At 43.7% G+C, this 144,179-nt stretch overlaps 1 protein-coding gene across 3 annotated transcripts; it reads right to left on the bottom strand.

Moving 5' to 3' along the window:
- Window positions 1–1,522: 1,522 nt before the first annotated feature.
- Window positions 1,523–112,622, bottom strand: MB21D2 (Mab-21 domain containing 2). Of its 3 annotated transcripts, none has more exons than XM_044252009.1 (2): window positions 112,367–112,622; window positions 1,523–4,397 (listed from the first exon to the last, which is right to left on the bottom strand). In XM_044252009.1, the coding sequence occupies exons 1-2, from the start codon at window positions 112,575–112,577 to the stop codon at window positions 3,133–3,135; spliced, it is 1,476 nt and encodes a 491-aa protein (XP_044107944.1). In that variant the 5' UTR covers window positions 112,578–112,622; the 3' UTR covers window positions 1,523–3,132. The 3 variants fall into 3 exon arrangements, with proteins under 3 accessions (XP_044107944.1, XP_044107946.1, XP_044107945.1); XM_044252011.1 differs by lacking the exon at window positions 112,367–112,622 and adding an exon at window positions 112,032–112,093; XM_044252010.1 differs by lacking the exon at window positions 112,367–112,622 and adding an exon at window positions 8,459–8,534.
- Between the last annotated feature and the right edge of the window lie 31,557 nt (window positions 112,623–144,179).

The raw sequence follows: 144,179 nt of genomic DNA on the forward strand, positions 1-144,179 counted from the left end.
ACCAAAAAAAATCAGTTATAAGCTATGTTCAAGTTATGACTTGTCTGAATGCATTTTCTATTGTACTTGAAACAGAAGTGATTTTAACCAATCTTCTGGGCTTCAGAAGGAGAGTTGGTTAGTAATTCAATGATTTACTAAGTTTCAGACAGGAAAGGGTACCTGACTACATTCCATTTCTATCCATTCTTCAACAATGTCTGACCTGAGTCTTAGATTTATGGTGCTGATGGAAAATTCCAGAAACTAAAAAATATTTAAGTTTTAAAATTACTAGACCTCAGGGGGCACTTGGGTGGCTCAGTTGGTTAAGCGTCTGACCCTTGATTTTGGCTCAGGTCATGATCTGTCACTCTCCCTCTGCCCCTCCCCTTTCTCTCTAATTAAAAAAAAATTACTGAACTTTTTTTTTTTAATGACATTTAACCAATACCTTGGAGAAAGTGTTCTTACTAGGACTAGATGTAGAAAAAAGAAAAAACATGCCAAAAGGATCACTGAAACTAGGTTTTTATCACACCTGGAATGAAATTGTGTCTGCAAACACAGCATCTAAAATATCGTAGATGTTGTTAACTGTATTTGAGAGGCCAATTCAAATCACAGTTATGGCGGTTTATAGGGACATTAAAGGGAACCAATGCCTTTGAATATGCTTGCTACTTTAGTGGTTAATAACAGTTTCTTTTAATCAAGGAAGTGTAACGTAATGGTCAAAGTATAATAAATTTTAACAGTCTCTACCAGATGCATATTTATTAGTTACAGAGGCTGTGATACTCTTTGGACTTAATTAAATCAGATAGCATAAGCCAGTGTTTAGATAAATTAGATAGACATTCCTGATACCTATCCACAGAAAGAAAAGAGACACACAGCAACTGAAATAGTTTGGTATGTCAGTTTAAATATTTTGATGAGTTGGACCAAATTTAAACTGGCTAAAAGAACTAAATGTTGACTCATTTAATAAGAAAATTCAGTGTGGGGTGGCGGGGGAAAGGAGGGGTGTGACAGCGTCTGATGGCTCATGGTTTTCTTTCTCTTCTCTCCATAGTATCACACAATGTCAGTTACATCCTCACACTGGCTCCAGTCAAGACAGATCTCAGGGTGACAGAAGCCAAGTGCTTCGTCTTCCACATCCAGAGGCCTGCATCTTCCCCAGCATTCCAAGCCAGAATCCTGAGCACGTCTCTGACCGGAACAGCTCATGTTATATGATGAATCCCTAGCTAATCACTGTGGCTAAGGAAATGGTTATGTCAATCAGTTCATACCATGTCTCTGGGAATGGAGTCATTTCATGAGAAGGACATAGATCATGTGGAGGATAGGTAGATACTCGGAGGAAAACTGGGGAAATGGACAATGGAATACTGGAGGTTCACTACAAATAATACTGGATGCTACTGAAAGACAACAGTAAACCCAGCGTTGTATTTACTGAAAATGATTATTGGTTTCACTAACAAGAAAATAGTTTCTGGATCACAAACTAACAATAGCAACAACAACAAAATTCCAAGGCCAGTATGTTTCTTTTATTATTTTGTGTTTGACTTAAGATGGTTGAATGACTTCATTTTCAGTTATAAGCATTACATTAATTCCCATGCAAAAACCCAAGACCGCATATGCCGGATTTCAACTGGCCAAAATCCAACCTGTGAGTCTGGACATTCGAGATCAAATCCAAAATGTTGCTTGACCTTTCCAATAGTAGATATCATGGTCATCCTTTGAGACATCAGCAGGGCCCCTGACCTCTCAAACACCACCGTTTGCCATGAGTCCATACCAGAACAAGGAGCCAATGCCTTGTGGCACCTAAACATGGCAAATGACTTCATTCATGAAGATAAGACACCTCTACACGAAGCTACCGCTACCACTCACAGATATGCCCTTGTTCCTGCTCTGTAGAACACCTGCTTTTGAATAGGCATGCTATCTTCTGTTGGGGATTATAAATTCTTTCTGCCAGTTTTCCCCACAACTCCCAGTAGAAGCAAAGAGACTTTACAAAAAAAGTTTACCTCTATAACCCCCAAAGCAGTACATACAAAGACAACTACTCTATCAAGTATATATTTTCTCCGGCTTCAGATGGTCATTTAGCAGGTGTAAAGCTTTGCAAACCTCTCTCAGTGAGACAGGAACCAGGAATATCAAAGAGGGCAAAACAGGACCCCACAATTAAAGGAGAACAAAATAAATGCAAATAATCATTCTATTGATTGAGAAAAATGGGCTAAGTAAAAAAAAAAGATAGCATTTCAACAGTGGATGTCAATTTATATTGAAACACATACATTGGAAACTCTGACAATGGCCAAGATTTCATTAGTGCAAATAACAATTATAATGGTATGTTCTTTAATAGGATTTAAATAAGGCTTCAAATAATTACACACACTAAAACTACCATTTGGAAACCTTAATTCTGTTTGGAGAGTTGTCAAACACAGCCTCCAAACCAAAGTTCTGATCTGAGGAAAATTACATTCAATGAAGTTGCTCCAAAACACAACTGGTAGCATTATCACTTTCAAAGTCTACATTGTTTGGTGGAAAGAGGGAAACTACTCTGGTCGCTGGTCAAAAGAAATAAATCCAGCTAACATACCAGGTAGTTTCCAGGTTCAGATGATTCTCAAATATCTGTAGTGATGAAAGCTCATTGAAAAAAATTAAAATTAAAAAAAAAAAGACAAAAAAAAATAGCATCCTGAAGCATCAGAAAGGTATCTGTTGCCCTACCCTCATTAACAAATTTACACAAAGCATGAAACAGTAAAAAGCAAGAGAATTCATGGGCATTTCATCTATGGCTCAAGTTCTCCTTAAAAAAACAAAACAAACCCGAACCAAAAACAATGTGACAATAACTACAAAGAGTAAACAACCAAATCAGAGGCAGAGTATGAAATAGTAATATACTGTTTCAGAGCCTGCACCGTCCTGCAGAACCAGGAAACTTAAAACGTGTTCTTAACAGATCCAATCTAGGCTGGATATGTAAAAAACGGCAAGTCAGCATCACAAACCACACTACACATTATGAGAGTTTTAGAACCCGGGAAAAGAAAAAAAAAAAAAGAAAGAAAAAGAAAAAAGGCAGCAGAATGCTCAGAAAAATTTATCATCGATTCTGAAATGGGGCCTTGTGACATCATCAGGGTTAATAAAGACCGAGATGGACTTCCCCGGGTTCTCAGTCACCAGCTGCTGCAGTTTTTTGGCCAAACGGTCGTCGGGCTGGTTGGGGTCCCCTCCGTCGGACTGTGGGGAGGGGATGCTGGTGGTGCTCCCCCGCCTCTGCAGCTCCAGCGTCAGCCGGTTGGCCGCCTTGACGTGCTCGATGGCGGTGCGCAGGTGCTCGGCCGGGTCGGAGCGCACGGAGGAGAGCTTCCGCGCGTGGAGCATCACGGTCTCCTCCGACAGGTGCTCCAGCATGTTGCACTGAGGGATGAAATAATTAGGGCACATCTTGTTGACCAGACAGTGTTGTAGGTCATCAATGAGGCCCAGCAAAAAGTGGGCTGCATAGTCTTCTTGGGCCAAGTAGTTAGCAGGAAGTCTGTCACAGGCCCAAAGCATCATGCTCCGCAGGTGATAGGGACTGATCGCCTTGGGCCGGGACAGGAGTTTAATGATGATGGCTTTGCAGGCCTGGTAGGCCTGCATGAGGCTACCAGAGATGCATTTCTTCAGCTGTACCTCACTCCTGGCGAAGGACAGCCGCCACTCATTGTCCTTCTTGCCCTTGTAGGAGCAAGCAGGCACCAAGTAAAACCCACTGATGACCTCTTCCTCGGTGATCTTCCCATCCCAAAAGTGGTTCTCCATGAGCCAGCTCTGGGCCACCGCGGGCCAGCCTTTGAAGGAGACCACGGGGACAATATCATACAACATGCGACTGCTCCCCACGCCCAGGATGATGGAGATGATGGTCCCATTCTTTTCTACCTTTTCCACCTTGGGCATCCCTCGCTGGGGTTTCTTCTGGATCTCTGACAGGACAATGCTGATGGAGTCATAGAACCAGTCGGCCACTTTGGTTGGGGAGAAGAAGTAATTGGTGGCACCATTGATGTGATCCACGATGGTGCAGCAGTCTTTCCACTTACTGATTGTCCCCTCATCAAAGAGCCGGAGGCTTAGCCAAGAGTGGCACAGGGCTGAGTGGCGCATATCGAGTGTCACAGGCTGATTACGGTCATGTAGCTTAAGGGCTGGCACCAGAAGAGTGAAGTCCATATCATAGTCTGTCCCTCGGGCATACACGTTAAGCTCATCTAAGTCCAGGTCCACCACGCCTTCCCGGACTCCCCCAGAGAGCAACAGGTACTCATTGGCCACTGGAAGTTTTTGGTCCAGCTTTTGCACCATTCCTAGAAACAGAAAAAGAAAACACTATTAGAGGAAACACAGACACCAGAGTCCTTTGCATCAGCACAGAACACGCTGAGTTTCTAAGGCCCACTGTTTGTTAGAAGTACAAAATCAGATCTTGGCCTCTTGCACGGGTCCAGCCAGCAGCATACTTTGTTCTTGCTCGTCGGTGACAGAATGCGTCCTTTACCAAGTGGAAGAATTATGATCCATTTTCCTCTTGTGGCAAGAGCAGTATCTTTTTAAATTTTTTTTAATTTTTAATTTTTTTTGTTTTTATTTTATTTTAATTTTAAGATTTTATTTATTTATTTGACAGACAGAGACCACAAGTAGGCAGAGAGGCAGGCAGAGAGAGAGGAAGGGGAGCAGGCTCCCTGCTGAGCAGAAAGCCTGAGGCAGGCCTTGATCCCAGGACCCTGAGATTATGACCTGAGCCGAAGGCAGAGGCTTTAATGCACTGAGCCACCCAGGTGCCTCAGCAGTATCTTTTTAAATCATAAACTGGGGCTCTTCTTCCCCCAGTCATTACCATTAGTGGCACTGCCATCCACTAGGTCACTCAGGCTGAACACCTCAGTAAGCTTTGAGTCTTTGTTGGCTTCTACTGCCAGATTTTATCTGTATAACCCCTGCGACATTTCTCATTCCTTCTCTGTTCTCCATCTCTGCTGCCATCATATAAAGCCAGGCTCTTCTATCTCCCGCCCATGCAGCCTCTCACCCCTAGGTTCTTCCTGCTTAAACCTTCCTTTATCCCAGGGATTCTCAGTGTGGGCTATGGGCACTGAATGTGAGAGGTCACAACTCTCCCCATAATAACGCTAACATATTATTTGCCTTGTTTACTGTCTTGACACTTGAACTCACACTTGATGGGATGAAAGCAAATGGCGGGTCACAGTGCTCGGCGTTCGTGAAGACAATGGCACCAAACCACAGTGGCAATCACTTGGACTCCTTACTGCTGACATGTACCAGCATTTAAAAAAAAAAAAAAAAAAAGTTCAGCCACATTGAATAAAAATCCCTCATGGAAAAGAAAAATGGGTTAATTTTTCTTAAATCCGAACTCTAGAACTACCTTTCTAATGTTATGTGCAACAAAATGGTAAGTGACCATAGAGCACTCTTGCCTCATACTGAAATACAAGAGCTGTCTTCAAGAAATGTGCCTGTGTTGGAGCTGTGGGCTAAGCTAGCAGCTCTGTTCATGGAAGACCATTTTACTTTAAAGAACAACCGATCAACTATGGGCATCCAGACTTGGGTATCTGTTAGACATTTTCATTAAAAAATGAACAAAGTTAGCCTGTCTTTGCAAAAACAACTAAAATATTTATTGCCAATGGGGGATAAGACAAAACAAAACTAGAGATTTCAAAAAAAAAAAAAGCTGAATTTTACGAAAACTCATCTCTTACAGCAGGAGCTTAATATCTTCCCAAATGGTATAGTCTTCTGGTAAGATTGGTGGTGACATAAAAAATGTAATTTTTGGATGTTAACTGATCTCTCTAAGAGTGCGGACCATGTCTCAAATCCGTATTAAGCATGCATTGAGCTCTGCAACCAGTATCATAAAGCTGGAGCTGTGACTGGATGGCAAAGGAAGAAACGGATGGAATTAATGGGACTTCCCCATGAAGAGCTGAAATAATTAGACTAAATGTAAATGACTGATTCGTTGATGAACAAATGTCCCCTCCCTGCCAGCTCTCTCTGTGACTTAATTTAATCTTTTCTCCAAAAATTACAAAGAACTATCACAAACTAAAATTCCCTTACTCACTGCAATTACTTTTAATCAACATAGTTTATTATTCATAGGACAACTCCAATGCAAATCAATAAGCCTTATATGTGTGTTTGTGCTACCATTTTATTTCAGAATTTAATACTCAAATGAAATAAAAATGTGCTCTTTTCATTCTTTCCAATCCTGTTTTCCAAACCATATGAACGATGAAAAACTCATACTTAGTACCATTTCCTTACATATAGATAGACAGACATACAGCAAACTATCGCTTTTGTCTTAATGCAATCAAAAAGTTATCCAACTTTAAAGAATCCACAACTAGGAAGCCTGGGTTAAGCCTGGGTTAAGCCTGGGTTAAGCCTCTGCCTTCAGCTCAGGTCATTGTCTCAGGGTCCTGGGCTTAAGTCCCACATCAGGCTCTCTGCTCAGCAGGGAGCCTGCTTCCCTCTCTCTCTCTGCCTGCCTCTCTGCCTACTTGTGATCTCTCTCTCTCTGTCAAATAAATAAATAAAATCTTAAAAAAAAAAAAAAAAGAATCCACAACTAGTCAGAAAGAGAATCCAGCGTACTGGACTTTTGAGGCTGTTTCTCACACGCCTTGTGCTGTGCCACCCAGATCCCTTTCCAGTAAAGGACTTCCTGTCTCAGCTGCTGGGAATCTGTCAGTGTAATCCCTTAAGGACTAGCGGCAAAGAGCCAGCTCAACCAAAGTGTTGTCCTGTGTTTGGGGTAAGGGTAGGGGGTACACATCAATGTGAGAATGCCCTGGTTTAAGATATTCTGAAGAATTACTCAAATCCAGAGTTTCCAGGGAGGCTGTGGCCTGCAAAGAAACTGGACTTCTCCCTCTGCCTGATCCTGCTTTGGGTCCTTACTTTCTACCACAGTGGCTGATCTTAGAGGGGTTTCTTAATAAATATCCTAGGGGCACTTGGGTGGCTCAGTCGGTTGAGTGTCCAACTCTTGATTTCGGCTCAGGTCATGATCTCCTGGGTTGTAGGTTGGGGCCCGGAGTCTTGAGATTCTCTTTCCTTCTCTCTCTGCCCCTCCCCACCACCAACTCAAGCATGTGTGTGGGGGTGGGGGGGAGGTGGGTGGACGCATGCTCTCTCTCTCTCTCAAATAAATAAATAAATCTTCTAAAATAAATAAATAAATATCCTAACTCCATTCGAAGTCTGCTTCTTGAGGAACCCAATCTAAGACACTACATTCTAACCAAGCAAAAACAGCCTTCGCTGTAAGTCAGCATGGAAAATTTATCTTCCTTTTAAAAGTGGTTTTCAAAAACCAAATTTAGTAACCAAGGATTGAAAGTTATGGTAAACACCAAACCCAAGATTCATTTCTCAACTGTCATGTTTCAGTATTCACCTCATCTTTACGATGTGGCAAATCTTACCACTCAGAGTTTTAGCTATAGCTATGAACAGATAAGATTTGTTTCTCAGAATCCAGGGTAGGTTGGGAAAATCATTTTCATAATATTATAAGTTCACAGGCAGGTAGTTACTTTCAAAGATAAACGTTTGATAATGAAATAATTTATTCATCATTCATTCAAATATGTTTAAATTCTAGCACTTGGTGCCATAAATACACATAGGAACCATGTTGAAATGTGTTATGATTAATAAGTAAGAGCTGAATAAATTAGAAGTGGTATTATAATTTGGATACCAAACCACTGTTCCCTCTTAGGTATCCATGATTCAAAACTCTGTACATTCTATTTTGTCCTAGACAGGATCAAACTAGTTCTAAGCATACTTTTTTGTCCTAGACAGGATAAAACTAGTTCTAAGCATACTAGCAAGGACTTGTCTAGACAACCAGAATAAGTTGTGCATTAACAGGCTGGGTAGAATTTGTTTACAAACATGCCGCTGAATTTTGCCTTGGACTATCAATTTTGGTTTGAATCATCATAGGTAAGAAAAGCTAAAACTCCCTTCTGCCCTCTACTGGATTAAAGAAGCTTTAACATGTTTTTCACTCCTTAGCATATACACTAGAACACTCCTGCTGGTAATTAAAATATTCTTTTTCCTCCCAGATGTGGCTTTTGCACCTAGTTAAAATGCTGTCCCTCCTTTCGGAAGTCATGAAAGTATGTGGCTAAATTCCGTTATCAGGAATTCGGTTAATTTTGGACACCTACTCCTTTAAAGGACAGAAAGAAGTTTTGCAGCAAAGAAAATATTACTGAGGCTCTTTGCTAAGCTCCTAAAAGGTAGAAAGAAAGTCCCCAAGGCCACGTATTTCTGGAAGCTGATCCCCTGTGACACCCACATTTACCTTTAGGCCGCCCGCCGAAGCCCATTAGTCTGCAGTTTCACCAACGATTTGGTAACACAAACCAGAGCCTGCCCAGCATTCTACTCAAATGCCCTTCTTGAAAAACTTTTCTGGGCTAAGTTTAAATGAAAATGAGCTGACATCAGCTATCAAGGCAGATGGGTTGCCACGCAACTAAAACACAGCCACGGGCCGGAGGGAAAAAGGCAGAGGAGAGAAAAAAATTCAACCATATACTCCGAACACAGGCACCAGTTCCAACAAGTGCCTTCTCAGAACAGATCCAAGGATTTCTGTGTAATTACAGGAGGTTGACATCAAGTGACTGGCTGTTTAGTTATTAGCAATTTATCCAAAACTGTGAGTGAGAACAAAAGGAAGAATCACATATAACGATGACCTTGTTAGCCTGAGAAATGGCTTCTTGCCCTGGTGGGTCTCTTCTTTTTCATGGAAGCAAGGGCATATGTTTGCTTTTAAAAACACAAAACTGCCTCCCAGTCTCCCCTCCTGTAATGGATTCTTTGATTTTGCTTTATTTAGTAGTTTCTACTTAAGAAGACCTAAATATTACTGGTGAAACTGGTAACTCATGAGTTAACAGGGCATATAAGCCAGGTGGCAACTCTTTTACCCAAATCTGCTTGTTCTCAGGAATGCTGTCTGCCACCACATTTCTGTAGCCTCATATTCTTGCCTGACACCAAGATAACCAAGTGTTAGTTTCATTGTTTTGCAGAGACTCAAGATTTCATCAAAAAGCCAACCAGACCAGTCAGTGGCCTCCTCTTTCAGTGCAAAGAAAGGAAGTTGACACTCCCCTGCTCAGTAACTTCCTCTGTCCCCTCTTGACACACCATAGCTCCTCTCCCCTTTACTCACCGCCTTCTCCATTTGGCTTTAGAAATCCTGGCACCTGTAGTGGCTCAGGGGGCTAAGGGTCGGCTCTGGTCCTGGGATCTAGCCCTGCATCAGGCTCTCTGCTCAGTGGGGAGCCTGCTTCCCCCTCTCTCTCTGCCTGCCTCTCTGCCTACTTGTGATCTCTCTCTGTCAAATAGATAAATAAAATCTTAAAAAAAAAAAGAAAGAAAGAAATCCTGGACTCTTCCTCATTTCCCCTCCCCCCTGGGGAAGTGGATTTAAGGCTTGCCCCCCAACCTCCTCATCTGGCTGCCTTTTGAAGAGACCCCTTCCTAGCTGCACATTCCATGTCTCAGTGATTGTCCCTCCCCTGGTGCAGGGGACAGAGGGACTTGGGTTCTGTTTACACTGTGGTGTCACGTTTTAGGAACGACTTCCATGTCATCCACTTAGTCCTTTGCTGATTATCTTTAGAATATCAAGTGAAAAATGGAACTCTGGTCCTGACACCCTTATATTCTAGCGAACAAAACTTTATCACATCCAACCAAATTCAAATTACAAGCCGCCATCACTCAAGCCCATAATGCCAGATTGTTAAGCACACATGAATCAGGTATGGTTTCCAGACTCACAGCTTCTCTCCAGGAGGTATGTGTGTGTGTGTGGGGGGGAGGTAATTTAATAAATATTAAGTAGACACGGGAAATTGGTACTTGTGCAGATTCCGTAAAAGCACAAAACAAAACAAAGCTGTCACCTATGTTGGGGGTGCAGAGATAGGTCACAGAACTAAAATGTTTATGTCTCATTATTAAGGCTACAGAATTAGATAAATCTTGTCTCTGTATCTTTGACTATGTACAGCAAGGATTTTTGATTAAAAAAGACCGAAGTATCTTGACAATATTCTTTTCATTAAAAAATGTTATCTTTTCCACCCAAACCCATGTGGCACACTAATGACAGTGCCTTACTATAGTGGTGACTCAACAATAGGAAGGGAACGGGGTGGAACAATGCTGACAAAGTGCTTCTGTGACTCTGATACATCTCCTTGGGGAAGAGTCTATTGGTTGTTAATAAATAATATAAAACCTTCCTATAAAAACTGATTTATACTTCAAAGAAATAAATATTTTTGTCAAGCTTATTGACATCTTGAGAAGTAGGCATGGCCACCTTCTAAGAAAGGCACCAAATCAATGGGATTTTTTAATGACTCCTATTTGGGGAAGATTTTAGTATTTTCCTTCTTTGTGGCCAGAAATCATATATGTCGAGTCCCTCATCTTGCAGGTAAAAAATCTGAGGTTGAGAAAGGAGAACTAACTCATTCACAGTCACACAGCCCTAGTGAGAGATTAACAGCATTGTCTTATTCCCACAATTGTTGCAAAGGTCAGAATGGCATATAACTACTGCTTTTCTTAAGACAACAACTGAACTTGACATAAATGTAGAACAGTCTGAAAGGGAATCAGCAGGGAGTCTCAAGGCAAAGTGTCATCTTTGTGCTTTCATTGGTTAAAGCTGTGCGTGACCTTGGACAAGCAGGAGAACAGGTCCAAGCATCCACAGTTATCATAAAGAGAAAAGACCTTATCTGTCTTGCAGGAAGCGGTTAGTATTCTAAAATAAATTGACTGTAAGACACAGGAAATACAGAAGGAAGATTCCGATGAAGTTCGCAGCTTTTTCAATAACCTGCTGAGTGATCATTAATATTAATAGTTTTAGCAATAATCTTAAGGCAAAGAGCCCATTTTATTTGGCATAATTTCTGAGACAACTGCATGTAACATTATCTAAATCTTTTAGAAAACTGATTAACTCATGTATGGTAATGACCCACTTTTTTTTTTTTTTTTAAAGATCTATTTATCTAACAGAGAGGGAGCAGAGAGAGAGAGAGAGAGAGAGAGAGAGCGAGCACACAAACAGGGGTAAGGGGCAGAGGGAGAGGAACAGGCAGACTCCCCGCTGAGCAGGGAGCCTGATGCGGGGCTCCATTTCCAGGAGGCTGAGATCATGACCTGAGCCTGAGCCAAAGGCAGCCACTTAACTAAATGAGTCACCCAGGTACCCCTGGTAATGATCTATCGACCAAATACATATAGTCACAGGTCTGATTCAAAAGATGACTCTTCACAAGATGGTCTCTCTTGCTTGCTCCTTCCTTGTTTCTATCCAGATATGTGTGCAAGAGCGTTGGAGTAAGACAGGCTTGGGTTTAAATCTGGCTTTGTCATTAAGTAAGCCAGACAAGTTATTTAACCTTTGAGCTTCCAATTCATCATATATTTAAAACAAACGAACAAACAAACCATAAAACCGCCCACTTGGTGTTGATATGAAATGCCTAAGCCCATGGTAGATACTTCGCTCATTTTCCCCATATGTTCTTCCCCTTCTCCACCACCTATAAAACTGAAGAGCAAACAACACCTATTCCACAGACTTATTCTGAAGACTTAACTAAACCTGTCTAAAGCTTCCAGCACATGCAGAGTGTACAAAACACGTTAGAGGAAGTGAAACGAACAGAGTATTCTCTCCCCTCGCTGCACTCAGGCTGCTGCTAGCCTCCAGAGGCTTCCTCTGATGAGTGCTATCATGTGGCATGGCGCACAGCTTGGCAAGTAAAGGGCAGGTGGATTTCGGCCCTTTCTTGTTCCTTCTGAAGGAGTGCCCTGGAGAGTAAATAACCTGCAGGCCCCCATGGAGGGCCTCAATTTGAATTCTTACATTAGCACTTTCTACGCATATTGAATAGTGGGCCCTGCTCATGGGTTGTTTCCCCCTGAATAGGATAACAATATAGAGCGTTTGACACCCTAATTGGAACAGAAGCTCAGCAATTGGAAGATACAGTCACAGTCGATCATCCATAAGCTTCCAGAGTCAGGTTTTATGACTACAGTGACTAACACAGATCTTGGGATCAGAAGGCAACTGCTTGTTGAGTGTATGAATGGTTTCCATCAACTCCAATGCCCCAATAACCATTATCTTGATCACAGAATTTGCCACACAATATAATATGAAATACTGTCAGCACATACCTATAAGATCACTTAGTAATAATTAAAAAGTCGGAGTGGGAAAAAAAGCTTAATTTTTCATTATTTTCTTTTTAAAAAATTAAGGTTCTAAAAATTGCTGAGATTTGTCAAAGTCTACTAAGCTATTTTGAACATAATGAACATGAGTTAGGCCTGGGTTCAAGTCCGACCCACCCATGACCAACATAATTAACCCACTCTGGGACTCTGCTGGGGAATGAAGTTGGGGAATGACAACGAATTTTAGTGGGGTGGTCACAGGGATAAGAAAAGAAAATGCACACTAAATTACTCAGCACGTGCTCCGATACCTACTTGGCAGCCAATAAAAAGAGGGTTCTAAGCACGCGCGCACACACACACACACACCCCAAAAACACATTATCAATATATTTTCCCTGTCTCCTAAGTCTTGCCTTTTTTTTCTTTCTAGTTCTTAAGGTAGTTTAAAAACTCATGGTTTCTGCCAATCAGAACTTAATGGCAAAACCCAAAGGGACATCTTATTAGTCCCACCTGCCAGCTTCCCACAGCTGCAACGGGGCCTGAAAGCTATGTATTGCCAATTTATAAGGAGTCTTCACTTTAGAAGGCTCATCCTTGGGAGAGAAAAACAACAGCCAGTAGAAAGCAAGTGTAATGCCAATACGGTATTAAATGGCTATCCACGGACACAGAAACGCCTCAGTGATGACCATATCACCTTTTTCCTGATCTGCAAAAGAAGCAATAAGCTTGCAATGATGTTCAGAATCAAGTCAGCTGTAGCCCCCTCGCCTCTGCCTGTGATCCTCAATGGGGGTGGGTTTGCACTCCTTTTCCTTCTGAGGTCGTCTATGCTATGAAAACCACTGAATTTCTCTGGAACTGGAAAGCTGGGTTGGACTGGGGGAGAGGGCTGTCTACATTTTAGAAGAGAAATGATGAAGTAAGCCAAGTTCAGGAACTGGCAGAAATGATGGCGATGGGATTCAAAACTCAGGTTTAATTTATTCATGCACACAGCACACAGTCTCAGTGTCTCTTCTGAGCCAGAACTATGCTAGCTGGTGAAGAGAAACACACAGCCTTCACTGCATAATGCTTATCATGTAGTGAGAAAGCCTGATATAACTGTATCAGTGAGGAGAGAGGTAGTTAATGTTGAGAAAAAAGTTAAAGCCTCAGTGGCAGAAAGCAACAAAGTCTTCTTTCATTCAGGCTTTGTGACCATCAGGTGTTGGCTGGGGGGCTCTTCTTTTCTTAATCCAGGACCCAGGTGGATAGAGAAAGCCTTATCTAGAACATCACGGTTACTCTAGAGCAGAGAAAGGAAGCCCTGGAGAATCTATTTTCAGCAGCTAATTTTCATTTCCGGCCTAAAGATGAGACCGGTCTCATTTTCATTCATAAATCACTGGCCCACACTAGTCACATGGTCTCACTCACCTTATGGGAGAAAGTGCAATTCTACCTCTGGCTGGGAAGGTAGAGAGCCAGAAATATTTGAAGAGTCGTGTGAACAGCTCTCACACTGATCAAATAATCACACACTACTGAACATATAATTATAAGCTGAGATAATAACACTTAAGGAAACAAATAAAGGTCCTAGCCAAAACATAGAAGAGGAAGAGGAGTGCATATTATTAAGCCTGAAGAACAGAACATTCGAGAAGGCCACGGGATCTGCCTTCAAATATTTGATGAGTTGCCCTGGTAAAGAAATGGGCTTTACCTGTGGGATTCCAGGAAGCAGAAGACAAAGAGAAAGAAGTATTCTGTCTCATATGTCAGTGAAAGACCCGTCTTAGTTTTCTGACAATGCTGCCAGTGGAAAGTGGGCATTTCCTGTCCCAAGGGATGATCAATCAGAATCTTGGGGGATAGAGCAGGAGACCCAAAATACAAACATGTGAGGAAGCTACTACTGAGGACAGATGATGACAGAGTCCTGAAGACACCTGTGGCCATGCCATGGGGGCCCCAGAAACAGTGGCCAGAACAAATCCAAGGCGCATATCATGCTCCATGCTGCTATGGTCTCTCACTGAGTTTATTCATCTGTTTTTAACCTGCAGCCCAGCTGTGATCACATCCTCTGACCTCTGCCAGTGTTAAAAGGGGAGAGCACAGTACTAGCAATAACACATAAGGGCAATGGAAGGACTGACTTTATAGAGCACCTTTTCAAAGCATGGCTCTCTGAGAATCAGCTCTACGATGCATTAAGGCATAGGCAGAATTTTTTTTTTAAGATTATATTTATTTATTTGACAGAGATCACAAGTAGGCAGAGAAGAGACAGGCAGAGAGAGAGGAGGAAGCAGGTTCCCTGCTGAGCAGAGACCCTGATGTGGGGCTCGATCCCAGGACCTGAGATCATGACCTGAACCGAAGGCAGAGGCTTTAACCCACTGAGCCACCCAGGGGCCTCTAGGCAGAATGTTTTATCTGTTATCTCATCCAATGCTTTTGGCATCTTCAAGTACATGATATTGGCCCCATTTTACAGACAAGAAAATCAGGATAAGTAAGAGTCAAATAAGTTGTTCGTGGTCATGACAATCCAGCTGGGATCCAAATTCAAGTTGACTCCATAGTCTTTTCATTATCCTATGCCCCTTTCCACCACTAAGAGTGCTCTTCTAAGAGAACAAACAATTTAATATCTTCAAGCCTTTAAAATCGCCATGTACAACACTACAGGAAATAGTGGAAGCTTATTTCTCTATCTAAAAATAAAATGGATTCTATTTTGGAATGAAATGATTTCCAAAGCAGATGAATAGCTGATTTTAGCCATCCCTGAGGAATGAGTTATATGAGCAAAGTGGGTCATGGATCATAGGAAAGGCATGATTAAAAGTGACTAAAAAAAAAAAAAAAAAAAAAAGCCATCCAGTGCTGTGACACCTAGTTACGTGTGCACGCACGTATATGTGTTGCACACTTTAACTCTTAGACCATCTTCAGAGAGTATCCCACAAGTGTTTTCGTCACAACAACATCCATGGCATTCTTTGAGGACCCCAGGACAAACTCTGAGAACATTCCAACCTATTTAGATGCATAGTCCAACCTACATATTTTAATCTAACAGGAAGCCTTCATTTTAAAGTCAAATCCCCTAAATTTCTATGACTAGTTGGGGAGCCCAATTGATAGTCGCTGAGAGCATCATGACCAAAGGAAATCATAACCACAAAGCCATAAGTTCTGAGTTCTGAAGTAGGAAAGTCCTTCTCCTCTGACACAGTGTCTATAGGAGTCATCCCTCTTCTCTGGGTAAAACTAAGCTCAGACACACTGAGAGCCAGGGGGAAAGAAACATGAGGAATTCTGTGCCTTCTCTCAACACAGCCCTCTCCCTCACCAAAAAACAAACACCAAAAACCATATGGTACCCCTGAGCCTAAATGATATCTTGCTTGTGACCCAGCAGCCTAAGAAAATAAAACACTGGGGCACCTGGGTGGCTCAGTGGGTTAAGCCTCTGCCTTCAGCTCAGGTCATGATCCCAGGGTCCTGGAATCAAGCCCCGCATCGGGCTCTCTGCTTGGCGGGGATCCTGCTCCCCCGCCCCCCGCCGCCCCCCACCTGCCTCTCTGCCTACTTGTGATCCCTCTCTCTCTCTGTCAAAGAAATAAAGAAAATCTTAAAAAAGAAAGAAAGAAAGAAAGAAAGAAAGAAAGAAAGAAAGAAAGGAAAAAAGAAAAAGAAAATACAACACTGTGGCTTAAAACTGGACTCTAGGGTTATGGTCTATACTGTATACTTAGAGTTGCTACATTACCTCAAAATGATCCCAATGTATATAAAGAAGGCCCCGCTAGAGGATTTTAAAATCATCATTTGCTAGTGATGGCCTTAAAATTAGTTTACTTTTGAAAATTTCAAACATACACAGGAGTAGAGATAATACAACAACAAATCACCATGTAGCCAACACCCCGCTAAAACAATTATGGTTGCCATCACTGTTCCACTTATGCCCACTTTTTTTTTTTTTCCTGTCATATTTTAAAGTAAATCCCATACCATTTCATCCATAAACACTTCAGGACTAACTGCCAAAGACCTTTTTTTTTTTAATTTTTAAAGATTTTATTTATTTATTTGACAACGATCACAAGTAGGCAGAGGCAGGCAGAGAGAGGGGAGGAAGCAGGCTCCCCGCTGAGCAGAGCGCCGATGCGGGGCTCGATCCCAGGAGCCTGGGATCATGACCTGAGCTGAAGACAGAGGCTTAACCCACTGAGCCACCCAGGCGCCCCAAAGACCTTTTAAAAACTGCAACCACCCGTTCTCCTATCTAAATAAAATTAATAAAAATTCCTTACTTTTACTGACTTCATTTTACCTCTCTTCTGACACGTGTGAATATACGAGTGTGTGGCGTGCGTGCTCACATGCACGCGGGCAGCAGACACTGCCGACACCCTGCCCCGCTCCCTTGGCTGCGGGAGGCAGCTTCCCGCAATCTGGCGGCTTCCCTCCTCCAGGCCAAGGAGTCTTCTCCTTTGCCTGAGCGCCGGTTCAACTCTGGCATGACCAGGAAGTACCTGGGACGTAATGCACAAGGATGGACACCCCCGGGGGCCGTCCTCACCCACTGGAGGCCAGGAATCCGTAAGTAAATGTTCCAGCTTCCCCATACCTGCTGGGACAACTCTAAAATGGGCTCTACACAACTTCCCAGAGGGTCTCCCAAGATCACTCTGCTCATTAGCTCAATAACAAACACTTAATCGGCTTTTCTCTCTGCTCTGTTACAAAGGCTCTATTCCCTTCCCTGCGCTTCTCAGCACTATACTGAGGCAGCTCTTGTTTCTGGAGTGGTGTGCGTGTGTGCGCGTGCATGCGTGTGTGCGTGTGTGCGCGTGTGCACGTGCGTGTGTGCGTGCGTGTATGCAGCAGTGCTAGACAGGCTCATCTCTGATAATTCTGGGTGAAATTATAACACGTCAGATGTGTCCATGAGAACAGAAGCACAAGCCAATGAAAATTCCTTGTTCTTTCCCACAATCAAGGTACAGATCTAGGATATGTGGCTTATCAAACTGCATCTGAGCAGAACTCTGGGAGTTCATCACCTTTCTTCACTCCACAAGCCTGTTTTCCACTGCATTTGCAGTTCGTACCCTGCCTATTCATTTACTGCTCTGCTGATACTCCAAATCTCATTTCCCAAAGGACACACTAAAACCTCTTCTAATTCTGGAAACCTCTGGAGAGATGAAAATTTATATGTTACTTTGAAATGGGCCTTTCTTCCTCAAACTACAAAGAAAATAATGGGGAGTAAGGTTTGAGGAGAAAAAGCCTGGCTTCCCAGTATACTGCAGGAACCAATCTTCAGAATGGAGCTTTGTTCAAGTGCATCAGCCTTATTCATATGGAAAAGGTCAAACCAAATTCACAAACCAAAATAACCTTCTCTTTCAGCCTCCACCTGGGATTATTCTGCCTCTGTTCCTCTAAATTGTATGGAAAAAATTGCAAATGACATATTTAGTCTCTCCGTTCAATGACCTTTGTCCACGCTTTCTTTAGTGTAGGGCTTGGACCAGTTATCAATTATTTGTTGGCCTGTCAGCGTCCCTCCATCTAAAGACCTGTGTGTTTCCTAAGCGAACACAACAGAAATTCAACAGATGCCACTTGAATGAAGAGATGGTAGAGACTAAAGACGGAGTTTATAAGAATCTTCCAGGATGAAAACTGCCAGGGTGTTATGCTTAGACTGATAGAGTCAATGTGACATTGTCATTTCTAGACACAATGAAAGACTCCAGAGTCACTCTATCTGACAGCAAAGGAATCCTTTATCACATCCACAGAGGAGATGGAAGGGGGAAGCTAGGACCCTGTTAATGAGCTGGCCATAAACTCACTATGTTGTATTTACACAAAGGCATCTCTCATTCTCCAAGAATAATTTAAGTAGAGGACATTTTCCAAAGCACCAGTTTTTAGCCAACAATCATAGCCAGAGATTAGAAGAAAAGCTACTATGTAATTACAGTGTGCTCTAAGATCAAAGTATAATGACTGCTTTTTTAAAAAATGAGAATCGTGCATTTTTCTTTTGAATAGCAAGAAAAAAACTCCATAAATAAATGGATTGTCTTACCAAGCAATTTCTAATAACTGCCAGGAGATGGCGCCCATACCCTATTCATCTACCTAGCATATACGGCTGGGACCCAACCTCCAAAAATCCGGAAGCAGAGGCTTAGCAAGGGGGTAAGATTTGATAAGACTGTATTACAAGCAACCCACCTGGGGGGGGGGGGGGCTTAATTCAAGATACCACCCAGGGACTCCTACCTTTGCCTTTTGGTTTCCTGGAGAAAATCTGTTGGTAATTCAAGAGCTCACAGGCTCCATCTAGGTTCAGCCAAGACTAAAAAGATGCTTTGTCTGGGCAGGCAATGTGATTGACAACTGACTCTCAAAGTATATTGAAGACCTTGCTGCAAGCTACAGGTTGCAAAGCACATCTCGACTGAATACAGTTTCAGGTGGCAGGAATAAGGGGTACAGAGAAGGCAGAGGAAATAGTCCTTGATGTTATGAGGTTAAGGCCCTCCTCTTTCTGAAAATGGATTCTGTTCTTATTATATGCTTATTCTACAAATAAGTAAGTACACTAAAAGATTTAAGAACAGGTTATTAATAAAAACGAAACTGATTTTTGGACCTGCCTTCAATCAATAAAATCAAAACAAATCTGATTTACACTATCTGTACCGTACACATGTATGTTTTGCAACTTCCAGAGAACGGCCTGTCTTTTTCTCATTTTTTCCCAGCAGTCATTCTGGGAAAAGCATTCAAGTTCTCATTGCGCAGACATGGGAACTGAGGCTCTTGGCGGCTAAGTGACCGGTAAATATAATTGCACAAAATATCTCCATGGTTCTCTGGCTTAAATTAGATGAAAATCTCATCTGATCACCCTCAATAATCTTCAAGAAAGGGAAGTTATTGATTCCTTACCAGGTTACTAATTTGTTTGCTGCAGGTTGGGCAGGAAGGTCAAGAGAGGTTTCAAAATGTAAAGCCTGCTCTGTTAGGGGCCGTCTACATACCATAAGCCTAGAGGTCTTGGTTATGCCTACACTGGCTGGGTTATTGATAGCATGCCCTCCTTCTTTATCTACCAGCAAAATAAACTTAGATCATTCTTAGGAGATAACTAATCTTTAAGTACCAAGTCAATAGTTATTAATCAATTTTCCATATGGCTTGTTGCTGTAATGCCTAATACATTAATAGTGATGACCCCTTGCCTACATTGCCTTTATCTTCATTTAAATAAATCTTATTTCAAATATTAATACTCTCAATCAAGTTTCCAAACAACAAAGTAGCAACATCCTAAAAATCTGCTATTTAAAAAAATAACTCCGTTAATAAGTCTTAAAAGTTTTCCCGTTATATAAAACCAGAATGTTCCACACCAAAGTCTGGATTAGTATAACTACATCCATACCTGTAATTTAAGGAAGAATATTTTCAAGCAAAACAGACACAGAATAAAAGTACTGACAATGTGACAGACTCATAAGGAGCAGAATCTACTTCAGAGCCATAATTCTCTACCTGATAATTACTTTCAGTATCTGGGTAAAAACACACTTTATTGTTCGAGCTTGAAAACGTTCACATGAAAAGAAGCCAGACTTAAAAAACAACCCATCAAAGCCTTGCGCGGAGGTTGAAATTTGCAGTTTAAAAGCATGAGTAGATAATTTGAAAGAGGGTCAAATTGTTTCAGTGTTTTTAAATCAGTGCCTACACAATAAAGAAGGGAAAGTCAAAGAGAAAGTCAAAAAGTGAATCTTTTAATGGTGAAGTGGGAAAGTGATATTTGGGGAGATAGCTTTTTTCTTCTACTTCTATTTGTTTTCCAACAATCAAAAAATGGAGCAAGAGTCAGTGGTGTGGGGCTGAAAAGGGCGATTCAATATTTTAGCCACGGTGGCTGTTAAGGGAGAAATAAGAGGTTTTGTTTGTTTGTTTTAAACTTTGTAGTGTTAAAGATTATTGTTTGAATTGGTTGCCATTTCAGTAACTCTTGGGACTCCTGGAGACAAAGTTTTAGCGGTATAAATGGATCACTGATGACTAGAACCAGAACAGACTTTCAAGGTTATATACCTTGAAGGATAGAGCAGGTTGGTGAAGCCCAAAAGGTCAAAGTGACACAGCAGGACACCTGCCACAGGTGCTAGGAATGAATCTCAAGTCCTTATCTTCAATCCAGGGCTCTCTCCACTCCCATAGGTGGATCCCTAACCAGGAGTTTGTGGAAAATATGGCTCCCCAGTCCCCACTCGGGACTGATACATAATCTCCAAGGATACATATGTGTTTTAAACTAGCAATATTGAAATGCTTTTAAAAATTGAGTCTGCTCTGTCCCTCAATTTCAAAGCAGACAGTTTAATTGCATGGATTCAGGAAAGACAAAACTGTCAAGGCAGAGGAGGGGGTTTGTCGTCCCAGTAATTCTCTAAAATCTTTAAGAGCTGAGGTTACCTGTTCTCCAAATCAAGAAAGACATAACTTTGATGAAACTTTTGGAAACATGACAGTATTTGAGATTTAGCAAACAGAGGACATCTCTCATTCCTCATGTCTGGGGGGTTCACTAACGCCTGTAATCTCCCACTTGTTCATTTCGCTTCGAATGAAAAAGGTCTGGGTTTTTGGGGCTAGATTTCTTTCAGTTTCTTTTTTCACATCCTCTGTCTCTCTCCACCCATGAGATAGTGGCTGATTTTGGTCCTCTACTTTAATCTTAAACTTGGACAAAGCAATTGTGTAATCAACCGAGAATCCTTGAGGGCTCTTGGCACATGCCTCTCCTCACTTGGGAGCACATATGTGGGTCAGTGAGTATCTGCTGTGGGGCCGACTTGGCAGCCAAGCAGTAAGACCTATGGTGATGGGCACGATTATAGCTCAGTTCCCGAAACCAAAGATTACACAGTTTGGACAGAAGTGTACAGTTTCCAAAGCTATCAACTGTCCCGAAGGCAAGCTGAGACACAATGGGTTCAATACAGACACTCATATTCATACAGTGGCCCTTCCAAAAAAATCCAGTCAGATTAGAATTTATAGATAAGTGGGGAAAAGACTAAATAATAAGAATTCTTTTTAAGAGATGGTGTGTGCTTGAGAAAGGTCATTAAAAGACTCAAAGCCGGGGTGCCTGGGTGGCTCAGTGGGTTGAGCCGCAGCCTTCGGCTCGGGTCATGATCTCAGGGTCCTGGGATCGAGGCCCGCATCGGGCTCTCTGCTCAGCAGGGAGCCTGCTTCCTCCTCTCTCTCTTCCTGCCTCTCTGCCTACTTGTGACCTCTCTCTGTCAAATAAATAAATAAAATCTTTAAAAAAAAAAAAAGTAAAAGACTCAAAGCCAAGTGTAGTGTGAATTTGACATGCAGAAACCCCATTTTTAAGGTAGTGACAAAAAAGATCTCTGTGTACAAACCCAAATTTTATCATGAGAGGAGATTTCAGGTCAGAAATTCCAGAATTCCATTTTAAACATGGCGAGGAGGTAGTCTGGAAGTGGTCTGCAAACAGGAAGTTTGCAGTGTTTCCACTAGAGGTCGGGCATTCCTAAGTTTCTTTCATTCTTTCTTTTTTTTTTTTTGAACAGTTGGACAGATTCCAACCAAAAATAAATAAATAAATAAAATAAGAAGAAAAAGGCCTGAAGATTGGATAGATTGGATATAATTTTTAATTCACACTTGATTTTACTGAGACGCTTTCAAAGTGAGCCATAAAATGGATTTGGGTTTCAGAACAGTACTAGTCTCTGATGAATCCGAAATGCCCACATGCTGTTTGCAGCAAGCCTGTTCAAGTGGTGGGATGTCACACATCCACTGACAAAATTCCTTCGCTTAGGGATGAAAAAGGCACACAGAAAAGAAAGATGCTTAAGAGGTAACGTGAATGATGTGACAGGGAGCTTATGAATTTAGGATACAGAAAAGTTAGAATGTGAACACTTCCTTCATGATTTATTAGCTATGTGACATTCGGGGAAGTTACTGGACTTTCTGAAACTTTAGTTTCCTCACTTTTTTTTTAAAATGAGGATAATACCACCTCTTTCACAAGACTATCATGAGGCCTGGTGGAGAAAAAGTTTCAAAAAGATTTCAATACAGTTTCCAGAAATTTGCAGATGTTGAGAAAATAGAATTTTCTCTCTTTTTTTATTTTAAAGATTTTATTTATTTATTTGACAGATCACAAGTAGGCAGAGAGAGAGGAGGAAGCAGGCTCCATGCTGAGCAGGAAGCCCAATTGCGGGGCTCCATCCCAAGACCCTGAGATCATGACCTGAGCCAAAGGCAGAGGCTTAATCCACTGAGCCACCCAGGCGCCTCTGGAATTTTCTCTTTAAAATAGCATCTTTTCACACTTCTCTAAGTCAGTAAAGAACACTGGTCTTATCTGAGCATGTGACTTTTTAAAAAGAAATGTAACAGTATTTATCTATCTATTCAACCATCTCCCTCCCTCCTTGCTCTTTTCTTTTGATTTTAGTTTTCCTGTGCTTTGTAAGTGTCAAGTAATGTGGGTTGAAGGAAGGAGAGCTCACGACAAACTCTGGCAGCTTTGTAAGGAACAGAAGACACTTTAAATGAAGTTACCACAGTGTCCTTGGTTGATAGGATGACAGAGGAAGGGACTGGGGGGTGCGGTGGGTAGGAAATGGAAGAGAAAAAGACAGATGTACTAATTTTTATGGTCAGTTTTAACTTAATCCCATCCCTCCTGTTCTCTGATGACTTTGATATACAAGCAGAAATCACAGATGCTAGATTCTGTCTTGTTACCACAGTGGTTTTCTTTCTTTCTTTTTTCTTTTCAATTATTTATTTGACACACACACACACACACACACACAGGGACAGAGAGAGGAGAGAGAGCAAAGCAGGGGGAGCGGCAGGCAGGGCGAGAAGGAGAAGCAGGCTTCCCCCTGAGCAGGAAGCCAGATGTGGGGCTCAATCCCAGGAATCTGAGATCCTGACCTGAGCCAAACGCAGAGGCTTAACCCACTGAGCCACCAGGTACCCACCACAGTGGTTTTCTGACTACCGTGGAGAATCATCTGGAAAAATTATTAAGACCTAGATTTCTGGACCTTGGCCCTCCGGGTTCCTACTTCATTGCTCTGGTGCAGGGTGCAAGAATTTGCTTTTCGAGGAAGCTCCCAAGTGATTCTGAAGCTGTTGGTCCAGGACCACACTTTGAGAACCAGTGCTTTAGCACAGCACCAGAATCTATAATCCAACTGTGGGAAAGAGAAGGGACGCACGGTAAGAAACCTAGGCTCTAGTTCTGGATCTTCCATTAATTCCCCATGGGAAAGGGAAGGTCATTTGTTGTCATACCTGCATTTGCTCACCTGTGAAAGGAACAATGTTTGTTTACCAGTGAGGTCAAATGAAGGTCAAAAAAGAAACAGGTAAATTAAAACTTTGAAAAGTTAGAAAATACTCTGTAAGAACAAAGTACCATGATCAACAATTCCAAAAAGCACAGGGTAGCAAATCTGCCTTTGTGTCAACCTGGGATCATCAGGGAATGCCCAGATTTCGAGTTGAGTGTTTGTGTGTGTGCCTCTGAGTATGTTTCTAGATGAGATTAGCATTTGAACTGGGCTAAGTAGATTGCCTTTTCCAGTGTGGGTGGGCAAAAGACCAAAAAAAAAAAAAAAAAGAGTGGAGGAAAGAGGAATTTGCCCCTTTGTTCTGCCCCACTTCTCAAGCTCTCATCTTTTCCCATCCTCGAACTAGGATTTACATCATAGACTACCCCTCATTCTCAGACCTTCAGAGCAAACTGCCAAATCACACCACCATCATTCCTAGGCCTCCAGCTTGTAGGCCACAGGTAGTGGGGCTTCTCAGCCTTCATGAATGTATGGGCCAATTCCTCATAATAAATCTCCTTTTATCTTCTATCGGTTCCGTCTCTCTGGAAAATGCTAACACACAACCATTACTTCAGAGGTTTTCTAAAAATTAGTGAGTGACAGTCCTAGGTTTTATTCCAGGGTTAGCCTCTGACCTACTCTGGATACACACTTGACCTTTCTGGGCCCTAGTATTTCATACAGCAAGGGATTTAAAGATGATTTCTAGGGGCGCCTGGGTGGCTCAGTGGGTTAAAGCCTCTGCCTTCCGGCTCAGGTCATGATCTCAGGGTCCTGGGATCAAGCCCCACCTCGGACTCTCTGCTCAGCAGGGAGCCTGCTTCCTCCTCTCTCTCTGCCTGCCTCTCTGCCTACTTGTGATCTCTGTCTGTCAAATAAATAAATAAATAAATAAATTCTTAAAAAAAAAAAAAAAAAAAAAGATGGTTTCTAAGGTCTTCCAAAATTTAAAAATGTGTGGTTCTATGGTCAGAACATGAGCAGGGACTGGGGCTCCAGGCAGGTCTCAAAATACGGTACATCATGGCCCCTCCCAGAGCTGGCATAGATCGCCCAGTGGTAACCCAAAACACGCGCTTTGCCCACACTTCAGTATTAACCCGTCACAGAACCCAGGTGCACCCTAGCCCCTGCCAGCTCTCGGCATGAGCTCTCCAACATCCCAGAATTATGCTCCACGCTAGCTATCATTATGATACAGTAAACGTCATCACTGGAGAGGTACTAAAGTACTAAAGGGGTACTGGATGGTACTAGACCATCCATCCACTCAGGAGACCAACACTTGAGAATCTGCTGTAAGATGTCTCGCATCATGCCCTCCCTGAACGTCCCACTGCCACCATGGGTCAGCATCGTCACCGTGCAGCTCAGGCCCTCACATCCCTCACGGAACCACTGCCATACCTCTTAATGGGATCCTTCTCCCCAGCACCATCACACAGCATAACCTGCCAAAAGGACCTTCTGACAGGACAGCTCTATCATTCTCCTGCTCAAAATTCTTTGATGGTGCTCCCATTCCTCTCAAGGCCTCTGACATTCAGAGGCCAACCTCTATTTCAACCTTGTCCTACTGTTCCCTTAGGTTCCTCACCGGTTCCAGCTCCAAAGTGGAACCCCCAAACTATACCAGTCCCCCAAATATGTCCTATGCTTCCTGGCTCCAAGCCTTTGCTCATTCTCTTCTTTTTGCCCTCTCTCCTCACCTGGTGAAATCCTGCCAATTCTTCTCCCACAAGCTTTTGCCTCCTTGTCCCCCACCCCCAGACATATTCTTTCCTCTCTTTCCATAGCCTTTGATTCACCTGATAGGAAATTTCACAAGATTTACAGTGTGACGGGTATTACAGTTCTCTGTGTTCATTCACCTCCCAGGTCTCACACAAGATCATGAGACTGATCTTGAGGACAGGGGTGGAGCCTTATTCATCACCTCTATCCCTGAGCTCACTGCCCAGGGGTGAGGCTACTGAGCCCTGGAACAGTCTGTCTGGATACAGAATGTGTCACTGTAACATGAACTAGCTTGTGCAGCACTGGCATTATGTCCGCACAAGGAAAGTAGTGTTAGGTTCATACGCAATTTTCCAAGAATGTTAATATTTTGTACAACCAAGGAATAGCCACTAAACAAAACATGCTCGAACACAGCAGAATGCAGCCACCCCACAGAGGAAATGATGCTCACGTTCCCCTTCACTCAGGCTGTCATGGAAATGCTTTTCTTTTGATTATTATTATCCACGATTTTAAGGGCAGTCTATCTTTGTCTCCAAAATACAACAAATGTATTCTTTTTTTTTTTTTTTTTTCTAAAATGCTCTTTGTCAAGCCTTGAACCTTTTTTTTTTTCAAGGTAAAGTCCTATACTGGAGTGATATTTATTTTTCAGTATTGCTGTTGCTCTTCTGAACGCCTTGGTTATGAAGTCAAATAGGTCTTGAGTGATCGGCACACAAGCCTTGACACTTTTGGAAGGCAATTTGGCAGCATGAGAGGATTTTAAGGAATCCTCCATATTCTGTAACTGCACTGTTACATTAATGTTTAGACTAGTACTCACCCATGGACAGAAGTCAGACTGCTGTTTGTAAAAAAGGAACCATTCCCAAGTCCCTCAATATAATTCCTCTGTATGCCAGTTACTAGGCCAGCTCTCAAGGAATGGAAACTCAGAGAGGCAGGAATGGAGCTGTTCTGCTAGAATCCAGAAATGCCAAAGGAAAAGCTCCTGGGGACGACAGAGCTGTCCCAAGCAGCCACTAGAATACAAGTGACTCAGTTTTCCTGGAAAGCTGAGCGTGTCTGGCAGACTGCTGGTGCCAGAGGCCTCTGGGCTTCCGAAGAAGGAGGGGACATCTACGGGACAGCAGCATAGATAGTGGGAAGGAAAACAAAACCAAAAAAAAAAAAAAGATAAAAAGAGAGGTGGGAATCAACACTTAAGTGTATCTGCTATGAACCAAGTTGATTATTTGTTATCTCAATATTTACATGAAAAAAATCCTTCAGTCTGAAGCTTTCTACTCAATTTACAAGAAAAGGAAAATCAGGCTCTGTGGTTAAAGGATTTACCAACAGTGACCAACACAGGTTTGCCTGACTTGCAAAGTTCACTGGCAGTTCACAGCAATGGTAGCTTCCAAACTGAGCAGGGTTGGGGATGGGGAGCAGGCCTCCCACAGAGTAGGTGAGAAGGGTAAGGAAGCGTTCTGCACCCCAAGGGCAGAACCTGGGCCTCCTGCCCCCTCTTCAACCATCTTTTATCTGTTTACATATTGGGCTTTTTCTGCCATCTCTATTTGAACTAAGAGTACTGCAGCTTTAACAGAGAGGGAAAGAAGGTTTGAAAACCCCTGCATCACATCCAGCTGGCTAGTCCCCAATTCTGCCTGAGGCTGGCCTTCAGCAGAAAAATAAATCAGTGCTTACAAAAGATCTACTCTATACAGAACGCTGTTGGGGGGGCTCCCAATTCCCTGCTCTAATCATTCTAAAGCTGTCTAAAAAAGACTTCACTTTTTGCCAACTTTACTCGTTCATTTGACTACTTCTACCCACACGTTCGCAGACCCTGCGAGGCAGGTCAGGGGCTTGGAGAAGCACAGGCAGCATGCAGAGCGGACCCTCCAGCTTCACAGCAATGGTGGGTGGGGGGGTGGTCAGAGAAGCTAGGGATCCCCAAAGAACTCCAAGTGTGAACCTGGATACCTGACGCTCCTGAGGCACATCAGGGGTCCTCTTTACTTCTCTCCAGCCCACGTCCGCACGACCAAGTGAGGTGGTCAGACCAGATGGTCTTCACTGCTTTTTCGGACTCTTGGGAGCCCAGACAGAGAAAGGGTGCTGTGTGCCCAAGTGGAGGGAAAGCAGAGCTGTAGAAACAGTGAGTTTATAAAAGCAAGGCAGAGCGAGCAGGTGGTAAGCACACGCCTCCTGGGTCTGCGCAGAGGCAAACACAGACCCTGCAGACAGATGATTTCTCTCCAACTCATGCGTACTGGGGAACACATGGAAGCAAAAAGGAAACGAAGACATACTGAGTGCCGATATAACTTACACGCAGAATGGAACAGAATACATCTTTAATTCGCCGGAAACAACAACTCCAAACAACACAAGAGGTAATTTCAGACCATTCCAAAGTCCTTTCGAAGTCTAGAGGTGAGCGTGTTGCAGGGAAAAGACATGTGCGGAAGTTTCTCTAGAGCAGTCAGAGAGAAAATAGCAGGTGCTGGATTTACAGACAGACTCTGGGCAATGAACGATCTGGCACCTTTTCTTTGGTATTGATTCTCGCCTCAGACAGGCGATGAAGGCCTGCCGAAGAAAGCGTGTGGTCCCAGGGGCTGCTCAGGCTGGGTGCAAGTCCTCCTCCAGCATTCTGCCCGGGGCTTCTCAGCCGCCTCTCCCGGGAGCAGTCTAATTGACCTCATCTGCACACATCTGGAGGTACTATCCTTGGGCTACCTGCATGGCACGCGGCCTCACCACCCGTTTTCTGTTCCCCGAAATCAGTTTAAAACAATCAGAGGGGTCTCTGATATTAGGCATTCTTCAAATAGCAGCATCTAAAATAACAAATCACTTATCTGAAATCTCTGATCATGGCTGCCTTCCAGGTGTTGCTCTAACCACCCCTGGCCTCCTATCAACATAGCCCCCTTTACTGAGCATCTTCTTCGGGCCAAAGGTTGTTTCTGTATTAATTTTTGTAACGTCCCTGGGTAGTGTGAAGAAATGGACGCTCTGACGTTAAATAATGGCCCAAAGTTTCATAGCTTGTGGATCTGATCCTTGAACACAGGTACGGGACTTAAAAGACAAAATTGACTTACAGATGTCACAGGGGTAAGTGGTAACGACTGTCCCCATCTGCCTTCCCCATTCCTCCTGCTCATCCTCATTAACACACCCTCTACCACTGCCTGGGAGAGGGCTGAGTAACCCAAGCTTTCAAACACTAGGGGGTCCAGAAATGGACAAAACTGGAAAAGCTAGGGGCAGACAAGGAAAATTGAACCAGGAGACAGACTTCCAGGCCAAAATTTTCTGTCTTTTCCCTCTCCTCTTGCCAGAAATTCTACCAGTTAGGTTCATTTTCACAATTATAAAAAGACAATGGAATAATGCTTCTTGGGAGTCAGGGCTCAAATTACCCTGTACTCCTAAGTATAAACATGTTCAATCAGAGTGCGACCTTCTCACTGTTGTGGTGACCACCTGCCCTGTCCAAATGGGAGTTCTGTTTCAGAGGGGACAGAGCCATCTGTCGATTAACAAGGTACCATGGTGGGACATCAGAGTGCTGGGAGGCACGGAGGACAGAAGTTAAGAGACTAAGAGGCTGCAACAGGGGGTGCCTGGGAGATGACTCTTGTCAATTTCCAAACTGCTCCCTTCTTTCCCTCTCCCTCCCTGCAGAACGAACTCCAGCTCCTCAAACACAAGCTGGTCAGACTAGAGTTATAGTCTGGCTGCAAATGGAGTTAACATGGCACTGGCGTACCTAGGCACTGCTTGGGATGCTTTTATATAAAATACATAATTTGAGGGATGCGAGGATGGCTCAGTCGGTTAGGCATCTGCTTTTAGCTCAGGTCATGATCCTAGCATCCTGGGGTCAAGCCCCACATCAGGCTCCCTACTCAGCAGGGCATCTGCTTCTCCCTCTTCCTCTGCTGCCTGCTCATTCTTTCTCTCACTCTCTTTCTCTCTCAAATAAAATCTTGAAAAACAATAAAATACGCAGTTTGATTCTAAACAAATGAATACATACCTATCACACTGTTAAATGTGAGGCTACTAAGAGACATCATTAGTAGCAAGCCAAAAGATGCTAATTACACATGCCCCAAACAAGCTTGATGGTATTAATCCAAAGGAAAATAGGGAGTGGAGAATCTGCTTAAATTCTTCATTCTTTTTTTTTTTTTTTTTTTTTTTAGATTTTATTTATTTATTTATTTGAAAGCGAGAGAGGTATTGAGAGTGAGCGAGAACGGGCGGGTTGAAGGGCAGAGGGAGAAGCAGACTCCCCACTGAGCAGGAAGCCTGATGCAGGGCTCAATCCTGGAACTCCCAGATCATGACCTGAGCCAAAGGCAGATGCTTAACCTACTGAGCCACCTGGGTGCCCCTAAATTCTTCATTCTCAGTAGAAGTTGTTTCTAAATGTAGTTGAGAAGAGGAAGAACCCTGAGGAGTGGCTTCTACTGCTTCACTTTAATCTCTGGTTTCTCCCCAAAATGAGACTCAATAGAAAAAGTATATAGGACCCTAATTTTGATCGCATGATGGGACTATTAAAATGGGACTTTGCCAACTGACTTCACTACTATCACACTTTCAAATACCCACTAGAAGTTATCCTGACAGACACAGGAGCAAATGCGAATGACCAGGCTTTGTAAACAATAAAGGGCCACACCAGGGAGGAGTTCCCAGGGTGGCCGTGAGGACAGCATGAGGTTCAAAGGGATGTAGAGCTCCCAGCCAGCTGCAAGAGCCTGGCCACGCTTTCTGAACTGGTGACTCTTCCAGTCATCATTGAGGGCTTTTCCTTCTCTGCGTGCATGACAGAAACGCTCTATCGCTCACATTCATCTGTCTCCAAAGTGCGTGGGTCCAGAGAATTTCTAGTCTAACCACTTCATCCAGCATCCATGAAAACTGAATGCCCAACAGGCACGGCAAGTAAAGGAAACTTACAAAGCTAGTGAGTATCTAGATGAAGGTTTCCGAATTCTTCAACCTGTGCTCTGCCGTCCTGGTTTAAGAGGTCAGGCACTACGATATAGAAGTGGTGAAATGGGCTGTAACTGTACAAATATAAATCCTTTCATGACAGCCTGGCCAACATACTAATGCCAACAATCAGCTGACGTTCGACATCTATACTTTCTACTAAACAGAGATGATAGAATATGATAATATAATATGATAGATTTTTGACACATTTATAAACTAGTAGTCGTTCAAAGTTAAATCTGCATTTTTATGCATATTATTTTCACACTGAATATTCTGAGCTCTGGTTTATTTATAGGTGGCCTTAACCAAGCACATTTAAAATAAAGAAAATCAATATTACCTGCAAAGAAATTCTGGTTAGGACAGCTTTAATATTAATTAATGCCATAAAAAATAGATCCAATTGGCTTTAAAAACACCGAGTAAATAAATGTCTGATAATTTCTAAAATGACTTACAGCTGGAGAATGCCTAGCTGCATCTACTCACAGCTTAACAAAATGCATTTCTCCAAGATAAATCTACTCTTCTGACTAAGAGATGAAGAGAAGGAAAAAGATTATTTGTGGCTGCGTTGGACTTCAAGATATACAAATTCATATATGTAAAAGGTTAATTTGGAAAGTCCAGGACTCATTCCAACCTATTTTATTCAAATTGATTTCTGGTTTTGAATAAATTAACAAAGTAAGAGGATGAGAAAATATAAAAATCATGGAAATAATAACAAACATTTCTACTAGAAGGGTATCCCACAGACATGATGATCTTTGGTGCAAAAAAGACAAAAATCACCATACCTCCTCTCTCTGCTGACATATATTTAGTAGGAATTTGTTTCTGTGGGAACTCTGGGAGTAAAAGTAGCAATGTTTTATGTTGGCAAAACACCCAGCTTCATCAAGAGACTCCTGGACAGTAAGAATAGGGTCAGATCACTGAGGGACTTGAATCCCAAAGGAAGAACTTAAGAGTTCATCCTATGAAACCATGTCATCCACCTGTCCTCAGACCACAAGCTTGCCCAGTGCAAAAACAATGCACCCCAGTACCTATGGCCCTCGGTATAAAAATCCAGTGGAGATCTGTTGGATTAAAGAAGAAAAAATAAATTACTAAAGAATGTCAGGAGGTGTAATAAGACTTCAAATAACTTGGCAAAAACTATGAGGGAAGGTTTACAGTTGGAGTTTGTTAGCCAAGTGGGAAAGAATAGTATATGGGAGAAAACTTTCTAGACAAGATAATATCTTGAGTTAACCTATGACAAAAGAAGGTGGTCTGGTTATGTGGGGTGACTTCTAGAGCTAGTTCTGCTATTCAACTATCTGAATTCTGGGGAAAAGAAACCATGAACTTTTCTGTCCATTAATTGCCATGTGTATAAAATGAGAACAACAACATATAAAGGATTTTCAGCTCTAACAACTGGACTAAAATAGTTGATGTTCGTAGTTGATGTTCATAAAGATGTGATTGAACTTAATTGCAGTACACAGACTACCTTTAAGGAGGGAATTATGAAATAAATACTTTTAAGACTGTCACTTATAATTTTTAACCTTTTAAAAGCATCAGCACTTTGTTAACTTTTGCCATCTCTGCTCCAAAAAAATCATTCCTTTTTCTCTCTACTTTGTGTTTCCACATCATGCCATGCTGGTGTTTTAGGACAGTCTCAAAATCCCCTTCTAGGAGCCACATACAGAAAAGATGTTCAGGAAGTCCTGGGAGAGACTCAGAAGAAAGTCCATGCAAATATTCCTCCCTCCCAATCTTCACCTTCTTATTTCAAGGGGCAACTTAAGATATTACACGCTCCGAACAGCTTTCCATGAAGATGTCCAGCTTAGGGGACGCTCCTGTGTGCCTGGATACTGTTCCGTGCAACCCCAGGATGTCCCTGACCTGCTCTACTTACTTATCTGCCTCCCTGTTACAATATAAACTCATGTGAGAAGAGGCCTAGTGGTGCCCTGGCCCCCTTCCCACTTTACCAGTTCCTCGCACTGTAACTGGCACATCGTAAGCATCCCGAATGCTTTTTGAATGAAGAAGAAAATGAATGGGAAAACAGAGGCCTGGATAAATGTGTGTGTAGGGGAATGCAATTCATTTCGGGCAGATTCTCTTGCCAAGGAAGGAAAAAAAATGGAGCGTGGAAGGGACCTCAGAGATCATCTGGTCCAACCCCCTCATTTTCCAGAAGCCAAGGAATCTTGGCAGTGTGCCCCATGAAAGAGAAAAGAATATTTCAGGAAACATGCAAAAGAATATTAGGAAAAGCAAACATTCTCCCTAATGAATGAGGAGACCAGCCCACACAATCTGCAAATGGAACTTAAATAATTAAAAAAATGTTCATGGCGCTAATTTTATTTGGCCTTTATTAGTGCCTTCAGCGAGTCTACCTACCACCCAGTGGTGTCAAGTCTCCATCACGCAGGCTCAATTACTTAGTATGTAGATCAGGCAAGATTCTCCCTTGTCTCCCTCCTGTATTTCTCCGGCCTTTCAATGCTCATTAGCACCTCCAACAGAAGGCTGAGGAAATGAAACTCCAATTTATCAATGTCAACTGTTGAACCAGCAAATTGCATCAATCCCGCCCCCACATGGAAGTGTTTGGACAATTCTGAATCAACAAGATGTTGGCAGCTGTGTTCCTATGGTTCAGTAATTGCATTGTTTCCTACTGTGCTCTACGGGTTGTGAAATGAATTTATTAAATAACCAACACAAAGGGGATGTGGTGTGGGCTAGCGGAAACAGCTCTGGGCTGGTGTTGGGATTCTGTCTTCAGTCTCCCCCACTTTGTCCACCAGCCTTGACAATAGCTTTTCTTGTCCTCAGGCTCCTAACCATTTAAGAAGACAATTCTCCCCTGGGGAGTAGAGAAATCTATGGTACCTAAAATATCCTGTGCTTTTCACCCCATGTACAGATTTAACATTGATCATATTCTGTTGGAACCTCATATGGTTACTTTCAGCTCAAATGATGCCCATTGTGTGTAATATCCATGACACGAAAATGGTACACCATTCTTAACAGGATATATTAGGATCCATACGTCTAATAGGCCATGTCACACTGGAAGACAATGGTTAGAAGAGGACAATTGAGTCCAGGCACATGAAGCACATAACGGAGGAATCTCAACATCCAATTCTACAGTCTTTGGTAAGTTTGCCAGTTGGTAGTTTGCTGGTTGTCTTAGGTGATTAAAACTTGTTGATGTTTTGTAAATCTATGCTGATACTTGCTGTGTGACAGACTGAGAAATATTTCTAAATGAAGAGGGAAAGCTTACTTGGTAGATTATCCCAGCTATCAAAGAAGAAAAACAAACAAGTTTAATAAAATCAACCCTATTCAGTTCCTCTTGAGTCAGCCTCGGACTCTCAGAAGGCAGGCAAGGTTTTTGAGTCCTGAGAATGTCCACAGAGGGTCACCCTGCGGAGGGGCAGATGGGAAGTCTCCTTGGCTCTCTGGTTTGAGCTGGGCCCAAACTAGCACAAGGTCTCCTGGGTTGCTGGGGTATTTTTTCTGGACAAAGAGAGGAGGCCAAGTGAAGATGAGACCAGGGAGGACACCTTCTCTTCAAGTTTGACACTCGGGGCCCTCATTTTGGCCTTGTTTTCCTGTTCTTTCTTAAAAAGGAAATGATAACAGCAACAACAATGCTTTTTAACAACAACAACAATACTTTCTTTCAAACTAAGAGCAGAATTTCACTCTTCCCAATCTCCCGACCCAGTTATTTTATAAACAGGGCTCAATTCGGATCCGCCATCACTCAGTGCAATCTGCACACAGCCCAGTGGTTCTGGCCAGGTGGTATAATTGCTGGCAGACTATCTACCGTCAGCTGATCATCTCCACAATGGGGATCGTGGCTGTTAAGGGTTCAGATAATTTATGTAAAGCACATGGCCCAGTGATGAATGTACTAGAGAAGTCTATCACACCCACGCCTGGAATTCTATTTCCCAATCTCTGATTTACACATCGTAAAAACCCTGTGAAGTAGGAATTATGGTCACTATCCTGCAGGCAGAGAAGTTAAGTGGCTACCCAAGGACACGACGTTAGAAAGGAAAAGATTTAGGAACTAAAATCAGGACTGTCTTCACTCCAAAGTGTACCTGCTTTCTGCAACAAGATGTTGGTGTAAATCTCTAGGATATTTTGTTCTTTCTGGACTGACTGGGTGGTGATGTCCTACAAGGCATAATTTCAAATACATTAACATCCTGTTTTGCCATTTCCCCCCTTTCCCCAAAAAGTGGAATGGAATAGGTACACAGAGGTTTATTATTATTGGAGTTATATATTCTTGGATTCTGGCTAAATGCAATTTACTTTTTTTTTTTTTCTAATTAGGAGCCCTCCAGCCAAACTGCAGGTCAACAGCCCAATGAGCCTCACAGTAGAGGGTGAGTTTTTAAAAGTCACCCTCAGTGCTGCACTGAGTGCTGGGGATCAGCACTCCTGACCTTTCTAGAACATGCTGTGGTCTATGACAGGAGGCCAAGGTTCCAGCTCACGTCAGCCTCAGGGCTGGGGTGAGAAACCTGTATGCCCAACGCACGTCTACTTAGCAAGTCGTATTCTCATCTGGGCCAAGTATTCCCATCTGGAAAATGGCAGGTATGGACTGGTTCATACCGCGTTTACGGAGGTATAACTTACAGGCAATAAAATTTATCCCCTTGATACAGTTTGATGAGTTTGACAAAGGTTTACAGTTTTGTAACTATAGCCACAATTAAGACACAGAAAATTTCCATCACTCTCTCCACCCCGATTTCTTCATGCCCATTTGCAGTCGATTCCTTTCCCAGGTCCCAGAAGTTCTGACCTGACTTCTGTCCCTATAGTTTTGCCATTTCCTAACCCGTACATAAATGACAAGGTATGTAGCCTTTCATGGCTGGCTTCTCTCACTTAGTGTGACACTTTTAAGATTCATCTGTATCACTGAATCCATCAGATCAATAGCTTGCTCCTTCTTATTGCCATCCATTGCATGGATATGAGGCTTTGTTCATCCACTCAACAGCTGACACACAATTGGGTTGTTTCTGTTTTTGCTACTATGAACAAAAGTATTGCAAACATCTGTGTACAGGTCTTTTTTGTGGACATACCTTCCATTTCTCTCACAGAAACAGGAGTGTGGTAGCTGTGCCATTTATTAAGTGAATTTGTTTAACTTTCTTACAAAGTGTCACACTGACTCCCAAAGTAGTTTTACCATGTGGCATTCCCACCAGCCATGTATGGTCTGGTTGGTATTTCATGGGCATCCTCAGCTAATGACTGTGATTCTACCCACACCACATTCATGTGTGGATTCTTGCATCTCAGTACCCTACACAGCACCAAGGGCAGGTGCAGACTAAGTACATGAACTCAGTGTTGACAGCCCTTCGGGCTTTGATAGCCTACCATTCTGTTGTCTTCTCTGGACATCTTATTCTGCGATGGTGAGCACCAAGTAACAGCCCTAGGTTGAAATCACCATTATTTGGAGACAGACTCCACAACTACCACCTACTAGCTGTATAAAGAAACCTCACAGGCTTGGTTTCCTCTTTGCAAACTGGGTGTGATCATTACCTTCCTCTCAGGTCATTGGAGGATTAATGGCGCATAGTAAGTACGCAGGAAACAGCAATTTTCAGCTTCTACAGTTATAGACTGGCATGGCTGATGGAGAAGTGGTAGGTGATACACTTGATCCCCTTCCCAAGGTCTCCAGCGACCACTAGATATGTGAGGACGGAGGTCCCCGTGTTCCATCACAAGTTTCAAGGTCCCCCTTACATGTTAGTATTGTTTATTCACCCCCTATCCATTTATAATGTATGCGTATGTGTGTGGTATGACTTAGAGATGAGCAAAAAAAAAAAAAAAAAGACACAGCTCCTCCCTTGGAGCTTACAGCTTACAGTCTAATAAGCTCCTCTTAACTGATGTGTAGAAAGACACCAGGCAGAAGGTTTGCCTTGGGCAAGAAGAAAGGCAGACTGCCAGGACCAGCATTCCACATCACAGCAAAGCAGCTTAAAGTGGGAGCACTTAGGGGATTTCAGCTCTGATTTTCAGTTTATTCAGGGAAATACACTGTGGGTCTAGAGGTTTCCTGAGTGCTCACGTGTGTGCATAAGAGGGAGAAGGGAGAGGTGAGAAATCCACCGACGGGCATCTGAGCTCTGAATAATGCATTGACACGTTTCATTTCAAGCACTGTTTGTGTTCCATCCCACCCCAGCCCCCCATAAGCTAATTACCTCACCATTTTGAGCACCCAGCTGTTGCTGTCTGAAACCTGACCTTCACAGGGAAGATGCTCACAGCTGCAGTGAGCTGTCTACCTAATAATGCAGGGGCTCACATTGGTTTCGTACCTCTTCTTCCCTCCACCAATTTAGTGAAACAGGCTGGTTCCCCTAGTTCCTCTGCCTCTCAGACAAAATGAAAGGAGGAGAGCCAGAAGCAAGGTTATAGGGCTGCTGGTCAGAATGCAAACTCTCAGGCTGCCTTTAAACCTACTGGATCAGAATCTGTGTTTCAGCAAGAGGCCCAGGGAATTTGTAGGCACATTAAAATTTCTGAAGTGCCATAATAGGACATAAATCCCAAAGAGTTTTCATTCATTCCACTTGAGAACCTGACCTAAGAATACAAGAGGGCCAAGCTGATCAGGATAGCACGATATTGGAAAAGGAGTGTGGTGTGAAGGCAACAGCCAGCCCCCAGTGAGCCTCACTTTTTGATATCCATGCCCTTGTGCAGACCCCTCGAACAGAGTCAGGTCCATGTGGCAACCTGAACGTGTAAGTGTTGACAACATGCAACTTGGGAAGTGAGGTCATAAAAGGCACTCAACATTTTCTCACCATGGCCCCTTGGATCACCTGCTCTGGGGGAAGCTGGTCACTACATTGTGGGCACTCTGAAGAACTCACGGAGATGAACTGAGGCCCCCCTCCCATACTGGCACCAACTGGCCAGCCATGTGAGTGAGCCTGCCTGTATGTGGAACCCTCCAGCCCCAGTCAAGCTGGCAGATGAATGTACATCCCAGCTGGTTACCTGACCATTAACAACCACAAAAGGACAAGAGCGCTGGGTCTGCGCCTGGGCTCCCCCAACTGGTGGTGGAGCTCCAAGGTCACATTACCTTCTTGGTGCCTCAGGTACCTCCTCTAGAAAAGGAGCGACTACAGTTTATCAGACCTTCGACACCTTTGACTAGAAAGATGCACTGTTATTTTATATATTTTATATCCCTAAGACCAAAAAAAAAAGTGCCACCAAATTCCTACATCATCAATTCTAAAACACATATGGATTTTAGAGACGTAAAATGGATGAAATACGGTATGCTTCTTTTGCCTACCACAGGGAGATGTTCTCAGGATCTAGGGTGTTACGGATGACAAGGCTCCTGGAGGGGCTGACAGGCAGCTTCCCAAAGCATCGTAGCTCGAGGAAGGGGAGTGACATTAGGGCTCCAGACCAGCTAATTAATCAGGCTCTGATGGGCTTCGTCCCCTCTCTCGCATCAGGTTCCTATCACCGTTGATGCTCAAAATGACTGTTTTGGGCTCAAAAGCCCACCCAAGAAGGAAAAAGTCAAGGAAAACCATTTGTGGCAGTGCTCCCTAAATTTGCTTGAGTATAAGAAATCACCTGGTGCATTTGTTAAACACACACCCGGGCTCTTAGCAAGAGACTTTGTTTCAGCAAATCTGGAGGAGCATAGAATCCATATTTTAACAAGGGCCCCAGGCCATTCTTGTGAACACACAGGTTTTCAAACCCCAGTAGAAACAGGGTGTTATCTGTCCACTTACTGATATATTCTCCTTGTATCAAATCATAATAGAAAACTGCAAACCTGGACTGCCTTAGCTATGTCCCCATATAAGAAATACCTTCAACCAAGTATAAGATTTTACCGGAGGTCCACGTAAAAAAGCTGTCTCGCCAAGGAGAGTTTGCCATTGGCTGGAAAACTTATGGAAGCTACAGAAACTTCTATGCTTCAATGTTTACAGTATAAAAATCGGTGTAATACATATATTAAAGCATAGATCTCCTGACAGGCTGACCTGCTTTCTTTTTTATCAGTCAATGCAAGTTGCTAGGCAACCCTTCTCCCCTTTTTTGCTTAGACTTCCAGGGATCTTTCACCTAAAATTCATTCCCCCAAACAAGAACAATATTAACAATAGTTCTATACCTTGGTCCCCCCCACCCAAAAAAAGGCAAACAGAAGTCCAGTTGCTGTTAGACAAAACTTCTTGTGAGGTTTCAGCTTTGTCCTGTATTTTAATGGTGATGTATATACTCAGGTCTTTTTTCTTTCAAGGCCTTTAAGTCCTTTTGGAAGACAGGAAAGGGAACACATTTTACAACCGATCCTGTTAGTTTTGTTCTGTTCCTCATCACATTTAGACTAAGCGACCAAAACCCAGTTTCCAACACCACCGCAGGAACGCTAACTGTGTCTTGGCAAAGAGACTCTATTTCCTGTTCAAGCCAAATACTTAAGAGAATAAACCAAATAATTTTAGAGCATCTCTAAAAAAGCTCTTCTTGTCTTTCTTTCTCTGGTGGATAACAGAATATTCTGACAATCTGACCCAACTAGGGAAGCACGGAAAAGCCAGTAAGATCCTTCCCTACAAAGACAAAATGAAACAAAACTCAAAAAACCCCCTTTGAAACAAAATACCCCCTTGTACTTCATTTTTAAACGTCTTACTTGTGTGCCTTCAGTTCTGCAACAGAAATTTATCCTTGACCTGAACTTCGAAATAGCCCACAAACAATAATTAAGTGGCTAGAACCCTGCTGGGTAAAGGGCATTTTCTGACAGATGGGCAACCAAGCCAGAGCCCGAGAACTGTTTCCTCTTCCCCAGCCTCCCGCAGCAAGGAGATGAGGGGCAAGATTTCCATAGCCATCCTTGGAAACTGGGGTGCATGCAGAATCCCCAAAGGACAGGCCTACATTATAAATACTTTAGAGTACAGAGTAATGTTACTGAGTATGGTCCCAGTGACTATTTCCAGCCTTCACGGATTGTTTGCTACCACGCCAGCTGCCCAGGCTGACATCGCCCTGCTTTCTGGGGAAAGGTCTTTGTACCAGTTGAAGTCCTTCAGGTTGCCATTCTCCTCCCACCAGGGCTAATCCCGCTGTCATGTGTCTTCCCATGACACTCACAATACAGCACCACAGTCGGCCGCCTCATCTGTCTCTGCGGCTGGGTTGAGCCGCTTCGGGGTCCCTGATTCCAGTTAACTTCACCTTTGCATATCAGGACCAATCAGATTATCTGGTACACAGTAGGCGCTCAGGCAATTTGTATAAATAAAACAATCTAGTTCAGGGACTCTGAGGTCTCTCAGATTCTCTAATTGATGCAAATAAGGACATGCGGCCCAAAGAAGTAAAGTGATTTTTCCCCGAAGTCACGCCGGAAAAAGAAAGAAGACACACAAGAATCCATATTCTCTCCTTCCCTACCTGTGGTTTCCCATTCTTCCTCCTGCCCCGTGGGACCCTTGCATCCCAGCTGAGCCTCCCCGTTCCCCACCATTTCTCACCCTACAGTGAGGTTCCCAGGGAAGCCTTCCAGCCTGGGGCAGGCCCCTTGGATACCTGCTCCTGGAGCTCCTAGAATCACGTTCCTTTCTTTTGGGAAATTTAGCCCAACTTGCAGTTTTACTTTCAAAAGTGAAATTATCTTACGAAGGCCTCCCTAAAATAAAACTCCCTGAGAGCAGGAGCAGGTCTCTTTGGCAGCTCTTGGCCTGCTCTATCAATAGTGCCCCATGCAGGAAGCGTCTTTAAGTATTCGTCGAATGAATAAATATTTTTGGAATCCTCTGAAAACAGGGAGTGGGTCTGTGGTGCAAATATTGTGTCTCATGAACAGCAGACATACAATAAAAATGGCAAATCATTCTTGTACAATACTAAAAGATATCTCTATTTTTGCATTCAGATGATTCACTTTATAAATAACAGGTAGCCAGTGCTTAAACACAGCTGTCCCTGTTTCAGACTCTGGGAAAAGCTGGCAGCCTTTCTCTCAGTAGGTTAACAAGGATATATTATTTTATCATGGGAGCAAGACAAATGGGGACCACCAGTGGGAGGCTCCCAGAATTTCTTTCACAGAACAAATGGAAATGTCTGTTGAATTAGGTAAATGACTGGTTTCTATCACAGATACAGATACTTGACAGGATTATTCTTATCTGATTTACCCATGATCTGTAAAAAAAAAAAAAAATTCCTAAAAGTATAAAATGGTAGTTGTAAATTTTATTCCACTTAACCCAGAGAAGGTGCCAGGTCACATCTCCGATTCCCAACCCACTTACGGATTTCAGAAAGAAATAATAACAATTTGATATAATTTCTTAAAACATTTCAACAGTCTGCTGGATTCCAAAAGTATTTGACATCAAAAATTGTTCCCAGTCCTGACCCCAAAATTAAGCTAAAAAATTTGGTGGATCACTTCTATTACTGTTTCTCGCTCTTCTTCACCGGTTTAAATATAACAAGACTGCCATTTTACAGATTTACCACCCTTGATCCTAGATCTCGTGGTGAGAGACCTGCCCCGCTCAGGAGACCAAGAAGAAAGTGTTGAAAAAAGCCCTCTCCTGGACAAAAAGCTTTTGATTACAGAATGTCACTATTTTTGGAATGTTCTTAGCACATCCCTGTGAAGTACCATTATATCTTCCCCTCCTTGGAGCTTGGAAAAATGTCACAGTAGCTCCTAATCTGGGGTGTCTCAGAGGTACTGCAGGGAAGCACCAATGAGGACAGAAACTATGGTTATGTACTCTGATTTGTCTTCGAGCAGAAGTAATGTGATTATTCTCCTATCCACTTAAGCCCCCATGAAACAAGATGGGATAGGGAGGGAGACAAACCATAAGTGACTGTTAATCTCACAAAACAAACTGTGGGTTGCTGGGGGGAGGGGGGTTGGGAGAAGGGAGGTAGGGTTATGGACATTGGGGAGGGTATGTGCTTTTGGGTAAATTGGAAGGGGAGATGAACCATGAGAGACTATGGACTCTGAAAAACAATCTGAGGGGTTTGAAGTGGCGGGGGGGTGGGAGGTTGGGGTACCAGGTGGTGGGTATTATAGAGGGCACAGCTTGCATGGAGCACTGGGTGTGGTGAAAAAATAATGAATACTGTTTTTCTGAAAATAAATAAATTGGAAAAAAAAAAGTAATGTGATTATAAATCAAGAGACCTAATTATAAACATAGTACAATCCCTCTCTACCCCTCCACTTCCTCTAATGTTAAATAGGGGCATTTTGAAGGTCCTCTTTACTGATCGCATTCTGTGACTTTGACTCTTCTGACATACAGAGATAATCTCAGAACTTGCTTCTGGAAAAGCGAGGAAAGGACCAGATGTCTTAAGGGGGTTTCCTCTGTCTGTCCTACCTCTGCCAAAGACAGCCAAAGGGGCCCCACACCTACCCCCAGCCAGCGCTTCTCTAGTAACTGTGAAGGTAATCTGGATGCTTGTTATGGGCTGAACTGTGCCCCTCCCAACTCATTATTTTGAAGCTCTCACTCCCCAAGAACTCCAACTGTGACTGTATTTAAAGATGGAGCCTTTAAAGAAATTAAGTTAAAATGAGGCCACTAGGGCGGGCCCCAATCCGATTTGACTGGTGTTCTTGTAAGAGAAGGAAATTCAACACAGGACAAGACATAGAGAACCCACGTACACAGAGGAAAGGCCAAGTGAGGATACAGCGAGAAGAAAGCCATCTGCAAGACAGGGAGTGAGGTCTCAGTTAAACCCGCTGACACCTTGATCTTGGATTTCCAGCCTCGAGGAGCGAGAGAAAATAAATCTGTTTTTTTTTTTTAATTTATTTATTTGACAGAGAGAAATCACAAGTAGATGGAGAGGCAGGCAGAGAGAGAGAGAAGCAGGCTCCCCGCTGAGCAGAGAGCCCGACGCGGGACTCAATCCCAGGACCCTGAGATCATGACCTGAGCCGAAGGCAGCGGCTTAATCCACTGAGCCACCCAGGCACCCAATAAATCTGTTGTTTAAGCCACCCAGCCTGCGATATCTTATAAGAGCTGCCCTCGCCAACTGTGATGATGCTGAACTGATTCACCTGTTCAGATGAGAACTTGGATCATCTGTCTACATCTCTCCCTTCTCCAATGAAAAGACTTGAGTTGTAAAGCAGGAAAAAACTTTTCCAAAGCCACACACTTACTGAGTGCCAGGAGGGATTTTCGACCAGAGCTCACGGGGGAAATAGGTACACTCTCCCTTTGAAAAATGCAGATCAGACAACAAATATTGACACTTGGCATACACATCCAGATGGTATACATCACAGAAACGACACCCAGGGCACAGTAATAATGTTTGAACAGCTAATTTTATTTGTTTCTTTGGTTTGTTTGTTTTTTGAGGATTGGAGTCGTATTTAGGATCTCAGCCAAAGTTCACATTTTTGTACACTAGATGTTGTCTGCATTATTTCTCCTCAGCTGTCGTCCATAGGAATAAGCAGGTGCAGACTCCAGGCCCACCTTCATCTCCACCATTATGCCAAAGGCCTGTACATCACAGGGCAGAGCCCTACACTCTCCTAGGGCTCCTGGACCCACAAGCATCCACATTGGATGAACAACTGATTTTATATTAGGATTAGAATATTTCATTGAAGAACAAACACACCTTCAGAATATGCCCTGTTTGTGCCACAACTCTGTCGGCATCTAGTGACCAGACGATGGGATTAGGACTTCTTCCTTCATTTTAGAAGGCCAACAAGTTTCACCCCAGAGAGTGCTCACCGTAGCGACCAGTTCTCCTCTGCGCTCCTTCCTTTCTCAGAAGGAAACTTCTTAAGTCCCTATCCATGAGGAGATGCTCAAACATACACACACCTGATTCTGAGACGAATCTCAGGCATTAGATTCAACATTTACACAGGAACCTGTCTCTGTTCTCGCTCTGGGTCCCAAGGAGTGTCTGGACAGGCCGTCCCCCAAGCCTGGTCTGACGTGGGCTCCATGCCAAGCACAAGACGGAACTTCGACCGGGGCGGTGTGGGGGGGGGATCAACCTGTAGATCTGACAATGACTCTTCATTCTGAGACACGTTCCCCTACCACGGAAGACTCTAAGATAAGGCCCTGCAAGAGAACTCGACGCAATTATCCATAACAAACCTCGATCATCAGAACTGAAATACGGAGAAAGCGTTCCAGTCCAGTGTTTCTCAAACAATACCCCTTGGACAAGAGGAGGCTGTCTGTATCTGAATCATCTCCATTTAAAACAAAAAAACAAAAAAGCAAAACAAAAAAAACATAAATTCCAAAACCCCGTCCTTAGGATGTTCTATTTCATGAGTTAGATTGTGGGCTTTTAAATGATCCCCAGGTGATTATAAAATTTGGGAAACCCTCGAAACTGCTGTGCATTTTTTCAGAGTTAAAAGAAAATAACAGAGAATGAGCTGGTCTGTATAAATCACAGTGGGTATCACTGAGTCACTAACATTAACGACCAGAAACATCATGAGCCTGGAGCTCTTGGGGTGAATGTCCATTTGTTTCCATATTAGTTTGTGCACTATTACATAACAGAACACCCAAAACTTAAACCACACATTCCTTATCTTTCAGTTTCTGTACAGTAGGACTTTGGGCACAGTAGGGCTGGCTATTTCTAACTTAGGGTCCTCTGTGAGGCTGCCATTAAGTAATTAACTGAAGGCCTAATTGGGGCTAAGTAATCCACTTCTGAGTTGTTGACCAGGGGCCTCAGTTTATCACCACATGGGACTCTACATAGGACTTCCTAAGCATCCTCGTGACATGGCAGCTAACTTCCCTCAGAGTAAGCGATCCAGCAGAAAGGGCAAGGAGGAAGCTACAGTGCCTTTTAAGATCTAATCTCTAACGATACGCGTTGCCGTTTTCACTTTTTTTCTCCTTGTTAGAAATGGGTCGCTAAGTCCAACCCACATTCCAGGAGAATACGCTCCATCTTTTGAAGGAACTGTCAAAGAATTTCTGGACATATTTTAAACCACCATGATTTCCAATGTCTGTCATATTCTGAGCAATGAACAGAAACTAGAAATACAAAAGGATCTCTGGTCTTGACCTCATGAAATATAGGAGCAGAGGTGGAAGAAAGCAGCAGTAATAGAACGAGAAACATATCATCCTCTGTGTATGAAGTCAAGCTAGTGAATGCACAGTGAGCTTAGGGACAGAGACAGATAAGTGTACTAAATGAGAAGTCGAAAAGGCTTGGGTTCTTGGGGGATAAAAAAGGCTTGGGTTTGAAATTCTACTTTCCCAGCTGGAGCTAGGTACATCATTTAGCCACTGAGCTACTACTAGCGTCTCTCTTTACAAAACGAACAGGACTCAGTGCTTCATGGTGGTGAGGGAGTAGAGCTGGGGGCAGGGATTCTGTGAAGCCAAGGAAGGTAAGACCCATGACAGTGAGGGACGAACAGCTAAGTGCTTGCATACATATGATAATGACTGCTGGCATGTTTATTATACGTGAAGGTATACATACTAGAAGGGACTGAGACCAACATACCAGGTCACCTTCATTCCTTTTGTGTCTACCCTCTGGATTAATGTACTCTTCCTTCTAGGGACAAAGCAGCCCTTTGGGTGCTAAGGAAATCTTACCTAAAGGGACACTCATCTTGCTGCTCCAAACTGTTTTCTTTCTGGTGGGCAAGTCTTACCTATGGCATTCCTAGGAATTGTGTCTGTGTAGGCCCCATAGAATGGACCTCAACTGACCAAAGCTACCTGACCAGGTAACTTCTCTCAAGGATTTAGAGTTGCTCCCCTGAATACTGAAATGCCCATTTATGTCGGGGGCGAGAGTGAGAGGAACTGCAAACACATACGGATGTTTCTGGAAATACTTGGCACTTAAGGGTATGTCTCCACATAAATATTTAAGTATTATTTGCATATAGATAGAGATCCCAGCAGACCTGAAAACAAAATAGTGACACACAATTCTACTGTCATCAGAACGGGAACTTTCTCAGAGCTCCTGAGAAAAGAATTTGACTCCTGAGTACTCTGCTCAAGAGAATGTCAGTCTCCATGGAAAACCACTTAAAATCACCCAGGAATACGAAAGTACCTGAGAAAGCTCATTCCCAATTCTTCTTCAAATCCATTTCTCATCCCCTCCTCCTCCCCAGTGTTTTCAGACTCTTTAAAGAGATCCAAGAAATTCCACAGTTTTGAAGAAACTCAGTGTGGTGAGACATGTAATATTTAAACCACCCCACGGCCGTGACGGGGGTGGGAAGGGAATAAAAAATGAAAAGCATACCTACACAGAGATAAGAAAAGGGCTTGAAAAACAATACTAAAAATTTTTTCTAGGCCTAAGGAGTGGAGGACATACCTAAATCAAGAATATTATAGGAAAAAAAAAATAAAAGTACTTTTAGCCAGTAAGTCAAAAATTCAAAGGAGCATTACCCATAAGTCTAAATGCCCCCTGCAGACTTAAAAGATGATCATGAGAGGGAACACAAAAACTCTGAAGGGTTCAAGTTTTCGAAAGCCACCTGCCATGTTCCCCTTTCTGTAGAGAATAAAGGAAGAATGACTGAAATTAGAAACACTTGTACTCATTCCACACTTTGAAAGTCAGCTCTGGGGGCCAGAGTTTTGTTCAAAATGAAAAAGAAAATCAAAGCTCCTTTAATTCAACCACCAGAACTTTGTGTTCGAGGGTACAGCAAGGACTTTCCTCTTCCTTTTTCCCTTTTTTCTCTTCTTTTCTTCCTGTTCCCCACCCTGCCATCGCACCAACCTTCCAGTGAATGGAGTCACAGTATCTAGGACAATTTATCAGGAGATATTCCAGCTTAAATTATGGCTCCAGCCCACCAAACCTAGAGAACCTAGAGTCCGTTCTCATTCTGTTTGAAGCAGATGAGTAAGGTTTTGTGAAAGGCAATGTCTTGTGGTGGAAGATACCGGATTAGACCTAGGAGATCTGTCCCTACCCACCCACCCCACCCCACCCCACCCCACCCCACCCCCCAAGAGCAAGTGTGAAGAACCTCTTGAAACATGGCACTCATATGGGCCTCTTAAGCTTCCCTGCTCAGTACAACAGTCAGATAAATCACGGGCTGTGATTAAACAGTTGCTGAATAAATGAAAGCACAGAAGATGAGGCTTCAGTTCATTAGGACAATGTCTTAGAAACTCTTCCTGTCTTGGAACTGCTTTATAGAAGAAAGACTTCCCTGACTCACTGGGTGCCACCAAGTTGTTCTTTTTAATTATCACCAAAGCTGAGAGGCAAGAAACAGGTTGTAGTCAATATTTTACAGAAGTCAAAATCAGTAAATTATTTGTAAAATGCAAAAAAAAACCACGTAAATTTTAGATCAGGAAGACCTAGGAGTGAATTCACAAATTGTCATATAGTAGCTGATAGACTTACATTAATCCCTCTAGGCCTTAGTTTCCTGCACATGTTTTAGTTAATTAGTTTTAAAAAAGCCCAACAGGTTATCATGAAGATAAAATAAGCATCTCCAGGAAAAAAGCACCTGGAAGTAGGGAAGCAGCAACAGGGAATGAGACCAGTCTCTGATCTCTAACAGTCCCCAGGCTAGCTGGAAAAGCAATATATATATACAGAAAGACAAGGCAGGTGCAGTAGTCAACCTCCAGGGTGGCCCCCAATGACCTCGCTCTCTGCTATTCCTTTCTCAAGGGGCCATCTTCCACAATTGATCAGTGCGCCCCACAGAAGTGATGGTTTTTCCTTCCAATATAAGGTTACAAAAGGCGTTACAGCTTCCATCTTCGTCTCTCTGTTTCTCTCTCTCTCTCTGTCTCTCTCTCTCACCGCTTGCTTTGGATAAGCCAGTTGCCGTATCACTGCGCAGCCCTATGGTAAGGACCAAGTGGAGAAGGGCTGAGGTCTCCTGACAAGAGCCCCTTGAGTGAGCCTAGAAGTGGATCCTCCACGCCAGCCAAAACTTCAGATGGCTGCAGTTCTGACAGCCCGACTACATGCTCCAAGGAGGTATAACCATACACCTCAGCCACTTCTAGATTCTTGACCTAACACAACCGTTTGTTGTTTTAAATTGTGGCGTCATCTGTTACACAGCAATAAGTAACCTGTACATGAGGCCACACTAAGAGCTACAAGGTTTGGAAGAGGAACAAATCCCTGAAGGCTGGGAGTTCTCGGTCCCAGAAGTAGGCTTTGAAGGGCGTCTGTGAGTTTGTGAGAGGTGGGTGGTGGCAACAGGCTGCGGACATGAGTGAGTCAGACAGAGGGGCAGGGAGGTATCAGACAAGGTCATCAGGTAACATGGAGGGGCGCTCGGACACCAGGCCTGAGGGTCGTCTTCTCACTCAGACAATGGGGAGCAAGAGAGGATCCTTGAGCGAGGGAATGAGTAGGCAGTAACCAGGACGGCGAGATCTGACTGGTGGGCACGTACAAGATGGATTGGCTATGTACAACCAGAGAGTCCTTCTGTAATGACCCAGGGGAGGAACTAAAGAGCAGCCCCGGAGTGCGGCTGATGTAGGAATAGAGAGAAGAGATGAACGAGAGGTACGTCGTGAACATGGTCTAGCATGTCCACACTGGCCTCCCATGGCCGTTTGCCAGAGCCTGAGGTTTGTGAATACTCACTCGGTCACTGAATCTATGTTCATATTTAGTTACACGCCTGAGGACAAAGCTACCACGGGACACATACTTCAAAGCGCCACCATTCCTGTATATAACATGCTGTTTCGCCATACAATACATTGCCTACAAAATTAATGCCATAAATATCATAGACATTACAGACACAGAATTAGAGTAAATGGGTAAGATTTGTTTTCTCTTAAATCACCTCAACCTCAAGAACGGACTCCAAATTACACTGTTATCTTTAATAGAATAAAGTCAAATACTAATAAAAGAGGACCCACTGTGGGAGTGATACACAGGAAATTCAAAAACAATCCTTCACAACAGTGGCAGGTCGAAGGAGGAACTGAGAAACAATATTGGTATTATCCATCTTGTCCAGTCATCCTATGTAACGGGAGAAAAATCAGCAAGATGCCAATGGAGATTTGAAGGACTTTTATTTTTTTATTTTTTATTTTTTTTTAAAGATTTTATTTATTTATTTATTTGACAGATAGAAATCCGAAGTAGGCAGAAAGGCAGGCAGAGAGAGAGAGAGGAAGGGAAGCAGGCTCCCTGCTGAGCAGAGAGCCCGACTCGGGGCTCGATCCCAGGACCCTGAGATCATGACCTGAGCCGAAGGCAGAGGCTTAACCCACTGAGCCACCCAGGCGCCCCTCGAAGGACTTTTAGATTGTGGGATCTCTGGGGTCTCAGGGAAGTGGATGCTTTCCAATTGGTCGGAGGCTTTTGAAGCTGCTGCTCATGTTGGATGTGCAATTAGGGCCATTCTAGTGAAACAGACAAAAGGGCCCTGCTCTAAGGCACACAGAATCTTATAGGACTGGAGGCAAGGAAGCCATTGGGGTGGGAAAAGCACACCCAGATGCACAAGGCTAGGGCCCACCTGGCTTAGCATGCATAGAGGGTCGTCGGGCTCATACTCAACTCCCAGCTGGGGAAACTGAGGCTGCCCTGGCCCAGGTCATAAAGGCTGCTGTGTAGACCAGAACTAGCATCCTGGGGGCACCTGGATGGCTCAGTAGATTAAGCCTCTGCCTTCAGCTCAGGTCATGATCTCAGGGTCCTCGGATCAAGCCCCATGTTGGGCTCTCTGCTCAGCAGGGATCCTGCTTCTCCCTTTCCCTCTGCCACTCCCCCTGCTTGTGCTCCCTCTCCCTCTCTCACGTAAATAAATAGATAGATGAAATCTTTAAAAAACAAAAGAACTAGCATCCTGGGTTCTCTAATTCCCAGCCCCATGCTCTGTTTCACTCAATCCTGTGGTGGAAAGGAGCAAGAAGACAAAGGAAGATTCTTCCAAAGAGTCTCCAATGAGCGTGCTGTGCTCTGAGATTTATTGATCCCATGCAGAAACAAAACCTGAGTCCTTCAAGTCAGCAAACACTGAGCACCTACGACACACCCAGCAGTCTGCAAGGTCCTGTGGGACAGGGATCTGAGGGCAGCAGGGACTAGGGGAGCCCAGTAGAGAGGGCTAATAGTTACAGCAGACTAACCAAAGGCTGACCATCGAGGCGGAAGCTGAAGCAGACCTAGTGGAGCAGGTGACATCCACAGGGCAGCGAGTGTCCTGACAGGGTGTGGTGGCAAAAGCCACTCAGTGAGCCTGGGAAGCTGGCTCTCTGTTGGCCTGAGACGGAGATCCCGGAGATCCCGGGGAGACCAGGGAGGCTCCCGCCCCGCTGCAGAGGCTTGGAATTCCAAGAGAAGTTTGAGGCTTATGTCACAGACAATGGCGGGGGGTGTGGGGGTGGGACACGGATGCTTTACTGCGGGAGTAATGTGATTCAGCCGTGCCCAAAATGTGGCTCGACCAGCCACAGCTGTAGCTTGCTAGAGGGCTGTCTGCCACTTAGCCAGTCCTTTCGGGGGGCACTACGAAAGACAAAATACTGAAAGCAAGCTCCTTTCTGCCTCTGGCCTATTGGAGAAGAATGCTGATCAGCTTCCCAGGGAAGGAAGGTGCCGAGAGCCCCGAGCGAGAGGAACCCGTGCCTCTCTCGGCCCACTGTGACAAAGCAGGACTGTCATCCCAGCTCAAGGACCAGCTCTGCAACACCACACTGTGTGTGCACAACAGAGATGCGTCCTTCTCAGTTCAAAAGCAATTGAAGCAGGAACATTAGCTGAGGAAAACTGATTTGTTAAATTCACAGAACTATAAACAGATCTCTATCTGGGCAACATTGGAATCTGTCAAAGGAAGTGTGTCTGTCCGTACATACAAATGAGAGCTGGTGAGGGAAGAAAACGCTCTGGGCACTGAAACGTCACACCTGTTGTCCCACCCCGGGCCTGCTACTTCCCAGCTCCGCAAAATGCAGGTTATTTTGCTTTCCTGAGCCTTGGTTTCCCCATCAGCAACTGAGAAATAAATACCACCTTCCTTGTCCACCTGTCAAGAAGATGACAGGAGAGAGACAGGTGCCTACACAGTCCTCAGCCCAGGCTTTTAAGCAACCTCAGCCCAGGCCCGCCTCTAAGCACAGCAGATAAGGAGCCTTCTGGAACTTGCTCCCCACGTGCAGATGGAATCCAGACTGCCAGACTGGGACCAGAGCTCTGTTCCCTGACTCCTTTCATACCATGCTTACTTCATCTGCTGATTATGAAATATGCTCTTAGGATCCAGGGTTTGATGTCTGCTCAATCCTATCCTTCTAGTCCAGCCTCCCTTGGCCAGAAACTCACACCCAAACCACCTGAAGGGGTCCCTCCCCACCCAGCCAGCCCGAGGAGACACAACAGTGGAGCCAGGCCCTCTCACTTTCTGTGTTCTTGCCTCTGCAGTGATGGCACCTGGAGGCACGATGGCCATTGATGTTCAAGTTAGTTTTTATACCACTTTCAACCTTTTAGGAGGGAATGAGTTTAGACAATTATTCTCTCTGCAGCTCTCCTCACCTTCCCCTTTCTTTTCCTCTCACTGACTGATGGGTGAATTCTCAGATGATGCCACAGAGCTCCTGTGACGCCAAAGCTTCAATTGCAATCCAAAAACACAGGTGAGGGAGGTCAACAAAAGCGCACCATGCACTGCTGTTTACAAGCGGGTCTCTCCTGTTAGTTCTCTCCTCTGGTAAATGGAGCCAACACAGCCCACTGAGGGAAATTAGGTGGAGGCTTCAGACACCCTCATGACAGGGCTCCCAAACTCCAACAGGTTGGGAACTCCTGAAGGAGAGATGCTTCGATACCCTTCCCCTCAACAGGACCCCCTCCGGCATGAACTCCCCGTAGCCTGATTCCAGCCTGCTCCTTCACAAGGACACCATTTACCCACACATTCTGCTTGAAAAAGAGAAACCTGAAGAAGCAAAGAGCCTCCTCTCTTTAGTCTGCGGGAGGAAGTCCACTTCTAAGCCTCCTGTCTCTGAACCAGGAGGCTGGCAGCCTCTCTTCTTATTTCCTCCAAAGGAACGTCAACGAGACCAAAGCTCTGGCCCGTCACTTCCCACTTGGAACTTGTACAGTCGGTGATTAACAGCCTCCTGAACAAGTGTGATCCTTCACTCACTGCAGACTTAGCTGCTAAGTAAATCGGATTCAAAATGAAAAGAAACACATGCATTCATTGTTCCGCTTCCTTGGGAAGCTCAAAGTTGCAGAGTAAGTGATGAAGAAGCCTGAAGAGTGTGAGAGGATGGCAGGACAACCTGATCGACTGATTAAGGTTTTCTCCTTTTGTAATTAAGAGCCAAGGAAAAAGAAACTCCAACCACTTTCTTCAGTTAGGAGCCGCAGGAAGAACAATGTACCACTCCTAACTCAGGCAAGTAGTCTTGCCCTCCGAAAAGGCTCTCATCACCAAGTCCCTGGTGATCTTTGTGGTGGAGATCATCTTGTGTCTATGACCACGATTGCTATTTAGGGCAAACTTCCTCTCCATCCCCTGACGTGGCAGGTGTCCTCAGCTATGCTCCAGTCATAAATCTCCATCACAAGACAGAAGGGTCGCAAAGGTGAGGAAAGTCTTGGCCTCCTCAGCCATGATTCACATCTCAGAGTGTTAGTGTTTTTCAACCCTGCCAGGTTGATCATCTTTGCCATTCCCCCTCCCCGCCACAAAGGCCTCTCAGGAAGAAGGTTCAAATTTCACCCGGGTCACTTACTTTGCCCTCTCCACCACAGACGATGAACAAGTGGCACCCAAGAGTCCACATTTGCTTTATTGTCTAAAATAATGCCTTCAGCCAAATCATTACAAAGACCTCATTGGATACATCCTTCAACTGTCTGGCTTATACCATAATCACAGCAATCATCATCTAACTCTATCAAGTTATAAAACACAGCATATCTTAGTAATTCAGGAGTCTTTCTCCCATGCACATTTGATAAACATATAATAACAGTAATGGACGCAATAGCAAAAACCTAAAAAACAGTATCTATTGAGTACTTACTAGATGCCAGACTGAGAGCACTTCATATGTATTATTTCAGTAAACTTTCACCATAATCCTATAATGTAGACTGTTTTGGCATTTCTTTTGTTCCATTTTATTTTTTTTTATATATTTTATTTATTTATTTGTCAGAGAGAGAGCAGAAGCACGGAATGCTGCAGGCAGAAAAGGCAGAGCTGGCAGAGGGAGAAGCAGGCTCCCTGCTGAGCAATGTACCAGATGCGGGACTGGATCCCAGGACCCTGAGATCATGACCCGAGCTGAAGACAGACGCTTTAACCGACTGAGCCACTCAGGTGTCCCTTCCACTTTATTTTTATATCTAATTGCCTGGCACGCTGCTCCTTTTCCCCTGCCCCAACCCTGCCACGTGACAAACCATGCCAATGTGCTCATGTGCACACACATAAGTCCACACCACTGATTCCCCTCCCATCCACCCACAGCATTACTTCTGATGGAACTCAGAGATTTGGGACCCCAGACAAATCTCTTTCTACTAGAAACACACCAGAAATATCCTCAACCAGAAGGCCAGGCAATTTCCTTTAAAATCAGAGAAACAGCCATCATGTGACCAAGCTGCACTGAGACACTGCTGGGAAGAGCTCCCTAAAATAACAAAGCCTGGGACCACCTATCATTCCTGCTCCACATATCATGACCTTTTAGTCTGCGTCTTTTGGGGACTTAACTAGTGTTGCTTTTCCATCATACCTGTGTCAAGATGCAAGAGTGCGGTACAAGCATAGGCAAGTATGTGCATGGGCACCCTGATTCTTGCAAACATTTTTATTAAATGCCAATTAATTTATGAGCCCCCAGGTGATCTGGTTTCAGGGTTCCCTGAACCGTTTTATTTGGAGGTAGCAATTACAGCTCAGTTGGAGAAGACTTACTACCACATTGAGGCAGACACTCTAGAAACACCCTAGAAGGAGCCTTCATGGTCTTGGGATCACAGAACTGGAAGAAACCCAAGGATTTATTCATCCCCAAGATAATCACACAATCATTTCTCAGAACAAGGTCTAGATGGTGGGTCTCTGAACACCAACACTGCTTAGCTGATTAAGTGTTGAAAATGAAGTCATAATCAGGTAAAGTCATGGGTTCTCCATTAACTATCTAGAGATTTAAGAAACATAAGCTCTATCAGACAAAATCTTTTGGGGTGTGCTTAACAAACATGACCTTGCTGCTTCCCTGGAGATAACCAAGACAATAAAAAGAACACGGGCTTTTAAGTAGATTAGAACTGGGTCCAAATCCTGGCCCTGTCACTGACTTTCTAGGGATCTTGGGACTAGTGTCTCTCAAAGACTAATTTTCCTCATTATAAATTAGGAATACGATCAATCCACCTAAGAGATGAATTAAGGAAGACAGTATGTGACAGGACCATTCCTGATGCAGAGCAGTGACTTTACCTTCCTTCGTTTTTAGGGTTGTAACAATGGTTATAGGTTGTAATACCATTATTCTTCCCCATAACACCCCACAATCAAAGTTCTTGCAGGACCAGCGTCTCCCAATTCAACACAGCAGACCGGTCGCCCATACTCTCTGCAAATTCAGTAACCTACCCACTCGGCCGAAATTTTCTTTAACTACAGTATCCGAAAGCTGTTTGCACAGCACTTGCTCCAGGGAACCAGCGATGGAAATGATAATCTGGACACGCTCTGGAAAATGTAAACACCTGTATTCATTTGATGTTGGGATAATACATTCCAGCCAATAAGGGCAGGTGAAATGGACACAAATGAAAGCTCCGTCAACAAAATTCAAATAGAAACTCCATTTGGGCTTTGCTTCCAAGTCCTGAACACTCTCAAAAATAAAATATGACCAACCAAAGTGTATTTATATCTACAGCTGTAACATTAGTGGCAGCTTGTTTACACTTATCGGCCAAGAAATGCTCTTCCATCTGGTCACATACCCAGCATTACACACATATTTCAAAGTTATTCAAATATTTCCTGTGTGAAAACAGAGAGGTTATTTCATGTAGACAAATTTGGAAGAAGTCAAGTGCTAAATATGCTGCAAAGATCCTGCTTAACCCACAGAAACTGACATTTTCCCTTCAGTCTGCCAGTTAAATGCCTACTCTGCTTTTTAATTCATTCGCCCACCTCTACAAACATTTGCATTGACATTTTGCCAAGGAGCTATCCCACAAATCTCTAATGGGGAGGGGAGAAAGCAGCACAACAAATGTAACATGAATTTCAAATACTGGAGGTATCTTTGAAAAATTCTGGCCCTGAGAAGGCCCCACATGAAGCCAGACAAATAAATGACATCAGTACTTTTTTACATTTATTCTCTAAGAGGGTGTCCATTCATGGAGGGATAATGTGACTACTGTCTGATCTATTTCCTACTCCCAGTGGAGTAAATGGGGATTGTGTAAAAGACCTAGTATTCTGCAGACTAAAAGTACACTTTTGCATGCATATTTCTAATCTGGAGAAAACCTTGTGAAATGGAATAAATCAACCTATAGCAATTTAATACATCAGTCTCCAGGGGCTACGTGCTATATGCATAGCATATCTGTAATATCTGTATTTCTTTTTTTTTTAATATTTTATTTATTTATTTGAGAGAGAGAGAGAGAGAATGCAGGAGAATGGGGAAGGTTAGAGGGAGCAGGAGGGAGCCCAAAGCAGGGCTAGGATCCCAGGGTCCTGGGATCGTGACCTGAGCAGAAAGCAGACGCTTAACGACTGAGCCACCCAGGCTATATCTGTATTTCTTAAAGAATATGCTTAATGTATGTAAATGATTTAATACTTATTGCTGAGTCTTACTATAGCATATAAAATCCAGAGATCACTCATAGACAGCCAGCAGCAGGAAAACACATACGCTACCACCAAGGCGTGGCAAACTTCTACGTGAGAAAGTAGGCACTTCCCGCCTTGAGGCTCTGACGACAGGAATGAAAAGAAATGTATTTGGAAGGCCCCTGAAGGTCTAACAGAGGACTCCAGAACTCCCCAGGCTCTGTACCTACCACAGGCATGATTTTTAATTTTTTGAGTAGTTAATCTGTCTACTCAAAGAAGTGCACTTAGCATATCACAGATTCAATACCATTATAAGATTCTCACTGCTGCAGCCATGGGGGTGATTTTAAAGCTTGTGAGCAAATGTGTCACTTCTCCGTTCAGTCCTGAAATGCTATTTTTCGTTCAGAGGGAAAGCTGGAGTCCTCCCAGGGGCAGAGGGCTGATAAGCCTTGCCCCTACTTCTTTCCATCCACGCTCACACTTGCTGTACTCACCTCCCCACCATTCTGTGAACATCTTCCAATTCTCCCCTGGGTAGAAGACTTCCTCTGATGTTCCCACTACTCATTTTTAACCATGTGCAAGTTTTTCTTTCAACATCACCCTCTTATTCTATTTAATACTGAGACCTCCTTCCATCCCCTTTACTCTTTGTTTAAGAATACTTAATGTATTAAATAAAAACAAAATGACAATGTGTTATCAAGTCAATTTTTATAGTCTGCTTCCCCCCATAGAATGTCTGAGTTCCAAGAGAGGAGTCCTTATCCATTTTGTTCAATGTGTGTCTCAAAGGCCTTGAATATATCTGGGCAGACAGTAGGGCCTCCAGTATTTGTTGAATGAATAATTGAATTGCCAGGGACAGAAGCATTCTATCACAGGACAACACCGAAGGGCTCCACTAAAGCAAAGACTAGGCCTGGAGATTCCCATCTCCCAGATGTGCACTCTATAATGACATCGAAAGGGACAAGGATAGTATCCCCCAGCCAGGTGCTAGACAGAAGCTCCAGCAGCGTACCAGAAATCTGGATGGATTTAGGCAAGACAGACACTGCTCAAGAAGCCAGTATGGCACTGCTGCAGGTTTCCATGCCCCTCAAGGCCCCTATTGCATGGACTCTTTAACTGCATGTTCCAGGCTCTCTGGCACCCACCCACAGTTATCTCTCCTTCCTTCCCAAACGAGTCACACAGACGGTAGGCTGGATGTGACCCTTTGCCCTGCAAGTCCTCCTCTACATTCCAGCGAAAAAGAGCTGCTTGCTCTCGAGTTCCTGCCTGCCCAACCCCACCCAGGTGCACAGACTGTCTGAAAACTCCTGGCCTTGGGCTCAGCCCCACCCACCGCTTACGTCAGCAGGACCAAACCTGGCAGTGAATGAGAGCTGCACCCCATTCCCCTGTGCCCTAAACGCTTTTGCAGGCCTCAATCCATCGTGTGCCATAATCCAAAGGGCGTGCAGGAATGGCTCTGAGCAGAGCCCACATTACATCACCGCCTCACAGCGCAGGCCACCCCCAACTCTGAGCTACTCACCCTCACAGCAGAGCCCTGCGTAACTTTCTCCCATGTTTATAATCATTTTAAAATATTTCTTATGTTCTCTAATTTGTAAGGTGGTGGGGAAGGGGCATAGATTGTGTGCTGGGTAATAACGCATGACTGTAGTCATATCAAGCCTACGGGGCCAAGTACTGGCTGTGTGGCCTATCTCTGCCTGCTTCTTTTGGTATAGTATGGTGATTATTATCACGTACGTTTGATGGAAAGATACATGAATTTTAAAAGATACAGCTTGGGGGCCCCTGGGTGGCTCAGTCTGTTAAGCATCCGCCTTTGGCTCAGGTCATGATCTCAGGGTCCTGGGATCGAGTCCCACAATGGGCTCCCTGATCAGTGGAGAGTCTGTCTCTCTCTCTCCCTCTGCCCCTCCCTTTGCTTGGGTTCTCTCTGTCTCTCTCTCAAATAAATAAATAAAATCCTTTAAAAATATCTAAAAAAATTAAAAGATAAAGCTCATGGAACAATGAGGATAGAAAAATTCAAAGATACTACTCAAGATATTACTCCCATAAAAAATGTGATTATCCACACAATGGAATATTATTTGGCTACAAAAAGTAATGAAGTATTACTGCAGCCTACATCATGGTTGAACTTTGAAACCATTATGCTAAGTGAAAGAAGCCAGACACGAAAGGCCATGTATTACATAATTTCGTTTATGTGGAATGTCTGGAATAGGCAAAACCCTAGATTCAGAAAGTAGATTAGTGAATGTCAGAGGGTGTCGGGAAGGAGGGAGGGAAAGCGACTGCTAGTGGGGGACTTTGCTCCTGAGGTGATGAAAGTGTTCTGCAGTTAGATTGTGGTGATCCCTGCACAATTCTGTAAGCATACTAAAACCACAACACTTTTTTTTTTTTTTAAAGATTTTATTTATTTATTTGACAGAGGGAGAGAGAGACATCACAAGTAGGCAGAGAGACAGGCAGAGACAGAGAGGGAAGCCGGCTACCTGCTGAGCAGAGAGCCCGATGGGGGGCTTGATCCCAGGACCCCGGGATCATGACCTGAGCTGAAGGCAGAGGCCCAACCCACTGAGCAACCCAAGTGCCCCTAAAGCCACAACACTTTTTTTTTTTAATTAATTTATTTGACAGACAGAGATCACAAGTAGGCAGAAAGTCAGGCAGAGAGAGAGGGGGAAAGAGGCTCCCTGCTGAGCAGAGAGCCCCCATGCAGGGCTTGATCCCAGGACCCTGAGGTCATGACCTGAGCCAAAGGCAGAGGCTTCAACCCACTGAGCCACCCAGGCGCCCTGAACCACAACACTGTAAGAAAAAACCATTATCATTCCTCTTTTTTCTCCTCCAGAGCTATTTCCAGGACTATATCTTAATTTCATCACTGAATCCCCGACAGTCCCCAACAGAAAGACAAGCTAAATGTCAGAGAAACTAAGTAACCAATGACGAATGTGGAGCCAAAATTTTCTAGGAAATATCAACAAAGATTAGAACAACCAAGCAGCTGCAAGGAAGGACTGGCCAACTTAGGCTAAGTTTTGTCCCCCAGGCATCTGGAGTAGGGCCAGCACACAAGCACACACTCATTCACTGTGGCTGAGGGGCAGAGGCAGGTTCTGCCAACAGAAGAAATGATCAAACAGCAGAACCTGGACAGACCAGTTCAGGAGGAGAGAGGAGGGAAGGGGAGCCTGCCGTACCCTTCCCTCTGAACGCCTGACCAGAGATGGCGATCGGGCCGCACAGCACCAGTTTCCAACACGCAGCAGGATTTATGGCCTCTTTTTAATCTGTGTAATGGCTACAAAAAATAAATGAACTAGAAAGGACGCTCATGAGGAGACGGAACACTATAGGAAACAGGCCCATATTTCAAAGCAATGGTTTCTTTGCCTGAGTAGGCAGGCAGTAAAGAATTCTTAAGTGTTTTCTAGCACTCAGCTGAACCATCCTTGCAACCTGTTCCACAGAGATGTCCTAAGGTTGTGTTCTTAGAAATTTTTAAAGAAGGGAAAAACAAAAGAGGAAGTAAAGGATCACTTCAAATAAGAGGATACGGTCTCTTCATTTTCTGATGGAGAGGGAAAAAAAAAAAACAAAAACTTCTTTCGTGCATTTCCTAGAATCTAAAGGCTGTAAACATAGAAAATTTAAAATAATCGGAACAAAAGAAAATGCACCACTGTGGCTGACATAATTCAGGAGACAGCTAAAGAAGCAGGGGAAGCCCAGTTGTTCAGAAAATGCTCAAACCGAGTCTTAGAATCTTCAGAACTTGGTCCCCACCACAGGCCCTCTGCACAGTCTTTGCTGGGTCACTTTAATCACCACGCCCCTGATTCTCTGCCTGTAGCACTCTTCACTACATTTCCACATTAGCCTGGGTTTGCCTATTGCTACTTTGATGACCACCCAGAAATCCAGACCCTTCAAAGTGCTTTTAAACCATCTTATCACCTTTGATTTCTCTCAGCTACTTTTCTTCCCCATCATCACTGCCCGTGAGTCCCCCCCTCATCATCTCTCTCCCACTGAGACTGTTTTAATCGCCTTTGACGCAGTTTAGCATACTGACTCTGCTCCAACCTCAGCATACCCCGACATCATAAATGAAAGAATGAACGAATGAGTGAACGAGGCCTCAGTTCCTTAGCCTAGACTGCAAAGCCCAGTCAACCCACCGGCCATGTCAGCCCTCCAAGCTCTTCTTCCCATTCAGGCCACTGCAGTCCATAGCCCTATGCCATCCCACAGCCCCTCTGGTCCACGATGACCCTGCTGGAACTCAACCTTCCTTCCTTTACAGGGCACTTCTGTAACAGCTAGTTTTTCACATGAAGGTAGCATTTAATGCAATGTGATTTTTATCATTTGACACTCAACCAAATTTCAGTTCACCTCAAACTGTAACCACAATAGAAGAATAAAGGCTGCAAATATTTATTCTGCACCATGCTAAATATTTCCTATATGTGTCTGTGTCAGGACTAGGTCTGTCAATGCCAGAACCCATTCCCTTGAATATTAGCCTCTCCATCCTCCCTCCCTCCTCCTTCTCCAAGTCCTTCCATTTCACGCATAGACACTGGAGCTTCAGAGAAGTTGTAAAGCAAGAAAAAGGGAGCACTGGGATTCTGCATACTGTAATGTTTCCAGCACTCAGACGAGAGGAAATGAGGAGAGACTCCAACTGCACTTGGTAAGGGCTGCCCCCACCATACCAGATTAGAGGTCAAGTGGGAATACCAATATCCTCCTTGAGCACAGGCTCTACCACTAGGACCAGGGCCTCCACACTTAGGGCTGAACGCCACCCTCAATTCTTTCTGTGTGAGCTCAGACAACTGTTGTCAGCACTGTGAGCCTCAGTTCCTCACAGGTGAATGAGACTCATGATGCCTCCCCCGCAGGAAAAATGAGGAAATACAGAGGAATCCAGACTCTCAGCACCGTGAGCAGAGACCCAGATTCTCTCTCCCACAGCTCTACCCCAGCACCTGGAGTTGCACTTGGCATGTTTTATGAACTTTGGAACACGATTTCCTGGGTGTCTCTCTTGTTCCCTGATAACCTGCTGCCTCCTTGAGATCTAAGTGCAGGAACAGACTGACAAAGGAAACATTTTAATCATGATAATCATCGTTATCATCATCATGAGCCCCATCCTAAGGCATAAAGAAAAATACTAAGCCAAAAAAAATTTTTAAGAATCATAAGCGTCAGGGCGCCTGGGTGGCTCAGTGGGTTAAGCCTCTGCCTTCGCCTTGGGTCATGATCTCAGGGTCCTGGGATGGAGCCCCACATCTGGCTCTCTGCTCAGCAGGGAGCCTGCTTTCCTTCCTCTCTCTCTGCCTGCCTCTCTGCCTACTTGTGATCTCTCTCTGTCAAATAAATAAATAAGAAACGTTAAAAAAATTTTTTATTAAAAAAAAAAAAAGAATCATAAGCGTCGTTGGCCAGACAAGAGAAAGAAATACCTGCATTTCCCACAACTGCATGTTTTTCACTGTGGAGATTTAAAAGGGGAAGAGAAAGGCAAAAATAAATATGAATAAATAGATTAAGAAACCTAACGGATACCCTGAATGCGTAATCAAAAAGAACAGGCCTTGGAATATAAATTGAAAGATCTGCTCAGAGAGAGCCAATTTAAGGCCCAAATTGAACAGCCTCAGCAATTTGTGGCAGCAGAGATATTCTGAAATGGCATAATGCAGGAACAAAGAACAAAGCATTTTTATCTGGCTCCCGAACAATTAAATGCACCTGCCAATTCCATGTGGAAGACGGGCTTTAAAGAACTGCGGTTGGGCCAGGGGAGCATTCAAAGTCAGTCAGAATTCATTGGTTGCCAGAGGAGAAGCAGCTACAGATTTCTGAACAGGCATCCCCAACCCCGGCCAGAAGGAGCCCAAGGCAGTCCAAAGCCGCCTAAGACTCAAAGGGAAACCACTCTCTTATCATCCGTCCAACATGAACGTCCTGCCAGCTCCTGGACAAGCTCCTCTCCCCTGAGGCATCACCAGTCCACAGTTATGTGAGCCCCGTGGAATGACAAAAATGAGGCTCACGAGGAAGGAGCCCTGGTTGCAGGTGAGGAAGGCATATGCTTAACTCAGCCTCCTATGCAGAGACAGGAGGAACACTCCTCCCTCCAAGACCATTTCCTCATCTGTGATGTGGGAAAAAGCGGGAATTTTTACACCAGGAACTCAGTTCCCAAATCAATGGGTAAGGCAAAAATCATGTATGTTAAAAGCAGCTCTGGAAATCCCTAGAATCACCCCAAAAGTAAGGACCACGTGATTTCATGGATATACCATAAAAGGCTCATGGGACCAAGACCAAAGGAGAGAACGGGCCTATGTCTCCAACCCCACTTTCTGCCCCTAAGGACACTGTCTCATGGTCGGATTCCAGACTCCAGGCCACCCCCACAATTGAAACTGACTGCTCTTGTGTGTGGTCTCTCTTTGCCAAGTCATATATTTGCATTCTTATCATTTAAAGGGCCCAAAAGATAATTTCGTATTATCAGTTCTGCCTCAATCACAGGGATGTTTGAGGATCAGTAGGATAGCAGAAGTGAAAGCACCAGGAAAAGAACAAAGTGCACTACAAATGCTATTATTCACCTGACATGTTATGAACTTCTAGGGGAAGCCAGATTGGGAGCACCCTCGTGACAAGCCTGGGAACATACCTTGCCCCATTCTAACGCGCAGTGGTGGGCTCTGTGTTCAGGGTTCAGAGCCCACCACTGCGCGTTAGAATGGGGCAAGGTATGTTCCCAGGCTTGTCACGAGGGTGCTCCCAATCTGGCTGGAGGATGCTCTCCTAGGGTGCAGGAGGTGCTCCCTACAGGGCACGGACCGCACCACAGGCAGTGGGGCAGTCCGTGAGCTGGCACTGTCAGCCAAGCATCCTGCACACGATACAACCTGAACTAGAATTTCACAATATCAGGTGGAGGGACCTCGGAACTGGGAGTGTGCTGAGGGGCCGGATACTCAACTGCCTTATTTTAAGGCTGAGAAAATGAAGCCTTTGGAAGGGACTCTTGTGTGCTGGGTTTATAAAGCAACAGCACTGTCACTAAAGACCACGGACCCAGAAGGATTCCCTGGCCCCTCCTTGAACAATAGGACACAATACAGACTACATCTTGCTTCTAGTTCACTAGGAATGGCAGCGTAATAAGCCAAGTCAGCAATAAAGGCCCCAAAATCACTTCAGAAGCACCAAAGACAAAATGCCAGGCAGCACTGGCAACTGTGTGCACAGCTTCCTTTCTCCTGCCCCCCAACACAGTCCCATCCACATCAGAGGAAGGCAGAGGGAGGACAGTCAGAGAAGGAAGACAGTACTTTAAGCTTCAGATCCCGATTCCAAATATGGCCTTGGCAGGAAGGCCTCGCTCCTGGACCATTCCACTCCAGATGACCTCCCCATCCCCACTTCGCCATCTGACATCGTGTGTACACATATTCTCGCTCTCTCTTTTTTCTGAAATAGAATGGGAAGGCCACAGACAGTGATCTTTTTCTGTTTCTTCAGTGCTGCAGCCATAGCACAGAGCACAGCACTTATGAGATATTTAATAAAATGTTTACTGAAAGCAATGAATATATCAATGAACAAAAACAGAAATCAGAGGCGGCTTTATGAAGCAGACAACACTGATCTCATTTTTTTTCAAGATTTTTTATTTATTTACTTGAGAGAGAGAGAGAGAGATCACAAGTAGGCATAGAGGCAGGCAAAGAGGCAGGCAGAGGAGGAGGGAGAAGCAGGCTCCCTGCTGAGCAGAAAGCCCGACGCAGGGCTCAATCCCAGGACCCTGAGATCATGACCTGAGCCAAAGGCAGAGGCTTTAACCCACTGAGCCACTCAGGCGCCCCAACACTGATCCCACTTTAAAGTGATGGATGGTATTCAGAAAAAACAAGACACTGATAGGACGTGAGGGGCCAGAGCAGACACCATAGGTGGAGGGAAGAGTATAAGACCAGTGAGGGGTTCCTCTGTCTGAAATGTAAGATGTACAAAGAAAACTAAAGCAGAGATTATGAAGACTGAAGCCCCATGCCTCTGGTAAAATATATACAGATAATCCTGCATGAATAAGGGCAGAAGGCTATCACCCAACTCAGGAGGTTACTTTGGTGGCCCCCAAAGCACAAAGCCCTGTAAGAGTTTAGCAATCCAGCTGGTGGGAGAGAGGGGCCAGGACTCCTAAAAGCCAGCAAAAACAGCGCAGGCCTTCAAGCCGTTGTGCACAAGGACAAGTGGTTTTCTGAGCCCAAACCCCACCTCCCTCTTCACTTCGTCTGGGTCATCCAGGGTCTCTCCAGCTCTGCAGAGCAATGGTTTTTGTACTCTCATCTAGATTCACGCCACAAAATTCCAGGCAGAAATTCACGATGATATAGAGAGGGCCTTTTCTTGTTCTCATTCATTCATTCATTCATTCATTCATTTTAGTGTTCCAAAAACTGATCTGGGAAACAAGTACATTTCAAAAGGAGAAAAGCCATTAGCATGCATAAAAAATCAAGGCAGTAGAATACTGATTGTGGCAATTTAGGAAATCTGGCACAATGCACCAATTCACGGGAAACTGAAAGAAAATACAGTCCACACTGCATATGGAAAACAGAGAGAACATGGCCTCAGGATGCTGGTAGTTGCTGGGCATGCAAAGATGGCTGCCAGGGCCGGCCAGCAGAAGTGGGTGACATTACCAGGTCTGGGGCAACTTCTTCACTTCCGTCCCTGTCCCAGAGGGCATCTGTTGTCCGCTGGTAATCCGGACACATCTGAAATACACCCGAGGAGGCTACAGAGGAACGAACTCCATCCACGTTCCGGTGAGGGAGGCATTAAGAACCGATTTTATTTCCCTTTCTTTATTTTCTGAACAAAAGCAGATAGGCAGACGGATGATTTCTAAAGTGCTGGAGAGGTTTAGACCAAAGAACCTGGTTTGTGGTGGCATACACTGAGCGACCTTGGAGAAATCATCTGACTTCTTTGGGCCTTAGTTTCCCTTACTGACAGCAGCTTAGCGAAAACTATTTGGATCCTATTATCTCATTTAATTATAACATCTCTCTGAGTGGATACTATTATTAATCCTATCTTACAAAGACATATTTTCCAAAATCACAAATAAACTGGGAGTGCAAATCTGCCTGATCCAGGCTCATGTACTTAATCCATACACTATAGTGCTTTTAGGTGAACAGTGCCAAGTCCCTTCTGGTTTTGACCATCTATGGCATTCATTTATTCTAATTCATTCAATGTAAATGCAAATTCATTCCAAGAGAAAGGGTCAGGACCACCAGAGTCTACTTGTATCCAACTAGTACCTAAGTACCAGAGGAGATCCCCTCACCCCATCCAATGGTATGAAGGAGCTGACCCCATCTCAGGAGCCTAGAGTGACAGGTGGAAATCCTGATGCCTTTTCTACAGTTAGCGCCAAATCATATCTAGGTTCTGCGCTGGTCAGCTGCCTGGGGATGGAGAAGCGGTACGGTGGCCTCTAACACAGACCCATTTCTAGTGATGGTCCCTCGCTCTACCCTCCCGTAGTGTGATCCATCATCATCCCATGTGCACTGACAACTCTGTGATACAGCTGTTTCAACAGGCTGGGGCTAAGGGCCTGCACAATAGGCCAAGTGCAGCAAAGAAAAGTAGAATCCCTCAAAGGCCAGGTCCTACTTGTGGACTCAAGATGGTAAATGGGAGGAACAGGGCTTAGCAGCATCATGTATGACCAAAAGTCCATGTTTCAAGGGTGCATGTTGGCTGCCAAGACAGTGTGCCTGAAGCTACATGAACAGAGGTGGATTCCCTGGAAGCAGATGATCTGGGCTCATATCATACCTGGAAGATTCTCATCTAGTTTCACCACCTGACATACAGGAAGCTTGGTAATGAAACTACAACCTGGATGAGGAGTGACAGAAACGGAGAATTTCAAAAGGGAAACCCTTGGAGGGCAAGAGCACCATCTCCAAGAGCCGAAAGTGCCCCTTCCTCCCCGTCAAGGAAGTAAGAGCATATGCCATATTCACCCCAACTGCAGAGTGACGGGATGGCAGGCAGGTAGAGGAAAAACTCCCCCAACATTGCCACCTCTATACAGAAAATCTGCCCCTGAAGGAAGTGACTCCCCAGTACCAGAGAGGTTGAAGCAGAAGCCAGACAGTCGCTGGAAGGAGAGGGCGGGGAGCTAAGGAGTCAAGATTCCGTGACAGAAGCTCCAAGTTCTGTTGTGGTTGAACTGCTCAGTCCTGACTCCCCAACCCCCTCACCTGTGAACATGACCTTATGTGGAAATAGGGTTTTTGCAGATGTAATCAAGTGGATGTCCTCCTGAATTAGGGTGGGCCCTAAATCCAGGGCCTGGCGTCCTTTAAAGAAGAGGGAGATGTGGACACAGGCATGCACGGAGGGGAGGCAGACGTGTTAAGACAGAGGCAGGCACAGAAGTGATGTAGCTAAAAGACAGTGAAGGCCAAGGATCAGAGGCAAGCACCAGCAGCTTGGAAGAGGCAAGGAAGGCCTCTTTGGTGCCTTCAGAGGGAGCACAGCCCTGCCAGCAACTTGGTGTCAGACTTTTGGCCTTCCAGAGCTGTGAGGAGGAAGTTTGTTTTCAGCCATCCAGTGTGTTCTGTCCCTGTCTTAGGGAAGGAGAGTTGCTTTCCAAGTAGGAATTTGGATGGGGCACTAACATTAATTCTTGAATCAGAAGGAATGTTAAGAAACCAATTTAGCTATTTTTCTTTTTAACTCACTCATATACTTATTAAAAATCTGCTGAATCCTTAATATGTGGCAAAAATTCTCCTAAGCCTTGAGGACAGGGACAGGTGACATGATTCCTGTCTTCAGTAAGCTCACTGTCCACTTTCTGCCATAATCTGGCAGATGTCTTCACATCAGTGATGGGTGCTATAACTGAGGCATTTACAGAGAGGTAAGGAAAAGACAAAATGGTCATCTGTGACAGTGGGAATCAGGGAATACTTTTTGCAAAGGTTACAGCTGCACTGGATCTTTAAAGTTTGTATTCTGGTGACCAAGATGGAAGCGCTTTCTGGACATGACAACCCACGTTCAAGGGCCTTGACTTAAGCCCGAGATATGGGCAGATGTAGGGTATGAGGAGGACAAGAAATGAAATTCAAGATCTACGAAGAAGCATCTCCAATGGTACACAAACTAGTCTGGGAAACGTCATGGGTGGTTGCAGAACTCCAGCTCTGGTTTTGAAGAGTCCTCTTCAGGTCCTACGTGGATATCCAGAGCACCATGTCATTTTCCTATTTGACCCCTCTATGTCTTCCCCAACACTGGATCTATACTCCCCCTTAGAGCTTCAGTGGGAATATCAAAACTTAAAATACTCACTGATGAAAAGCTAGACAGAAGACACATCAGATGGTTGGTTCCCCTACCCCAACAGTGTTTTAATCCATTCACTTCTCCTCGCTCTGGCATATGGAGAAGGGAGCGGCAGAAATGAAGCTGACAGCTGCTTCCCACAGTGGAGGACCAGGAGAGGATGTCAGTGTGTCATACTTGACAGCTGGGAGCGTTCTCAGAACATAATTACATAACCTCTTGTGTATAGTGCTTCCAGAGCACTTTCGCATGTCACTGGGTTTTCTTCCTACAGCAGTGGAGGGAGCTGGCAGCGTGGGTGGGGCGAGGGGGTGGCCCAGGGTTACGTGAACTGCAAGTCAGAGGCTGACCCAGATTAGATCTCAGTTCCCCGACTTTAGGACACTGCTGCCTTCGAGGTTTTATGTATTCTCCTCATGTAGCGTGTAAACAGGCTTCTGGGATTCTATTCTATATGGAGAAAGGGATTCAGAGGGAATAAGTGGCAATTACTCAAAGACATGAACAAAGAGTTCACTGGAAGGGCAAAGAGAGCAAATCCTACTTTCCCACAAGAGGAGGCATTTCCTGCACAGAGTCAAAATACCCACAGCTTGGAATCTGGGGTCTTGAGAAATGAGTTGAGGAGTGACACAGGTAGTGAAGCTGTGGGATGTATGCAGCTGGGATGGCACCCAGGGAGCAGACCTGGTCTAGAGTCCTCTAACTCCTCCTGACACCGCCCGCCATCCAGTATGTGACCTCTCTGTCCAGTGTAACACTAGATATGGTCCCTTTAAAAAAGTAAGGGCCTAGGAGTGTCTGACACCAAGGGTGACAATGAAATCAAGTCATCAGAAACTAAGAACTGAGCCAGGGACCCTTGTGCCCCATGAACTTTCCCTAAGTAACATTCTATGAAGCTAATTATTTATCTCCAGGGCTCAGAACTTCTCCCAAATGCTCAGGTGGAGAATGCAACTGCAAACTTTAAATACGGATTGAAACTATCAAGTACAAGTATAAGCCAGAGCCACACTCTTCCCAAAGAACCGAAAACACGGTCGGCCCAGTCCCTTCCCTTTGTGAGGATTAAAAAACAAAAAAGGGGCTCCTGGGTGGCTCAGTGGACTAAGTCTCTGTCTTCGGCTCAGGTCATGATCCCAGGGTCCTGGAATCGAGCCCCACATCAGGCTTTCTGCTCTGCAGGGAGCCTGCTTCCCCCTCTCTCTCTGCCTAATAAATAAAATCTTAAAAAAGCAAAACATGAAAAACAAAAAGAACATCCAGTAGATTGCATCTTCTGAGTATAGCTGATTAAGGAAATGAATGCAAGGAAACAATCAGGGTTGCCTGCATGCAAATAATCTCCTCCTACCTCCGAGCTCAGTATGTGTTTGGGGGATTTCTTTGTGCCCTATCTACAAAGTTAAGGATAGGGCGTATCTCTGCATGCAGGGGTGCGTGCATATGTACACACACACACATCACATGGGATTCACAACCAGAATCTTTGCCAGGTGTCCCAGATTGTAAATAAATTCTAAACTAACGTAATTATCTTCTATTTCCATGAAGACAGCGCCTCTTTGGAGGTATTCTGGGTGATCACATGAAACATAAGGCTATAAAGAACAGTATGTCCTCACACCAGGTACAAGATTTCTCCAAAATGGGAGAAAGCCCGCATCCTTAGAAGAGGGGAGTTCACTGGTTTCCTGCTGAAACCCCCACACACGACCACGTTCTAGACTAGTGTCGTAACCCCTTCCCTCTCATCTCCCAGAGTTTATGCACACACACCACATGGGGCACAGCCACAGGCTGGAGGGAGACAATAAAGTCAGACCACACTGACATGATTAAGTTTTGAAACGAATGATTTCATGCAGAAATCACACGAGGGAGCAGGAGAAGCACTGGATGAGGAGAGAAGAGGCCGCTCAGACACGCAGCACGCTGGGAGCGTCTTACTTGCAAAGGGGAAGCTAGATACCCGGCCCACGGAGACAGCACAAAAAAAGGTGGCAAAACATGGTGAGTGCGGGTGCTCTGGCTGGAGAGGGTATAGACTTTTTCCTCAGTTGTCGTTGGTTTTCATTTTATTTCAGAGAGGAGGAGTCTGAAAAATTAGGTCAATCACGGCTTCTCTGGGGGCTTCCGGTAATTCCATCTGGGAATAGAAGAGGTCTTCTTCCCCTGGAATCTAGGCAGGCTCTCCGACTGCCAGGTCAACCGAATATCACAGAAGTGATGCTTCACAGATCTTCCGGCCCAGGCCTTAAGAAGCTAGCAGCTTCCCTTTGCTGTCTCTTGGAGCATTCTCTCTCGGATCCCTGATCGTCCATGCCAAATGTCTGACTTACACTGAGGCTGTCCTGTTATGAGGAAGGCTACGCTGGTCACATGGGAAGACTGGGGGTGTGGGGGAAAATAGAAGGAGCAAGGGAGAGAGATGTCTGGCCAGCTCCCAGCTGAGGTACAGAAACCAGAGAGCAATTATAAGCCATCTTCTGGATGCCCTGCCTGAATTCCTGATTCACAGAATCATCAAATATAATAAGCTGTTGTTTTAAGCGACTAGGTTTGGGGGGTGGTTGTTATGCAGCAATCAGTAATTAAGACAGGGACCTGAAAAGCCCTCCCAGCTCCAACTCTGTGCCCTTCATGCATCTCCGTGGCCTCCACTTCTTCCTCTGTATTCCCTATGACAGCCAAATTCAGGGGCTAGTGGGACTGGGTGCCAAGAAGGCTGGAGAAGAGGCAGAGCTTTGCCTACCCATCCCCCACACTCACGCCCTGGGCTTCAAATAGATAAAAGGCAGGTGGAACAAGAAAATGGGGTCAATGCAATGAGAAACAGCCACAACAAGGAAAGACACAAGGCCTGATCTGGACCCAGGACAACATTTGACCCTTTTCATGGAGCCAGCTGTCCTGGACTTTTCAATGACACAGGTCACCAAAAATGCACATTCCGCTGAAGCAAGTCTGTTGTGTTTTCTGACCCCACTTTGCTGCTGCAATGCTGAACTACCAGCTAACAGAGACAGGGCTATCACCGGCCCTTGCTGTTTCCCATACCACGCCAGTCATCCGTGGCAAAGAAAGAAGTCATTAGGGGAGACTGATGATGGGAGCACCCACAGGCAAAATTTTTAAACACATCACGGCTCCATTTCTCTGGTCTTTAAAATGAAAAGATGGGACTGAGCTATTTCCGGGGAAGGAAAGATCCTACTGTTCCTGGGATTCAGTGGCCGCAGCTTTTCCATGCTGTGGCAGTGGCCACAATAGAGTGGTGAAGGACTGAGGCAGCCGAGCAGATTGGCACTAGTGGGTAACTAAGGAAACCACCATGGAAAGCACAGCGCGAAATGGGGTCCATGAAATGTGAGTTTGGGGACCAGGCTACTAACCAAAAAGGCATCCGTCAAATAAAACACTAAAGGATTCAGTAGGCCACAGACTAGTTGCTAAAATAAATATACTGTATTTAGTAATGAAATAAGAGGAGGAGGAGGAGGAGGAATAATGTGGCGGCATTGGGTGGTGGAGACAGACAGACATGGGGAATGGAACAATTCAGAATCTAAAAAGCTGGCTCTGGCTGGGGTCTGAGGCTCCAACCATCCTGTCTCCCCCCTCACTTGAACGAAGCCCCAGCACCATCTAGAATCATACGGTCCTGGCGGACCCTAGCCACCCTCGCACTGCAGTTGAGTTTCCGGCTGTGCCATGGGAGAGCGAAGACTGCCAATTACACTGGTGAGACCTCTGCTCTGCAAAGCCCGTATCCCCAGCAGCCCTTGACCTCAGCTTGCGGCAGGGCTGCGGCCAGCTCCACAGGAAGCAGCTGCACCTGCTGCCATCAATGAGCCCATTCCAGTCTGCCCAGGCCAAAGCCGACAACCCGACACTAACATCATGAATAATGGAGAAGACCCCTGCTCTCTGGGCAGCCACCACTGCGCTGGACAATTGGCTGAACTAGGGAGGGGAACTGAGCAGCAGGCAGCGAGGCGGCTGCAGCCTTCACATTATATCAGAGGCATGTGGAGCAATTCCCAGAGGAAAATAAATTGTACAGCAATCGTACTTGGATGGATGATGCTTGACTGCAGCAAGGGCCTGCAATTTATCAGAATGGCTCGCTGAAGAAGGCTAATCATCATCATCGTGGAATAAATTACACAACCAAATAGCGACGATCTTGGTCCAGGACGGCTCAGACACGGTGATCCCTAAGCCATGCATTCAAGGCTGCCCCTCACGGTCAGTGCACGGAGAGAACCTCCCTGACGCAAACCAGGAAATCTGGGTCTGAATCCCGACTCCCGTCCCCAGCTGAGTCTTCCTGGTTAATGGCACCCTCTGACTCTCAGCTTCTCATCTGCAAAACGGGTGAATAAACCAGAACATTTAAAGCATCGTGAGCACAGCGGGGAAGCACACCGGATCATCTGAGCATTTTGGTGACGCGACCCTGGTACTTAAACACGCAAACCCATGCTGAAACAGATAACCACTCATCACATGCTTTGCTTAAGGCAAAAATACATCCGAACTGAGAACGGTCTCCGGCGGCTACTGGAATTCTGTATTGCTCTCCTTCCAGTCAGTGTGGCCCGACGTCGTCTCCATCCTCAGAGCCAATGCCCGGTACAACTGCTCAACCACACCCTTCTTGACATCCTGTCTCTTAGCTGTAGGGTGAGGATAAAGACGTCTGCTCTGCCAAGTTCAGAGGTTATGATGAAGCCATCCAAGGAGATGGTTTGCAAGGGAACGTTTTGTATTGTAAAGCTTCACTTCCCGCGGACCGTGAGCATGTTCATGAAGCCAGGGGCCGAGCCAATCACTTGCATACACAATCTACCTTCTCCCCGCCTGCCCTGTGCCAGCCATCACCTAGCATAAAAAGTTGCCATTCTGTGCAGATTGAAGATATCTAAGCTTATTAGAAAAGGAAAGCTATAATTGGTTAAAAATGATAGTTATCTACAAGTTGATAGTACTTGCCAAATACAGCTTACTGATGTCAACAAAACTTGACTACTGTAAAGGACACATTTCATTTTTTTCAACAAATCTTTCTTGAGTGTGCAGTTTGCCAGGCACTGAGCAGAGAGCAGAGGACATGACAGTAAACAAGAGCGATGCAGCATCTGTCCACATGGGGCCTATCTTCTATAAAGGAGGACTGACGTTTTATAAGGGATAGTAAGTACAGGTACAGATGGGAGTATAATGAACAAACCCAGCCAGCCTCACCTCTGGGCTGAAGAATAAGAAGGGGAAGAAGCCAGAGAAAGTACGTTCCAAGGTCTCAAGTCCAGAGTGAGTCAGGCCAAAGGACCTCAAGGGAAACCTAGAGTGAAGAGAGCCAACAGTGTGGAAGGGATGACTTTCAATCTGATGATAATCGGAGCCACAGGAAAGCTTCAAACAGGAGTGACAGGATAGAGACAAAAGTGTCGGTGGGGAGAACAATTAAGGAGACCCTCTACTTCAATAACTAGAAATACCTTTGGGTACTGAACAGAGATAGTATAGGATGCTGAAGTATAAAGAAAAATAATCCAACACTGTGACAGATTAAGGTAGAGCTGACTTAATCATTTCCTAGACATTTCACTTTTTTTTTTTTTAATACTCATGATCCAAGTTTGTTTCTCATAAAACTGAGGTATAGAAAAATTCTTGCCTAGTTTTCTGACTGTTTAGATTTAGACAAAGGAAAACAATTTACTCATGGATTAGCCAATAACTGAGTAAAGTTCCACCTGTTTCCAAAAAGGATTTGAGGTACTTTACAATATGAGGTAAAGAGAGACGGACAAACAAACCAAAAGATAACCCAAGGTCAAGCGGAGCCCAGGGGCCCCAAGGATCAAAAGCAGCAAAGCTTTGACTTTATGGCTGAACATTTCAATACTGAGAAAGAATTATGGATAAGGGGATGGCTGAAATTAAGGAGCAGAATCAGTTTCCAGGTTCCCCCTAGGCTCATCTCTGGACAAGCTTCTCTGCCTCCACCAGGAGAGCAAAATAGTACAAAACAATGGATAATCAATAACTTAACAGCAGTAAAGACCCTACACTGTGTCTTTGAAAACAGGAGCCACAGCCAAGGTTTCATTCATTTAGATACAGAAAACACACACACACACACACAGACTTACAGCCCTAAAGATGCTACTGGATTCTGACCGTTACTCCCTTTTCCCTTAGGAGGTTCCCCATAACTGACTCATTAGCTCCCCAAAGCCAACAGTTCCCCCAGTTGGTGATGCTTAGCAAAGCACCCAATGCAAAATTCACAAGTTTAGAAGACACACAACCCTCGTAAGCATACCCCCTGCTCCTTGTTCTATACCTCCATCAGGGAGGGAAGTGCTTATCACATGCTTCAATCCAGACACTCTCCAAAATGAAACCCTTCCCTCGGCTCCATCAGCCTCCAATGTGGACAATGGGAAGGCCACTATACACACAACTACTACCGGTATGATTACATTTAAGTTGAGTAATGTCACCAGTGCTCTAGTGTATAGCTTTGAACAGTACAGGGAGAATTCCTAGAATGACAGTACTTGATAACCCAAAGATAGTACTTGATACTTCCCAACTGGCATTGTGTCACAACATACAAGAGAGTGCTGATATTTGTATGACACCAGGGTGAAGGGGAAGAGGCCTCCAGGTCCATATATAACTAAGCCCTCCCTGTTCATTCCCCTCCCCAACGAGAACCCACCCAGAGCCCCAAACCGAAAAGCTCTCAAGCTCAACTGAGCTCAACCCAGTCTTCCCACCTGCCCTTCTTCCCACCCCCTCCATTTAGCCAGTTTCAAAGCTGGAGAAACCACATGGTCTCCTTCCTGCCTCTTCCTGTGAGCCCACCTCTGCCTGTCCTGCTCTTCACTCTCCGGAGGCAGAAGACCCCCCACCAGTACATCACTTCCCTTCTGGTCAGCACTGAGCACAGCACCTACCTAACACTGAAGTAAAATGTTTACTTTCAAAATGTCTCCTCCTCTGGTCCTTTAGGTGAACACGGGTTTGAAGTCCCTAGCACTGCGGCACTGCCCCATCCTGGTGTCGATGTCCCTATATGGAATCCTCCTCCATTTATCCTAACTTGGGTGCGTCACCCATTTCCTCCAGAGACCCTGACTGATACAATGATAAAAACAATGATAAAAACCAAGAAAAGTAGTTATATTACATCTACAACATAAAAACAACGTGTTTATTTGATTAACATGAGTATTAAATCAATTGCAATTGTTTCCTGTTAGGTCTTACTTGTTACCTATGAATATATTACCCACCCAACCGTTCCTCTAGTTTTCAAATGTTAGCTTTGTAAGGACAGACACTACTCTAACCCCTAATATCATGCATCTAGAAGATACTTAGATGTTTGCCAAATGGATGAATGAACGAATAAACGAGCAAACAAATACGGCAAAATATTTGGTGGGAGAAAACAGTTAGAAAAATGAATCTAAATTAGAATTACCATATGGATGTGGAGAGATAGTAAAAGAACATAAAGCCTGAATTTTGTTGTTGTTGTTATGAAAAGACTGTGGGTGGATTTTTAATTTTTAATTTTTCATTAAATTTGCCGTGTTTATATAGCAATAATACTTCAAAAAGAAAATATTTTTGTGCCACTGAAATCTGGAATGAAAATGGAAATGGAGCAAATATGCATTTATATATTTTATGAGTACACAAATGGAATACCAAAATAAACTTTTTCAAGAGAACCAAATGATTAAACATTAAGGTCGACGTTCCCTCTGTACATAGCTATTAAAGAGTAATTAAGACTTTCCACTGTATTAAGCAACTACTTGCCTAACAAAGTTGCCATAATCGTGTTAAGACAGGGCAGATGGAACCAAATGAGATGCAAATGGGGCACAGTCCCCACGTGGATTTATGGCCCACATTTTTACTATCAGCAGTTCTTCTCAAGCAAGGGACAACATGATTACATAAATATATCTCTACATGTTTTCCACAGGCTACTGAGCCAACAACAGGAATGGAAACACACCTAGGCAAATGTGGAGACTTAGCTGTTAGACCTGGGTTAACCCGTAAGTAGCTCTGTGACCCTAAGCGGGTTGCGCCACCTCTCTGGGCTCTACTTTTCCTCATGAGTAAGACTACACTTCTGACGCGCTGCACCGACCACCACCAGGGCCAGGCCAGCCGACAGCAAAGGTAGAACGTCCGTATCATTCCTGGATGTTTCCTAGGGACAGTCACCTCCATGGAACCAGTGGTGAGCCGTTTCCTTTTGCTTTCTGCACTCTTCCGTGAATACTCCAGGATATGGCCTTGTACCCAAAAGAGCAACCGAGCCATCATCTTGGATTTCTGCCCCTTCTTTCCCGCCCACATCGACAACACTCACGTGAACAAGTGTACCTTCTAATCATTCTGGAAAACCTGCCCTGTATTCTCCATAACTGCTGCTCCCACTCCAGTCCAGGCTCCCATCAGCTCACTCCTGGGCTACTGCAACACATTCCTACCTATCTGCCTTCCTTTAGTCTGTTGAGCCCCTGCCCAGCCCTGTGCAACAGTGCTCTTCTGGAAGTGCCTTCCATTTCCCTGCTTAAAGCCCATCAACAGCAACTGCGTTCTCCTGAGGATAATGTTCTACAATAAGGCAGGTGCACAAGGCTCTTCATCCTTTAGCCTCTGTTTACCCTGAAGCCCTGCTTCTGGCCACTTCCTCCATTCGCTCCAACTGTCACTCACACTGAACCACTTGTGGCTCCTAGGAGGGCCAAGTTTTCCTTGGGCTCAGTGGCCTTTGAAGAATTTGCCCTCTAGTTAAAATGCTCTTCCTTTCCCCTTCTTTCTTCCTCCTTGGTCTGCTTCTCCTTACTGGCCCTTCAGGCTCCAGCTGTCTCCAGAAGCTCTCTTAGGGCACCAACCCGGGGTAGGTGCTTCTCCTGTATGTGTTGCATAGCACCTGATACTCTCTATTCAGAACTGTAACAGTCTGTTTTCTGAGGGAAACCTGTGGGCAGTAGTTTGCTTGGCATTTATTTCTGGGATCTAGAACAATCTCTGCCCACAATCATTAATACACGTTTGTGCATGAATGCAAGAAAGAGAAAGAGAGAGAGAAGCGAAGAGGAAGAAGGAGGAAGGGAGGGATGAAAACCCATCAATGTTTCTTCTGTAAGCAAGCCCAGTGCCATGTACTGCACAAGATGTGTGCTAGACAGGACCCGGGGATTCCACTAACGCCTTAGCTGCATGCCTGCATCTTCTTAGTTTTCTAACTAAGGAGATGGAATGAATTCCAGAGATTACCATATCTATTATTTTGTATTTAAACTGTGGGACTTTCAAAACATTCCAGATGATTCCAAGCTCATCTTTAAAAGAGCATCCATAACAACATCCTTCATAACTGAAAAAAATAGGACCATCATCCTGAGTACTGAGAACCGTTTCAGACAGGTTACCTCCAAGGAGGTCATGCATGCACTTTCCCAATACCCGAAACTTAATTCACACCATTCCCACTTCTCTACGCTAAGCTCTGCCCACTTCAAATATGAACTCATCCATGAAGCTTCCCTGGCCATCCATGTCAGAGCTGCTCAAGGAGGAGTTAATCTCGCTGACCTCCCACAAGGCTTCACAGGCATCGTCCCATGGTGTATCCTGTTCATCAGTAATGACTCACATACGCTGTTTATCTGTAGGTCTATATTGTACATATCTATTTTGTAACATTCATCCATACTCAAATGTCTGCTCAAGGAATCTTGTTCAAACTCCTAACCAAAGCATTTATTTTTAAAATATTTTATTTATTTATTTGGGAGAGAGACAGAGATAGCAAGAGAAAGCCGGATCAGGGAGGAGAGGGAGAAGCAGGCTCCCCACCGAGCAGGGAGACTGATGCGGGACTCGATCCCAAGACTCTGGGATTGTGAAGGCAGACACAACCACCTGAGCCACCTAGGCACCCCCCAGTGCATCTTTATTAACAAGAATAAGTAACCACTGAGTGATACTGGCTACTCAGAGGTGGGGGCTGAGGGTCTGGTAAGTTCACAGGCAGGTATTCCAGTCAGATGCATGGTTTGCATGTCTTTCTCTCCACAAGTTTCCATGTCTAAATTTGGATGAGGATTTTATTGTCAAAACTTGGAAGGGCCAAAGACACCACCTGTTGGGAATTTGGGGATCCTAAGTAAACCACAACCTTCCTTTCATGCAAACCTATTGTTGGAAAAGGAGGGGAAAAAAAAACCACTGGGAGAGAACATGGGGGTAGGAAGAAGACACGAGATAAGTAGCCACTATCCCTAACAAAAATTTGCCTTTAAGCTGAACCTCCCCTTCTTCCCACTTCCCAGCACCCAAAATGATAAGTGAACTAAATGACTTCAAATGGCTTTTTTGACTTCGTGGTGTATTATCTACTTATGAGTTCTCTTCCCCCAGGCAAATTCAAAAGCATGACTAAGTTATTAAAAAGGTGGACACAGATGAGTGGCTTTATAGACCTTTTCCCCCCACAGAGAAAATTGGACAAGAAATAAAAAGCTTAAGTTCTTTGATATCAGGTCTTTACTTATTACCGTCTATAGAATAAAGATTTATTCAGCAGCATCTTCTGGTCTAGTTTGCCCTTTCATGAAAAACTAACTTTTTTTTTATAGCTTTAAAAAGCATCCATTAAGTCAAGCAAGGCTTTTGAATTTCTGCATTCATATGAACTATGACTTGCAGACCTTACTGCAAGAGTCCCAATTCCTCCTACAGTCCCATCTAATGTACGCGGTGATCACGGGGCCGGGGCAGAGGGGGCACGTGGTGCTGAAAAAGAGCAGGAACCCCGGTGTCTGCAAAATTCTAAAGGAGCACCTCCACTCCTCCACCCCAGAAAAAGACAGAAAAAGGTGCTAAAGAAGCAATGGCCAAATCTTCTGCAGGCCTTCTTATCTCCCTAAAATATACACGGATTCTGAAATGCACATAGCAGGTCCGGCTAAGGCTAGAGGTTAAAGGCAAAACACACTCCGTCTTGGAGATAAGGGGAGAGCAACTGTGACTCTCTCAGAGATGGGAGATTGTGAGAGGCGTCAGAGTACCCATGGCTCTCCTTAGGCCAGATTCCACCAGCACAAACAGCCTTGAATCAAAGGTCTCCCCAGGAACCTTGAGGAGAGGAGAGGCAGGGTCCGTCCATCAGAGCTCTGAGCACTAACTAAGGTGACTCAGCATTTTGAGCACAGGCCATATCAGGAACAAACCTCCTTAGGCCTCAGAAAGGCCTCTGCTTCCTGCACCTTCCATCACCGTATTTCTTTCCAGCTGATTAGTGAGACTATAAGATCTGCTGGAAATAAAAGCACAATCGGAGAGGTTGTGCAAACAGGGATCTTCCGGAGAGGACACCGTTCATCCTGCAGCAGGTTTGAGGTGGGGGAAGCCAAAGAAGGGGGTAGCTACTGGAGGGGAAAATATCTTCATCAACTCTTAGGCAGGAACTTTCAGTGGTTCCAGAGAAATTTCTCCCAAAGCAGATAAATCTTCAATGATTAATATCATAAACAACTAAAACAGATTTTTATTGTACAAATACCATTAGCAAGAAAGTCTTTAGAATTTTCCTTAAAACCACAGAGCTATCAGCTTTAGCCCCTGCCTAAGGCCAAATTCTTCCAACCCCACACATCTGACAAGGGGCAGCGAAGGAGAGTGTGAGTTCACTGAGAGGAGGAATGGATAGATAGGGACATCCTGAGCACCCTAGGATTCCACCAGCTCCCAGGAGGACATCCCAGCAGCAGGGGTCCCTGCATGGCTCAGATGGTTATATGTCTGCCTTTGGCTCAGGTCATGATCTCTAGGTCCTGGGATGGAGTCCCACATCTGGCTCCCAGCTCAGCAGGGAATTGGCTTCTCCTCCCTGTTTCTCCCACTGCTTGTGTTCTATCTCTCTCAAATGAATGAATAAAATCTAAAAAAAAACAAACAAACGGACAAAAAACCCAGTGCCCCAGGCTGAGTTTCCCAGAAGCAGAAGTTATATGAAGTTTGGAGTTCAAGGTATTTATTAAGGATCAACCCTTGCAAAGGGAGGAAGAGGAAGGAGACTGGGCAGAGGCAGAGGTGGAACAGGAAAGCAACCAGACGGCTTCAGCTTCTCAGTGGGGCCTTTTGGTATCCAGGGAGCCTTCATATCCCGTAGTGCCAGATGTCACCAGACGTCACCAGATGCAGATGCCCCAGGGAGCGCATGGCCTAGGGCAAGCAGTTCTGTGCAGCACAGCCAAAGGGGACTCCCGTGGAGCTGACAGCTAGCACAAGGCTGTCTGCATACTGCCCTGCCCCCAGCTGTCAGCAAGCCCTTCCAAGAGAACCTGCGAGGTGCATCTCCACAGCCAGCCCACCCGCCGCTTCCGAAGACATAACCTGTCCTTACATTTATGATTAAGTAACAACAGTAAACGTTTGTGTTCCATTCCTAGAAATGCATTAATACAAGTAACATAAAATCCAAGAGGAAAATACTTCCATGTGTACTTAAAATAAGTTGAGTATCATCTTTCAAGTTAAAGAAGAAACACCTGCAAGAAAATGATGCTCTTCCCATTTACTGAAGATTAGAAAGAAAAATACACATCTATATAGATACAGATAAAAATATAGATACAGATGTAAATACTGAGAGGACTGCCTAGAAGGAAGTTCCCAAAGATGTTCAGTAAAATTATTGCTGGAGGCCATGATTTCGGAGGATTTTTGCTTTCTTCCTGATATCTTGAAGTATTAATTGAATTTTTAACAAGCATCTCGCACTGGGGTGCCTGCGTGGCTCAGTTAGTTAGGCATCTGGATCTTGGTTTCAGCTCAGATCATGGTCTCAGGGTGGTGAAACAGAGCCTCCTTTTGGGCTCCAAGCTTAGCACAGAGTTTGAGTTTCTCTCCCTCTCCCTCAGCCCCTCACCTTCTCTCTCTCAAATAAATAAATAAAATCTTTTAAAAAAAACAAACCAACAACAAGCATCTAGCATCTATCTTTGTAAACCAATACAAAGACCAAAACTCAAAAGAAACACATTCTTTCTGGAAGACTTAAATGCCACCAAAAAATGCAGATAGGAACCACCACTATAAAAGAAGGAACCCAAAACTAAACAAAAGCTTCAGATTTAGCTGTGACTCATCATGAGAACAAAGGTTAATTAATATCCGGCTTCTCTGGCTTTTATTTCCCGGTGTTAGCTGGGAAAGGGGCAAGCCAGAAAGCTCTCTGAGGCTCCTTGCAACTCCATGTTTTATGGTTCTAAGACAAAAGTCAGCCACATCCGCCCCCACTATTTTTTGAAAGGAAGAATTAGATTAAACTGGCAAACACCTCAAATATCCTAAATAAATGAATATATATATGTATATGTATGCTGTAAGAAAACTGTACTGACAGCCATGAAATTTGAGCCATCAGTTACCTAAACCCTTCTGGGGAAAAGCAGTCAGGTCCTTGCTGCTCCAGAAGTTCCTTAAATTTATGTCACAAACTGGTCTAACCAGTTAGGAGCACATCTGTACCTGTGGAGGCAAAAAGAGGGAGGTCTCTGGAGAGAAGTGGCGGGACAGGCCACGGGGGAGCCCTTCACATCAGAAGACGAAAATTTTATCATTGGAAAGGTATAAATGCCACACGAACAAAAAGAGGTGGCATGGATATTTGTCCACTCTTAGCCCAAAAAGTCCTGGCTCTGGTTGTCATTCTTGGTGATACAGGCATTTTAAACTAGCCTTTTAAGCACTGAAACCCAAAAGGGATGGGGAACAACAACAAAAAAAGATGATTTCCACTGCTTCCCCCAAAATGAAACTGATTCCTGGAAAGAACTCCCTGCCTCCCTTATAGGATGTGAATGGAAGAGCCTCTGAGCTCCTGGAGAGCAAGGATCATCTGACTCATTCAGTTACAGATATCTCAGTGGCTATGTACTCCCTGGCACAAAACGGACATTCAGTAATTATTAAACAAAAGAAGAAATGAAGGAATGCACACACTCCTTGGCTAAGGGCAACCACAGAGAAGACGTGAGAAAACATGATGCAATGCCTGGAAATAAGGCAAAAGGAAGGAGGGATGTATGTTGGATCCCATACTAGAGTATTATCTGCGGGGTGCCCTCAAGGATTATTTTATTTTCTAAGAGTTGCACCTGAGTTTGGTTTGCTTTTTAATCAATATGGGTTCAGACTTCGTGAAGTTACAGGTGAACTTGCAAATTCTTTTTTCCCCACTACAGAGCCATATGACTTCTGATAGGTGGAAATGAGAGCCGCAAATGTTATTGTTTTATTGCCCTGTAGGGTTTCAGATCTAATCTAGCAATCTTACTTCAATAGTCGTCAGCGCCTCCAATAACACAGTTCCTCAAAGGCTCTTTGAACCAGCTTTAACTTCCTGTTGGTTCCCTCCTTCATGAGTCAAGTATTTCTTTGACATGTACTCATTTACATTTGTATGGGAGTCATGTTTACAACCCTAACAAAAATTATACATTGACAAGAGTAATACAGGAGAAAAGATCTAGTTTCTAGCCTAGCATGAAAGCAAAACATGTATGTAAACATTTATATTTCAGGTTGGAAAGAGCAGTAGAGGATATACATATAAAGAGATACCAAAGTGCAGGGAATGAGAGAGATGGCCTCTAGTTCGGGTTCACAGCTAGGTTTGGTATTTATTGTCAGTGAGGTAAATTTTCAACCATTCCGTAAAAGAAGGGGGGAAAGGAAACAATCCACTCGAAGTTACCTTAAAACACTGCTTAGTAAGTGTATCTCTCCTACAGCCCAGCGGGGAGAGTTGCAGACTGAAATCTCAGTCCCTGGGCCGCGACTGTAATTCTAGGAAAAGTCACCTCTCTCTCAACACCAGCTCCAGCTACAAGGGTATATGATCTTTAAATAGTTCCCAGACTAGGAAGAGTTAAATTCACATCCATTCCAGACACCACCATTCTCCATCAGAGACATGTCCTTAAAGGACACCCAGATAGGAAAGTTCCGTCTGCTAAAAAAAAAAAAAAAAATCAGTTCTAGTAATTTCTCAGGCTTGGTCAGTTGGCTGGGTTGTGTCTGTCATAGCAAAGGGGGTAGCTGTGACTCAACACCACTTCGATTCACAGGGACAAGATTTCACACACAGGAAAAGCCAAGCCCAAAGTCCTTGATATAGGAACATATCAGGTATATCCAAAGAGACATCCCCTTACCTTTCAAAGTCAGTGTCCATCCTGTATACATGCAATGATGTTAATGTGGGATTGCACTGCATTTCCGTAGCTGCTAGTTCATACTGTAAATCAGTCATCCCCCTGACGTCTCCACCATTCAGACACAATCATTCCGCAATTTTGCACTCGCCCTCCCTCCCTATTAACTATCTGCAACCGAAAATGGAAGTGAAGGACTACAGTGCGAGGAGGACCAGGCTAACAGAGGGACACAGGTGTGTTTCAAGCCCGGCAACCGCTCCATCCCGACCACAATCAAACAAAAATGCAGAGGTTGCTTCAAGAATCTCTCTTAGCGCGCAGATCTAGGTGTACATTTTTCCCCCTTCCTGGGACTCTGTCTCCCTGACAGCATCCGCCAGAGCTCCCTACACAGAAGAGAAGCTCAAGAAGCATCTGATGAACACCTGGAGGAGAGGACAAATGCATGAATCCAAGTGAGAAAAGGACGGAGTGTTGCTCCCAATGTAAGCGGGAAGACCTGATACAAAATGATTTAGTGTTGTGCAAGAGCCAGGAAGCCATTCTTCTGCTACATCTGGCACGATTCAGACCCTCAAAAGATAATTATATATGTTTCTGGGAGATTAGAGATATTTGAGAGTTGAGATAAGAGCAATAAATATGATTAAGGGGACAAAAATCGGTCTGTGAGGGAAATAAAATCACAGTAGCAAGGGTTACATTAGACTAGAGGCAGACCTCCCGGCTGTCTTCAGGTACCAGATGTGACTACAGTTGTAGGCTCCATTTAATGACGAACAATAAAACAACCACAACTAAGGGATCTTGATGCTAGACAACCTGAATAAGTAGCACATACTGAAGCTCTTGGCATGACCTATTCCATCATTCGTGTCAATGGGGCTTAATTAACATGTCTGCTCCCCACCCCCAGCACATCTACTTTGGTTTAAAAGCTCAAATCTGCCCCATTGCCAGAAAGAGCATCCCCGATGAATGGTTTCCAGTCTACACTCATGAATAAATATCAAATGTGTGCCCTTTATCATACCCTCTAGGCAGGATTATTATAATGAGACCACTGATCAGTGGGCTCCATTGGCACAGCAGGAAACCTGGATGTAAGGAAAAGGTGATTCAAAACCCACAGTTCTCCAAGAAGCCCCTTTCTCACGGCTCTTTGAAACCACCCAAGACTCCCAGGACTCAGAGGACTCCCAGGACTTGGAGTCCTGCTGTCTACAGATGGAACAGCAGCAAAGGGAACTGAGGGCAAAGTGCACGGTTTGTGGGCACAAGATGCTTTGGAGGCTACCTAGCCACAGGGGAGCTGGTGCTCTTCCACCTTGAACCTTCCTTGGAAGCAGCAGAGCTCTACATTCCAATGAAATAAGCAATGGCTCTGGTCCACTGTTACAACGCTTCTGTCCTTTACCAGAATCCACATGGATGAAACGAGTAGGACACAGAAGATGGACTGAAATTTTGAACGACCCCACATACTTCACAAGTGGCTCTTCCTAATTTTTTTGGAAATTTTTTTTCCCTAAAGATTTTATTTATTTATTTGACAGACAGAGATTACAAGTTGGCAGAGAGGCAGGCAGAGAGAGAGGAAGGGAAGCACGCTTCCCGCTGAGCAGAGAGCCCGATGCAGGGCTAGATCCCAGGACCCTGGGATCATGAGCTGAAGGCAGAGGCTTTAACCCACGGAGTCACCCAGGTGCCCCCTTTTTTGGACATCTTTAACACCACCAGGAGCCCCACCAGTTAAATCATTTTTATAATTTTTGTACCCAGCATCAAATTTTTTTTCAGCTTCAAATTTTTGTGATGAGCTGAGAATATAAATAAGACCTACTTAATAACATCTTTGAGTGCCTGAGTCTACAAAATATTTGCACATAAACTGGCCAGTTTTTAAAATGTCTTTCTTTTGTAGTATATCCAAACATACGTAACAGAAATAATGCCACAGATACCCATCAGGCAGCTTTTGCAAATCTTGACATTTCACCATACTTCCTTCAGATTTTTGGATAATAGAAAAAAATCTACAGATATAGCTATTCTATGCTACTCTCCCGTTCATCGAGGGAGGGGATTGCTATCCTGAAATGTGCAGCTGTCACTCTGAGGCATGTTTTCATGCTTTACTGCATGTGTGTAATCACAAACAATTTATAGTATTGGTTTTTGTTTAACATTAAATAAACGGTGTCAGGCTGTACAAATCATTCTGCAACCTGCTTTTCTAAACTGTTTTTGAGAATTATCCACACGGGTAATATGACTCTAGTTCATTCATTCTAATGTCTATACGGTATTGCAATTTGATTCAATTTTCATAGAAATCTTGTGACTTGAAAATCCTGAAAGAGTAAATATTTTGCCCAGTTCTAAGAAGCAATGAGTGACACAGACTTTGCTCTTCTTAATCAAAAGTCCATGCTCTTTTTACCTGAAAAACTCTTGATTTTTGAGTGTTGGAAATTACAAAAGCTTCATAGAAAATCCTAGCTACTAGGTGGGAAAGCACAAGGCCCACTCTCACCACTGTCTCTAGATTCTTCACTGACCAAACAAGGCCACCAGCTTTACAGAGAGAAGATGCGGAACCAAATGCCTTGATTCTTTTTTTTTTTTTTTTTAAGAGTTTATTTATTTATTTGACAGATATCCCAAGTAGGCAGAGAGGCCTGTGGCAGGGGAGGGGGATGGTGTGGAAGCAGGCTCCCTGCTGAGTAGAGAGCCCAAGGCAGGGCTCCATCCCAGGAGTCTGAGATCATAACCTGAGCAGAAGGCAGACGCTTAACCCACTGAGCCACCCAGGCGCCCTGAATGCCTTGAATTCTTTAGGCTAAACTATAATGTGGGGCCTTGGAACTCTGACTGGGGACTGGATGCTGTTAAGAAACTTAACTTTTTTCAGGTGTGATGGTACTGTGGTTATGTTAGGAAGGAAAAAGATATTTAATGTTCATAGGGTTTCAGTTCTGCATGATGGAAAGAGTTTCGAGCTTGGTTGCACAAAAATGTGAATGTACTTAACACCATTGAACTTGTGCTTCAAAATGTTAAGATGGTTAAGTTTTATGTTATGTATATTATAGAACTAATTTTAAAAAGGGAAAAAGAAATATTTGTGGATAAATTTTATGGCTGTGATTTGCTTTCAAATAATCCAGGGTGGGATGGGGTGAAGTTGAGAAAATGAGTTGGGTTGACAGACATTAAAGGTAGGTGACAGGTAAATAGGATTTCATTCTACTAGTCTCCCTACTTCTGTGGTTTTGAGGTTCTCCAAAATAAAAAGTCTCAAACGAAGGTTTACCCTAACCAAAACACATTTCATTTCATTAGCAAGTTATTTTCCTTTAAAGTAGAAATAAAAAGCAGCATATATTTCAAAGGCTAACAGTTCTGAGACCTGCTTCGCTTGCCGTTGTCTCTATGAACGGTGCTTCTCAAACTTCAATGTGGGTATCATTTGCCTCCGGACCTTGTTAAAAATGCGTGTTCTGTTCAGCTGCAGGGTGGGTGCTGAAATGCTGCATTTCTCAGAAGCCCTAGGTGCTGCCTCACGTCCACGGGTCACACATTGAGAAGCGAGGTGATGGTGGACTTCCTGGCAGCAAGCAAGCCTTTGCAAGGGGAGAAGCCAGCTGAGCGTTCTTGACATTGCTTCTCTGGGGTTAAGAAGGGCACCAACACTGCCATGTTCTGGAGAGAGGTCTTCCCACCCTTCTGCACCCCAGGACCAGGTATCGCTGTTCACTCAGTGGTAACCACCGAAACAGAGGACAGTATACAAAAACAGAAGAATCCCAGCAATCAGGTAAGTTTTTTTTACCGCCAGCCCTGGACCTGTAAGCTCATTAAGTAACAATGAAAGATTACTGCCCGGATAGATTTGTTCCTGAATCTTTAAGTAATAACTAAACCAAAACAAAACAAAATAAAATGCAGCACCTGGGTGGCTCAGTGGGTTAAAGCCTCTGTCTTCTGCTCAGGTCATGACCCCAGGCTGGGATCGAGTCCCGCATCGGGCTCTCTGCTCCGTGAGGAGTCTGCTTCCTCCTCTCTCTCTGCCTGCCTCTCTGCCTACTTGTGATCTCTGTCTGTCAAATAAATAAATAAAATCTTTGAAAAAAAAAACAAAAACACAAAAAAATCCCAACCATGTCTAGATGTCAAAGTTCAGAAGCAAAGGCAAGACTTGAGAATCATTAATAAACTGCAAGAAGGTTAAGAGAGCAAAATAATATCTTGGAAACTCTAGTAAATTCCATCTGATATAAGAAATAAAATCCATTTAAGCATGAACATTCCTAAACAGCCATCAAATCTCTGAAGAATAACAACAACAAAATCTCTACTCATAAAAAATCTTGTCCACAAAATACTGTTAGTTCTTCTAATGTTTTATGGTCGTCGGCGAATGTGACCAAAGTCTTCTGTCCTCAAAGACTGCTCTATTATCTGTTAGACTAGGCATGCCCAGAGGGAAGGGATTATAATTGAGGATTCCCTCTTTTAGCTGGTATGATACGTGATTAAGCCATTCCTATGGGATTGTAGGGTTCCCATTTGTTGAGAGCTTGCTAAGTGCGAGGCAAGCACTAAGCAGTTTATATGAATTACTTGACTTAAAATGCTTTGTCTTCACTCACTGTCTTTTGAAATCTAATTATAAAAGTTTCTAAATCCCTCCCTCTTTGCAAATATGTTTCCTAAAGTGTTAATTCTTGCTTCTCTCAGCAAGGAGTGATATAAAGGAGAAGGCACTTGGACCTCTGTCCTGTGTACTCCAGGTCCAATCTCTCCAAAGTCTAGAGGAACAGCTCAGACCACGCCCCCTCCCTCAGTGTTTGCCCAGGCAGGACAGGGACCAGCTACAGGGAAGGGAAGGGGAAAAATCCACACGGTCCTGCCTATCACAAACCCAGTGGAAAAATCGACTGCAGAATAATTAAAATACAGTTTATGGATCTGCTCAACACACACAAACACACATGCACATACTAATTCCATTCAGAGTTGGCAGAATCCTGCACAAAAGGCTTAAGGTGAGGGGCACCTGTGTGGCTCCGTCGGTTAAGCGCCTGCCTTCGGCTCAGGTCATGATCCCAGGGTGTGGGATCGAGCCCCACATAGGGCTCCTTGCTCCATGGGCGCCTGCTTCCTCTCCCTCTGCATCTGCTCCTTTGGCTTATGCTCCCTCTCACATACTTTCTCTGTCAAATAAATAAAATCTTTAAAAAAAAAAAAAAGTATTAAGGAGGTCTTCACTAAAATGGCTTTCAGGTTGGGCCTTAAAATACTGGTGCTTAGAATCCACGAAGGAGAAATACAAACAAAGCCAGGGAAGAAGCCACGGAACCATGGGAGCATCGAAACCAGTGAGCAGTTTGGAATGGCTGGAATGCAGAGGCCCAGACTGCTGGAGCTCCCTGGAGAAGAAAATTCAAAGAACTGGCTCTTCCAAGAGGTTTCTTGGCTCTGAATCTCTCATTTCACACTTAATACCTAATTTTTACTTAACACGTGTTATTCTTTTTCCAAGTTTGTGGTCCTAGAAACATCTCCTTGAGACTGCAGCCTGCAGAGAAACTACAATTTCCCTGCCAGGCCAGGCCCCATCTAGCCCTACCGTGGATCACAGGATGGTAAGAAAAACACACCAAAAAACAGTTTCTAGAGGCTTGTGCCAGGGTGGCTCAAAGAGCTAGCCAAAACTGTCACCCCCAAAATGAAGAGAGAAACAAAAAACTAGGTACCCAGAATACCGGAACTTGAAAAGTATTTTGTGGATTCTTTGCAAAATGTACAATGTGGCAGGGGCCCCTGGGTGGCTCTGTGAGTTCACCACCTGCCTTCAGCTCAGGTCATGATCTCAGGGTCCTTGGCTCGAGCCCCACCTCAGGCTCCACGCTCAGCAGGGAGCCTGCTTCTCCCTCTCTGTCTGCCCCTCTCCCAGCTCATTCTCGCTCTCTAATGAATAAATAAAAATCTAAAAAATAAAATGGACAACGTGACAGTAAAACATTATGGTAAAAGTTTTCCCCGAACACAAGAAATCACTCTACCATTTGTAAGATTAAATCCAGTCTAAAAACCTCCTCTAAAAAGACATTGGGTCCCGATCACCGCAGTCAGAGAGTCATCACTCAGTTTCATAAAATAATAAAAATGCTGCTCGGCCAGTAAGAAACCCAAATAATCTGAAGTTTGACTTCAGAAATGTCTTTTCTGTGAAGGGTGGATTGTAAGATATAAGAAATGTCTAATGGGATTTCTGAAACTACAGCTAGTCAGGAAAACAGTTCTTTTCACTTTTCTTTCTTCCCAGCACACACAAAAACAAAAGCAACCTTTTCTTGACATGTTTGGTGCTTCTGGAAAAAACGACTCCTTGGAATAAGTAAGTAAAGAATGTTCCTGCCTCCATCACAGGAGAAGGAGGACGATCAAACACACAAAGGTAGCTTGGTTAATGGTACAGTTATGTGCACACGTGCACGAAGCCTCATCACCGTGTACTTTATTTTCACAGATCACACTCGCCAGGGGAAATTCCCATCAGAAATAAAAGAAAGGAGAATTTTCCTAGTGTTTTCAACTCTCGAGACTTTGAGAAATCATGATGCGAGTGAACCTTGAAAATTCAAGACACTAGATAAACAAAGAGCTTGTACTTGTCCTTTAAAGAAAGCCTGGGTTTTAGAGGGTGGCAGCCTTCGCTTTAAATGCCTGCTGGCCCAGCATGACAAAAGGTAAACCTGAGCCTCCTGCATGATGGTTTTCTGGGTATTGAAAAAGTCTGATTGCAGTGTGTTTTGTAAGCAATGATTAAAAACAACACACCTTACCTATAACGTTAACAGTTGGCATATCATGCCTCTTCCTGACTGCAAGGGCACAAACTCGCACATTTGGAAAGCCGTGAAGCCAAGTGATTGTCTTGTAAAAACCTTTGGGACAAGTGGATTTCGACACAAATGATATATGGTGTGAGGCTACGGCATGAAGTCCTAATGGCTCCCCTCACAGTCCTGGCAGGGGGTTACTGATACAGGAGGCACATACCTCTCAGAAGTCTCTAAATATCACGTCTCGCAGAGCAGTGGAGACAGCAGAAAGCACGGTGACTTTAAAATACTAATAAAAACGCAAAGATTGTCTTGAGTGGGGGAAAACGATGGTCGACGTGCTCAAAGTTCTTGCATTTTTAGAGATAATTTTCAGCACTTCTTAACACCTTATCTCAAAGAACAGGACCACCATGGAGCAAAAGGTGAAACTAGAGATTTATTGGGCATACAAACACACCATCTTCTCACTTGTCAGAAGCTTTTCTGGAAGCCCCCTGCTCAATTATCTCGGTGGACCATTTTACCTCCAGTAAGTAGGGAAGGTGATGAGGGTCAAGGAAGTTAAGACTCACACCAATAGTCAGATGGGAAAAGGCAATGCAGGGATTCAGACCGAGGACAGAGCAACCCCAGGGTCCTTGTTCTTTGCTCTTACCACATCTCTATACTGAGCATTAGGAACGAGAAAGTGATGAGCCTGATGGACTGCCAAGGGCCCTTCTAGATCTGACCTGTTATTTCTAGTAGTTTAATCTCTCGGTCCAGATTTCCATGCGTCTGAACTCACGTTGCCCCCGCCTAATCGTCTGCCTGTAGCAAGATCCGGATGAGAAAGGGCAGCAATCCGAGCAGAGCAGCTCGCCACTTGTATGAGTCTGCTTCTGTCCATCCAGCGTCCCACACACAGCTTAGAGCTCCGTGGCTTCCTGTCACCCGCGTGCCACACACCTGCCAGCCCTCTGTCCTTTTCAGCCAAGAACAAAGATCACCTCCTAACCCGTGTCCAGGAGAAAGGTTTAGAAAACAGTCTAAACTAAAAACTGCAAGCTAACATATGCTGCCTCTCTGTTCGATGTTTTATGTGCATTAGCTCAGTAAGGTTGCAAAAATCCCCATATCTACTTCTTTATTTAATCATTTATCGAGCATAAATATTGAGCGCCTTCTCTATGCCAGGCACTGTCCCGGGTACTGGGAGATAACATAAGCTAGTTGGGTTTTTTTTTTTTTTTTTTAATATACCTACAAAAAAGGCTCAGAGAGGGTAAGTGGTTTGTCGAGCAAGGTACAAAGTGGCGGAGAGCAGAGACTTAAATGTCTGTCATAAGCCTGAAATGATGATAAGGCTCCCAAAACATCTCCAATAACTTACTGGCTGAATACTCAATAACATACAAACCACTTCCCCATACATTATCTCATTTAACTCATCAAGTCTGCGATTTGTTTTAAAGAAAATAGTTTCCTCATATTCCCAAATGCTGACTAGTCCAATAGAAGTAATTTTATCAAAAGTAGGTCTAAGTACATCTTTTAGCTTTTGATGAGTCATAAAGCTTCAAGCAGAGGGATAGAGGCTTTCCTTCCTTAAATAATAGATTAAGCCTAATATGCCCATCTGCCCAAAAAGTATCATGAAAGCAAGTCAGTTCGCAAAGAGCAAATATTCTCTTACCAAACTAAGACTACTTCTTAAGCTACCTACTTTAATTCAACTCAGCATACACTTCCTAAATTTCTTCTCTATGCCCAACTTTATTTGCTTTCCTATCTTACATAAAATATACACTCCTAGCTACCACAGTCTGATAGTTACATGGGGGGTGGAGAAAGGAGATAGGGAGGAAAAAGTGGAGTCCCTTTCCAGTCTAGAGGGAGTTGTCTGATGTTGGCAGGTAGATAAGCAAATCTCATACTGCCACAGCTTTTCATAAGAAATCCTAAATCTAGATTTTTTAAAAGATTTTATTTATTTATTTGACAAGAGAGAGATCACAAGTAGGCAGAGAGGCAGGCAGAGAGAGAGGAAAGCGGGCCGCCTGCTGAGCAGAGAGCCCAATGCGGGGCTCGATCCCAGGACCCTGAGATCATGACCTGAGCTGAAGGCAGAGACTTAACCCACTGAGCCACCCAGTTGTCCCCTAGATTTTTTTTTTTCCAGTCGCCTGAATTTTTAGATCTAACTCAATTTCGTATTTGTATTGAAGACAATCAGGGCCACGTGTGAGAGGTCTACAAACCAAATTCAGACTGCAGACGGATGACATGTACCATGTGGATGAGGAGAGGAAGAGAAGCTTCGTGAAGAGGTGACATTTCCAGGTCAGGAAGAGCAAAGTAAAAGGGAGAGGTTGCAAACGGGCGGCGAGGTGAGGAAGGATGACAGGAGTTTGCCGCCGGCAGAACATAGCCCGGGGTCTCCTCCGTGGGGAGCGGGCCACCAGATCAGATTCTGAATGGGCATTACTCAACACGGGGCCTGGCACTGGTGACCCAGTCAAGGCTTGTAGGCACGCTTTTATTCCCAGAAGTACAGAAGTGGCTCAGCTGGGCCAGCCACGCTAGCTATGTGACCTCCGGCAAGCTCTTCATGTCTCTGGGCCTCACTTTCCTCATCTGTAAGATGTGCTGGCTGAGGCACATAATAACGCAATAAACCTCAGCTGTTATTATTGTTACAGAGGTGATGGAAGCCCTTCCAAGGTCAAATGGGATAATGTGACAAATGAGAAGAGAAACGCTCCAAAGGCTGTGAACACCGTCCAAAAGTTTGCAAAGTATTTTCAAGCAGTTGAATCTGATTTTAGGCCTGTGACATAACCCATCTGCCCCTGAACTCCGCAGTGGGCTGTTTAAAAAAAAACAAACAAACAAACAAAAAAAAACACCACTTACCTCAGAGTGTTTTGGGGTTACAGATACTGTGTGTGTGAGGATGTATCCAGCCAATATAACTATTAGCCCGAATATTATGTATAAAATTTCAATTCACAAAACACACATGGAAGACTGCCCAGAAGCCCAGGAAAAAGTGGCAGCCACCTTGTTGCTCGAGGAACTGTGCTAAAGAGCGCCCTTGCGTCCACTGCAAGTTTGTGTCTCCCCCACTCAGAAACTGGGTCTGAGAACTCCTAGCCCAAAGCGCACCCCCCCATGGATCATCCTCCCCACCTGTAGTGAGTAGCCCGTAAATGCGAGGGAGAAAGGCTTGGAAAAATCTTACATTAAGAGCCCGCTGAATTCTTTTTAATTTTCAGTCATTACTCATTAATATGGCCAGTACAGGCAGGCTGAGGGCTAGTATCATAGCAAATGAAAAGCAGAAAGTAGCTCTATAATTACCCTAATGTTTCTAACGGAGTCACACAATGGGCACAGAATTATGTACGGGGGGCGGGGGGAACTGTGTTAGACACCTCTGAATCTCTGAAATGGTGTTACTTGGAACCGTGGCAAATGAGCAGAAAGTATTTAAAGAAGATAAAGATGAAGACTGTATTTGGTGTCCTACTTAAATTGCACAAAGATACCCAGTTGTCACCGTCAGTGTCACCGTCAGTGTAAACTGTCTTCTCTGCGCCTTCCAACTCTGCACTCAGTGCACCGAGCCCGTAGCCTCGAACTTTTGTTAACACTAATGGCATCAGGGGCCAGGTCACCAACCCCTACTAGGGGCCACACTGCTCTAGAGTTCAGGGAGTCACCCTTCAGGGGGTTACAGGGGGGGATCCGGGCTTCCCTGTTGAGTCCTAGGACTTGATGCCATGACTTCCTCCAATGAGAACAGAAACCACTCTCCATACCTCCCCTGGAGAAATAAGTACCCCCAAACCAACTACCCCGACAAACCTCCATGTTAAGCCCAGGAATCTCAAAAGTATAGCTATCTGATGCAAGTTTTTAGTGTTAATGAGAAAGATGGTTCCACTTCCAGAATCCTAAAATTATAGACTCGGGCCACCCAATTTCCTCATTTATTGATGAGAAAGTGAGTGCTGGAGATGGGTAGCGGCTTACTAAAGACAACACAGTAAGCAGGTAAGCAAAGTCTCAAATGCCTATGGTATCACAGGACAATCCTCCAACTCCTGAAACACCTGGGAAGCATCCTTAGCAATTTCTAGTCTTGTGAAGCAGGCTAGGCTGTCCCATCCTCAGGCCCCCACTTGGCTCTTCCATCCCAGCTGGGTTTTGAGTAGAGCCTGGTCTCCCCAGCTTTAGGCCCAGCCCTCCACCTGGCTGCCACTGGTGACAAGTGCATCTCTTACCTCAGAGATCTCTACCACTCGTAACAGGTGAGAGACAAACAGGTAAAGGAAGCAACACACCCAAGAACATTTAAAAGCCACCAGAACCTTGCAAACTTGTTGCCCATGACCCATAACGTTCAGTCACATTTCTTTTCTGAGGAAGTTACTAGAGTTTCTGCTTCCATCCCTGAAAGCTTCTATTCCTGAAATCAGAGATGAAGCTCTGCCCCTCCATTCCTTCAGAGGCCATCTTCTCTGCCCACCCAACACCCCATCCCTCCCTCCCCTGGCCAGGAGGGAGCATTTTGATGAGGGGTAGGACGACTTCACAGGACAGCTCTTCCTCAAGGGAAAGACTTCCTTCCAGCTTTTACTCACCCAATTATAAGACAAAAAGGTAAGATTAATAAGAAAGAATACTGGTAAGAAATCTCTTCTTTGACATCTCAGAGAACGTTCAGAAGCTCTTCTCAGTCTCTTCAGGATCCTGTCTGGTATCCAACTCATCATCAACTCCAAGTTCACCAACACTCTTCACAAAACGAACCAGTCACCAAGTCCTGGAGGCTGGGTGATGGGTTGGTGAGTGTGGGATCTGCTAGGACCTCTCTGCATGGCCCCCACTTCTCAAGAAGCCTGGAGGAGCAGAAGTCTCTTCTTAACACCCTAACTTCGGGTACAGGGCCCACCCCTTCATTTCACCAGCAGGTACCCTGCCTCTAGCACCACCCTAAATTCTCAGATGTGTTAGTATAATCGTAAACTCCTATGCAGACTTCTGAGTGTGCGAGCTACATTCTCCCACACCTCTGAGCATGTATCCCACTCATCTCCATGGTACGTCTCCCCTACTTATGTCCCTGTTCCTCTCTTCTGGGTGGAAATCATTATGGATAGCGAATTTAAAATCTCCACTTTATTTCAATTACTTTAATCCAGGCAGCCCATCAGCTGTGGCATTGGTTGGGGAGGGGGCCCTCAGTTCCCTTCCTGAAGGCCCCGTGCACTGGCTTTACAGAGTGGCTGGAATGAGCATCCTGTCTGGCCAATCCTACCCTTTTCCGAAATGTCTGGGAAACGGGCTCCTGGGTGACTCAGCCAGTTAAGCATCTGCCTTTGGCTCGGGTCATGATCCCAGGATCCTGGGATCTAGCCCAACATGGGGCTCCCTGCATGGTGGGGAGCCTGCTTCCTACTCTGCCTTCGCCTGCCACTCTGCCTACTTGTGATCTCTCTCTGTCAAATAAATAAATAAACAAATAAAGTAAGCTGGGGAAAAAAAGGATATTTAAAATAAAAAAGAAATGTCTTGGAAATTATTAAAGGAAGAAAAATTTTTTTCTGGTTTCCTGGAAAATATACCCTGGTTTATTTACAAACCTTTAAAAAATCATTAAGAGTTCCATTCTACCTAGGCAAGAGAATGTAGAACCCAAATGTTTGCATAAAGAATCACACTAGATCTCTATTCAGACAAATTTATGCTACTTCTCTGTATACAGGCTGACCCACTAATCCTATTTTAAAGGAGGGGGGGGAGATTTTCAGTGGAAAAAATAGATGAGAAGGACAGTTTCATGTACAGGCACACGTTCTATTGTACTTCCCTTTACTGCACTTCGCGCATACTGTGTTTTTTTGCTTTTGTTTTTGTTTTTGTTTTTTATAACAAGTTGAAGGTTTGTGACAACCCCGCAACAGGCAAGTCCATGGGCGCCATGCTTCTAACAGCATCTGCTCACTTTGTGTCTGTGTCCCATTTTGGTAACTCTTGCCATATTTCAAACTTTCCTCATCGCTATCTTTGTTACCATGACGTGTGATCAGTTACTTCCACTCGCTGGAAGCTCGAGTGATGCATAATTTTTTAGCAATGAGGTATTTTCTAACTAAGGCATGTGCACTGTCTTTTTAGACATAATGCTTAACTGCACACTTCGACCGTAGTATTGTGAGTATTGTGTCAACACAATTTTAAATGCAGCGGGAAACCAAAAAATTCATTTAACTTGCTTTACTTTAATAATTCCCTTATTACAATAGTCTAGAACTGAACCGGCAATATCTCTAATGCAGGCCTGCATCAATATGCAGGCCTGCATAAAATAAAAGATGAAACATGTTCTTTTATCCCTGTTTGATTAACAAAGAAACAGGCCCTGGAAGGATAGTCTGCCCAAGGTCACACAGCCATCCTGTAACAGACTCAGGTTTGCCTGACTCCCAAGACAACATTTTTTCTTTCCCCCATGTCACCCTGTTTCATGTAATCCCAGAGGCTGACACTCCTATTTCTTTCCTCTTCTGTGGCATTGAGGCCTACCGTCCCTTGAAGATCCAGAAGGACAAAAGCACCAGTATTTTCCTTTCAAACTGTACAATTTACCACAGAACCACAGATCTTGCCTACAAGGACAACCTCACTGAAAAACTAAGTCCTCCTTGCCAGTCTGGTATAGTGTTTTACAGGTGGTAGTAATGCCACAGTTGGCTTGTTACAGAGGATCTCAACAGGCAATAATGCAATGATTTAATTCTTTGCTATCTGTTCAACTCAGAGGTGTCTTCTGTGTCACTGCTGCGGCTTGCTTATGGCTATGGGACCCCCTCCCTTCCCCGCAGGAGCAGAGGACATGGGATGAGAGCAGTGGAGCTGCTCCAGACAGGTCAGGGGTAAACAGTGGCTGGAGAGAGAAAGCAGGGGAGAACCCACAGCTCCCTTCTAGTACTCCTAATATGAACATCAAGGTACAACAATAAAGGATAGATCCCTCCACGAAAGATAGACACAAGGAAAGAGAAGATGGGGGAGTTAACAGCAAACATGCCCCACTGTACCAATAGACCGCACAACTCTACGGGGTCCAGGTGGTATTAAGTTGGTTGCAGACGACCAAACGGAGGCTTGGAGAGATCGCCCATCATATTCAATATCAGCAAGCTAGTCAGTAACAGCAGCGGGACAAGGACCCAGGTTTGCTGACTCCAGGCCCAGGGTTCTTCCTGATCACAAGCCTCTATAGAGATGGTCAGGAGGCCTTCTTCACCTGGGGCTGAGGTCCAAGGTTTCTAGGCCCCATCCTACTGGTCACTTGCTATACAGCAGTAGAGAAAAGTGAGCACCATGACAAACAGAAGAAAGCGTGGCACTTCTAAGGAGGCACTTACTGCTCAGTACCTGGTGACAAAGGCCATATAGGAAATAGGGCCCAGGTCTTCTAAGTTTTTCAAGCTGGAAATCTGATTTTGTGAAAAATCTCCCAGCTTTTTAAATGTTTGCTCTCAATTTGTAGAAACACTAAGTCCAATTAAATACATGTGCAGAGAGGCACCTGGGTGGCTCAGTTGGTAAAGTGTCTGCCTTCGGCTCAGGCCATAATTCCAGGGTCCTGGGAACGAACCTGCATCGGGCTCCCTGCTCAGTAGAGAGCCTGCTTCTCTCTCCTTCTGCCTGCTGCTCTGCTTACTTGTGCTCTCTATCTCTCTGTCAAATAAATAAATAAAATCTTTAAAAAAAAAAAAGTGCAGAGAAAAGCTGAGCTTCGCAGGTAACCAGTTCTAAATCTGATGCAAATATAAAATAAGGAGCCAGACTGGATGCTGGTTCCTGAGAGATCACAGAAGCATGGAGCCATGGGTGCTACAAATCCAGATGCTCACCAAGTATTCGCTCTAATGCCTACATGCTACTATTTTTCAAACACAGGTTGATACGATTACAAAAAAATTCAAGGTAATCTGCATGGTTAACTACATCCATTGTAGCTTTCCATAACTACTCATTTTTCTCCAACAAACTGACAGGAAAACTATAACCACTACCATTTAAAGCTTTGTAATGTTTTTCACTGGAAAGAAAAAAAAGACCCTTATGTTTAGAAAAGGTTGGAAATGACTGGACTAAGTAATTTCTAAAGTCCACATTTTTTTTTAATTCCATGCCTACATGCTGTAGAGAGGTGAGAGACAAGGGGAGGAAGGAAGACAAGCCCCCAACCACTCCAAGGTATACTCTCAAAACTCACTACCTATGGGGCCATCACGAGCTCCTCATGCACTGTATGCCCCCTAACTGCCGGAAGGAAAGCAAAAGAGCCAACACGCTGCCAATACTTACTGAACCCCTCCCAAATATGTCTCGAACAATCACATTCCAGGCAGACAAAAAAAAAAGAGGAAGAAAACCAGATACCCCAGGGACAAGCATCAAGCTTTTATGGCAGTGGGAAAAGCCAGACATCTGTCAGGAATAATTACAAATTCATAGCCGACCAGTGCAACTAAGACACCTATGAAGGCAGAATGCCTGCTTAAGAGAATTTGGCTTATTCAGGGATGGCCTGAAAGGCCTCCCTAGAAAGAGTTGATTTGATGGTGCTGAGATCTTCCGGGTAACAGAAGTCAGTGAACTGTGTGGGCATGTGGTGGGAGGGATGGGGCATTCCAGCAAAGGGCCTCCGAGGGTGGCAATGTGGTATTTCCCAAGAACTGCAAGGCCAATGTGACTGCAGCCAAGTCAGTGAGGACATCTGAGGAGATGAGGCCAAAGAGGCATGGGAGACATGACACTGAGGCCTTCCTGTCACACTCAGGATGTTTGGGACTTTATTTTGAGAAAGAACAGTGTCAGTGCCTCATACAGGGCCCACCTCACAGCGGGTATACAGGAGATAAATGGTAGAACTGGAAGGGGATGAAGCCAGAGATGGGAGCGGCAGGGTCTCTGAAGGCCTTGTGAAACAGGAGTGTGAACTTCATGTAAAGAATGACAGGCTGCCCCCGAGGAATTTCAGCATATTTAAGAGATGACTCAGCATGGACAGTGGATTAAAAAGATGCAAGACTGGAAACAGAAAACCCAGTGAGCAGATTACTGCAGTAATCCAGGAAACAGATGGTAATGGCCCCCACTAGGGTGGAGATGAGGGGAATGGAGAGAAGGAAGTGGGGTCTTAAAGGAGGCAGAATTGACAGGCCTCTGTTCCTCGTCCGCTCTGGGACAGGAGGACGAGCCAGGGAGCTCAGGATGGCTGCCAAGTTCCTGTCATGGGCACTTGGGTGAATAGTGGTGTGGCTGACTGAGGAGGAGCTGCTCTGGAGCATAAATTCACTTTGAACACTCAATTTGTGGCACCTTGGGGTCACCCAAGTGGAACTGTCAAAGAGGCAGTGAAGAGTTCCGGGCTGACCAAAAAATAGCCCGAGAGACTGCTCAGAGACAGCGAAGGAAGAAGAGACAGAAACAGTCACCAAGGGTTGGACAAAAGAATTCAAGTCTGTCCCTCACCTGGAAAACTGAGAAAAAGGCAAACACCAGGAAGAGTATGTTGCCACAGACACCACAGGAAGAGAGCTCAGGAGAGCATGGCCAACCTTGCCAAACTGGAGAGGGAACGACAAATCACAGCAACAGGTTCTGCTTTGTCTGGGTTCTTCCTTCTGGACTTTGGTCATAATCTGTATGTTTTTTTTTTTTCATCGTCCATCTCATCCTAAAACTTGTGTCAACAACGTGAAGGTTTATTCTGCATGGTAGTTCTAATGCCTCACGGAGAACTTTTTGTAGAGGTCTTCCAAGATCTCCGGTGAAAAATAGAGAGCACACGCACGGATGTCTCAGAAGGACAAACTGTAGTTGAAGGGGGCAGAGATCATCCCTAGGGCAGAGAGCTGAGGCAGTCCACAGCGAGAATGGGATCCAGGAGACAGGAACAGGGGTTGGTCGGTCTTGAATGACAAAAACACTGAGTAAAATCATTTACCATCTGTCCTCAAGAATTAAGGATGATAAAAATCCTCTCCCAAGAGCTGCTGCATTGTGCAGATGGGTTCACCAAACCAGGATGCTTCCGTTCCTACCAATTCTTCGTTGCAGGAAAACCATGAGTCAGTGGGCTGGGAATGAGGCTGCCCTGAGGATTCCAACTGCAATGCTCTGTAGCACGAGCGCTAGGATCTCAAGAGGTTGCTTCATCCCGATGACTGGCTTTGTAGCACGATGCTGAAGACAAGTCAATGTACAAACATCTGCCCTGATAGAGCAGGGGAACTAGACAGGGCTATTATTTACCTTAATAAATAATTACTCGCTTTTTAAGAACAGCCCAACACTAAAGAGGCAGATGCTTTGGTTCACATAAAGCCGAATTCAACATATAAATTTTTATTTCAAAGTAACTTTGTTGAAAGCACATATGGCATCTGCCTTTCGCCGAAGAAAAGATCTGCTCCCTATTCTCCCCACAACGATAGACTACATTAACTATGTCCTAATTAAATGTTCTAAATCTGGAACAAAACCCACTGGGGAGGGGGGTGGAATTAGGAGAGAGAGGGGAAAAAGGCTTCACAAAACTGCCCTAATTTACTGAATATCAAGGGCCCAGTTGACCTTTATACAGCTTTATGTCAGTCACTTAGCTGGGACACACCTTCCTTCTTTCAAAATGAGGAGACTGGGGATGAGATGAGCTTTGATACAAAGGACTTTCCATAAATACAAACTACAAGCATGAGTGTTGCCCAGGAAGGCTAAATGGCAGAATGACGAGTCTCTGGACCAGAAACCCAAAGAATGGTAGGAGCCACCAGTCTGCAGGGTAGCGCGATCACTATTTTCCCCACCCTGCCCAGTCTTCCCTTCTTTCCAGCCTCCCCACACTTCCATGCCAGCAATCAACAAACAGCCTGGGAAAGTAATGCTCCTTGACTTTTGGAGAGGTGCAAGGAGTGGAAGAGGCAGAACTCCTGGGTTGGAATGGCGCCCCTACTGCCAGCTTGAGCAAGTGACTTAACTGCTCAAGTTTCCTTACCAGGAAACTGGGGATGGTAACAGTTCCCTCATCACAAGATCGCTGTAAGGATTCAATGGGTTAATGATTTTAAAGCACTTGGAACTATCGCTGGCCAACAGCGAGGGCATATTTCCCACCACCACTACTCTGACCTTGAGCAAGTCTCCATCCACCATGGGGTTAAAGTTCCCCACTGGCAAAATGCTGGGGTGGGTGAACTGATCTGAGGAAGATCCCCACTGGCTTAACTCGTCTATAATTCTTTGAATCCTATTACAACTCTCTAAATCCTCCTAAGGCTCTGAGCCCTCAGTCCAGCAGCGGGAAGCAACGGTGGTGGTGGTTCTCTTTTAGGCCCCAAGAAGGCACCCTAGCCCCTGGAGCCTCCCCTCGTCCCAACCACAGGCTGGCCCGAGTCCTGGGTCCACCGAGCCAGCCCCTCCCTTACTACACATACAGACTGTTCAGAGAGGACAATGTTCATCACGATGCTCAAAGCTGTGGAAATAGCACAGGTATGAGAAAAGGACACACTCCACGGGAAAGAAACCAGACAGGAAAAGACAAGGAACTGTCAAAAGACAAAGGCAAATACAACACACCATAAGGTTCTTTACCTTACATCCTTCCTCTAATAGCAATTAAGAGAATTACAAATGATGCAAGGTAATGTTCCCTACCTTGAAGCACAGCACATCTTCAGTGACTCGCCCTCCCTTCAAACCCAGATGGACCCTTCCTTCCGGGGGAGCAGAGGCTACCAAGTGACCACACTCAGGGGCACCTTTCTGAGGAAGCAATTACTTGCTGGACACTTACCTAACCTACACTCTGCCCAAAGGTAAAATCAGCATTCGCAATGTTTAAGTCCCCTCTCCTTTCTGGGCCTCGTTTCCACTTCTGAAAAATGGAGGAGGGAGGAACTTGGGCCAGGTAGTTTCCAAGTTTTCCAGCAGCATTAATTAAAACTAATATTCCATCATTGATTTCCATTTTGCATGAGGAAGGGATTTTTTGTTTGTTTGTTTAATGAGATACAAAAGAAAGTTTGTAATTATTTGCTGCTTTCTGCGTGAAACTAGATCTCTGGGGTTCAAATCCCCATTCTACCAGTAACTCTGGGACAATGGTTAACTGTCTAACCTCTCTGTGCTTGGAATTCTCATCAGAAAATAAGAATAGGAAGATGACCTTTCTTCACAGGAGTGTGGTTAGGACTAACTTAGTCAACATATGTAAAGTATGAAGTATTTAGAACTATGCTTGGAACATGGTAAAAAAAATTAATTTCAGTATGATTATTTTCAAAGCTATACAGACAGCTTTCCATTCAAAGGGAAAATTTATTTGGTATATTAGAATATACAGTGTGCTAGGACTAACACACACACACACACACACACACGTACATTTGGCTAGTGGACAGAACACCTGCGTTCTAGTGCTGATTCTGCCCCCAAACTAACTGCACTATTGATGAACTACTTACTGCCCCTTCCTGGGCCTCCGTTGCTAGAGCAGACAGTACAAAGATTTCTCTGAAAGTATTCAGATCAGAGGTGATACACCGGGAGCCATAGTATACTACGTGACCTCCAGCTTTTTTTTTTTTTAAGATTTTTATTTATTTATTTGATAGACAGAGATCACAAGTAGGCAGAGAGGCAGCAGAGAGAGAGGGGGAAGCAGGCTCCCCGCTGAGCAGAGAGCCCGATATGGGGCTTGATCCCAGGACCCTGAGATCATGACCTGAGCTGAAGGCAGAGGCTTAAACCACTGAGCCACCCAGGCACCCCCGTGACCTCCAGTTTTAAACCACATAATGTTCCTTAAATATTTTAGTAATATTCAAAAATCAAACATTCATGTAATGAATTCGTGTAAAATCCAGATCTACTGGGTCTCTTAAAACGTCCAAAGTCAGATCAGCCCCGCCTCCTCAGCAGTGGTTCTTCAAGAGTGTGGGCTCTGGACCAGCAGCAGCAGTGGGGCATCCCCTGGAAACTCAGTAGGAATGCAAATTCTCAGGCTGGACCCCAGACCTCCTGAAGGAGAAGCTCTGGGAGCAGGGCAGGCCGTCTACTTTAACAAGCAGGAGGCTGGTACACCATAAAACACAGCAGTGAGGAACGGCTGGTGGGCTGCCAGGCACAACGCCCCCCCTTTAGACAAGATGGGAGAGTGATGGCTGGCGGCCCCAGTGCACTGCCCACTCCACGGCATCCCAGATTCGGACACCAAGGACCAGCTGGCATTGCTCGAGCTGCCCGCCGCACTCACTGTCCTTACCGCCCGGTCCCTAGTGGGCTTTTGGCTCACCAGCCCTGATCTCGAGGGACCGCCCCTTCTGACAGCAGGGTGAGGGGTCCTTCCGCACGGTGCACAAGCAGGACTGCGTTGTTCCGGATCCCAAACAGAGCCCGTCTGGGAGCGGGGCTGCGCACACCAAGGGCACAGTTGAAAGAACAAACTGTTGAGTTTCCTTTATTAATCACAACACAATCCACACAAGCAGCTGCTATTAAGAACAGCTGCTGCTGCTAAAAGGGTGATCTTGAAGCAGCCTAGAAAGTGCTTACAAGTTGATTATCGGGACCAGGCACGTGCAGACTTGCAGTCTATTGGCTGGGTTCCTCCTCCTGACCGTGGGAGCCTCTCTCGTGACCAGAAATCCTACTGCCTCCAATATCCTGGGACGAAGTGGAGTGGGGGGAGGGGAGAAGGTTTTTAGAATTAGCATAATACAGAGAATTCGGGGTGAGCCTCAGAGGGCTGGAGTTGGATCCCACCTCAACCCTGCAGTAACTGTGAGTTACTTAACTTCTTTGGACCTCGGGTTTCTTCCTCTGTGAGAGGCAGAAACAACACCTACTTCAGAGGGTTGTTGTGAGCAGTCAAAATGAGATTAGGCATCTGGAAGTATTTCGTAGACTATGCAGGACGAGATACAAGTAAAGCCTTATTAGGATCCCATGAAAACTGCCGTTTGACCCGTAAATCATCTAAGATAGGACGCACTGTTTCCAGCCTGGGACTATCAAGGGTGAAATCAGAGAATCACAAGACTACAAAGGGCCTTCTGAAGACCTGTAATCCAACCTTTCTACATTGTCCTCCTCCCCCTAATCCCTGAACACTGTGAGCAAGTGCCTGGCCAAGGGTGGAGCCACCTGGAAAACCTTGACCTGCGGGAGTTCCTCATAATCCAAAGTAGGCGGCCCATTCCCTCCGCCTCAAGCCGAATCTGCACACAGACCACTCCTCCTTGGAGAGGCCAAGTCAGACTTGCTATCATTTAAGCAGCAAATTTACCCCCACCTAAGGGTCTCTGTGTATGTTCTGTCTACCTAGAATACTCCTAATTAGTCTTTGCTTCAGATGGTTGGCTCCTTCTCATCTTCCCATTTCAAATGTCTCCGCTTCACTCCAGCCTATCCAGTCACATTCTCTAGCATAACTTTCTGCGCTTCTTCAATAGTGCACGTCCCTGCTTATTTGCATACTGAAATCTTACAAAATCTCCCAGTGAAGCTGAGTCCCGTGGAGGCTGTGACCTTGCTTCTCTCATTCAGCACTCTGCGCACTTACACAGTGCAGTAATGAACACGAACACACAGTAGGTACTCCCAATTGTGTTGGGATGCTTATACGATTCTACACACATTGTAGCTATACAAACGCTAGTTGGGAGAACCAGAAACGAAAACAAAACTTATACCACCTCCCATTACTGACTCAACTCACCAATACTAATCATGTCTTCTTGCATGGAGGGAAAAATACGAAAAATAAATAAATTGAACAACAGCTCCCTATGCTAGCTTTTTTCATAGCAGCACTGTACCTAGTTATCTGTCCCTTTATCTTGTGTAGAGGGCACTTATGAAAAGACACTTAGGTGGACAAAAAACCAAGTAGCTCTTTCCTAGAGACAGGGCCTCACATAACAGCATAATTACAGAAGTCCTTAAAGAGATCACACAGCGGCAAAGCATCACCCAGGTCCATTGTGAACACCATTACAGACCCTAAGAACAGCTGGGCAAGGCCTAACTATCAGACCTGGAGAATACAGACCTATGGGGCAAGTACTTACCCATCCCGATCTCAGCCAGGATCACTCACTAGCTATCCTCGGCCCAAGGGGAGAGCAGAAAAGCCCAAAGGGGAATGAAAACTGCTACCCTTGCCCTTGTCTGGGAATCCAGACTCAGCTCGACAACCCATGGAAGACATCTAACTGTGGAAAAGCCCACTGGCTCTTTGCAGACCATGCGCTGTAGCAGAAGACACTAGAGATCTGGGTTGAGTCTTTTTCCACGACAACGTACTCCATGACCTCCAACTCATCACAGAGTCTCAGGCACCCCCACCTGTGAACGGAGGTTAATAGTTCCTACACTACTTCCGAAAAGCCTGTCCAGAGAATACCATTCCACATCAAATGCGAACATGATTATAATCTATAAAGCACTGCACAAAGCTAACTTATTATTACTGATGGCGAGGAACAGTGGTCTATAATAAAGAATTGCTGGAATTCAATTTCAGAGTAGGTATCTGGAAACTTGGAAGCTGCCTGATAAGCCTATCAAAAGCCTTCATGGGAAAGATGATTTATGCCCTCTCTGCATTTCATGAAGCCCCAAAGGTGGAACTTTCATGCAGGAGTTCCACGAGGACCCCCACTGGCTATGGAAGAAAAGTCAGGATCTACAGGAAAGGGGACATTCCCACAACTCACTGTTTGCTGTTCTTGGTCAAAAAGCTACAGCAATCTGGGTGGCTCAGTGGGTTAAGGTTCTGCTTTCCGCTCAGGTCATGATCAGAGGGTCCTGGGATTGAACCCCTGCATCGGGGTCTCCGCTCATCAGGAGGCCTGCTTCTCCCTCTCTCTCTGCCTACTTGTAATCTCTCTCTCTCTCTATGTCAAATAAATAGATAAAATCTTTAAAAAAAAAAAGTTACAGTAATCAGTTGGCACATTATTTAAATAGCCCTATGATAAGACTTAAGGTTATTATTCTTGGAATGGAGAAAAAACTACCAAATAAAAAGACTGGATCAAGATTTTCTTGACTCCAGAGAAGACCATTATGCTAGCATGGCTTTCCAGAAGGGAAAATTCTTAGAGACAATGTCAGAAAGTGCTCACTCCTGAAATTGAGGCTGAAATAAGAAGCTTCAGATAGAAAGGCTCTTTCAGAGTGAATCAAAGAACTTAACACTCTGTGAGCACCAACTGTGTACCCCACTGAGTGCTGGAAAGATAAATAAGCCTTAGATTCTTTAACCTAGCCTGGGGAAGAATGTGCTAAGGGCTATAAAAGGTGGGGGGGAGATGGCAGGTGTTAGAAGAACACAGAAGCAAGGTAAATTTTTTTTCTCCTTGGAGAGTTATAGGAAAACTTCATGAGTCGAGTGTCCTTGGAATTGGAACTGAAAAAGGCAAAGGAACCAGAGGTAAGGTGTCATTGCTTAGCAGCTAAAATGCTTAACTGTCTCTGTGACAGAGTTTATCTTGACAGGCTGGTGAGGCCTATGGGCTTCTGCAAAAAGAACAGTATATTTAGATGGAAATGATAAAAGTACACAGGACTTTAAAGCAAATCAATATTAAAGCAAAAACATACATTTAAAAAGTACATTTGTGATAGAATACAAGTGATTCTTTACTACCGCATTACATGAAATCTCGCAGCAAGTCTAAGAGACACCATCATTTTACAGCAGCAATAAACAACTTTTTGATATACCGGCAAGAATTACAATGTAAACTGAAAATATCTGATTTCTAGCAAGAAACGGAAAAAAGAGAGGTACTGCTAATACTCCTATGACTTAGTACCTCCTTTTATAATGGAAGAAAAGTACTATATTTCAGTTAGGGATTAATAAAAATAAAGCTGTCATTTTTCCCATTCAAATTTACACAGTCCATGTTATTACTGCCATAGACCTAGGTTAAGAAGTTCTCATAGAGAAAACAGTCGGAGCAAAGGAAGGAAATGGGACATGGGTAGATTCTGTAACAGTCCAGAGCATGCAAAGATACAGCTAGGAGATGGCCCTGGAAGGCGGATAAAACCCTCAGGAATCAACAGTGTCAAGGTTCAACAATTATTAAATCAGATTATTAAATCGATTATTAAATCAGATTACGTGCTCTAAGTTCTGGAACAGTATCTTCTTTTGGAATAAGAGATGAATGAAAGAAGCTAGGAGAACATTTGTTTTAGATTAGAACTCCTTTTTCTAAAGCGTGGGAGATGACAGCATATCGATAAATTTACCAAGAGAAATCATGCATCCATATGATGTAAAACTGTGTGCACGTAAGTATGAGTGGGTTTACGTGTGTGTATAAACACAGATGTCTAGGGAGAAAAATGCATGTCAAAATATTAATAGTGATTCGAATGGGGGAATGATTTTGCTTTATTCTTTGTATTTTCTATAATTGGAAAATGGGCAAAAAGAAGTTCCAAAGAGGCTAGGAGACTTATTCTGGGCAACGCACATCCCACACAGTACAAAACAGAGCTGGTACTAGAACTCAGATATGTCCTTCGTTTGTCCCGCACAGAGATTTTCAGATTTAGAACTTAATGCACCCGAATACACGAGATGGCTATAATTATTCACCCCAACTTACATATTCAGAAATTGAGGCTCAGAATCTAAGCGACCTGCCCAAAGTCACACAGCAAATAACACGAACAGTGGGGGCCAGAATCCAGGTCTCCTTCCACTCCTGACAGCAGAGTAGTGTCTTTGTCAAAAGCAACGGTTTCACCAGCCTGACCTGGTTAAGTCCTAGCTCTGCAACTTCCCTGCTGGTACACTTGGGAAGTTCCTGAAATTTGCCCTGTAATTCTTTTTCCAAGTGTTATGGTGACAATTAAATGATACAATGTTGTAAAGACCTACAACTCTGGTGCAGTTGCCATGCCTCCCTGCCTCTGTCCCAGGTGGAAGGACTCTGTTTCCAAGAACTAGGAGGCATGTCTGCTCATTCGGCTCAGCAGCCTGGTCCTAGGCTCCATGTCACCTGGAATCATATTCGTTGCGTAAAGGAGCAGTTCTGTTGGATGGGAAATGAGCGGCATCAGGCCTAACACAGGACAGGATATCAGACTGCTGATCAGACAGTTTGGGGAGCTCCCAGAATTCGGATTCAATAGGTCTGAAAGGGGATCAGAGATTCCAAATTGTTTAAAAACAAACAAACAAAAAGAGCTGCAGGAGAGTCTAAAGAGCTAATATTCAATGACAAGTTCTCGGCTTGACAAGAGAGAATCTAATGTTTCTATGTAAGCAAAAGGGGGCCCAGTCTAATCATGAGCAATGCATTATCCGATGGGCAACAGAACAAGGCATTGTGGGAAGACCCAGAATCAACCGTTCTAGGACTCTTCTGTCAAGGGCGAAGGTCAACAATGCCCAGAACCACCAAGGAAGTATTGAGACCAACTGAACGAGCAGCAAAAATAAATATCCAGAGGGCTCTCCCTGCCCTAGATGCATAATACTTTCAGTGCTGGAGTACACTTCAAATATGTTCTTGCCTGTTATTCAGATACAGCACATTAGTGACTAGAACTCTAAGGGGCTTACCAAGACTTGGAGGCCCACAAGGCAATGACAGAATAAATTCCCTCAATAAATATTGCTGGATAAATTCATTAAGAGAAAAATGGCATTCAAACAAGAGAAAGGCCGGGCCTCAAAACGGTCTACTAGGAAGACACAGAAAGTGCTAAAAATATGGTAGGTCTAGGAACTCTTAGAAGCACCCCACTCTAGGATTTGGAGATGGCTAAGATGTATTTATGGACCTAAATGGACACAGAAGCCAGCAAACTGCTTTCAGGGAAGTTGTAGGCAAAGGAGAAGAGGGAAGGGTCTCCAAGGGCCTATATGAATTTCTCCAAGTTCCTGCTCACTATGCTATCCTCGGGACCCTGCATCTTGTTCAGCCACCAGTACAACATTCAGTAAGTATTTGTTGAATGCAGAGGCATGGGAATACTTATCTGCACAAATTTTTGGAAGAAAATGACAAACACTGATGGATTTATGCAAAGTGGTTAGCACAATGGCCAGAGCATGGTAGGAGGTTAACAAACGGCAGTGCAAGGTAAAATTAGCCATGACTTCCATGGCCAGAGCCCATATTCTCTTAGGCTGCCTCTAGTGGTAATCCCTAGATCTTTCTGAAACCAACCTACAGAAGTAATCCCAGCCTAAATTCACTAGATTTTCTAATAATGCCCATTTCTTTAAATAAATAATAAAATCATGTATACATTCCTTTTCAGTTTACAAAGCTACCCATGTTTAATAGATGAAAAAACTAGGATCACACAACTGGCAAAGCAGCAGACTAGGACTAGAACCACAGATTTCCACATTTTATTAGAATGACCATTTTCTCAACTACAAATTCAAACAAGTGCTTTTATTATGGAATAAAATACTTGAACTCGGGTTGTTCCAGAAATCAGCTAAGATGCTGCCTGGATCACTCTAACAGTGATCGCTGAAATCAGAGACAAAATCCTGAAAGAAGAGGTAGCATTTTTTTTTTTTTAACCAAAGCCCGTCCTTGGATGTAATGCATTTATTCTTAATAGTTTCTCAAGCAGGAGAGGAGGAACATGCCTGAGAGGCAGGGTATTGTGAGTTTGAGCAACATCTGTACGATTTATTAGCCCTGAGACCCTGGGAGGGCCTTAACCCCAGCAAATTTCAATATCCTCATCTGTTTAATGGGAAAGTAATACCTACTTCTAAGACCATGCAAAGTTCTTGGCACTAAGAAGGCAATCATAAATAAGAGCTGTCCTAATAACTATGCCATGGTATCTACCATTTGGACTGTAGGATAAGTGACTGCTTGTCTCCTCCCTGGCTTCTAGTTTCTGCCTAGCCCCTGTTGTGCATCTGTCCAATGGGGACACAACCAGGCTCCCTCCAACCTCGCAAGGGAATGAAGATAACAAAAGAGCTGGCAGAGACATTATGCAAATACCAAATATTATTAAAACATTAATGAACTCTGGCAATTTCCCTGAATTTTGATAAATGGTGTTTATTATGCACTGCCAGCCTCTCACACAATCTGGGCTCTCAAATATTAACTAGATAATAACAGCAATCAGTCTCCTAAAAGACCAAGGTATAGAGAAATAAAGAGTGAGTCTAGATGTTTCCAGCCAACATCTGCCTCAAAGGAATCAGAATATCTGTACAAACACAGAACGTCAGGACAGATCACAGTGACCACCAACAGCCTCAGACCAACCCACAGCCTATCCAGAACTCTGCTTTGATAGAACAATGGACTTTCTTGGGGCTGACAAGTCACTGGTGATGACAACTGTCTACCACCAATTTATACTCTTCTGCACAAAGTTGCCTCCAAAGTAGACCCTACAAAAAAAGGCCTGAGAACAAGCCTTCGGTCCAGACTAACAATTTTATACAGAGAAAGTAGCTGCTCCCCACCACCCCAGCCGCCTGAAAACAGAGGTAGCGTTCTCCACAGCTCCATTAAAGGGGCTTCCACCAAATGCCTCTACCATTTCACTCCATGCGAGGGGATAATGTTTTTAAGCTGCAGACAGTCCTCATGTACACACAGCTCAGACAGAGGAAGAACAAAGCCAAGATGAGTTGTGCCTCCCTGCCCCCCCAAAACCTCCCAGAAATGAGGGCCTGGTGCCACCCCAGTGACACCTTAACAAGCTGAGGGTCATTAAGACACCTCATTTGCATATTCATGAAAGACTCAAGGCTGTGGCAAGTGAAACAAAGTGCACAAAAAGAGATTTTGTTTTTTAAGCCAAGCGAAAATCCGCTTTAGAAAAAGTAAATCCACACGGGGACCCTGGCTGTCGCCAAACCTTCACTTGTCTAGAGCAGCCAGCACCTTATTAAAGGAAGGCAGGGAACTCACTAATGAATGCAGCACCACACACAGGCAAAGCCCATTTTGCCATCTGCCTTCTAGTGTCCAGAGGGGCAAAAGGCTTAAATGACACTCTCCTGAATTTTCTCTCCTGCAGGTGGAAATATCAAATTCCCAGGGGGACAAGAAAGCCTTCTCTCACAAGGTCAACTGGATAAAAAGGGATAGAAGGTAATTTAGCTTACCTGTCAACACAATACCTCTGGTGACATCAAACGCAGGTATACATTAAGCACCCTGGAATAATTCACCCTTCATATGTGGGTGAAGGTTTGGCTCAATCAGTGTCTCAGCCATGGGGTTAGCATAAAAGTTCCTAATGAGCCGGGTATCTAAACTTACTCCTCCTCCCCTCCCCTCCCATTTTCTGTTGCATGATTATCCTGTGTGATGGTGACCCAGAACCTTTCTCTAGAAAACCACCTAGAACAGAAGACACCAGAACTGATGCAGGGGGCTGTAACAACACAATGGCAGACTTCCATTATTTATGCCAAAGAGGAAGGCCATGATTAAGCAACTGAAATCACTGCCCTGAGCCTTCTCTGCGTATCCCCACCCTTCTGCCAATCACTGTACCGGTTTTCAGATCTGTAAGCTCACTCCCACCAGGTTTGGGAGTTGTTTAAACAACAACAACAAAACATTTAATTCATACAGACGGTTGAATGGCAGAGTAGCTCAAAAGAGAGCTTTTCAACCCCATACAGAATTTAGGACAACTTGGGCAGTGTGGAGCAAAAGGTAAAATCCAGCCCCAAGTTTTCACATACTTTTTCCAACTTCCCAAAGCATTACTATTACCGGCCCCCAAACGTTCAATCTGTAAAATCCGCGACTTGGACTTGGGCTTCGGGGAGGAAGAAAACCCAGAGGAAAGAAGGTAGCCTAACGACAGAACCAGCAACGACCAACAGCCGGCTGTAATCCAAGTAAACTGTAGCAGGAAAGCAAAAAAATTCTGTCTTCCTCTGGGGTCAAAGCCCTTTTTCAAAAAAATTTTCCACGACCTGGAAAACTGGCTGAGGATGGATTTGTAGAGGGCACATAGCCGCGTGTTAGGACAGCTCCACACTCGAATCCCAGTCCTGCGCAACGTTAACGGTCAGGCCACGTACTGCATGCCCCCAGGGTTGCACTAGTGGAGCCGCAAGCTACGTGGGAGGGAGGCTCCCAGCAGCGGACACTCCTTCTACACCCCAGTAGCAATCATTCGAAGGACAGACACTTGCGGAGGGGGTGGGCTCCAGGTCTGCTTAATTATTTCCCTTTACACACCATCCGACAATCTGTTGAAGGACCTGTAGGTGCCGGGCTCGGGGGTGGGAGTGGCGCCGTTATTCTATCCCCCCCGGCGCCTCCGGGATTCGAAACTCAGGGCGCCTCCCCGGGCCGGCGCATGGACAATACACAAAGAGGAGGAGCCCGGCGCTTCTTGGGGTCCGAGCTCTCAGGCTGGTCATTTTCGAGCTGGGAATCAGAAATTCCGAGCTCAGCGAGAGCCCTGGAAAAGCACAGGAAATGCTTCCGAGCGCTTCAAAGGGAAGTCGATTTGCAAATCAAAGTTGCACGAACTCCGGGCGCCCAGCCTACTCAAGCGGGTTACTAGGGAACACCCAACAAGTTTGGTCACCGGGGGCTTGGCATGACAGCGCCGCGCCGCAAGACTAGAGAAGCAACTTGTCGCTCGGGCGCGGAGCCAGAGCCCCGAACTGTCTCCGCGCCCCAAGCTCCGGACGGGACGCGAGACTCGGCGCTCATCGGAAGGCGCACGTCCGAATCTCCGCAGCCAAACCCCTGCCTCGAAAGGCGCCTCGGGGTCTCACCTGAACCGCGCCGCTTCCAGGGGCTTCCCTCCGACAGTGAGATGTTTCGCCACGAACACTTCAGCAGCTTACGAGCCCCCCGGCCGGTGAGAAATTAACAAAAGAGCCAGCGAACGGGGGTAAAAGGACCCGGCGCAAAGTATACTAAAGAAGGGAGCTCCGCTTGCGGCGGAGAAAGGAGGGGAGGCGGAACAGGGATGGGTTCTACCACAGGCACCCGGCTCCGGGAAGGAAACCAAGAAGGAAAGAGAGCACGAGAAGGGGGAACGGGTTCTCTACCCCGCTTCCCATCACACACACACACACACACACACCTCCCCCTTTTTCCTTCTTACCCAGCATGGAAAAGATGAAATCCTTGGCTGTGTGAATTTCCAGCGCTCTCTGGTCGTCGTATTCCCGCTGGTCGTGCTTCGTGAATTCTTGGATGAGTTTGTTCAATTCCTCCACCCGAGCTCCTGACCTGAAATCCAGCTCCGGGAACGTTGGCTTGTTGTTACAGCCCAGGGAGGCTGCCTTGCTGGCGGTGGGAGCCGCCATCTTCATGCAAAACGCGCCGAGTAGCAGCTCCGCGGCGGCGGCAGCACCCACCCCCGCCCCCCACCCCGCCCCCCCCGGGCCTCCTCCCCTCGCCGGCTCCCTGGCTGCGGCCCCGGCCCGTGGGCGGGCTGGCGGGCGGGCGTCTAGGCGGGCGGTCCCGGCTCGGTGCGCCCCGGGCGTCCCGGCTTCGGCAGCAGCTGACTGCAGCGAGGGTGCGTGTGTGGCCCCGACACCCTTCCCTGCGGCCCCACACCGGCCTGGATGCTGCAGGTCCCCGTCCTCCCCTGGCCCTAGCCGGCCGCGGCGACAGCGGTCGTGGAGCCTACCGGAGCCTCCCTCCGAGCGAGGAAAGTGAAGTGGAAACAATGTGAAATTCACCAGCTCTGAAATCAACAAGCTGCCGGCTCCGCGGTTACGGAGCCAGCACCAGCGTCCCCATTTAAAGGGACAGCGCACCCAGTGGAAAGAAAAATAAATCAATGACAGAGGTCTGCGCGCCTATGCCACTTGCCAATCTGTACTCGGGCAGACGGGCGAGTTGTGGACGTATTCTTTCTCAACCTCCACCCCCTTTGGGGGCAGGGCTTGCCAAGCTCATTCAAGGAAACGGGAGTCTTCCTCTGTCTGATTTTAAGGGCGGTGTTCTGAGCGAGGGCATCTCTACGGGGAGCATTTCCATCTCAAAAACTCCCAGTGCCTCAGATGGTGAAGGAACCTGCCAATCTTCTGACCTTTTCTGCATAGATTGCCAAACATGATAGAATTAAGCATATCAAAAATAGTGCCCACCACGTGCCATATAGATACTCCCATTAAGCACTACGATATCCCTATCTTTGCCCTAGGTAATGAATTTTCCTGGATAACACCTTGTTCAACTTAACATATAATGAGTTAATGAGGCACAGCCTGCTCTTTAGAAAAACTGAAGTGTGTTTGAGGGGGTATGGGGGAACAGAATGAATTGCCCCAGGTTCACAATGAATGTTGAATGTCCAGATGAGAATTCTCTCATTCACCAAATACCATTTGAGCACCCACCATCTGCCAGGCAGAGTGCCAGAATCTGGGTGGATGGACAGGGATAAGATAAAGGATTTCTTGCAATGGAGTTATACTTATTTGACCTGGTAGTTTCCATCTGAGTCATGGTCCTTTTAGAATAGGATCTTACAGATGTTTTTAGTGTTTATGATGTTTCTGAGGCAAACATTTAGAAGGCGTGTTGGTTCTCAGAAACTAGTTATCTTCCTAATTCTCTAAAATCCATCTCTTCTCTATTCCACAGTCCCCGATTCAGATAGGAGCTTTTTCATTTTCTCACAAGTTCTCACTGCCAAGAATACAAACTGTTTTGTTAGTCCAGGTTCTGCTATGCCCTTCCCCATAAAATGGAGATGGTAATTCCTATCTCAGAAATTGTTTAATGATTATGTAAAATAAAGTGGGTCAATTTCTGACACAATAAGTAATTAATTAAATGCTAGCTGCTATTACTGTTGTTACAAAATTAATTCTTTCCCTTCTCCAACCTGTTCTCCATGTTGTTGCCGGGAGTGATGTTTACAAAACACAGATCTGGCCACTGACATTACCTTGGAATTTCTCTCCCCTCCTTACTCTCTTCTCAACCTTACACCAAAGCCAATTCCATACCTGTCGCCCCCCACCCCAAAGCCTTCCCCGACCCCTCCCCAACCCGGTGGCAAAGTCCCCTCCTTAGGACCTCCACTGCACCCTTTTAGAACTTTCAGATGACACTGATGAATTTTGACCTTGCTTTATCACTGTTGATGCACATTTCAAACTATGAGATTCTTTAGGATAAGGATTACATCATATCCATCTTCATGTTTCCAATGGCATTTAGCCCTGTGGGAAGGTCCTCAAAGTTTATTGACTCGAGTAATGAATGAAGAACTTTGACAGAACCAGTTAATTTCCTTTGGTTTCCTTCTCCTTGAAACAAGCTCACCCACTCAATATTAAAAAGGATGCATGCCCAGGTAAATGCTGGCTTTTGCAGGTCTGCTATGCTGCCCTGACTGACTTCTCATCTGAGAAGGTTATTACCATTACCTGGGCAGTGGTATAAACTGTGCGAGTGATTGGAACTCCAGCACAAATCGATCCGCTCCCATCTGTCAGTGTTTCTCTCATGATCAATGGTAGGCATCTGTGAGTCAGCTGCCTGAGGTACAGTCATTCCAGAGATAGGAAAGATCCCAGTGCACCCATGCAAGTAACAACCTTCAACCTACATGGTAACAGTTTGAAATAATCCCGGCAAAAAGTCAAGACACTTGTTCTTCATTAATGTCCAAAAGCATAAACAAGGCATTACTCTTTTCTTGTTTCTTTTCTTCTGATACTTCTATTCACAGAAAACAGGTTGCTAGCAGAAATTGCTCTGAGTCTTAGCCCTGGGCCTTGGGTGTTTTGAATGAGTGAGTCAATAATTGGTCTCTCAGTTCTTCAGCACTGTCTGTTCTATTTTACATGAGCCAGATCAGAATTCTATGAATCACTGACCTTTAATGAGCCTATATGTTTAGAGGATGTCCTGAAGAGAAAATGAATACCTTTTATATGATCTTATAGAACTCTGATAACATGGTATAAATATCTCTTGTCGAATTGGCAAAATAAGAAAGAGGATCAAGATTCATAATTTCCTGAATTGGGCTCTTGGGAGGATTTTTTTTTTAATATTATTTATTTATTTATTTGACAGACAGAGAGATCACAAGTAGGCATAGAGGCAGGCAGAGAGAATGGAGGAAGCAGGCCTCCCGCTGAGCAGAGAGCCCAATGTGGAGCTGGATCCCAGGACTCTGGGATCATGACCTGAGCCAAAGGCAGAGGCTTTAACCCACCAAGCCACCCAGGCGCCCTCTTGGGAGGATTTTTAATCTCTGGGTCCCAGTAAACTCATGAGCTCCTCAAGGGCAAGCTTTGTAAACACTGTAAACACTGCATTTAATACAGTTTAAAGTGTAAACACGGCACTTAATACAGTTCCTGGCCCATCTTATGACCTTAATTAGTATGTTTGAATGAATAAGTAAATGAATGAATGACAAATTAATATCTCTCAAAGTCTGGGAAATCAGCATTTAGGTAATTTTTGCTACAGTTTCATGTCTCAGTGTAAGCTTTCTATGGTTTCCCAACAATCACTGAAGAGTTGTTATAAATATAGGTATTTCTGCTTGAATTTCATTAAATGCTTCTATTTTCATGCCTCACTCCGCGCCCCCCATACCATGTATGTTCCCTTCCCTAAAAGAAGGAACGGAAATAGAGGGGAAAGTGAAGTGAGAGAGGGAGAGATAGAGAAATTTTGAGAAGATATTAAAGAATGTCCCAGTTCTATAACAAAAGTGCACATTCCAGAGTGTTGACAATTGACCCAGGAAAGGTCAATGGAATCTGCCATCTAAACAAGCACTAAGGAGGGTCATTCTTCCAGCATCAAACTGAGCAAAGAAACTCACTGCCTTGCCACGCTGCTGTTCCACTTAGAGGTAAAACTTGCCCCTCTACTTTCCCACTCCAGAGTTTCATTAGCTTGTGAAAGCAGCATTCTTATTGCTTCTCTGGGGCTGTTTGCTTTTAAATTCAGCTCTTAAGTTCTGTGGCAAACTCTCAGCCCTGAATAACTGGGCTGTTCAGAGCATGTATTAAAAATAGCAAGCTCCACATCCACATGATGGATTAACAAAATATAATTTTAAACAAAGTTGCTCTGGTCTCACAGAGATTTAAATAGCAGCCCAGGCTACAAGATATGGCCTTCTAGGGTGGTTGGATTTTCATTAAAAGTCTAACACATGGAAGTGGCCCAAGCTTCTTAGATTTGAAACTGCAGGCAGCAGGAAGAGAGGCAAATATCACAGACTTGCAGAATGTTGACGGTGGAGGGACTTGGGGAGAAATCCCAACCACCATCTCCGTTTTGCAGGTAAGAGAACTAGGGCACAGAAAGGGAAAGCAGACCTGCCCAAAGAGTAGAGATGGTGTGGTTTCTATTTCTCAAATGAACTTTGAATTTAGTAAACATTTAATATATTTCCAGGCCACCAGAGGGGGCATGGAAAATCCCCTAAAATTTGACTAAAATTAATAAAACAAGAAGAGGAGACTGACCCCTGGGCAAAACGAACTCCTTGCTCTTTAAAGTTAAATCTCTGTCAACCAGGAATTGTTGACATTTGGAACTGCTTTCGCCCAGATTCAGGATGAGCTGAGCTGAATCTCCTGGGCATCTCACAAAGTTGTTGAGAGGCACACAACCCCGCTGGGGAAATTTTATCTCTGGTGAGACTGGGCCACAGAAATGTTAGTGAGGTCACCAGAACAGTGTGGATAACCATTTGACTCAGACTGTTCTTTCTAACAAGGTGAACCCCAAATGAGGCGCTCCCTCTCTGACCCATGAACCTAGTTCCACCTTCAGCTACCCCCTCCCCCCCGCTCCGCCCCGTGCCCAGTAGCCCTGAGGGCCTGAGGGCTCTAGCAAAAAAGTAACTGTCTGTGATCACCAAGACAGCATGGTACTGGCATAAAAACAGACACATAGACCAGTGGAACAGAGTAGAGAGCCCTGATATGGACCCTCAACTCTATGGTCAATTAATCTTCGACAAAACAGGAAAAAATATACAGTGGAAAAAAGACAGTCTCTTCAATAAATGATGCTGGGAAAACTGGACAGCTATATGTAGAAGAATGAAACTCGACCATTCTCTTACACCGTACACAAAGATCAACTCAAAATGGATAAAAGACCTCAACGTGAGACAGGAATCTATCAGAATCTTAGAGGAGAACATAGGCAGTAATCTCTTTGATATCAGCCACAGCAACTTCTTTCAAGATACGTCTCCAAAGGCAAAGGAAACAAAAGCGAAAATAAACTTCTGGGACTTCATCAAAATCAAAAGCTTCTGCACAGCAAAGGAAACATTCAAAAAAACAAAGAGGCAACCCACAAAATGGGAGAAGATATTTGCAAATAACAGTACAAAAGGTTGATATCCAGGATCTATAATGAACTCCTCAAACTCAACCCACACGAAACAGACAAACACATCAAAAAATGGGCAGAAGATATGAACAGACACTTCTCCAATCAAGAACTACAAATGGCTATCAGACACATGAAAAAATGCTCATCATCATTAGCCCTCAGGGAGATTCAAATTAAAACCACATTGAGATATCACCTTACACCAGTTAGAATGGCCAAAATTAACAAAACAGGAAACAACATGTGTTGGAGAGGATGTGGAGAAAGGGGAACCCTCTTACACTGTTGGTGGGAATGCAAGTTGGTGCAGCCTCTTTGGAGAACAGTGTGGAGATTCCTCAAGAAATTAAAAATAGAGCTTCCCTACGACCCTGCAATTGCACTCCTGGGTATTTACCCCAAAGATACAGATGTCGTGAAAAGAAGGGCCAACTGTACCCCAATGTTTATAGCAGCAATGGCCACAGTCGCCAAACTATGGAAAGAACCAAGATGCCCTTCAACGGATGAATGGATAAGGAAGATGTGGTCCATATACACTATGGAGTATTATGCCTCCATCAGAAAGGACGAATATCCAACTTTTGTAGCAACATGGATGGGACTGGAAGAGATTATGCTGAGTGAAATAAGTCAAGCAGAGAGAGTCAATTATCATATGGTTTCACTCATTTGTGGAGCATAACCAATAGCATGGAGGACAAGGGGCGTTAGAGAGGAGTAGGGAATTTGGGTAAATTGGAAGGGGAGGTGAACCATGAGAGACTATGGACTCTGAAAAACAACCTGAGGGGTTTGAAGTGGCGGGGGGGGGTGGGAGGTTGGGGTACCAGGTGGTGGGTATTATAGAGGGCACGGCTTGCATGGAGCACTGGGTGTGGTGAAAAAATAATGAATACTGTTTTTCTGAAAATAAATAAATTGGGGAAAAAAAAAAAAGAAAAAGTAACTGTCACGGTATAAATCTCTGCACCCAAATCTGTCCTTTTCTTCTCTGCTTCTGCTGTGCCCAAGGAGCCAGATCTGTACATGCGGAAAGAAAATAGAGTCTAGGAATGGAGATAACACAATATCTGATAACAATTATTAACAATTGTCATTTCTTACAATGATAGAGTACTTTACAGTTCAACTGAGCACTTATCACAAAAATCTGTTTGTGGAGCCTCACAACCTCCCACTAAAGCAGGTGACTCAGGACTGTTATTCTCATTCCAATTTTAGAGATAAGAAACTGAGGCTCGGGGACACAGGGAGATGGTGATTTCTGAGAGGCCACCAGCTAGTAATTGTCATCCTTCAGCTCTCTGGTTAGATGTCATTTCCTGCAAATGGCTTTTCTGCAACCTTTTCCACCTGCACACCTCCAAGTCTAGGTCCTGTGGGCTCCTTACAGCCACTCACTGCCTTTGGTTCTGTCAAACGCTGATGTCCCCTCCTGACAACTTGTCTGTCTCCTCCAAAAATATACACTGCTTGTGTGCGCTGGCTGAGTCCATTTTGATCACAGATGCATCCCTAGTGCCTATCGCTGGTGCTGGCACATAGTAAATGTTCAATAAATGTTTGATAAATGAAAGAGGAAATGAATAAGCTGGTAGCTGGTTGCAACCCCAAACTCAGTATCTTTGTGTCAAACCTCAGACTGTATTGTTACCAATCATCTGAGCATCCAGAAAAACAACAGCAATCTCTTCAGTCTTAGAGCGCCTTACATTTTACCCAGCATTTCCTCCCATGGTCGGATCCCGAAGCTCCATTTAAGTTTCATCATGGCAAACAAAATATTTTGTTGCCCTCTCTCTCTACCTTAAAATCTGAGCAGAGACTGTTTGTTCAATAAATTTTCTGACAAGATAATTTTTTAAAATTAAGTCAAAATTTTCAGCTCTCCCTTCTTTTGGGGAAACCCACTCTGCTTGATCTCATACATTAGTCAAGAAAAAAGCAGCTGATTAATTGCTCTAGAAATCCTCTTTCTACAAGTGCCTTAACCTCATTAGCTGTTATGGGGAAACTGTGGGGTCCCCCTTAACAATCTCTGGACACTGTTCTATCTCCTTCTAGCTCTTAAACTTGCCCCAGAGCCCAGCCCCACACCTTCCACATCAATCCTGTCTTATATATACCTTGGGTACTGGGTCACTGGCTAAGGGGGGAGCACAATACCTTGTCAGTGTAGACTTGGAGGTATTTGTTTTGTTTTGCTGCTAATGATCAAATGAAGGGCTATCACAGGGAAAATTAATTTTTTTTTCTGGATGTCAATAGAAGGTGGAACAAGGAAAAAATGTGTGGTCATTACAGAAATACAAGCTTCAGCTTAGGATACAGAAGCGTTTTCTAATGAGAGCCACTCTGCCCAGAATATGCTGCCTTATGACTTCGTAAACTCCCCATCAGGGGAGGTTTTCAGTGCCATGTTACCCACTTGTCAGAGTTATGATACAGCAGGTTCCTGAGTTGGTCAGGAGCTTAGACTCTGACCCCTGAGATGCCTTTCGGCCCTGAAAAGCTATGACTGGATGACTTTTTGTCAGTTTCTGTAACAACTGAGGATGCTTTTCCTTCAAGAATCTACCTCACAACAGAACCATGAATTCTGAACTCTTCCCATGAAGTGTTTTATGTCCATTTTCACATAAGGACCCAAGACTGAGGATTGTGTCTTTCTTTTTCTTAAAATGAATTCATATTTCATTGTTTCTGTCCAATTCTAGCAGGCTATTTTTTCCACCCCATGGTATAGACATGCCACAGACATCACACCCACATCCCACACCCAAATCCCCATTCCAGAAGCTCTCATGGGAAAGAAAAAATAGGTATTGCCTTTAACACATTTATTTACACACTTATTTTATAATGATAGAAGCCGGCTCTCTGAGCAACCTAAAATTGAGCAGGGAATGGTAGTGATGCCTGTTTTGTTTTCTAAAGCTTGTAGAAAAAAAAAAAAATTTCTCTAAACCCTGCAGTATATAACAAGCTTATTTGAGAAGGTTGGCTTTTCCCCCATGCCCAGTGCAGTTCATGAATAGAAGGAATTATTTCTCCTGATCCAAGAGCTGGTGAGATGAAGTGTGGTCCAAAGCTCGTTTTAAATTTCAAGTTGCAAAACCTGGAGAAAGGGCATCTGATGGGAGCCCTGACACTCTTCCAGCTCCGACAACATTATCACACACAACCCTAAGTATACTTCCTGGACCTTGCCTTCAAATTATGCTTTCTCTATTAGTAGTTTCTGAACATAAACACATGCCAAAGAAATCCTCAAATCCTCCAGTGCGTCTAAATAGCCTAGTGGGAAAATAGGAGAGAGAAGAAAAAAATACATAAAAAAGGAAGAAAGACAGAAAACCCCACAGCCCCCTCTCTCTATTTAATTTCTAATGATTCATGTCTATTTAAACTGCCCTGGGGATGTGAGTATGTGCATTTTATTATGATTTGCCTCATAAAATTTTGGGGGAGAATAAGGGTATATAGATATGCATTATGAAAAGATACATTTAGATAAAATCAGTGGAATGGAAGCCAAGAGACTGATGGTTGCCTGGCTCTTGCCCATTAGTTAGTTCCCTGATGAGTGGAAAAACCTCTCCTCATCTCCGAAACTCCTTTTCCTCCAGTGTCAATGTATAGAATATGGTATCACCCAGGCGTGACATTCTGGAAATGTGACTCTGACATGAAAAGACAAATAAAGCAATCCTGTGCTGGGTACAATTTCTTGGTACATTTTGTTTATTTGTTTATTTTTTCACAGTCTACCCTTGCACAGTTTGACATTCCATGATAGGATGTTCCAGGAATTTTTTGCTTTTAGGACCCTGGCTCCGAAAGAATTAGCCTGAAATGAGAGGAGAGCCTGTAAGTGCATTGAGACCCCCTCCTTGGCACCTCTTGGCTAATAGCCTCTTATTCTCTGCTGGCGGGGGTTGAAGCAAGACTCGCAGCTGAAATTTACTCAGCAACTTGGCCCTAGGGCATAGACATATGACCTCTGTGTTCTTAGGGCCCAGCAAGGGCCCAGCAGGTACGTTCAGACTCCAGAAATCCTTTTCCCCACAGGATGAGAGGAAACAAAAGGTACCCAAAGAAAGCCCTGCAGGAAGTATTTCTAACAGGCTGCAAAACAGCTATAAAATAATTTCCTGGCCCTAAAATTAGAAGCAATGGTTTGAAGATCTGAAACCTAGGTGCAGGATAAATGAATATAAGGGCCTTTATAGCTGACTTGTAAAGCACTTGTGGACAAGGAATTACAGTTCTGGTAAAGACCTTAGGGAGTCTATTTATTGCCTTACAACTAAGATATGGCAGGAGTCCAGTCTTAGAAATGGAGGCTGAAACTGTCTTTAAGTACTCTGTAAAAGAGCAACTTTATAAAGCTCAGGTGGTAATTGATGATAGTGTGATTCATAATGAAAGAAATGACTATCATGCAATAAATAATATTCCAGTGTGTTGGATGACAAAAGAAAAGATGCAACATTGAAGATATAATAGCCATGCATCAAAATGAAAAATGTCAAAGAAGGGGGTGGGGGGAGTTGAGAATTCTACCAGATCAAATCCTAATCATACAGATGAAGAAGATAATAAAGTTCAGGGAATGGAAGTGATTTGCCTATGGGAACACCCAGAGAGGAAGGACTGGGATTTTTTTCCTGCCATGCGCATCAGCACAAGAGGCAAGGTATGTGAGGGTAAATTCAAACCTAGTCAATAGCCAGCAGTGGTGTTTTCCAGAAGACTGTCTTTTTTATTCCTTCATTTATTCAGCAAATATTTATTAAACTTCTATTACGGGTCAGACACTGTTCTAGGCACTGGGATACGGCAGTCAACAGAAGAAAGTTCCATGTCCTACTGGAGCTTACAATCAAGTAAGTCCCTTCATTTAAATGATAAATAGGATAAATTGTGCTATCGCTATCAGTCAATGTTCTCTGGAGAAACAGAACTAATAACACATATGTATATATGTGTATATAAAGAGATACATATGTATATATGTGTATATAAAGAGATACATATGTATATATGTGTATATAATACATATACATATATAATATATGTATATTAATACGTATGTATATAAAGAGAAGTATGCAAGGAAAGGGCTCATGTCATGGAATTGAAAGGGTTGACAAGCCCCAAATCAAAGCAGGCAAATCCAAAATCTGTAGGGTGGGTTGGCATACTGGAAACTCAAGCAGGAGTTCATACTGCAGTCTTGAGGCAGAATTTCCTCCAGAAACTCTGGTTTTGTTTGTAAGATCTTTCAACTGATTGGCTAAGGCCCACCCACATTACACTCAAGCATAGGTATCAACCACATTTACAAAATACTCTCTCTGCAATACTAGATTAGTATTAAATAACTATTATAAATGACTAAATTAAATAACTAGGTACCATAACCTAACCAAAAGGACACATAAAACTAACATAATACTAACCATCAGGGGCACCTGGGTGGCTCAGTGGGTTAAAGCCCCTGCCTTCAGCTCAGGTCCTGATGTCAGGGTTCTGGGATCAAGCCCCGCATCAGGCTCTCTGCTTAGCGGGGAGCTGCTTCCCCCTCTCTCTGTCTCTGCCTGCCTCTCTGCTACTTGTGGTTTTTCTCTCTGTCAAATGAATAAATAAAATCTTAAAAAACAACAACAACAACAAAAAAAAACCTAACCATCACACAATCTATCCAACAAACATTAATTAAGTTCTTATTACAAATTAAGTTCTATGACCAATCATGCTGAGTGCCTGCCTTCTAAAGGAAGGGCATAAGTCATGTACTCAAGGAAATACATAAAAATATGAGGCTCTACCGATCCATAACGGAGGAGAGAACAAGAGCTCTCTTTGAGGGTTTGGAAGAAGAAACGGTACTTCTAGGTAATGAAATCAGGAAAAGCTGAAAACACAAAAGACAGTTGACCTTGTCCTTAAGGAATGGGTAAAATTAGAACAAGAAACACAGGAGGGTGGATTCCTAGTGGAAGAAATGGCAAAAGCAAAAGTGTAGAGTCAGGAAAATGTGTGATGTATATAGAAACACTGAGTGGTTCAGTTGGGCTGGAAATATAGAACGTTCATCAAAACCTCTTTTATTTAGCCAGTGATTACTCAGTGCTTGTTCAAGTACTCATTCCAAGATATTAAAATATTTGCTGATGAAACAGAGAGATCAAGAGCCTCCTCCAAAGTCACACAGAAAATCTTCACATACAAGTCAATGCCATTTCCTTTTGGAAGCTAGATACTGTTGACTCTTCAGAAATGAGTTTTACCGTGCCTGAGAAAGGAAGCTATGCTTTATCTTTGTTGTTTCAGTTTAACTACCTTTAAAAGAAGTCATTTTATTCCTTGATACATGGAAGAAATTTATTAGGTCCTAACTTTCAAAGCACCTCCGTGCCCTAAACAAGATGCTCAGAGCTTTATATATCATAAAATTAAAACCCTACTGCTTTTACCACTCAGTTGAGGATATTTCTTGGGGATTTTTTTTATACTATAATTAAATTACTAGGGTCAGGGAAATGGCATGCACGGAGAAAGTATACACAGGAGCTACAAGGGTCACAAGAAAGTAAAAGTCATTCATTACGTCTTTTATTTCACAATTGTGTGCTTTGTATACACCACTAATTACAATTATTTCTCCGTCATCTTGTTTTCAAGCCCCACGTCCCTCCCTCCCTTTTCAAGGAATAGCTATTGGTCTAGAAGTCATACATGGGCTGTGACTTATTCCACTACTGGCCTTTCCCATCCCTGCTTTCAACTCCATCATCATTTTGCCTACATAAGAATTCATGTTTTCGTGCAGTGCATAAACAATGAATTCTGGTACACTGAAAAGAAATTTAAAAAGTTAAAAATTAAATAAAAAAGAATTCATGTTTTCCACTACTGAACTAAGCATACATGGGTTTGTTCCCCAAATTGATGGTTTTATGGCTCTCAAAAAAAATGTGCTTGGCTTTGAGGCTAATGTAACATTTAAAAAAATTAAGATAATTATAGGCATTAGAGGATTTCAGACACTTTCCAAACAAGTCTTTATTCTGTTTCATACCACTGTGAATAGAGCAGAAGCAAATTGTACCTCTCCTTCCCCCTCTGTCCCTCCTACTTCTACTTTATGAAAGAGAAGCTTGAAGACCCAAACCAGGAAGTGACATCAGCAAGTGCCTCGTTTCATATCTCCATAAAGTGCATTAGTTTAATTAAAACTATCAAAGAGGCTATTAAAAGGGAGACAGGGGAGGCATGAGGTTATTGATCAGAGGTATTAAGTAGGTGGACATCACCAAGAAGTGGAAGTTCAAAGATACATAAATTCCTCAGGAAGGATCAAAGTTCAACTTCCTCAGTGATAGCTAAATATTTGTCTTGTGGTCATGTTCTTCTATGATTTCCAAGGGTGAGGGGATCTAGAAAGTGTCTGAAGGCTTAGAATCATAACTTTACTCCAACTTTACAGAATGCTTTAGATTTATTTTATACTATCTAGTTTTAACACCAACCTTTACAACAACCCTGTAGGATAGGCTGACCATTGATTCGTAGACTGTTGGAACACACATCAGTTTGGCCCTCCGCAGCATGTGAATGACTCCTGGCATGTGTCTAGGGAGGTTTCTGTATGTATTTCAGAGGGACAGATGTGGAGAGATAGACCTGGAGCATCTTGGGGAAGATAAACGGTAATCACACCAACTAACTAATGGTCTTTGTTAAATAAAATTTCTCCTCCAAGAGTGTATTAACCTATTGTAATGGGTTTAGCGTTTTGTGTTTTACTCAATACAGGATAAGGTCACATCCCTTTGGATAGGTGGAGAGCAGAGTTTCCCTTAAAAGAGGAAAACGTTCTTAGAGACCATCATCAGGGCAGAGGCAGAGCTTCACAAAAGGACCTGAAGGCAGGTGGAGGTGGTAGAAAAGAAGCTTCCCTCAACTGGGATTGGGACTTGAAGAATATCAGAACTCAAAATTCACTTCCAGATGGTTCAGGCTCCCTTTGCCTATAATCATAGGTGATTATCAGCAGGGGGAGGCATCTGTTTCTTCCAGGATGTGCCCGCAACACAAAGTAGGATGGGAAAAGCTGCAGGTGTAGCTGATCATTAAAGGAGAAAGTTCTGTGGAGATGTGCAACCAGTGATTCAGCAAGAAACGTCCACGGGAATAGGAAATCTCCAGTGGCACAGGGTTAGCAGAGATACAGCTTCTCCACTCTGGGACCCTAATCCTGCCATCACGCTCCTTGGGTGATCTTAGTCCGAGTTTCCTCGGGTGGGGTCCCTCACATATTCACCCAGGGATAATAGTTCAAGAATAGTATTATGGAGCTGGGGCCAAAGGCCAGCAATGTCTTGCTTCTTGATGTTCCCCAAAGAAAGAGCCTTTCCCATAGTACTAGTCCTTCACAATACATACAGACAATATAGTCTATTTAAAGAGAGATTGAAGTCCAGCTTTCAGACCTGCAGTAATCACTCCATGTACCTGGGTAGCTCTCCATTTCCCTGAAAACTTTATCCTTAATAGCTAGTACTATCAGAACACTTGTCAAGTCTCAGCCACTGGGTCATTCAATCCTTGCCATCTCTATAGGAGGCTGTAGGAAGATTCCTATTTTCAGAGTAGGAAACTGAGGTTTGAATCTTGTAACTTGTTCAAGGTCACATGGTACTAAGTGACACACCTGAACTTTCACCTATGTCTGCTTCATTCCAAGTCTGTGATCTTGACCACCACCCTGGTCTGCCTGCCTGATAAGCCTCCCAGAGCACATGATGATGTAGTAGGTAGGATAGTGGGTGGTGCTGACACCTTGGGTCTCTTGCTTGTCAGCTGTCTGAACTTGAGGTTTCCTAGACTCTCTGAGCCTCAGTTTCATCCTCTGAAATATGGAAGTTATTATTCTTTTTTAGCTCCAAAGTTTTTATGGAGGGCATGGGAAAAAATGGAATATGAATAAAAACTAGAAAAATACTTAAAGATATGGGGAATTATACCACAATTTTATACCTTGATTTTATGTTTTCCTAATATTTATCAGGAATAAATGATGTCCGGGGTTGGGGGAAAGAACCCAAGGGAAGGAGGGGATCATTTATTCATTTAACAAATACTAGACACCATGGCACACCAGGAGTAGTGAAGAACACATATTTAACAGCTTTGGGATAGCTGATCTGTGAAGATCGTTTCACATTTAAAAGGGACTACCACTTAGATCACTTCCTGGGAAAACCTGTCTGAATTGCTACCTGAGCTATAACTGTGTTGAAAATGAAATAAAGAAAAAAGTGACCTTAATGCTGGCCTCCAAGAAGGCTTTGGTCAATTCAGCACCTTTTTCAAGCTGTAAATTCGCTTCCTAAATTGTCTGCTTAGATAGTTTTTCCCTTCTCAGAAGGAAAAAATGTAGACTGTTCAAAATTAAAAGTCTGCTTCCCAAAGAAATATCACCATAGAAATGTAATTCAACAAGTATTTTCTGAGTGTTTTATGGGTTCTGTACCATGCTAAGAATTGAACTGTTGCAAGGGAGAGGGGTATAGCTAGTGATGTTGACTAACCTAGTCTGTGAGACCTGGTTCCAGCCCCCAAAGCGGTGATAATTTCCATGGGAACCTTGCTAACATATGTAAAATTTTAGAAGTTGAGACAGGTTAAGATAGAAATGGACTAAAACCAGCTGTCAATGTAAGAAATAAATGCTTGGGCATTCTAAGGTTTATGTTCTTGGATGAGGAAGGCGCACCCTTTTGGTGAAAGGTTCTGAAAGAGAAGCAGAAGAGCTTTAATTCAGCTTTGTGGGCTATTAATGAGCCCATTAAAGGTTTTAGAACAGAACAGTAAACATGATATAAAGATATGAAAAATTCAAACCAAGTGTCCTAGTGGGGACCTTTTTAATTTTGAAGGTTTTATTATCAGAAATAAATCAAATTAAGCAAAGACAAAAAAGGTATAAGTGGAAAAATTTACTGCCTCATATATAACTAGAAAGTTCGAATAGTGGACTTCGGTCTTTTTGTCCAGGCATTCAAACAATGGCATCAGCTTTCTGATTGGCTTCATTTTGGGGCTCTCCATGTAGTCACAAAATAGCTGTCAGTAGCCTCAGGCTTACAGGTTTTAGAGATGATGGCTCTAGAGAAAAGTGTCTCTAGATAAAAGGCATCATAGTGAGCTCTGATTGGTCGGGCTTAGGAGGAGTGCTTATCCCTGAAAACTCACTATGCTCAGAGGCATGAAAATGTTTGGTTGCTGGGGACTGATATGTAACCCTGAGGAAGGGAGGTGACCCTGGTCAGTTCCCACTGCCCCCCCCCACCTCCTTTAGCTGCAATTAGTAAGATATTTGCAAAATGAGGGTGAAGTAATTTTTCAAAGCAAGAGATACTAGACACAGACACACACACAACCAGGAACACATTATCCAAGCTTGGCTTTAAAATATTTATAATCTAAAGTAGAACACCTCGGGATGCCTGGGTGGCTCAGTTGGTTAAGCGGCTGCCTTATCATGGCTCAGGTCATGATCCCAGTGTCCTGGGATCGAGTCCCACATTGGGCTCCTTGCTTGGCAGGGAGCCTGCTTCTGCCTCTGCTGCCACTCTGCCTGCCTGTGCTTGCTCTCATTCTCTCACTTTTTCTCTGGCAAATAAATAAATAAATAAATAATCTTAAAAAAAAAAAAAATAGAACACCTCTCCTTTCTTTAAACTATAGTTTGTTCCTTTAAAAATTGCTTTTTTCATTCATTTCATAAAATGAAGGCATTCAGTGTTATGAGTCATGGTTCTTATTTTAGAGTACATACCACAGAAGTTTCTCTATTTCTCTATATGCAAATAGGTTAGGTTCTGAAAAGTTCATTGCAAATCCTTTTGTTCGTATCAGGGATGAGCAGGTGTGGCCGAGCGGGACAGGTGACCTCTGCCAAAAACTCTTTCCTAGCATAAGGTTGCTGTTAGGGTGTGATGCCCAGCCTGGGGTTGTCTTTCCTGCTCCTGCTCCCCTGTATCTCAAGTGGGAGCTATCTGGTTAATTCTTGCCAATGGGAGGAAGTGATTATGTGTCCCTTCTGGTTGGGATGGTGAGAGGTGGATGTGCCTTTCCTGCACAACCCTTTTTCCTACCTTTTAGGACAATGGAGAGACTCCTGGGACCAGAAGGAGGACAGGGCCATGAGACAGAATGCTCCTGGCTTACTGCACACAAACTGTCAACCCCACCCCCCGCCATGCATCACCCACATTGAATTCTTACGGGAGTGAGAAATATACCTTTATTATATTACGTCAATGGGAGTTAGAGTCTTACCTTAACAAATACAGAATGGTTTCATCTTATTGTCCATATCCTCATTTCCACCACATAGAATTGTGAATGTGACCTTCAAAGTTTTAAAACCAAGTATTATTCGCTCTTCTTAAAGATATACCTTTTCTCCATCTTTTCCAAAAATAACCAATTCATTTCATATGCTGACAATCTGTTGAGTCAGGTCCTCTCCCTCCTTGGTAATTCCTCTAAGTATGGTGGGGAAGTCTGTTAATAGTTACAGTGCCTACACTCACTCCCTCTTCACTGAGATCCTTAAACCCCCACAAACTCTTCAGAGTTTGTGACAGGTCCTATCAGCAAGGTTATCATGGTCCACCTTTAAATTCTTTAACAAACTCATGGCCTCCTCCTGAATGAACATACTTTTGTGAATGCTGGTGTCCATTCAAATAGTATTCTGGTTCATCAGTCACTTTCTTTTGCTCTTAGAAATTATTGCTGATGGCAGAGGTATAGACATATCCTTGTACATGCTTCATGAATAGCTCTTTGTCTTTAGAAATTTCCCTGCAATCTAGTGAATCATGCCACTTAAAAATTTAAAATACACCCTTCCTTACTTACCCAATTACCATATATATTTTCTTATTAGCACTTCTAACACTTTCCCTGCTTTTGCATTTGTTGGATATTATGGATCAATAATCTTGGGAAAATGACACAAACCTCAGCTACATGGGGCAAATATGTCATAGAATGTGAAAAAAATACAAGTGTTGGCTCCATGACCAAAGGTTGATGTCCCTTGTTGGTGAAGATTATCTGATGCATTTGTACATTACTCTTAGCTTTATGAACGTGGATGCATGTCCTTAAGTTGTACAATCCTAGAGCGCCAGACCTAGAAGGGCTTATCTCATGCAGTTAAATACTTGCAGTTTACACATGAAAGAGAGAAGGGGTGGTGAGATTGAGAGAGGGGAGTTATAGATTCTTGGTCACATGACTAAAAATTTAATGCAAATGTGAATGAAACGGAATTCAGTATTATGTGAGGGTTTTCTAGATTTCTTCTCGTCGACTGCATCAACTTTTAATAAGGACATTTCTTTTTCCCCAGCACAGCTGCTCAATCCAGTAATCTATGAAAATCTTACCTTTGCCTCACTTCCAGAAGGGAGCAGAGAGAGCCAGTGAGCCACCTGGAGACATGTAGCACAGGATCTGGATTCTTCTATGGTTAATCAATTATTAGGCTTTAGGAAGGAGTTGGGGAAAGCAGAGAAGCTGACTAGGTTAAATGATTAAGGAAAAAAAAGGGGAGGAAGATTTTGGTTTGGGAAAGACTGAAGAACTCTGAAGGATCTGATGCTTTGGAGAGAATTCAAAACGTGAAACCTATCATTTTCCCCTTTGCTCTCGGAATCCAGTGCTAATTAGTTTGAAAGATAGCCATTTCTGAATGAAAGCCAATTATTCCCAGTATGACTGAATATTCCAAATATCATTGAATAAATTAAACTATGCAAAGGGCTCCTTTTCAAACCTTTATCTCTTTGATATGAGGAATTTGAGAGGCAGGGCGGGAGTTTCCGGGGTAGGCAATGAAAAAATGAAACAAGAGGGGATCGGGAGGGAGACAAACTGTAAGAGACTCAGTATCACAGAACAGAGGGTTGCTGGGGTAACGGGGCAAGGAGAGGGTGGTTGGGTTATGGACATTGGGGAGGGTATATGATATTGTGAGTACTGTGAAATGTGTAAGCCTCACGATTCACAGACCTGTACCCCTGGGGCAAATAATACATTATATGTTAATAAAAATAATTAATAAAAAAATCCCTCATGTCAATGGAAACAGAAGTTTTATTTCTGGGTCTGGGATCAAGCCCCTATAAAACCATTTCTGTGGTTTTTAAAATACATAGGTTAAACTATATGCAGTTGCCAGTTTTTAGGCCAAAAATGGTTGAATATTGGTAATCACGTATCGTTCAACCAAACACAGGAACTTTTTCTCTGTTCACAATATGCATGTGTTGATTTTAATATTAAGATAGGATTTCAAATTCCTTATCTTTGAGATTTCATGGACAGAAAGGTATATCATCTTCAGCCCGTGGCTTTGGGGGCCCCCTGGCAGTTCGTGGGTGGGAGAAAAGCAACAAACAAGCTTCTCACAGACACCAAGCCCCGGCAGCTTAAGAACCAGCAGGAAGGGGCCGGCTTGATTCAAAATCAAAGTATGATGGGCTTTGCAGGATATTAAAAGATCGAGGTATATGTGAGCAGAATGAAGTCCTCCCAAACAATCTGACCCCTAAGTTTTTAGTCTTAATGCCTCCACCACACTGAGGATGCCCTGTGTCACTCATTCCTGGACAAAGTGCAGAGATGCCCAGGGTGGAGTTTTCAGAGACCAAAGGTATATATACTCTTAAGAGCCTGGAATATCTGTTTTGTCTTCATTGCTTCTTCTGGTGTATATGAATGAGTGTGTGTGTGTGTGTGTGTACATGAATGAGTGTGTGTGAGTATAAATGTGGTAGGGGAATTGCCCTGTGTAAAAATAGAATAAAACTTTGCTGGAATAATGAAGGTAAAGGGTGGAAAGCAAAGGGGTAGAACTGGACACAGGTTCTGGACTCTGCTCTACTTGGTAAGATACTAGAAACTTTCCACCTTCTTCGTGTGGTTTCTGTTAGTTTCTATCTGCTCCCTATTCTAATTGGTAGTAAAACTTTTAAATTAGAGCCCTGGTGTCATATGCAAGTGATAGAATGGCAAGTGAAGGTAACATCGAGAAAGAGAGAGACAGTAGGCTAAGTTATTTGAGGTCTAAGGCAAAGAAGATGAAAAGATCCAAGGCTGAGAAATAGGCCCAGAAACATACACATGGGGGAGCAGGATTCCCATAGTTCCTGTGAGGGCCTGAATACTTTTCCCCGACACTGGCCATGAACATGCCAGTTGTGTGGGTGGAGAGCCCAGGACTCACAGGCCAAACCTAGAAGGATCCCTTCCCAGAAATACCAGAGCGTTCCCTATACAATACTCTTGGTTCCTATAACCCCACATGCCAATGCCCATAAAAGAATAGAGAACAGAGAAGGGCAGCCTCATGAGAGAAGAGAAAGACGATTTGAAACCCAACTAGCAAGAGAAGGCAGCCACAGTTTTCCTTTTAAAGACCCAAATGAATTCAGGAAGTGGGTTTTTCTATTTTTCAGAGTCATCTCCTGATGTTAGTTTTCACCCAGATCTTACAGGAAGGGGACCGCGGTCAAGAAAATATTTTGTCTATTTCAGAGAGTCATACCGAACACTCTGTACTCAAGTACTTATTTTATTTCCAAATGAGTTTTTCTTCATTCTTAGGTAAAAGTTGATGCTTCTTTTTCACTTTATTTTCCTGGTCACTACCAGGACTTTAGAAACAGCTCTCATTTGATTTTTAAAAGATAATTAGCAAACTGGATATCTATACAAAAGTAATTTCGTATGTCCACGGAAGAGTGTAGTCAGCAGATAATTCACTCTTGTGGCTTTTCATTAGCTAGCTCTCCCTCGGGGCAATTTAGAGGTTAAGGCCCTAGTCATCTGTGTTCTCAGCTGCTGTTAAAATTATCTCTGCAATTCACCAGGCAAGTCAAAAAACCAACCTCTCATCAGAGCTAACCCTTGTAATGAGGTAGATGCCATTCATTTCTTCTATGTTATTCCTTTAATTGTAGGCATATTATTTAATCTTCTCAACAACCACATGAGTTAGACTAATTTTAACGAGAAACAGGTTTTGACACAGTTAATAAATGGCAGAGTTGTTACAGTCTTTGTGACTTTGAAGTCCATTATCTTTCTGCCTGGCTTCCTGGCCTTACAGCATACCTCTCCTTTAATCTCACGCATGAGATTAAAAAAAAAAAAAAATCTCAACCACCATTATGGCTCCTGGGATTAAGAGAGTCTTAAGAGGAAATGTAAACACTGTGTCAGCCATGGGCAATACGTGACTCCATTGCTATAGTAGTTTTCATATACTTTAATTCAGTAAATCTTACCCAGAACTTGCTTATAAGACAGAAGCACATTTTATTAGTGTACATTTACTTGGTAAGTCCAAATGAATAATATTTGCTTAGTATAAAGAAGGGAGCTATTTTTGTAAATATGAAAATTTGAAATTGGGGTAAATGTGGTATTTTTACTTTTTTATAAACTTGACTATTAATGAAATGCAAAATATTTGCATACCTCCAAAAGCACCTAAAGATCATTACTTCAGAATCCTTTCTTCTTTCCTTCTTTTCTTCAAAACATACCAACCATCTTTCCATAAGTACCCGAAATTGGGGGAATGAGGGAAGACATCCTGCTCTTAAGAGCTCATGTTTTGGTCAAAAGAGACACAGCATGATCAGGTAACATAAGGATGAAAAGTATCAAGTGAAGTACAAAATATTCTGGGAGGTTGGAGCAGGAGTGACCATTCAGAAGGGAATGGGCTGGGGTTCTTGGTAGACTTTGGAAACAATGTAGCTTTTCAAGAGTGGTGGGAATAATACATGTGGTGATGGAGAATGGCTTTCCGATAGAGGAAGGAACATGATGATAGAGGAGAAAAAGACAGATGATAGAGGGAAAAGACAATCCAAGTCTTAAGTAGGACGGCAGAGGTGAACTGGAGTCAGTGTGAAAGTCTGAATGTCTTCCTAAGGAAGTGTGGCCCATATGTGGTTCTTAGGCTATCGGTAATAAGAGCCATCAAAAGCTTTTGAACAGGATGTACCTGGGTGGCTCAGTGGGTTAAGCCACTGCGTTTGGCTCAGGTCATGATCTCAGGGTCCTGGGATCAAGCCCCACACTGGGCTCTCTGCTCAGCGGGGAGCCTACTTCTCCCTCTCTCTCTCTGTCTACCTCTGCCTACTTGTGATCTCTGTCAAAAAAAAAAAAAAAAAAAAGAGGTTTTGAACAGGGAAGTGAAGATAACTGATCTGTCCTTTTTTATGAGATTAACCTGACAGGAAGCTCTTGTGGAAAATGGATGGAAGGAGGGACCGCCTATTATCAAGGAGAACAATGAAGATGATTATCAGGACTCTAGTGAGGCAGAGTCATTTGAGGGGGAAGGATTGTTCATGATGAGGGCAGGAGATAAGGTCCAAAGATGGGAGGAATAGGGCTGGAGATGTCCTGGTGTGCTGAGCTGAATAGTGTTCCTTTGAAATTGACATCCACTTAGAACATAAACTGTCAAGGTAACCTTATTTGGAATTAAGGTCTTTTCAGATGTAATCAAGTTAAGATGAGGTCATACTGGATTAGGTTAAGCCCCAAATCCAATGACTTGTTCTCTTAGAAGGAGAAGAGAGATTTAGAGACATGGAAAGACACAGACTGAGAGGGACAAAGCCCATGTGATGATAGAGGCAGAGATTGGAGTGATGTCAACAATGATCAGAAGGTAGGAAGAGGCAAGGAGTTCCTGGAGTTTTCAGAGAGTATGGTTTTGCAGACACCTTGATTCTGGATTCTTACCCCCAGTAGCATGAGAGAACACATTTCCTTTGTTTTAAGACATCACATTTGTAGTAATTTGTTACAGCAGCTCTAGGAAACTCATCCACCTGCACAACCTTGGAAAGAGGGGATAGTAGTAGTCACCCTCAGGGACAAGAAGAGATAAAAATTTAGTATACTAATGAGGAGAGGGCTCCCTCTTATGACAAATTCCATAAAGAGCTTTTGAGGGTGCATAGAGATAATAAACAAGGCACAGCTACTAACTCAGACATCTTGCACCCCAGTTAGAGGAGCCTATGAAGAATTAGTAAAAAGGACTGTAATGATGGGAATGGATGAACAAACTTGGACTCAACAAGAGAGTAACTTACTAAAAACCATAGGAGTGTCAAGAGTAGAATGGGGTTTGAACCCCTTTCTCCCGCCTCCTACTTTGGTTCTGAAGACAGATTTTTATAGGAGTAAAAGTGAAGAGAAGGAGGCCTCTCCTTTTTGGAATATAGAAAAATGCTTAGGAAAAGGAGTCTAGAGATTTTCAAGATTCAGTCCCTGGGTTTTTGTTTTGTTTTGTTTTTTGCCCTGTCCAATATGGAAATATGGTAATCTGCTCCCTAGCTAGTGTCTCAGGGTGTTATCGTCTTTCTTTTAAATGTCCAGAAATGACAATGATGACTTCATCCGTTTGGCCATTTTAATCTCAACTGCTGAAAGATTAAAACTTAGAATCAGTAGGTCACCATGAATTCAGAACAAATCTGTCAAATATTTCAAAAGCTTCAGCCTTAGAAGACAACAAGATGTGTTCCCCAATTGAGATAACCGCTGCCTTGGGAGAGACATTTGACTTGTGTTCTCATTATCAAAATATTACAAACTGTTCAAATTGCAGAGGAAACCCCACCAGGTCATTTAAGTTCATCTCTCCTCCTTTTGGGAAGGACTAAAACATGAGCCATCCAAAAAGAAGAGAATTTGTTGACCAAGACATTTCTTGGAGTCTCTGATCAAGGAGCATGCTTATTTGTTTCTAGACTCATAGAAACTCAAAAGATGTAAAACTCTCACTGACCTATTTAGAGAATTGAGGTAGAACTCCTATAGGTACTGTCTCAATGCTCAAAACCGCCTTGGAGATCTCAGCTTACCTGTTCATTTGAGGCATGATAAAGCTGATCTCCCAGAGAGGGGAAATAACTTGCTAAAAATAAAAGTAGCACAAGAGGAAATCACATTAAAAACACTTGGAAAGATGTTGGACTTACTTAGTCAGTAAAAAAATATTTTTAAAAAATTTTGTGACACTATTTCATATCTATCAAACAGCCAAAAATTAAATACATTATACATAATTTTATTTTTATCTAATGGTGATCAGGGAAGGAAAGAGGTGCGCACACTCACACACTGAAGATCTGATAAATGCATGAAATTGGTAAGATTATTTTCAAAGGCAATTGTTAATTTCAACCACAAATCATACAAATGGTCCTACTGTATGATCTAGTAGGTCTAATTTCTGGGTTTACATTTCAAGGAATTATAAGGAATTGTAAGTTAAAAAAATAGATAATATTTGTTCCAAAAATTTTTAGGGTAATGTTATTAAAAATATGAGAGCTCTAAGACTATGTAGTCTGAGCTCTTACAAAAACACACAAGCAAGTCAAAACTCATACAGAAATGATTTTCCAAGTTTTTGAGCCATGTCAGAATCTAAGATTCCTGTACAGGGGCATCTGTGTGGCTGATTCCTGATTCCTGTCTGATTCCTGATTTCAGTTCATGTCATGATTTCAGGGACATGGGATCGAGCCTTATGTCGGACTCCATGCTGGGTGTGGAGCCTGCTTGAGATTCTCTCTCTCCTTCTCCCTCTGCCAGTCCCCACAGTTTCTCTCTTTTTTTCAAAAGAAAGAAAGAAAGTAAGTAATAAAGAAAAAGGAGATTCCTGTCCAGGAATGCTCTGTCCAGGTTATGCTCTGAAGCATTTCATTGAAAACCTGAAAACAACGCAGATGTCCCCAGATCAAAGGACTGGTTTAATGTAATTATTAAGAGTCTGTCTTTCTGGTTCAAATGTGTCTCTGTCAGTTACTAGCTAAGTGGTTTAGGGCAGGTACTTCACCTCTGTCTCATCTGTAAAACCAGTGCAATAATAGCACCTCTTGTCTCTTCCAACCATTGCTGCCACACCGCGTTAATGTGGGTCCTGATCGTCAAGCCAGTGACTGTGCAGGCAAACTACAGAGAACCTCACCTCAAACCCTCAATCCTGAGGCTCCCCTGCTGATGCTGAGGTGTGCCATGTGCCAGCCCAAAAGAGTGTGTGGATAAAAATTGTCATAGGGCAGAGAACAAGTGGTAGGTAAGCAGTTCCTCCCTACTCCTTCTGTATGACTGTCCACAAGGGAGTTGATGTGGCTTTTGGCAGGATGGTCTCATGAAAGGATGGCCTTGGGAGCTAGGGCAATTGATCACACTTGGTGGTAACCAGCTTGATAACACAGCTTCAAGTCGACTTCTTTCCCTCTTCCCTCACCCCTGCTTCCTTGGGATGGCACCCTGAACAAAGTAGTGAGTGGAACCCTCTGCTTCAGGCTATGCTTTCTTTTGAAGCCAGACTAAGGCAGATGGTACCCACCTCAGAGGGTTGTAGGGAAGAAACATTAAATGAGTAAAAATAGGTAAAGCAATTGCCTGACATACAGTAATTACTATGTAAGTGTGAGCTATTCTTATTCTACTGTAACACTGTGTAACTCTGTAAAATGGTAAATATTTAGACTCTGCTGCTCCATGGAAAAATGTATGTGAAATAATGTTAAGCAAAAACCAGAACACTAGGAAGCAAGCATCACATGGATTATAACTCCATAAAAATTATATATACACACTGATGATAAAGGGATGACATAGAGCTGGAAATTGTTACTCTGTAATGGGGAAGAGGTGCTATGTTTATGTTTCCCCAGAGGTGGTTATTCACCCAAAGTGGAGTCTAAATAAACAGAATGAACACAGTCTTTTGGAGACTCTGTACACACCTCTGATCAGAAATACAACACAGGGTTTATAACTCCTCATAGTTGGAAAATCCTTTTATGTAGGACTTTCACTTTCTAGACGGCAATGTTAAGTCAATTTCCTTTAATTCACTGTTTATGAAGACTTGAAACATGGAGAAGTAGCTGTAATGAAGCAACTCACTCTCCCTGCAAACAGATGTACGTGTCTACTTTTCATGGAGCTATGACGTAGCAGGCTCCTATCTGCTACTCGGGGCTCCCCACCAGTCCAACAAGAGACTGAGAGTGACCTCCCCTCTCTTCTCAGTCCCGAGTCCATGTGAGGAGAGGTGATATACAAATTATGAGAACTGAAGCCCTGAACTTGGCTTGTGAACAGAAAAGCTTAATGTGGGCAAGGGATATTTTTCCATGGGGATGAGGCCTGGGGAGACTCATTCTACTTCCCTGTCCCCACGTATTTGTCTGAGAGCCCAGTAGATGTCATGACTCGTCTTGGTTTAAACTCTTTGTACATGGGGTACCTGGATGGCTCAGTCGGTTAAGCATCTGCCTTTGGCTCAGATCATGATCCCAGGGTCCTGGGATTGAGTTCCACATCCAGCTCCCTGCTTAGCAGGGATCCTGCTTCTCTCTCTGCCTGCTTCTCCCCCTGCTTGTGCTCTCTCACTCTCTCTTTCTGACAAATAAATAAAAATCTTAAAAAACCACAACCTCTCTGCAGACTATGAAGATAATGAAAGATAAGCAGCTAACTCTATTAAAATATTTGTGAATCATATTTCTGACAAAGGACCTGTATTTAGAATATATAAAGAACTCCTAAAACTCAGTTGTAAGAAAGCAACTCAATTTAAAAAATGGGCAAAAACTTGAACAGACATCTTGCTTGAGAGTAAATATAAATGGCAAATAAACACATAAAGGAATGCACTAGGAGAATGAAAAATAAAACAATAGGAGACACAACTATGAATTTCTTAGAATGGCTAAAATTTTAAAGTTTTAACAACAACTAAGGGGGTGCCTGGATGGCTCAGTCAGCAAAGTGTCCGACTCTTGATTTTGTGTCAGGTCATGATCTCAGGGTCATGAGGTTGATCTCTGTGTGGGACTCCACACCCAGTGGAAGATTCTCTCTCTCCCTCACCCTCGAGCCGTCCCACGCCCCCACACCCCCAACACTTGCACACAGTCTCTCTCTCTCTCAAAGGACAACAAGGAGGACAACAGCACACAACAACAACAACAGCTAACAATATCAAATGCTGACGAGGGTGCGGAGCAACTAGAATGCTCTTGCACTGCTGGAGAGAAGGGAAAGTGATAAAGCCATTCTGGAAAATAGTTGGGTGGTTTCTTATAAGATTAACACTTACCTTATGAGTGAACAACCCAGTCCTCAGTGTTTTCTCTAAAAAAATGAAAACTTATATTCAAACAAAAAACCTATAGATGAATGTTTATAGCAGCTGTATACATGGTCACTTATTCATCATCTATTCATATAACTGAAAATAGTGCAAACTTTTTTCAACAGTTGAATGGACAAGCAAATGCGATACATCCATAAAATGGAAAACTACCCAGCAATAATAAGCAACATTATGGAAGGAAAGACATGGATGAAGCTGATCAGCATGACACTGATTGAAAGAGACCAGTTTGAAAAACATTATATACTGCATAATTCTACTTATATCACATTCTCAAGAAGATGAAACTACGGTAACAGAGACCAGATCAGTGAGCACAGAGGTTGACACGGGAGGAGGGTATGACTACAAAAGTGAACTATGAGGGAACTCTTTTTCAGAGCGATGGAACTCTTCTATGTACTGACTATGGTGGTGGTGATGTGAATCCATACATGTGCTAACATTCATGGAGTTGTATACCCCAAAGCTCAATTTTATTATATGTAAATTTCTAAAAAATAAAATTAAGAGAAGTATGAACTGATACTGGGACCTTGAATCCAGATTCCATGACTTTCTAGTTGTGCTCTACTGGACCGGGTACTACTTTCTTTAAACCCAATTTTCCCATTACCTAAAATGCATATACCAGAAATGTCCACACCTCATAGGCATGTTTAGTGAACTAAAATGAAGCAATGCATATAAAGTTGCATTTGCAATGGCAAATAGTGAACACACAAGAACCATTAGCTATTAATATGGAGTCACTATTATCAGAAGAAAAAGTCTTCAGAGGAGGCTGTGTGACAGGATCAAAAAATGTGCCCTACGGACAGTCTTTCTCGGTGTTGAATTGCTTATTATCTTGGACAAGTTAATAACCCTCTTGGAATTTCAGTTTCCTAATCCAAAAGAATAGGTATCATAATATTCACTTTATAATATTGTGGTAAGCATGACAATTAAGATATGTATAATACCTGATACTTAATCGGTGCTCAATAAATGATAGCTTTAATTATGACTTAGAGTGTTTCCATAAGTAACACATAATTTCTTCTGACATTGAAAAATTATGCTTACAAATAGACAATCCTAAATGATTAATTATGCAACCAAAAAAAGAGATGATGTTATGCAAATGTTTAGTTTGTACTGGACCGGCCAGTCACACATATTTTCCCATTCATAGCCAAAGTATTAATTGATTGAAATGAGCTGTTGAATTTTAATGAACTCTTAAAAGGGCAAAACGATTCCTCTAGCACAATGCAGAATAGATTTTCTATGATAATGTGTATTTTCCCATTTTGTTATTTTAATCTGCAAATGGAGTCCACAGTTCTATAGAGTGGCTTTCCTCATTTTATAATGCTTTCCATCTCTCCTCTCCAGGGCATGTTTAGAAGTAAATTAAAGTAGAATTGAAAGGAACCTGGAGCTAGCTAGAAGGGCCTAGTGGCCTTTGTGAGCTGGATATCCAGATACAAGCTGAACTCTTCTGGATTAATGTTTTTCTAGTTTGCTGTCATCACCATCATCATCATCATCATCGTTGTTGTCCTCCTCCTCATCAACCTGTGGTTATTTAAGAAGGGCTCTTTGGTCCTACAGCAACTCCAGTCCTCCCAAATATTATTTAAGCCTGCTTGCTTGTTTTCTTTCTTCCTTTCTTTTTTCTTGCTTCCTTTCTTCCTTTCATCCTTTCTTTCTTTCCTGTCTTCCTTTGTTCATTGATCCATGAAAAGGCAAACTGTTGCTTTAAGATGATAAACACAGCACAATTAAAGAAATGATGTCACTCTTTCACCCAAGTGGATAAAAATGCACCTTCAGTAAAAGACATTTTTCATAAGTTAGATTATTTTTCAATGTGAGTAAAAATGTTCTGAAATGGGTGATATGGTTTTATTGTTGCTGATGACATTATGGATGTTATTGATGGGAAAGGAAGAACAGAGTACATGAAGCACAAAGCTGGAAAATATCTTCAAAATCCCAGCCTAATATCTTACACTATCAAAGAGGAAAAAGGAAATCTAGCAAAGAATGTCCTGGGCTCATGTGACCAATAGATGACAGATCAAGTCAGGATGGAACCCAGGTCTCCTGCCTCAACCCACGCCTTTGCCCCCCACCCCAACCGGAACTGGGTCACTTGCCTCTATGTCCCATGGCTTCTCCAACAGCAGTCCTTCCTGTTTCCTTTTCTGTTCCTCCAGGATTTATGAATCACACTCATTGGTTCCCAGAGTACTGTGGTCATCAGTTTGTGCAACTGTCCTTGTTCTGTTACTATGTATTTTTCCTCCTTTCACGACTGTCATTCCCAGTTCTTTCTCTCCCTTAGGTAACCACTCTGCTGTATTTGGTGAGTTTTTAACCATGCAAATACTGTTTTATGTATATGTCTTCATTCAACATTAAGCTTTTAGGTCTATTCATGTGGTTATATGTTTAGTTAATTCTGACCATGGCCCAGTATTCCAGAGTATTAGCATATGAAATTTTACTCATCTATTCCCTTCTTGAAGGTCCAATTAACTTCTATATGTGATACCACAAACAGTGTCTCAGTTAACTTCATTGTGTGTGTCCTTTAGTGAACTCATGGGAGAAATCATCTGAGCATACTCTTTAGCAGGTGGGATTCTTGGGTTATAGAATACATTCATTCCTGATTTGACCAAGTGTCACCAGATTTCTTTCCACAAAGCTGTATGTTTTATACCCAAAGCAGCAGTACCAGATTGTTCCCATCTCCTTGTAGTTTTTCCAATATTTGGTATTATCTTCCTTTCTTGTTTTGCCATAATGATGGTGTGAAGTGGTATTGTATTCCTCTAATTTGTATCCCTCAGATTATTAGCATCTTTTCGTATACTTCTTAAATTCCTTTTACAAATTAACTTTTCATATCTCTTGAGTACTTTTCTATTTATTTCCCTTTCTCTTTTTTTGTTGGTTTGGAGGAATTCCACATATATCCCAGACATTCATCTCATGCCTCTTAGATATGTTGTAAATATATTCTTCCAGCCTGTCCTCTGTCTTTGACTGTGTCTATTATGTCTTTTATTGAGCAAAAATTCTTAATTTGGGTAGAGACAAATCCATCAACTTTTAACCTTCTGGTTTGTGTTTTGGGATGTTCCTTTAAAAGACTTTCTCTATTTTCACAAAGATATCCTATATTTTCTTCTGACAGCTTTATTGTTTTTACTTTAATATTTAGGTCCGTGGTCTACATGGAGCCCATGTTTGAATATGGTACACGGTAGGGCTACAGCTCTATATTTTCTTCATATAATATTAATATTCCACTTTTCCCAGTGCTATCTAAGTAATACACTCTTTCACCTCTGTTCCACCCCATCCCATTTGAAATATTTCAGAATCTAAACATTCTTCATTAAATCCTGAATCATAGGTATATTCTCCAAATCCTGAGAGGAATAATGCTCATTTTAATTAGGTATTTTGTTGGAAACTGAGGCCAAGGACCATGAGTCAGGAAACAGGGTTTAGAGTCTACAAACTCTAACTTCAGCTGCTTCAGTTAGAAAATGACTTTTGTTTGATGTAGTAGGCTCCCAATTAAAATTTTATGTGAAGACCTTTTGAAGCTAAAGAACATTTTAGAAAACCACTGGTATAGATGGTCTCATGAGTTTTTCTAAATTTTCCTGTTAAGGTCCTACTTCTCCATAGGATATTAGTTGCAATTCATTATTAATATAAATTCATTTTTTAGCACTATTTCGAAGTTGGCTATTCAGAACAACGGATAGAACCAGTGCAGTGTATACTGTGCTCTGCGTGTTGGGGTAAATAAATATTTGATGAGCAAAGGAAGGCTGGTAATACCAGGTAAAAGGAAAGAATGATTTTCATTTTTTATCGTCAGTAAACCATGGAGAAGAAGGGCACATTTGGAAAAAAAAAAAAAAAGGTAAATCAGTTATATTTATTTTTTCTTGACAAATTAAATAAGACTGACATGCTTTCTGGGAATGGTGCATTAAACTAACTCAATTCTATGAAAGTTGATGAAAGAAATGCTTCATATAGTTACCCAAAGATGCATATTGTGCTGGGCTACATCATTTAACTTAAAATTGTATGAAAATCACTTGATCACTTGAGTGATCTTTAGATGCAGCTGTTTTTGAAACAGATGATAGAGTGAGTGAGTGAATGAGTGCACTCGTGTGTGTGTGTGTGTGTGTGTGTGTGTTTTCTTTGGAGGAAGGGAGCAATTTAATAGTCACGTGGTCATAGGTTGTTGAGAAGAGATGAAACCTTAACCTGACCAGAGACAGTAAGAGTTCTCAGAAGGAAATAAGGGAGGTTGTCAAAAAATGGGTAGTTTCAGGGGTGTCTGGATGGCTCAGTGGGTTAAGCCTCTGCCTTCGGCTCAGGTCATGATCCCAGGGTCCTGGGATCGAACTCCGCATTGGTCTCTCTGCTCAGCAGAGAGCCTGCTTCTCCCTCTCTCTCTGCCTACCTCTCTGCCTACCTGTGTTCTCTGTCTGTCAAGTAAATAAATAAAATCTTAAAAAAAAAACTGTTTAAAAAAAGGGACATTAACTTATCTTGGGTGCAGGTGATAACCTATATTTATTCACAAAATCAGACCTTATAGTAATAACGTCTCTTGTGGGAGATCTTTTGTGCAGAGATTCGAACACTCTTTTCCCAGGTCACAGACGTTCTTGCATAAGGGTGATCAGAAGTAGCCTTCAGGGAACTGAATGGCCATGGTTGGGGTTTTTTTGTTTTGTTTTGTTCTGTTTTTATCTGTACCTCGGACGCCTGCTCCCTATCTTCATTTCTTAGCTGAGTCTGGAGTTTCTGGGCATGGTGAGGAAGAAACAGTTACTGTCATTTCCCCACCAAGCCTAAGGGAAATGAGTGACTCACTCTAGCATCATGGGATGTCTGAAAGGCGATTTCTCTTTTTATCTGTAGGAAATTTGGGCAGGGAAAGTAGGCTACAACTATTCCCCAATCTAGGCAGCTCTGGTGAAATAATTTATTCATTTACTATTTCTGTGAACTTTATTAAATACTCACTGTGAGTCAGAAACTGTGGGCTACAGGATGAGAGTCTGTATTTATTGATCACCCCCTGGTATTTATCGATCACTCCAAGTATTGGAGAAAGTACCTTGCATATCTAATCTAATGCTCCCAACACATCCTTACGAGATAGGCTCATTATTACGCCCAGGAAGAAACTGAAAGATACAGAGGTCAACAAATAACTTGTCCAAGGTTATAT

Source organism: Neovison vison, chromosome 6 (assembly GCF_020171115.1).
Source record: "Neovison vison isolate M4711 chromosome 6, ASM_NN_V1, whole genome shotgun sequence".
NCBI classification, from domain to species: Eukaryota; Metazoa; Chordata; class Mammalia; order Carnivora; family Mustelidae; genus Neogale; species Neogale vison.

What these genes read in the sequence shown, in the direction of transcription:
- MB21D2 (XM_044252009.1), bottom strand. Translation starts at nt 112,577, where the DNA reads ATGAAGATGGCGGCTCCCACCGCCAGCAAGGCAGCCTCCCTGGGCTGT. An exon ending in TTTCATCTTTTCCATGCTGG is followed by an intron (nt 4,398 to 112,366) that starts GTAAGAAGGAAA and finishes TTCTGTTTCTAG; the next exon opens with GAATGGTGCAAAAGCTGGAC.